The sequence below is a fragment of the Schistocerca americana genome, chromosome 1 (genome assembly GCF_021461395.2).
Source record: "Schistocerca americana isolate TAMUIC-IGC-003095 chromosome 1, iqSchAmer2.1, whole genome shotgun sequence".
NCBI lineage: Eukaryota > Metazoa > Arthropoda > Insecta > Orthoptera > Acrididae > Schistocerca > Schistocerca americana.
In genome coordinates this window covers 465,885,527-466,015,810 of record NC_060119.1, presented here as the reverse complement: position 1 = coordinate 466,015,810, position 130,284 = coordinate 465,885,527, and the positions used below count along the sequence as shown (strand labels likewise).

At 39.8% G+C, this 130,284-nt stretch overlaps 1 protein-coding gene across 2 annotated transcripts; it reads left to right on the top strand.

The window, feature by feature from the left end:
• The first annotated feature begins 9,209 nt into the window (after positions 1-9,209).
• Positions 9,210-70,522, top strand: LOC124603537 (actin-binding protein IPP). Of its 2 annotated transcripts, none has more exons than XM_047136404.1 (9): positions 9,210-9,331; positions 10,135-10,370; positions 10,449-10,593; positions 11,032-11,170; positions 19,674-19,839; positions 33,755-33,904; positions 54,450-54,990; positions 63,674-63,894; positions 69,395-70,522. In XM_047136404.1, the coding sequence occupies exons 2-9, from the start codon at positions 10,140-10,142 to the stop codon at positions 69,623-69,625; spliced, it is 1,824 nt and encodes a 607-aa protein (XP_046992360.1). In that variant the 5' UTR covers positions 9,210-9,331; positions 10,135-10,139; the 3' UTR covers positions 69,626-70,522. The 2 variants fall into 2 exon arrangements, with proteins under 2 accessions (XP_046992360.1, XP_046992359.1); XM_047136403.1 differs by lacking the exon at positions 9,210-9,331 and adding an exon at positions 9,399-10,013.
• Positions 70,523-130,284: the final 59,762 nt, after the last annotated feature.

The window sequence follows — 130,284 nt, the reverse complement described above, 5'->3', positions numbered from 1 at the left end:
CGTCCCCTCAGCGCCTCTGTACTGAGCCGATGCTAAACCTCTTCCACCATTTGCGGATGCAGCTACACCACCATCGTCATTTTCTGGCATGAAGGTCAGTAGTAAGTTTTCTGTTCATCCTCCCTCCAATATGTCTCCATGCTCTTCCCTGCAAGATTTGCGCAGTGTGCCATTTAAAAAATAATGGTTAATAAGATGATGACTAAACCAACATCCAGTGTGCCACAGAGCACGTAGACCATCATTAGATTCACTCCAGGTTATTAAGGTAGCAGTAGACGAACTGACGAACTCCTACAAACTGGCACCATGCAGCCCTCCAACATCAATTGGTTCCCGAAAAAAAGATCTGTTATGTTGTGTGGTGATTACAGAGTTCTCAGTGCTCGTACTATATTGGAAAGCTACTCAGTACCAAACATTGAGGACCTCACTCATTTTCTGGCAGGCGTCTGTGTTTAGTGTCGCTGACTGGGATAAAGCATACCTGCAAATTCCCATGTGATTGAATGACATCGACAAAACTGCTATAATCACGTCTTTTAGCTTCTTTGAGTTTATGTTCATGCTGTACAGACTTAATTAACTGCCGGCCGGAGTGGCCATGTGGTTCTAGGCGCTACAGTCTGGAACCGCGAGACCGTTACGGTCGCAAGTTCGAATCCTGCCTCGGGCATGGATGTGTGTGATGTCCTTAGGTTAGTTATGTTTAAGTAGTTCTAAGTTCTAGGGGACTGATGACCTCAGAAGTTGAGTCCCATAGTGGTCAGAGCCATATGAACCATTTGAACTTAATTAACTCTGCTCAGACACAACAGCCACTGATTTCTTTCTCGCACAACCTCTCACCTCCGCAATGCTTGTTTTCAGCATATGATCGAGCAGTTTAAGATGCAATACTTTATTTCCTGCAAGACATCGAACGACACCCTCTGTTCATTTACAAGGACCATCATACACTTGCTGACTGTCTGAAACGTGCCAAAGGAAGCTTGTACCTGACGGATTTGGAACTTGGATTGCATTGCACAGTTTACCACCGACGTCCATCATCTAAAAGGTACAGAAAACGTCGCGGCAGATTACTTCTCGTGCATCAACGTATTGTCATCACACTCAAACTACGAGCAGTTCATAGAAGCGCAACAGGAAGTTCAGCTGTTATAGGGTCTTCTCCGTGACTGTACCGATCGAATTTTGGTCTATCCCAGACGCAACCCGCCGATCGTCTGTGACGATTTGCAAAAATGTCACGGCCCCCTGTTCCTCAACTATTCCGCCACGTCATCTTTGACCAGTTATATAACTTGTCACACCTCGATTATGCATCAGGTGACAGACCATTTCGTATGGCTTAATGTGAAGAAGGAATTTAAGATCGTGCATGCATTCTATGCCAAATGAGTGAGGTATAATACCACCCACAACTGCCCCTGAGTACTTTTAAGTTCTATAAGAATGTTTTCCACATGCGTACACCGATCTCGTGGGACCAATAACAGTCTTCTGATGGCTATCAGTATGTGGTAGGGGATCAACCACTTCACTTGATGGGTAGGGGCTGTACCACTTAAGGTTAATATGGCCAATTCAATCGGCAAAGCCTTTATCGACATCCATAAATCATGCTTTGGTAGCCCCATGTCCATAACAAACGACCAAGATCGGCAGTTTGCATTCACTATCTTCCTTGAATTGTGTAACATATCAGCACCCATGGAATTAGAACGACAGCACGTCACCCACAGAGTAATGAGCTTATTGAGCATGGCACCGCACCTTAAAGATGGTTTCTCAACTGCCATGATGGAGTCTTTACAGAGGCACTACCATGGGTACTACTGGTTGTGTGTATGGCACACTAATGCGATCTCAGAGCTTTGCTCGCTGAAATTTAGTACGGCGAAGTCTCTCCCTGCCTGCACACATGGTCTTCCCACAACCTTCGACCACATCTCCTGATCTGATCGATCTGGTCTCGCGAGTAAAACGCCACATCGCCCACATTTGCATAACTCCCTCTCTTCCTCCCACTGTGCCTAAGGTATTCCTTCACAAGGTTCTAAAAGATTACGAGTTTGTGGTGTTACACAATTACATAATCTGACTATCCTTACAGCCCTCTTGCTGCAATCCCCACAAGGTACTTGGATGGAACAAGTGTATTTGAGATATTGCTACAAGGGGAAACTTACGACAGTATCTGCCAGATGCCTTAAAACAGTGTGGGCTCTGCACCAAACTTTGCCAGGCGATGAGCCCTGCCTACGTCCTTCCAATGCTCTGTTGCACGATTCACCCCCCCCCCCCCCCCAATCTGGTGAGGTTTGAGCTGTGCCTTGATGTCCAAGATTTTCTTGTTGGAGACCTTAACATCAAGATGATTGTCAAATACCTCCTTGTTGACGGGCAGCATCCAGATTGCCAGACCTCAGACAACTCTATTGCCCTTCACTTCAAGAAAACAGTTAAGATACCACATGAAGTCGATACCTCCACTCTCTCCTCCAACATCTCTGCTGATGGTATCCTCACCATTACAGCTCCCTGTCTACCCCTTCTGGATCACGCACCCTCATTGGTGCCCTCTGCCGCTGATGACCTCTCTGCCACCCCTGCGGCCTCTGACACCACCATGCAGTCATGCTTCGGCTGCCCCACCATGTGCTAGTGCATCTTCACGACTACTGCCTGTATGCTATGTGGCATACATCGCCTCCCAGGACCAGCTCTGCACCAGATGGGAACATGTTCACCACATTCACATGGCGCCTCAATGACATCTCTGCCTCCACATTGTCTCATCACCTCTGCATTCCAAGATCTACCCTCGCAGTGCTCCAAATTATGGAGGGTAGGAGGAAAGGGGCCGAGTGGGAACTCCATGGCAAGAAACATTACCACTGGTGGACGACTGAGATCGCAGGCAAGTGACCTCTGACTGGCAGTTAAAGGCTTCTGACATTGTAGATTTACCATTGTTGTACCGATTTAGTATGAATACAGAGTGTGATTATCGAGATTCCAATTATGTTGTCTTACATCTTACATCCCATTTATAGTAGAGCAAGACATTCATTTAGATGGGAGAGAAAATCGATAGTGGAAGTGGAAATCTGGCAGCTGGAACGGCACTGTGTCTCGAGGATTTCAAACCGTCAAAGGACTGGAAACATTTACCTGGAAGCGAACAAAAAATTAATTACAGAACTTTAGTATTAGTGATTTACTAGATATTACTTATTGAACTCTTTTAAATGATGCCTCAACTCGTGTAGTGTTTTTCACATGATGATTTCTTACACTGATACATTAATATGCCAGAACATCATGACTACTGCTTATTGCGTGACTGGTGACATTGTGGGCACATGACACACACTAAGGATCATATATAAATGGAACAGAGGTGAATGGGAAATCGTTCTACTGAGGATGTGGCCCCCAAGTGCAGAAATCCATTGACATAAGCGACTTTGATAAAGGGCAGACTGTTATTACTGTGTGCCTAGGAATGACCATCCCATAAATGAAGAAGATGGTCGGCTGTTTGTATGCTATCTACAAAACTACCATCCAGCATCATTGCTTTATATTTGTTATAGAATTTAGCACATATTCTGAGCACAAGAATAATGGATACCTCAAACAGAATAGCTTTCTCCATGCCAAGTAGCCTGTATTCACATGAAACCCAAGATAAGCTTTTTTCAAGTATCACCCTGAAAATCATGGATCAAAGTCGATGCAAAATTTCTTCAATTCTGGGATTTGACTCAGTACACACCAACTTTTATTAACCGAAAGATAGTCATAAGGGGTATCAAATGAGATTTGGAGTGGCTTGAGGATTTATTGGAATGTAGGATGGAGAATGTTACCTCGGGCTGAGTATCACTGACAGATGTAGCAGTAGCTTGAGGAGTGCCCCAGAGAAATGTGTTGAGACTACAGCTATTCATGTTGCGTATTAATGAGCTGGCAGACAATATTAACAATTACTTCCGACTTTTTGGAAGATAATGCACTTATTTGTAACGAATTACTGCCTCAGAAAATACACACAGGTATGCAATCATATCTTGATAAAATTTTAGTACGGTGGAAGGTTTGGCGATGTGCTCTAAATGTTCGCCCAAAATCTAAAATTGTACACTTCACAAAATGCAGAAAAGTACTTTTATGCGATGGCACTGTCAGTGAGTCACAACAGCAATCAGTTGACTCATCCAAATATCCTGGTTAACAATTCTGGAGACATGAAATTGAATGATCACGTCCACTCAACCCTACATAAATAAGGTGGCAGACTTTGGTCCATTTATAGTATAGACCCCATGAGTTTGATACAGCTTCTCAAAAGAAACGATTTATTTTAAATTTCCTCTATGCTCTCCAGTTTAAACTCGTTACTTTCGTGCATGTTTGTTTATTTATCAAGCACAGTTCCACATTTTATTTACTGTGTAGCGCATAGTACCGCTGTTTGCATCATGCCAGGCATTAGTTTTTATCTGAATAGCCACTTCAATAATTACAGCACTCACCAGTCGAGTGCTAGCTACCATTACTGCACCAGCACATCAGAAGACACTGTTTTCGTCTGTGAGTTTGACACAGCATCTCGTAAGAAGCGACATATTTTGTATTTTCTCCATGTTCTTTAGTTTAAAGTCGTTAATATCGTATGTGTTTGTTTATTAACTGTCTAGAGTATATTTTCGCCTTCTTTAATAAGGACAGGATGCAAGCTGAGTTGGTAACACTTCTCTCAATGCTCCAGGTGGTATTGGCCTCAGTCACACAGTTTGAACTGCTCATTAATGTCGTGAGTGTTTGTTTACTAACTGTCTAGGGTATATTTTCGCCGTCCTTGATAAAGATAATATGCGAGCTGAGTTGTGATTCTTCGTTCAAAGCTCCAGGTGGTATTGGCTTCTGTTACACGGTTTGAAGCTGCTACCAATGGGACCACCATGGGGACCAGACAAGGAGATCCAAGAGACGTCCAGTACATCCCATGTGTCCCTGATCAGTCCACCACTGTGGCTGCCCTGGGTACTACCCGCTCTGAGGTTGATCCCCCACCTGTAGTTGAGTGGGAGGTCGTTCCAAGGTGTGGTGGGCAGGAAAAGACTTCCTGAGGGGCGAACAGAGGGTTTCCCTAGTTCATTTGACGAACAGGTTTTGAGCACTGCCTATGGTTGAACGAAATGCCTGATCCAGATGCAGCCTCTTACCCTGTTCCAGAGGAAGCCTCTCAGCCTACAAGGTCTGTGCATTCACACAGGGGGTGGGATTATTTATAGTCCAGAGCGCCAACATTAGGTACATAACTGAGCCGCTTAGGGCTATGACTGGAAAAGAGGGGAAGGAATGCAGCGTACATTCTGTGTGCGTACCAAAAGGAGTCATTCCAGATGTGGAAAGACTGCTTCCAGATGCCCTGAAGAGGACAAGATGCAGCCAACTGTAGGTGGTGGCGTACATCAGTATTAAGTGTGTCACATTGGATCAGAATAGATTCTGTCTGACTTCAGGCAGCTAGCTGAAATGGAAAGACTGCCAGTCTTCCTTGCAAGATGAAGGTGGAGCTCATTTTCTACAGACTCATAAACAGAACCGACTATGATCCTTTGGTACAGGGCTGAGTTGAGGGTCTAAACCAGTGGCTAGACAGTTCTGTGACCATGTACACTGCAGTGTCCTCGACTTGCGTCATCGTTTGGAGGGTTTCGGGTTTCTGCCTAATAGGCAAGGAGTTCACTACAAATAGAAAGTAGTAACACAGGGATGGGACCTGTGTATAGTTATTAATCCTCATAGCTGTGTTGGGAAAGAACCAGAGCTCCATGCACTAATGGAAGGCGCTCAAGCTAAAATCGTTATAGGAACAGAAAGCTGGATAAAGCTGGAAATAAGTTCGGCCAAAATTTTTACAAAGGACTTAGGATAGATTAAATACAGTTAGCGGTGGAGTCTTTACTGACAGCAGAAGTAGTTTTCCTTGTAGTGAAACTGAAGCAGATTGTCCTTGTGAGTTAGTATGTGTAGAAGTTATATTTATCAACAGAATAAATTAATAATTGGTTCCTTTTACTGAGCCCCTGACTCAGATGTTATAGTTGCTGAATAGTTAAAAGAAAATTTGAGTGTTATTTCAAATAAGTACCCAATTCATACAATTATAGTTGGTGGTGACTTGAATCTACTTGTTTAAAACCAGCAGTGCTCATAAACCCTCATCCAAAATTGTACTGAACGCTTCTACAGAAAATTATTTTGAACAATTAGTTCAGGAACCCACTCGAATTGCAAATGGTTGCAAAAACATTCTTGACATCTTAGCATTCAATAATCATGGTCAAATAGGGAGCATCATGATGGACAAAGGGATTAGTGACCACAAAGTTGTTGCAGTGAGACTGAACACAGTAACGTCCAAACCCAGCAAAAATTAACCCGAAGTACACCTATTTAAAAAAGCAAATAAAAATTCGTTTGACACTTTTGTAAGAGACAGTCTCCACTCCTTCAGATCTGGTATGTAAGCATAGAATGGATGTGGTTTGAACACAAAGAAAGAGTATCAGTGGCAATTTTGAGATAAGAGTATATATCAGATAAATTAATAAGAGTTGGTTCTATTTCTCCAGAGTGCACAAAAAATGTCAGAATAATGTTGCAGAAACAATGAAAAAGCATGCAAAATTTAGAATAATGCAAAATCCCCAACACTGGCGAAGTTTTACAAAAGCTGAAAATTTAGTGCGAATTTCAATACAAGATGCATTTAATAGATGCCACAATGAAGCTCTGTCTCAAAACCTGGCAGAAAATCCAAAGAGAGACATAACAACGGTTATGTCACAGTGGCACTAATTACAGTTACTAAACCTTGTTTTCTGATACTCCTCCACTTAAGGAAACGAAGTAAATATTTCAGAAGTCGAAGCTAGAACAATTGCCAATATGAATAAACTAGAAGTAGATACCTTCGGTGTAGCAAAACAGCTTATATCACCTAATAAATGCAAGGTCTATGGTCCAGATTCTATATCAATCAGGTTCCTTTCAGAGTATGCTGACACAATAGTTTCGTACTTAGCAATCATATAACTGCTCATTCGTCGTTACATCTGCACCTAAAGACTGGAAAACTGCAGTCACACAAATACTAAAGAAAAGAAATAGAAGTAATCCACTGAATTACATACCCATATCACTGACGTCAGCTTAGAGTAATATTCTGAAACATATACTATGTTTGAACATTATGAATTACCTTGAAGGAAACGATTTATTGACAAACAGCATGGATTCAAAAAATATCATTATTGTGAAACACAACTAGCTGTTTTTTGTCATGAAGTAACGAGTGCTGCTGACAGAGGATGTCAAATTGATTCCATATTTTTAGATTTCCAGAAGGATTTTGACACCACTCCTCACAAGTAAATTCTAATCCCATCAATGGACTATCACCTCATTTGTGTGACTGGATTCATGAGTTACTGTCAGAAAGCTTACAGTTTGTGTTAATTAACATAGAATCAACGAATAAAGCAGAAGTAATATCTGGCATTCTCTGTGGAAGTATTATAGGTCCTCTGCTGTTCCTGATCTATATAAACAACATAGGGGATCATCTGAGCAATCTCATTAGACTGTTTGCAGATGATATTGTCATTTACTCTCTTGTAAAGTCATTAGATGATCAAAACCAAAATGATTTAGGCAAGATATCTGTAATGTATGAAAAGTTACAACTGCATATAAAAATGAAAAGTGTGAAGTTATCCACATGTGTACTAAAATGAAGCAGCTAAATTTTAGTTACACAATAAATCACACAAATCTAAAGTATCTAAATTCAGCTAAATACATTACAGTTACATTACAATTTTAAATAACTCAAATTGGAATAATCACATAGATAATGTTGTGGGGGAAAGCAAAGCAAAGACTGCGATTTATTGGCAGCACACTTAGACTGTGCAACAGGACTACCAAAGAGACTGTTTTCACCACACATGTAAGCCCTCTTCTGGAGCAGGCTTATAGCTGTGCAGTGTGCAGCCTGGGATCCACATCAGATGGGACTGCTGGAAGACATCGACGAAGTTCAAAGAAAAGCAGCTCGCTTTGTATTACTGCGAAACAGAGTAGAGAGTGCCACAGACATGATATGTGAATTGGGGTGGCAGTCATTAAAACAAAGACATTTTTTGTCGTGGCAGGATCTCCTCGTGAAATTTATATTATAAACTTTCTCCTCTGATTGCGAAAATAGTTTGTTGATGCCCTCCTATGTAGAGAGAAATGATCATCATAATAAAATAAGAGAAATCAAAGCTTGCACAGATCTATTTAAGTGCTCATTTCTCCAGTGTGCCATTCGAGAGTGGAATGGTAGAGAAATAGCTTAAAGGTGGGTCCACAAACCCTCTGCCAGGCATTTAATTGTGAACTGCAGATTAGTCATGCACATGTAGATGTATTGGGAAAATACAGTCCGCAAAGGAGATTGCTTAAAACATTATTCTTGTACGAGCCATGCCAGAATATTGGTGAAGTGTGTGGGATCTTTTCCGAACAGGGCTAACAGGGTATATTAAATATATACAACTAAGGGCAGCATGAGTAGTTTCAGGTTTGTTTGACTCACAGAAGAGTGGCACGAAAATGCTGAAAAACCTGAGCTAAGATGCGCCTGCAGATAGGTGTCAACTACACCATGAAAGCCAGTATTAACAGATAAATCTAGAAATGTACTACAACCCCCTGCCCATTGCTCTCTGAATCACGAATACAGGATTAGACTAATTTCAGAATTTACAAAGATATTTAAGCAGTCATTTTCCCGTGCCCAATTCAGAACTGAACTGGAAGATTTTCTGATATGTTACATGACGAGAAGCGTCCCTTCCATGCACTTTATGTTGTTTGTATGGCAGCGCACAGACGTAGCTCTGAATGTTTTTTAGTGTGATAGTTTGCAAATTTTCTTTTCGACACTGGCGGACTTTTTGAGATATCATGTGATGTGATGCGTTAAACGCTAATATCATCAATGATTTCTTTTGTCATTACCATACTCTGTTCCAGCACATATTGCTTTTTTGCATAAGGATGATCGTTTTAAGTTCTATTCAATACACAAGAAGCCGTTACAAGAGCTGTCTCTCAAAACGAATTGGTGGCATATGACCTTTACGAGCGTTTAGAGTGTTTCACATTGAGCCATTTTCGGGAAAGGTGAAAGATCAAATCAGTCTCAGCAAATGGTGCAAAGTAAAAACCATCAAATTGATGCCATTGTAAAAACAGGGTAGACCGCTCTTTGTAATACTTGTAGAGTAAATGTTATTGCGGAACAAATAACATTCTCGTTTTGGTGTTGGACTCGCTAAAATGCTCCCTTTTTTTCCTCTTTTTGAATCGTGCTAACTTTTATGTTTATGAACAACGTCATTATTCTGTTTCAGTCTTCATTGAATCGGTTCATATCGATGCCTTGTTAGAACATTAAAGGCCCTACTTGTCTGAGCAACACCTTTTCGTAATAGCAACACACGACTTCAAAACGCCAAGAATTATTCAATAACAATGTTTTTAAATTTTTTATTAGATGGCTGAGTGGAGCGCAACACTCTGCTTTCTTTGTGTTTATTTTGTGCCTCTCTGGCGATCTCCATGTATAAGTGTATCTGAAGTCTATGAATGTTTAATGTACCGTGTCAGATTTTGTTTTCATGTGGAACGCTAACGCCTTTACATTTTTAGTATAAAATTAGTTTCTGCAGGATTTGAATTAAAATAAAGCTAGAGGTTTAAATCAAAACAAAATAGTTTACATATCCTTTGAAGCTTGACCTAAATGTGATTGACACTAGTCAGCTGTTTGACATCAGGCGAATGACGAGCGTACAACAATAAAATAGTATAACGTAGTGTCGCATTTCATCTAGCAACTGTTCCTGTAAACATGAGTTGTGTATGGTATTGCTATGGTAGAGTATCGTAACAGAAACTATATAATGTGAATAAGCAAAAATATTACAGATCACAGCTAGTATGAACAGGGAAGATTTGGAGTTTACGTTGATTCTGTTTTGTGTTTGATGGATACAGCAACAATGCCCCCGCTGAAGAGCAGTAAACCGAATGATTTGACAGCAGGGTCCAGCAGCCAGATACATTTAAAAGTATCGCCATTTGAAAACAATGCATCTCAAGACATGCCAAATACCAATAAATATCATTGTAGCAATGATTATGCAAAGAAAGTGTTGCTCAATCTCAATTTTCTGCGGCAAAATAGTAGATTCTGTGATATTTCAATTGTGGCAGGGGGAAAAGTGTTGAAGGTAGGCTTACAATTGAAGCAAAATTGACTTTAGCTGTATCTTTCGTTGGTTGTTTATGATGTGTATTTTCATTTTAAGGCTCATCGAGCTGTTTTATCAGCTAGTAGCCCATACTTTCAAGCCATGTTCACTGCAGGATTATCTGAAGAGCAGCAAGAAACCATTGAATTGCATGATGTTTCACCAAATATTCTACACACACTTATTGACTTCATTTACACAGGTGTGTTGTGATACAGTGACAGTTTGAGCAATATAGTTTACATGCACTGTGCCATATTGTTTAAATTATACGAGACCTTTCTTTTGGCATGAGCTGAATAAGGTGATTATCATGCATTATCATAAGCTTCTTCAGACCTTCCTATTTTGTCAGTCACTGGTGGAAAGATGTGTGTTCTACTGAAGAAATATGCTTTTACATTATATTGTGCAGTAAGTTCACACACTAGAACATTTGATGTAACAGATATATACATGCTTAAAGTACATCAAGTCTGTTGCAAGCTACCTGCTAGGTATTTGTTGCTTATCTTGACTTATGGTGTAAAGCTCAGCAGTGGTGCTCTCACTTTCTACTTTTTCACTTCATTCCACTTTAGACCACAAGTTTTACACACAACACTTTGAACTAACAATTTAGTGATATATATCTTTTCAGGTGATGTGAGCATTGGCCAAGAAAATGTGCAGGAATTGATGGCAGCTGCTGACATGTTGCAGCTTCGAGAGGTAGTGCAAGGATGCACAGATTTCCTGAAAAGGGAGTTGCACACGTCTAATGCTGTTGGCATCTACAGGTATGTTTCACCACTTGTTTAAGATTCTCAAAAGAAATTTATGACTTTTTACTAACGATTTTATCTAATACTCTCTTCAGTACTTGTATGTTTGTTACATTTATGTCATTATTTCGTATTGCATTGAGCAGGTACTCATTTGACAGAGTCTTTTATTACACACACACACACACACACACACACACACACACACACACACACACACACGCGCGTGAGGAACAAAAAACTGGAAACATACCCCTAGAACCAAGCCCCTCAACCTATAAATCCTACCCACTGCAAAATAAACATTAAAAATAAATTCAGGGGGACACTTTCACCGGCACTTCCCATGTGAATGAGGTTGCTGGTTTGAAGAGCACTTGTTCCAACTCCAGATTTAATGGCCTCTAAAAACCCTCTATGGTATTAGTGCAAGCCCCAGTGTTATAATCCTTAAATTGAATGCTATAGGTAACCACTTTATGTTCATAACTCCTCTTCCCCAAACCCCTGTAAGACGAAAATGCATCTGACATCACAGTACTACTCTCCTCAATGTATTCCTTGATAGGCCCACAAGTTCCCTCTCACTACAACAATCCAAAATGTTGTATACTCCTCTCCCCCTTCCCCCCCCCCCCCCCCACACACACACACAAAAACTATACATACAAACCAACATGCAAACCACCCCTCCCCTACTATTTCTTACCAAATTCAGACTCATCAGTTTCAAATACCACCCCAGGTCCACTCAACTTCCCACTATACTAAATACTCCAAACATAACTCTGCAAAAAAGAAAGTCTATCTAACACAGTGCTCACACTTACACTGGTGTCATAGACACGTTAACTTAAAGAGGAACTCTAACAAAAATAACACGTAAGCAAGACAACCTAGATTTCTTGATCCAGGTTCCACACCAAATTGATTGCCAGATGTTACTCTAACAGCACCTTCACACATTTAGGTCCCTGGTCAAAAATGCTGGGACTTCGGTCAACTCCATACACTGCCCATAAACAGGACACATGACAGACATACTCCGCAATCAACCGGCAAGGCTGTAAAAACTTAACGATTGACAATATGTCTTCGTTCAAATCTGCAAGCAAAGAATAACTTGCAAACTTATTGGTCATATCCATCACCCACAAAAAATAAACTAACCATATCTAATGAAAGTGCCAAACCCATAACCCACAGAAACCAATGAATTATAACAACACGCTGCAAACAAAGCACACTCTTTCAAGTCCACACTAACACAATGATTACCAAAACTCAAATGACCCAATATTGCACATTACACAAACAACTTCACTCATCAGTGTCCACCAGCAAAATGCACAATCAAATATAACAACACAACATCTACAAACCAACATCTACAAATACAAACCAACTCAAAAACACTGTACCATGGTGAAGTCGCACATGACAGCATTGTTAGATCACGCATCAAAGCAGATGAGTGAGATGAGTGGAATTGGATGCTTCCAGTGACCTGTGGGACTCAAATCCTGACCACGCCTTCACAATTAAGATTTCATGATGTTTTTGTAAATGACCTCAACAAGGATTTTTTTATTTTCTCAGTTGTCATTAATGGCCTCGGTGTTGAAGGAATATTTTTAAAACTAAAGGACACACCGACCTAATACTCCCTCCTCCTCCCCCCCCCCTCCCCCCACACACACGTGTAGGGAGAGAGGGAGAGAAAATAGGAGTACACAGAGGGTGGGTTGAGAGAGATAGAGGCAGGGTGTGGGGACAGGCATTAGGAAAGGGTGGCCTATGGCTTGAAGGGAAGCGCAGGAATGCAGAAGGGAGAGGCAGCAGGTGCGTAGAATAGGGGTGCATAGGCACCAGTGCCGAAAAGTTCATGTGGTGAACAATGGTGGTGGTGATGTGGAGAAACTGATTGGGAGAAGGTGGTGGGACAGAGGAAGGAGAGGCAGAAAGTGTGGGTGCAGTGGATCAGCAGAGACTGAAGTCAGAAGAATTATGGGAATGAAGGATCTGTTGCAAGAATAACCCCCATTTCCTTAGTTTAGAAAATCTGGTGCTGTGGTGAAGGATCCAGATGGTGCAGATTGTGAAGCAGCTACTGAACTCAAACATGCTATAGTCAACAGCTTGTTCTGCCACAGGGTGAACAACTCTGCTCCCACTTAGCACCACCAACTGACAGCATATATGCATTTCTTTGTCCACTATGCTGAAACTCTCACTGAGACCTTTACAGACAGGCACTATCCCCCAAGCTAGTCCTCAGAGAGATTTCTCTTGCCGTATCCTCATGTATATGGATTGTCTATAATTGTTACGGATTTATCACCAAATTTCTGGAGTTACAGGAAGTTACTAAAAATTATGGAAATAAGCATTTTACAATGTGATGTTTTTAAAATATTGGAACAGGTACTGTTTACATTTTGCTAATTGTATGCCCCTAAAATGTTTTATAGATTGTAATGAGTTCTTTTTTGAGCACACAGTAAAACCTGCCTGTGAATGATTTCGTTACCATGGCTCACTTAGATTATGCTGAGTGATGAACATTTTTCTTTCTGTGCATATCAGCTTAAAGTATAGGAATAAAGCTGCTTTCGAATGAAAATGACGTTGGAAGTTTCAAGATATTCCTCTGTAAATTGTTGCCACTTTTATAACCAGGTGATGTCATACACTGCACAGTTCATCCATTTATCAATAGTTAATAACACACACCACATTATTATAATAATGGAGATCTCCTTTAATTTTTTTTTCCATTGTGCCAGAAGTAAATTATTATAGACCAATGACAATTTCTGTAATTTTGTGACTGATTGTTCAGTGGCTTTATTCTTCCTTTTAGAATTCAAAAACACTGTATACATAGTGCTAGCTTCTAAGGATTTTGTATTAATTTTGTCAAATTATGCAACTTCTTTGTTCCTTCGGCAACTGGTAACAATTTTGTAAAGATAATCGTAACCCAAATGATAATGTTGATTGTTTTATTTACAGTTGTTTTTATTCCTGAAAAATCTTCTTTATTTAGGACAGAGAGTATCTAAAATATAGTACTTAATCAGGCTTGTAATTTTTATCATTTTCTGGGGGAAGACCTCAGAATGATCCCTTCCCCTAACGTATTTGTCATACAATTACTGAGAGCCCCTTCTCAAGGTTGGCAGCAATGCCTCACACAATCACAGTACTCCTACCACCCCAAGAACCAGATGGAAAGGAGTACCTCCCTTATCACCAGATACCAACTCAGACAGGAACAACTGAACAGTGTCCTTTGTCAGAGCTTCAGCTATGTGTCATCATGCCCAGAAATAAGGGACATCCTACCCAACCCACACAACAGCCTGGTCAACCCTGTGCCAAACCGACTCCCAGCCCCTTGGCAAAGGTATCATATCACTGTGGAAGATCTAGATACAATACCTGTCCTATTCACCCACCCAGCACATCTTACATCAGTCCTATCCTGTCAGAGGCAGGGCCACCTGTGAAATCAGCTGTGTCATATACCAGCTCTGTGAAATTTCTGCACGGCATTTTATGTGAGTATGACCACCAACCAGCTGTCCACAAGAATGAGTTGCGACCACAAAACTGTGGGCAAGAACGTAGTTGGCACCCAGTGGTGGAACACGTTACGGAGCACAACATGCTCATATTCAGTGGCTGCTTGACAATCCATGCTTTTCTGAACTAGACAAACACGGGCTATTCTTGCAACATATCCTTCACTCTCGTAAACCTCCTAGCCTCAATCTCCATTAACCACTGCACCCACACCCTCTATCCTACAGTCTCCCTGTCCTCTGTCCTGTCACACCATCCCAATCTGCATTCCACACACCAACTGCCTCCTTCAAACCATCAGCTACCCTTCCCCAACCCACATGTGCATGTGCATCCTGTTGCTTGTTAATGGATTCATCCAAAAGCTAGAAAAGTTTTCGTTCTTACTTTTGTGTCTGTTGACAACTCAAATTTCTACCATTCAGTAAGTTACTTCTTAAGTAAAAACTTTCCTTGCCATATTTGTACTGTGTTTTGTATATCGATAAAGTTAGTTTTGCTGCAGAAACTTTTATGTTGTTATTGTGAATTGAAATAAATTTTTGCATAAAAATATTATTCTGCAATATTTTTCTTTCCGTTTTGTCCTTCATTGGTGAACATCATACATCGTAAATGAGCTTGTTATGAATTGAAGCTTATTCAGCAACAGTGTTACAGTGTTTGGAAGTAAATTTAATGCAAGTACTGTTTGCGATAGAAATGAACTAGTGATTATGATGATGTCAATAAAAAAGTAACCTGTTGTTGTTGAGCTGAGCTTTATAATATTCTAAGTTCTTTAAGTACAGTTCGACCACAATAAGCTGACCTTTTTATTGCAACGTCAAGCTTCTCCTAGACGCTAAGTGTTACTGTACACACTTTTAAGTGTAATGCTACCAGTATTGCAGGAAGCAGGCGACACTGGCTTTCCCTCTTTTCCCCTCTCTGCTCCTCTCATCTTGGCAGTCCTAATGTGGGGTCAAGCCATGCTTCCTGCCAGTACTGACAGCCAAACTTGAAAGGTCAATTATTACAGCCAAACTTGAAAGGTCAATTATTATGGCCTAGCTGTAATTAAAATCCCTTCATATTAGTATTTTCTAAGGTCAGACACACACATGCTGATACCAATCCAACTTTAAAGAAGTACTGATCCTTTTGATTATCATCACCATTCTTAATAAGGTCATTTTGAATAGAATTTGTGAACACAAAGTGCACAAAAATCGTCCTCAGCAGCAAACAGATTGGATTGCAAAAAGGGTTGTCAACTGAAGAGGCTTTATTTAGCTTGACAGACATGATTTAGCTATGATTTTTGATTGTGTGAACTGTGGTGAACACCTGCAAATGTTAAAATATTACAGAATAATAGGCAAATGATTTTTACCTTAATAGCACAAAGGTAGGAAGTGTTATCAGTTCCATCTCCATATCATAGTAGTAGCCACTCTGTATTTGGTGCAGACACAGTATACCATAGGTTTCAATTTTGTTGTTACTAAAGTAGATAAATGAACTGCACCTTACATTGGCGAGATATGCAAATTTTTTTGTGTGTCCTCCCCACCACCCTCTGTCAGACTATACAAATAACTGGAAAGCATAGGTGTGATCAATCTGAAAGTTGGTTATAACACTACCATGCTTTACTAGGCACTGTCCTGTTGGTATGCCCTTATCTTCTTCCAAACTTTGAGCTATCTTACGTAGATGGTTGTATGGCAACCTACAGTTTTTCACAGAGTCTGACCCACAGTGCAACTCAACATTTTTCACTTAAAAAAATCATTACCAGGTATCAAAAATGTGTTTAGTGACAGATAAAAATCCTAGAATTGACTTGGGATAGAACTCCAGTCTGGTAAGTAACCAGTAAGCCGTTGTGTCCAGTATTTATACCAGTAGATGTTAAAGTTAAATGATTATCATTAAATCGTTACCTGGCTCAGTTCGTACAGTTCAGTATTTCACATAAAACCTTAGAAACTACAAGACTTTGCTTTGCTGTTCAAATAAAAACAAAACAGGAGGGGGCGGGGGCATTGCCAGCCCCTCAGATGTACTTGCAAAAGATATTATGTGCACATTGTAATGGCCAGTTGTTTTGAGCGCATTACAAATTAATGAGTCACCTTTTTCATCAACTGAAATTTCACCAGAGCTTCCTACTTGAAACTTGGCTGAAGCTAGTATATTCTCCTAATCTGTTTGCCTGCCAGGATATAAGTTTCTTATACTTGACAGGCCACAGTAGAATGGTGATGGTGTGCATCTGTAAAGGGCTTATACATTTGGACATACAACCTAGAGTCATAAATGTGTTGAATCCTAATTAAAAAAGCCAGGTTGAATTTATGTTCATGGAAATAAGTCTACAGAGCTAAAAGATCAACACGGTGACATCTCTTCATTGACAACATGGGCATGTCACTGTGAAGGGAGTTATGGAGACAATATGTCTGAGAAGAATACTCGGTTGCAGACAGTATAAGTATTCTTTGCCTAGAACCCACACACCATGTGATTGGTGGTAACGTCCACAAAGATGTTAACTGCAATGAAAAAGATTGACAAAAAAAGAGATATTGGTTAGAGATTGGCTCTGGGCCTCTCAGCACCTGACATAATATTTGTGGTGTACTCTCACAGCTACACAAAGCTCAGAGCATGCAACATAATTTTTAGAAACATTAAACATATAGATTGTGGTGTTCTAATAGCAGACTGCATAGAAACTAAGTGACAACAAATTGCCACAAAGCCCACAATTCATGAACTTACTGATAAGGTCATGGCTCTCTATGACAGTCATGCTCTTGTACATACAGCTGGGGCAAGAAAAAACACTTGCTTATTGACTGACAATTGAATAACATGAAATTAAAAACAACAGGTATGCAGCTCACAGATGTTTCAAGTCAAATCTGATGCCTAACAATTAATGTGATCAAGAAAGCTATAAACAGCTTACTATAAGACCTGACACACGATTTCATATTTATCTCATGAGTGTGATGTATGAGCGTAATCCAGAATTTTTTTTCCTACTTTTCTTTTTTTAAAGAAAACACCTGTTGCATAAAAACTCTTTTGGCAACGGATATAGCAATGTCTCAGCTATTTTTTGATATAATCATTACCGTAAATGATCACTTGCTGTATTGTGGGAGCAACTTTTGTATTCGTGTCTCCCGCAGGTCAGTGGAAACAGTATGTGGCAGTCACCTCCAGCCTTTTGACATTGTGAAAATGCTGACCATAGGACAGGAATGTCATAAAGTCCAAGGAAATTTGGAAATCACCGGGCACAAGATTGGGAATAATGGTTCTCCAAAGTGCACTCCCATGTCAGTCCACAGGGTTGTCAGTGATGACGGATGGTTGTCCAGTGCCCTCTTCAGTATGGATGCTTTGAGGACCTACAGAAAATTGCCTACACCAGTGATGCACCATGTGTTTGCTCATGACCTCTGAATTTCTTACAAGAAAACTCTGATTTCTCAACTACTCACCCCAGCGACGAACAAATTTATGCAAATGAGATATCAGTTTGTTGATGCCATCACTGTAGAATGTTTGACGTTGCTGACACAGCCACAACCTCACCTTTGCTTGCACACTTCATCACTATCAAAGAGAAGTCCTCGAAGTTATTCTTTAAGTTTTGGAAACAGAATGGGTCAAGTCAGGACTGTATGAAGGATGATCGATAACAGTGAGCCCAAGGCATTCAATTATTGCAGATGTCGCAATGCTTGTGAGCAGTCTGGCTTCGTCATGCTGAAGGAAGGGTTGCTCCGTGTATGGATGAACTCTTTGAATTTATACTTTCAGTTTTCTGAGGATCTCTCTCACACCGACATAGTTACGTTACACCTCTGTCACATTACGTGCTAAAATTAGGAGCCCTCTAGCAGCATAGTGTTGCTGCAACTTGTGTCTGCAAAGCAGGAAAGTTGACCAAGTAATATGCAAGACGCGCAATACGTCATCCAATATTGAGAAAAGAGTAAAAAATTCAGAGGCATTACTATCTGCCACGCACTTGTATTAATGCCAGTGCCCTTTTCAGCCTTTTACCCATCTTCAGTGGGTATAATAATGAAATGCATGAAATGCTATTGGCATAAATAAAAGCACATAAATAGTGGCTGGTTACTGTCATTTCTTAAAATAATATAATCCACAACCAATAAGGCTCAACAATCAGTAAAATGGATTGATTATTGTTAACATCATTTACTACTTTTTATAAGACAGAGAGAGAGTCCATAAGCTGGCTAAAGTTCCTGTCCTGGGTGGAGCAGGTGTTAAAGGAAGAACAGGTGAATGAAAGAGTGGAGCAGGTATAATTGGAGGAGTGTTGCAACACAGAAGAAGATGGGAGGAATAAAGTGCAAGAGCATGCATAAGATGTTATATATGGATTTGAAGAGACTTGGGGTTGTTGGGGAAACCATGTGGATCAGGATCCATGAACATATAAGCCAAATCAGAATGAGGTTGGAGTGAGGTAGTGAGAAGTAAGAAACTCCTAATATTCAACAACATTGGTTAACCAGCCTCAGAGGAATGCGCTCTTCAATATCCCAGCCTGGGCTGGGTGAATCACATTATACTCTGACTTCTTGCCCTTCACAGTCCCCTGAAATGTGCAATACCTTCCAAAACACCTATCTAGCTCTCCTAAAGTGGTAATTTGCTGGACACTCTACCTGTGAAACTTTCTGGTCCATTGTCATGCCACTGCTGCTTCTGACTCAATTTCTTTTCCTTTGTTGATTTGAAGAAGGACCCTGGTTCCAGATACTCAGCATGCAGTATTAATCATTGTGTGTTTTTTCGCTGTATCATTGATGTGGCTTGTTTTTCAGTTTATTAATCATTTTATAATGCTGTTTGTTTTGTCATTTTTAATTGATGGTGCTTATGTAATGTACAGGTTTGCTGAAGGACACAGCTTTGAGGAACTGACCAGGTTTGCAGTAGATTTTATTCAGTGTCATTTCCCACAAGTGTGCTGTGAAGAGGAATTTGCTGAACTACCAAAAGAAGATCTGATAAAGTTCTTGTCCAGTGAACTTTTAAGAGTTGACACAGAATTCCAGGTAGGCCTAATCAAGAATGCTCTTAAAGAAAATTCACAAAATCACAGTGCATTTCAGTCACCTTATTCATGTATCATATGTTAAGGAGCTGCAAGGAACAGTTTTCCTCGTAAATTAGTTTGAATAATGCAAATCGGGCAATTCACAGTCTTAGTCACATCCCCCCCCCCTTCTCCCCTCTCCATACCCTCTCTCCCTCTCCCATAATCCATGGACCTTGCTGTGGTACCTGAATGATACAAATAGATGTACCATAGATGCAACCACAGTGGCTGGACATCTGTTGAGAGGTCTTACAAAAGTTTGGCTCCTGAAGAGGGGCAGCAGCCTCTTCAGTATTTGCAGGGGCAGTAGTCTTGACAATTGACTCATGTGGCCTTGTAACATCAGTCAACATTGTCTTACTGTGCTGGTATTGCGAACAGCTGAAAGTAACGGGAAACTACAGCCATTATTTTTCCCAAGGGCATGCAGATTTACTGTATAGATAAATAATCATGGCATCCATTTGGGTAAAATATTCTAGAAGCAAAATAGTCCCCCATTCGGATCTACAGGCGGTGGCTTCTTAGGAAGATGATGTCATCAGGAAAAACAAAACTGGTGTTCTGTGGGTTGGGGCATGGATGTTGGATCTTTTAATCAGGCAGGTAGGTTAGAAAGTTTCAAAAGGTAAACAGATAGGTCGAAGTTAGGTGTAATGAGAATTGGTGAAGTTGGCAAAACGAACAGGACTTTTGGTCAGGTGAGTACAGGATTATAAATAAAAAGCAAATGGGGAATATATGCAATAGTAGATCTAATAATAAATATAAAAATAGGAATGCAGGTAAGCTACTATGAACAATATTAGTGAACGCATTATCATAGCCAAGATAGATACTAAGTCCACATCTGACACAGTAGTACAAGTTTGTATGTCACCAAGCTCCACAGATGGTGAAGTACTTGAAAAAATGTGTGCTGAGATAAAAGAAATTATTCAGATAGTTAAGGGAGAGAAAAATTTAATTGTGATGGGGAACTGGAATTCAGTAGTAAGAAAAGGAAGAGAAGTAAAGTTAGTAGATTGAATAAGGACTAGGGGAATGGAATGAAAGAGCAAACTGCGTGGTAGAATTTTACACACAGTCTAATTTTAAATATTGCTAATACTTGGTCTAACAATCATGAAAAGAGGTCATGTGCGTATAGGACATGTGGAGACATTAGAAGATATCAGACTGATTGTGTAGAGCAAAGAAAAATTGTCACATTCAGACTTCACAGCATGTTTCCTCAAATCCTAGCAATACAATTTCGTCCTGTACATATTATGAATAGTAAATGGACGTTAAAGATGGGCAATCTGTTAACACTACAATCATGTGTACAGTAAGTACTGCTGTCAGGATGTAGCAGTAGTGCTGTGCAGTTAGTGCAATGGCTAGCATTTTGGGTTAACATGCAGGAGGTCGAGGGTTCGATTCTGAGTCGAGGCTTATTTGTTTTTATTTGTTAAAAGTGGTCTGTGTAGTTTGGTATCTGGCATCTTTTATCATTGTACTGTGATTATAGTGGGTCAGCTACAAAACATTCGCAGTTATGTACTACTAACACAGAAATGAAAATACAGTCATTTTCATTGGCCAGCTTTTAAAGAAACCTTTCATGTGCCGTGGATGCAAATTGTTTTACATCGCAGCATCCACAAGATTCCAAACTTGTTTTGTGTGTACCCTTATCCAATGGTCCCATCAATTAATACCAAATAGTATTCTTGGCACATTCAGGACCATTGCATTTCAGTAGAGCCTTACATCACCAGTAGGGCTAGCAAACTGGTTTGCAAATAATTTCGATTGAACCATTGAGGGAGGTTACACAGAAAACAGGTTTGGAATTTAGTAGGTGCAGTGGCGCAAAACAATTTGGTCCATGACATGCAAAAGGCTTCCTTAAAAGTTGACCAGTGAAAACAATTGTATTCCATTTCTGTGTTTGTAGTTCGTAACTGCAAATGTTTTGTAGAAGGCCCACTGTAATCACTATTAAGACGCCAGATATCGTACCATGCAGACTACTTTTAGCAAATAAAAGCGAGTAAACCTCAACCCAGAATTGAACCCTCGACCTCCTGCATGCTAATCTAAAATGTTATCCACTGCACCAACTGCACAGCACTGCCCTTATCTGCTGACAGAGGCAGTTATCATAGGTGTGATTAAGTGCTGCCAGATTGCCACTTTTTAATGTTAATTTACTGCTCGAAATATGTACAGGACGAAATTTTGTGAGAGACATCTTTGTGTTGCCAGTATGTGAGGAATCGCATGTAAGACCGAGATTTTGGAACCAGGTTTTAAACTGTAAGATATTTCCAGTGACAGATGTCGAAATTGCAAAAAATTAGGAAATTAGGAAGATTGGACCTGGTTAAATTGAAAGAACCAGAGGTTGTTGAGAGTTCCAGAGTGAGCTGTAGGTGACGAATGACTTCAATAGGGTAAAGGAATACAGTAAAAGACGAATGGGTAGCTTTGAGAGATGAAATGGACAAGGCTTAGTAGAAATCCTTGGATATCGCAAAAGATATTGGATTTAACTGATAAAAAGAGAAAATAGAAAAATGCAGTAAACGAAGCAGACAAAAGGAAATACAAGCATCTAAAAAATGAGATTGACGAAAAGTGCAAAATGGGTAAGGAGGAATAGCTAGAGGACAAATATAAGTCTATAGGAGCTTTTATAGCTGTGGTAAAGATAAAAACCAACTACTGAAAGGTGGAAGAAGTATGTAGAGGGGTGTATTATAGAAAATTAGGAGGATATAGATTAAGATGAAATAGGAGATAAGATACTGTGAGAAGAATCTGACGGAGCACTGAAAGACCTAAGTTGAAACAAGGCACCTGTAACAGATGTCATTTCCTCAGACTTAGTGGTATTCATGGGAGAGCCAACCATGACAAAACTATTCCACCTGGTGTGCAAGATATATGAGACAGGTGAAATACCATCAGACTTTAAGAAGAACATAATTCCAATTCCATAGAAAGAAGGTGCTGAAGGTTGTGAATATTACCCAACTATCAGTTTAATAAGTCATGGTTGCAAAATATTAACACAAATTATTTACAGAAGAATGGAAAAACTAGTAGAAGCCAACCTCATGGAAGATCAGTTTGGATTCCAGAGAAATGTAGAAACACATGGGGGCGATATTGACCCTATGGCTTCTTTTACAGGATAGGTTAAGGAAAGGCAAACTGATGTTATAGAATTTGTAGACTTAGAGAAAGCTTTTGAAAATGTTGATTGGAATACACTCTTTGAAATTCTAAAGGTAGCAGGGGTAAAATACAGGGAGTGAAAAGTAGTTTGCAACTTGGGGAGAAACCAGGCAGCAGCTATGAGTGTCGAGGGGCATGAAAGGGAAGCAGTCGTTGAGAAGTGAGTGAGACAAGGTTGTAACCTATCCTCAGTGTTATTTTAACCCATGCATTGAGCAAACCGCAAAAGAAAGTAAGAGGTTCAGGGAGCATAAATAAAAATGTTGAGCTTGTGTATGGGATTGTAATTCCGCCATGGGCGGCAAAGGACTTGGAAGAGCAGTAGGACAGGGCCTTGAAAGGCAGATGTAAGATGGACATCAACAAAAACAAAACAAGGGTAATGAAATGTAGTCAAATTAAATCAGGTGATGCTGAGGGGATTAGATAAGGAAACGAGACACTTGAAGTAGTAGATAAGTTTTGCTATTTGGGCTGTAAAATAACATAATCGCTGAAGTAGAGAGGATATAAGATGTAGACTGGCAATGACAAGAAACGCGTTATGAAAAAGACAAAATGTGTTAAAATTGAAGGCAGATTCAAGGCCTACAAAGTCCTTTCTGAAAGTATTTGTCTGAAGTGTAGCCTAGTTTGGGAATGAAGATTAGATGGTTGGATCACATAATAATGAGGAGGTGCTGAAGAGAATTGAGAGAGAAGAAATTTGTGGCATAACTTGATTAAAAGAAAATATCAGTTGGTAGGACACATTCTGAGAGATCAAAGGATCACCAATTTAGTATTGAAGGAAAGTGCAGGGGTAAAAATCATAGAGGGAGACCAAGAAATGAATATATTAAGCAGACTCAAAAGGATGTAGGTTGCAATAGTTATTTGAAGATGATGAGGGATGGCACACCAAAAAATCTGTCCCATACAGCCTAGCCGCCCTTGGATGACACATCTGCAGTGATGATAACTTCCTTGCCAAAGACTTCACACAGGCCTTCGCAGACAGGCAATACCTCCCAAACCTAGTCAACAAACATATTTCCCATGCTATATCCTGATGCATGGCCAATCCTTCCACCACCGACAAGAATCATCTACAAGGGAGTGCGACTCTTGTCATCCAGTGTCACCCCAGACTGGAGCAGCCCTTCGCCAGGGCTTTGATTTACATCTACATCTATAGCTATCCTCTGCAAACCTCTGTGAAGTGCATGGCAGATGGTACGTCCCATTGTACCAATTATTGTTTCTTTCCATTCCATTCATGTATGGAGTGCAGGAAGGTGTGAGTGCAGTAACTATTCTAATCTTATCTTCATGAAACCTATGTGAGTGATACATAGGGGGTTGTAATAATTACCAGACACATCTTTTAAAGCCACTTCTTGAAACTCTGTTAATAGACTTTCTTGGGCTAGTTGTTTATTTTCAAGAGCCTTCTAGTTCAGATCCTTCAGTACCTCATGGGTCAAACGAACCTGTGATCATTTTTGCTGCCTTTCTCTGTAGTCCTATTTGGTAGGGGTCTCGCACTCTTGAACAGTATTCTAGAAGCAGTCGCATGAGTGATTTGTAAGCAATCTCCTTCGTAGACTTATTGCACTTCCCCAGTATTCTACTAATAAGCCAAAGTGTATCACCTACTTTCCTGATGACTGAGCCTGTGTGTTCATTACATTTCACCCAGGTATTTGGACGAGTTGATTGATTCCAACGGTGACACATTGATATTGTAGTCATACGATACTACTTTTTTTGTTTTGTGAAGTGCACAATGATTATCTCCCATCTTGCCCTGAAGTGAGGGACAGCTTATCCAAGATTCTTCCCATCCCTTGTAAAGTGGTATTCCATCGCCCTCCCAACCTACACATCTTAGTCCATCCCTATGCCAGCCCCACCTCCAACCCTTTTCCACAGATGCCACATACCTGTGGCAGACCAGTGTGCAAGACCTGCCCAATCCACCAACCCAGTATCTCCTACACCAGTTCTGTCACAGGCTTAGCCTACTCCTTAAGAGGCCAGGCTACATGTGAAAGCAGCTATATCGTATATACCAGCTCTACTGCAAACACTGCGCAACCTTGTATGTTGGTATGACTGTTGACCAAATGTCCGCCACTGCCAACCTGATGTCAAGAACAAAGTTGACCACCCAGTGGCACAACATGCTGCTTAGCCCAACATGCTCAATTTCAGTGGCTGCTTCACAGCCCAAGCCATCAGGATTCTTCCCTCCACCACCTTACTCTGTGAAATACGCAGATGAGAGGTATCTTTACAACACATCATCCTCTACCGCAATTGTCCTGCCTTCAGTCTAAGGTAACCCATTGTTCCCACACCCTCCACTCGACACTTTCCCCTTCCTCCATCCTGTCACCCCCTATCAATTCGTGTCCCCACGTTGCCTTCAGTGTATGCTGCTTCTCACCAGCTGTCCATATACCTGCTACCTCTCCATCCCCCATTCCTAGCCAGCTAATGGGCTGCCTCCCTCCTTGCCACTAACCAGCCACTCCCAGTCTGTCTCCCTGCTTTCTGCCTACTCCTCCCTCCACCTACCCCACCCAACACCACCCCCTCCACAACCAGTCTACCTGCTGCAAAAAGACATTGGCACTGTGAGTCTAGCTTGCACCATGCAGGGGCTTAGATGTATGTGTTTTTTGTTTTACTCTAGTTTGTCAAAGGATAAAATCTAAAAACTTTTGTGTGTGCCTGTCAACAAACTCAACACTTCTGCATATTGGTGAGTGGTGTCCTTTAATCATAAAGTATTAACAGTCACATTTGATTTGAATCAGTAATCGGTTGTGGCTTTACAGCCATGGTCAGACGTCTTGAGATAAAATAAAATGTGACCCTTAACATGAATTCAAAGATTTATTTAAGTTATCAACGCCACCAGTCTCCTTCAAAGGCCAGTGTTGGAATCATGTTTTTGAGCTTTATTCAAAGGCTTTGGTACTTTGTGCTGTGGTTAGGCATTTAATTTGTTACTTAAAATAAACAACTGACTGTGGATAGTGAAGACACTGAGTAAAGCACATGACATTCATGTAAAAGACATGTAAGTAGTTCAATTTTTTGCATGCATATATGTGTAGGTGGGGTGAACATGGAATAGATGAGGGAATAGAAAAGGTGAAAGAAAAGGAATGATTAGACTTAAGGAAAAGATGGAACATAAGGGAATGCGGTAGGAATATGGTGCCAAAGAATGCTCACTCAGATGCAAGCAGCAGTAGTTGCATGATTCCCATGAACATACCAGGGAAGAAGAGCTTGATGAGTACAAGAGTGAGAGAGACCGTTAGTATGAATAGTGTGGATGACCTATAAGCCTACCATAACTCAAGTGGGGGAAGGACGAAGTGAAAAAGCTGCTGTGTTGACGTAACATTGGGCAGGATGAGAACAGTGACAGAGGTAGATGTTTGACAAAGACTGGCATGAACTGATGTCAGGATGATTTCAGGACTGAAAAGAACTGTCTGTGGACAACTTGATAAATGACTTGGCCATGGAATGATGTCATATCAAGGATGAGTACCGAGCTGTGAAGCATATCATCTATCATTTTCAAACACACAGAAGCTGGTTTAATCATTGCAGGAAACTGAAGGAATAGAAAAGATTCCAGGTAATTGTTCATGGCAGTTTTCAACAACAAAGGAAGATACATTTCTGAAACTTTGTTTACTCAAAAGACACAATTGCCTCTTACCTCCACATGGGCAGAGGACATTCTTATTGATTATGTGTGATTTTAAGGTATAAACGAACAGCTGAAAGCCATCTGTCCAGACCTCTGGTGACCACAGTGGCTTCAAGGCTGAGGATGTTAAAGATAAGGTCAGAAAACTTAATTCCATTTTTCCAAACTTGTTTCACTGAAGAAGATTAGTGTCCTTGGCGTTGAGAAACAGCTGAAACACTAAAACTGAACAAAGCTCTCCCATCTGATGGAATCCCCATAAAATTCTATTCTGACCTGGCAGCTAGGTTAGCGTCTCTTCAACCATAATCTACTGTACAACCCTTAAACAAAAGACTGCTCTTTGTAGAATCTTAGAACATCTCACAGCAAGAACAGGTTGTGGAGGGGGGATCCATTAAGTCACATTGGTGGGCTCCACTGGGATTGCAGATGATTGCGCTAGCTCACCATTAGTTCCCGTCTCAAGGCTGATGTGCAGTGTGAACTTCAGTTCTAGAAATTTAGCTTGTTGTTGACAGCAATTGGGCACCCACTTGAGTAAATGTAAGAAATGTTAACATAGGTCATAGCTATACAATTCCATAACAAGGTCTTCCCAAAAAATATAACTTCATTAGTCCCAGTGGCTAAGATCAGGACTTCCAGTAAGCCATCTGTTGTGATGGTAGTGTAAATAATCACCAAATGTAATACCCTGGTTTGAAGGTTTCCAGTGGTTCTTCCTTTTTAATTTTCTATTTAATTTCACCAATTATTATCAGTGCTGGAACTACATTTAAATTAGGAAGCAAATGTTTAATCACATTTTATACAACTTTTTTTAGTTTTCTGGAAATACTGCTTGCATTAGATTCTAGATGATGAGTGCCAAGATTGTACAATAGATATGTGACGTCTGTGGATGAGGTATTGAATTAATATGGGAATGGAATGCCCTTGGTGAAATATAAATAATTTAATTTTTCAGCGTATTTGTCCACTGTAGTGGGTGATTTCGCTTTCAGTTGATATACACTTTCTGAAAGTTTTGTAAGGCCCTGGGCAAAGCATACTTTGTAGTGGACATTCTCTTCCAAACGTCTGCATGCTTCTGCCACCTGTTCAGCGATGTTTGAACTTCCATGATGTGCACAAAGTGTTGGTTGTGCAAAGATTGTGGCTGAATGTGACCACGTAGATTTTAGAATTCTGCACATCTTTTTCTAAATGTTCAGTGAAAGTCTGGTATTCTTTCCTGTTGAAAGAGGTTTCAATAATTTCAAAACCATTTAGAATCATAAGTTAGCAAATTATTTCAATAATTTCAAAACCATTTAGAATCATAAATTTGCAAACCCCCCCATGAACCATGGACCTTACTGTTTGTAGGGAGGCTTGCGTGCCCCAGCGATACAAGATAGCCGTACTGTAGGTGCAACCACAATGGAGGGGTATCTGTTGAGAGGCCAGACAAACGGGTGGTTCCTGGAGAGGGGCAGCAGCCTTTTCAGTAGTTGCAGGCGCAACAGTCTGGGTGATTGACTGATCTGGCATTGTAACATTAACCAAAATGGCCTTGATGTGCTGGTACTGCGAACAGCTGAAAGCAAGGGGAAACTACATCTGTAATTTTTCCCGAGGGCATGCAGCTTTACTGCATGGTTAAATGATTCTCCTGGGTAATATATTCTGGAGGTAAAATAGTCCCCCATTCGGATCTCTGGATGGGGACTACTCAGGAGGACATCATTATCAGGAGAAAGAAAAATGGCATTCTACGAATTGGAGTGTGAAATGTCAGATCCCTTAATCAGGCAGGTAGATTAGAAAATTTAAAAAGGAAAATGGATAGGTTAAAGTTACATGTAGTGGGAATTAGGGAAGTTTGGTGGCAGGAGGAACAAAACTGTTGGTCCAGTGAATACAGGGTTATAAATACAAAATCAAATAGGGATAATGCAGGAGTAGGTTTAATAATGAATACAAAAATAGGAGTGTGGATAAGCTACTATGAACAGCATAATGAACGTATTATTGTAGCCAAGATAGACACGAAGCCCACACCTACCACAGTAGTACAAGTTTATATACCAAGTAGCTCCGCAAATGATGAAGAGATTGAAGAAAAGTATGATGAGATAAAAGAAATCATTCAGATAATGAGGGAGATGAAAATTTAATAGTCGTGGTGAACTGGAACTCGATAGTACGAAAAGGAAGAGAAGGAAAAGTAGTAGGTGAATATGGAATGGGAGTAAGGAATGAAAGAAGAAGCAACGTGGTAGAATTTTGCACAGAGCATAACTTGATCATAGCTAACACTTGGTTTAAGAATCATGAAAGAAGGCTGTATACATTGAAGAGGCCTGGAGACTCTGGAAGGTTTCAGATAGATTATATAATGGCAAAACAGAGATTTAGGAACCAGGTTTTAAATTGTAAGATGTTTCCAGGGGCAGATGTGGACTCTGACCACAATTTATTGGTTATGGACTGTAGACTAAAACTGAAGAAACTGCAAAAAGTTGGGAATTTAAGGAGAAGGGACCTGGATAAACTGAAAGAACCACAGGTTGAAGAGACTTTCAGAGAGACCATTATGGAACGATTGACAAGAATGTGGGAAAGAAATACAGTAGATGAAGAAAGGGTAGCTTTGAGAGACGAAATAGTGAAGGCAGCAGAGGATCAAGAAGGTAAGAAGATGAGGACTAGTAGTAATCCTTGGTAACAGAAGAGATACTGAATTTAATTGATGAAAGGAGAAAATATGAAAATACAGTAAATGCAGCAGGCAAAAGGAATACAAACATCTCAAAAATGAGACTGACAGGAAGTGGAAAATGGCTAAGCAAGGATGGCTAGCGGACAAATGTAAGGATATAGAGGCATATATCACTAGGGGTAAGATAGATACAGCCTACAGCAAAGTTAAAGAGACTTTGGAGAAAAGAGAATCACATGTATGAATATCAAGAGCTCAGATGGAAAACCAGTTCTAAGCAAAGAAGGGAAAGCAGAAAGGTGGAAAGAGTATATAGAGGGTCTATACAAGGGTGATATACATGAGAGCAATATCATGGAAATGGAAGAGGATGTAGGTGAAGATGAAATGGGAGATATGATATTGCGTGATGAGTTTGACAGAGCACTGAAACATCTGAGTTGAAACAAGGCTCCAGGAGTAGACAACATTTCATTAGAACTACTGATAGCCTTGGGAGAGCCAGCCCTGAAAAAACTCTTACCATCTGGTGAGACAAGCGAAATACCCTTAGACTTAAAGATGAATATAATAATTCCACTCCCAAAGAAAGCAGATGTTGACAGGTGTGAAAATTACCAAACTATCAGTTTAATAAGTCACGGCTGCAAAATACTAACACGAATTATTTGTAGACAAATGGATAAACTGGTAGAAGCTAACCATGGGGAAGATCAATTTGGATTCTGTAGAAATGTTGGAACACGGGAGGAAATACTGACACTACAACTTATCTTAGAAGATAGATTAAGGAAAGGCAAACCTATGTTTCTTGCTTGTGTAGATGTAGAGAAAGCTTTTGACATTGTTGATAGGAATATTCTCTTTCAAATTCTGAAGGTGGCAGGGGTCAAAGACAGGGAACGAATGGCTGTTTACAATTTGTACAGAAACCAGATGGCTGTTATAAAGAGTCGAGGGCCATGAAAGGGAAGCAATGGTTGGGAAGGGAGTGAGACAGGGTTGTAGCCTATCCTCGATGTTATTCAATCTGTATATTGAGCAAGCAGTAAAGGAAACAAAAGAAAAATTTGGAGTAAGAATTAAAATTCATGGAGAAGAAATTAAAATTTTGAGGTTCGCCGATGACATTGTAATTCTGTCAGAGACGGCGACCTGGAAGAGCAGTTAAACGGAATGGACAGTGTCTTGAAAGGAGGATACAAGATGAATATCAACAAAAGCAAAACGAGGGTAATGGAATGTAGTCAAATTAAATCAGCTGATAGTCAGGAAATCATTTCTGACAGTATTTGTATGGAGTGTAGCCATGTATGGAAGTGAAACATGGATGATAAATAGTTTAGACAATAATAGAATAGAAGCTTTCGAAATTCGGTGCTACAGAAGAATGCTGAAGATTAGATGGGTACATCACGTAACTAATGAGGAGGTACTGAATAGAATTGGGGAGAAGAATTTGTGCACCACTTGACTAGAAGAAGGGATCAGTTGGTAGGACATGTTCTGAGGTATCAAGGGATCACCAATTTAGTATCAGTGTGGAGGGTAAAAGTTGTAGAGGGGCCAAGGGATGAATACACGAAGCAGATTCAGAAGGATGTAGGTTGCAGTAGTTACTTGGGGATGAAGAAGCTTGCCCAGGATAGAGTAGCAGGGAGGGCTGTGTCAAACCAATCTCTGGACTGAAGACCACAACAACATCAACAAGAAGTTAGCAAAATTACGGTTCCCATGGCAAAGTCTCAAAAAATTGTTAGCGACTGTGGACAAAATGTCTAACACCATCATCAACTTTGGTTTCGTATGACAATTAATGTTTTGCTTGTGTGTTGTTTCGAAATGTTTTCGCTCATATTTACAATAGTGTGTTGTTGGTAACTCCACGGCATTGTTTCAGCAATGATCAGGAATTATGAAGAAAAAGTCATTGTGGAGGAGAGTGTAGAAATTCTGGAAAATAGTGACATATTCAATATTGAAGAACTTGGATGTAATGACAGTTTTTCTTCAGTGACTGACAGCTATGACGAGCTTTCCCAGATACTGGGTTGCGTCAAGGAGGAAAGTTGAGATGAAGATAATCATGATGATTGGCCTGATTTTCGTATTCTGGAGCATACACAAAGAAAAATGAACCAGGAGTATTTTTGCAGGAGGTTATCAGTAAAATGTCTTGGTCTTCCTGAAGAGAAAACTTTGGATCCATGCAACTGCCATCAATGTATCACAGAATTGTGGGTTATGACATGAAAGTGGACTATGAAGGAGAGAGTCAGACCTTGAAATCAAGCTACCCCAGAATATGGTTAAGCAAAGTGTAGAAATGAATGGAAACTGTAGAGGATATGAGATATGATTCTATGGACCATTTACCATCCTTTGAGCAGCAGAAATGGGCATCTAGATGTAAAAATCTTGGGCGGAGAGCTATAACACATATGCAATATGCCAAATTCAAGCTCTATCTCTCTATAGCAAGAGGGCACAGTTGCTTTCTAAAATTACATACAAAATAATCTTTGCATGAAAACAAAGTGTCACAGCTTAATTTCACTTTTGTAAAGCTTTTTCTTATAAATTTTTATCACTAACAATGTAAGGAAACGACAGATTGCTACTTTCTTTAAAGATGACACATTAATTCGCAGACATACACAATTAAAAGACACATGCACATTAGCTTTCAACCACAGCCTTAGCTAGAAAAAAAGAGAAACACACACCATTCATTCATACAAGATAGCACCCCTCACACACACATGACCACCAACTTTGGCAGCTCAGAACAGAATGCAGCTGTCACATGGAATGGACACAGCAATCTGGAGGGGATGGGGAAGGGAAAGAGGAAGGGATAGCAGTGTATGGGTGGGGGGAGAGAGGAGCACTGTTTGGCCGAGTGTTCAGGGACTAGACTGCCAACAGGTGCAGTGTCGGGAGGCTGTGGGGCAGGGAGGTGGGGAAAACAGAGCAGAAAAGGGGAGGAGCGAGGAAAGATTAAATTTTCATAAGTATTTTATAAGAATATTATTTAAACATTCCACTCCCTGAAAAACAGATGTCACAATAAATTTAGAGATTAAATGTATGCAATAAAATATTCTGATAACTGTATTATACCTTTAAGTCACAGCGTCCTCTGTACTGGACAAATCATAAGTTATATTTCGATGGCCCAGTTTGGTTTCTGTTATATGAAAAAATTTCTAATTAAGCTCTTCTTGGACACTAAATTACATAATTTTCTTCCCAGAAATGAAAAAGAAAGCCTGAAAGGACTAAGGAGTAAAGATAAAAACTAACCATATAGTTGGCACAGACACACAAACAAGCCTGAGAACATTGCAGAACTAACAATGTTCTCAGTCTTGTTTGTGTTCCTGTTGATGACTCAGCAGCTCAATAATCATTGAGTTGTTATCCTATCTCCTCAAATTATGTAAGACAATTAATTGGTAGATGTATCTGTATCATACAATAGCTTACCTATCTCTCAAATGCATTGCCGTTACTGCCATAACTGTTGTTATTTAATTAAATTTAAAAACCCATGAGCTATTCAGCCTGTAGAATAGGTAATCCAAAAATTTACAGGTCTCACTTACACAAAATTCACACACTAGTTTTTATGCTGCTGTTCAAACACAATAAAATAAGCTTCTGTACTTACCATGTAATTAAGTTTCCAACACTAGCATGCTTACAAACAGCAAATCAGCAGGTTTTTTTGTGACATAGTGGCTTTATGGAGTACAGAGCAAGCTAATTATTTTCTGCATACATAAATGGATATAGAAAATAATATGTGGAGATTTAAAAAAAAAGCATTTTCACCATTGATGGACCATAGTTGAGATATATACAAATGCCATTTGTAGTAGTTTTCCATTTTGCTTTTGTCCATCACATTCATCCTTGAAGATGCTTCTGGAAATCAGGATCTGTGGAACATATAAGTGTGAACACACTGTTTTCTCACTCCTCAAGATATTTGAGAGGTATGAGTATATACTTAAACTTAGTAAATAATATTCCTAGCTTTCAAAGCTTCTGAAAAAGTACAATATTAATCAATATTGTTGTTATTTGGAGTAATTGCAGATAAATACTCACGAGGCAGATTGAAGTCAAGAAAAAAGATTGTCTGTGAATCCCATGATCATATACCTGAAGAGGGCATAAAATGTTTATAGAAGTGTACTTTTTCTTATGTAGGTATTTCAAGCTGCAATGCGCTGGATCATGCATGATGTTGTACAGCGACGATGTTACGTGTTTGAGATATTGTCTAAAGTGCGCCTCCCACTGCTTTCCCTGTGTCTTCTAGATCGTGCTATTTCAGAGTGCACTGACAGCAGCTTAGAGGTAAACAATTTTAATCTACTTTGTTATAGTATTTTTACAAATAATGTAGAGAAAAGTGCAGTGACAAATTTCTGTAAGCGATATATCATTGGTGTGGATTTTGAGCATTGATGTGGATTCAATAAAGAAGCATTTCAGGGAAAGGAAATAATTAACTTGTCCAGGACTATGCCTTCATTAACGTTGGATCAAATCTGGCAACCATGTCAATGGATGTACTTCCATGTATGTGCTGTGTATGAATATTGTGTTGGGATTAGCAGAGAACAGTGGTTGTCTGTCTTAGATGACATTGAACTGATAATTAAACAATAATGTAAACAATAGTGAAAAAAACATGAGAATTCACATTCTAAAGCACTTCATGGCAGTGTGATCAGAAGTTAAATAGTACTAGCCTCATTAATTACATTACTTCTTTTTCTTGTAATGGAATAAGTCCTCTTTTTGTATGCTGATAATAACTGTGATCCATTAAGAGACTTACCAGTTCCATTTCAGCATATGCTCAGTGAGAATCAGAATTTTTTTTTTTCACTTTTGCATTCATCTTAGGCCAACATTTGTTAACAATTTTTTTGACATTTTGGCTGCATAAGTGGGTGGCATTGTTAAAGGTTTGCCCTCTGTTGCTAGTAACAAACTGCGACCTGTCACATTGACGTCTGATGGCTCTTCCCCTTGTCACCCGCAACAGTTGTTAGCTTCAGCACGGGAATCCAGGATCCATTTACTTTGAGTCTTTTTATTTCTTGTTAAAGTTATTGTCATATTTGTGACTTTCTTATGCTTTACTGAACAAATGGTCATGGCAGTTCTTCGCAACCTGTGTGTAAGTGAGTTTTATGATGTGATTGGTCTTGCACAGCACGTGCCAATTTTTCCAACTGTCCTAACGTGCACTGTTGTTGTTCGGTGGTCCTGGTATCATAGTATCATCCAGTCGTTCCAACATACCAACTTATACTGTATATTCTTGATGTTAGGAGTGGGTCCATTTTGTTCTTTGCCAATCTGAGACATTCTTTGATCTTCTTGTTCAGTTTGTAAATGGGGCTTTAATGCCATGTTTGCACAGTATGCTGCCATTCTGTGTCATCCTGGGAATGTATGACTGAAAGGCTGTACCTAACATTTCTTCTACCAATGTGTAACCTGCCAGGTATGTGACACTTCTTATGCAACTGGTGGAGTATCCATTACTCATCAGCATGCAATCCAGGTGCTTCATCTTGCATCTGAGGTGCTGCAGCTCACACATTTATCTTGCATGCATTGTAAGTACAATAACCATTCCTCTTTTCTGACAAGGGTGATGATATGAAAGTTTGTGCAGGTGTCTATAGGTGTATATCAATTTACAATACTTGCTGTGGCCAAGGTTCTCACAATTACTTGTAATCAGTTCATCAGGAAAAATGTAGCTGTACGTGCTTTTCTTCTTCCATTGTAAATTTAATGTTGGCATGGAGACTATTTAGATATCTTAGGAGGTCACCATAATGTTCCTCACAATGGCTCTACTTAACAAAGGTGTCATCAGTGTACCTTCCAACCCTTTTGTAAAAATCGCCATTGCAGGAAAAGTAACTCACAGTAAGATACACGTGTTGTGAGAGCCTGATGACATCCAGCAGGAATAGTGAAACTGATATGCTCCAGAGTGTCATTAGGTGGCACTTTGGCAAAGAAAGAAGCAACATAAAAGCTGACCAGAAGGGTGTTTGGTCCAAGCTTTAGTTTTTTCTACTTCTCAGTTAACTGTCCTAGTCCTTTATGTATATTGCAACATTTCCCAAACGTGACTGAAGTAGAAAGACCAGGTGTTTATCCAGTTTATACATCAGTAAGCCTGGAGCACTTAATGATCAGCTTTAATGGTACACCATCTTTAGGAATTTTTGGGAACCAATACAACCAAGATGGTAGGGCTTTTGTGTTGTACAGGCTCCTCTGTATGTCATAGAGAGAAGACACCTTGATTAACTGATTCTTATTCTGTGCAATCCCCTGTATTGGCCCTGTGCTAGGCTTTTATAATGTTGTTGGGCCTAGCACGTCACACATCTTCTGATCATGATCTTCAGTCTTCATTACAGTGGTCACATTTCTCTCATTGGCAAGCAGAACCAGTATGCTCCTGTCAGCATTGAGACTCTTCTCTTTTCAGGTTGCTGGACACAATATCTGTTTGGTTTCAATGTGTATTTTTACAGCTTTTTCACATGGAAAGTTCCAAGTGGCTGCTTCAGTGCTGGATAAAATTTTTGTATGGTAATGGATTCCCTCCTTTTTGAACGTAGGGTTCCTCCTATGCATTGACTTTTCTCTGAGATTGAGCACAGTTCCTGACATGTCAGGAATCCGCTCGTCAGTGTGCTTTCTGCATCTTTCAAACTTTTTCTTCTGTCTCTTGGTGTAATAGTTGAGCTTGTTCTGCGTCTCTCACAGGAGTGTGTCTTTTATCAGGAGCTCTTGTGTGTGTAATGGAAATTTCTACAAACAGCATGCAGGTTTCCGTATGATTAGTCCATTTAGTCCAGTGGAGCATTTCAAATGACAAGTGCTGAATGTGGCACCTTATAAACCTAAGGTGTGCTTACTGCTATGTCAACAACACCTTCATCTTGTGGGGAGCCATGGTGAGGAACAATTTGGCTGTTTCCCAAGACATCTGAACAGTCTCCATGTCAACATTACATTTATTATGGTTGCAGAAAAGAATTAACATCAACCTTTTGTAGAAGTACTGGTTACAAGGGACAGGGAGAATCTGGGCCATAGTGTGTATCAAAAACCAATCAGATACACTGTATCTCTGGCTATTGGCTTGAGTCCATGTGAGTCCATGACAGTACCAGTTGCTCATGAAGGCAAAAAGTCAAAACGATTGTTAAATGAACTTAAGCCAAATATCCCGAGACAATAAGCAGCAAGTAATACATCATGTATTCATTGTAAGCCTTTATGGAATTTTTATGATCATTAGCATAATTAATTTTCTGAAGTAAATTCATTATTTCTGGTATTGTTGTAAGTAGTCATTATAAGTAGCTATGATGAGAAATGCTGCTATTGGTGTTGTGTGTTTGTGTATGTGATAGATTAAATTTGTAAATGTAGACTAATGGACTTTTAAAAAAAAATTATGTACATATTATGTAGCTGTTTATGGCTAAATGGAAACCAGAAGTGCAGCTAGGACCACATAGTGAATTTGCAATATAAAGTTCCTGCTGGCCTGGTTGTGATCTCTAAGCTCATACTAGGCTAGCTGGGTAGGTAGGAAAGTAACTGCAATAGGTATACAGTAGCATCAAGTCAGGTTAATGGATTTCTACCTCAGATTCACCGCAAATTGTACCAGGAAATGATATTGAAATAATCTTTTGTCATGTATGGTTTTCAGCCTGATTTGCCAAAATTTACCAGTCAAATTTAAATTTTAACAATAAGCAATAAAGTAACCAAAATTATTCTCTGGATATAAATAACAGCAAAACATAATGCACTATGTGACCAAAAGTCTCCAGAAACCTAGTACCATTTGTTACAGACTGTCCAGCTGTGTACTTAGTCAGTTGGAGAATTCAGTTGAGAAAACTATTACATTTTGAGAAAACAGAATGCTTGGTCTTTACTTACCTTAAGGAGGTGAAATTCCAAGCTCTGTTGATAGAAACAGGTAAAAGGAAAAAATATTTGTACTAACATTTGAAACTTGTTACTAGCATTTGAAACTTGTCTGTTCCTTCTTCAGGGATGAAAGAGGGATTGGTTGGGGAATTTTAGTGAAGAGGAAGCATATTACTCAGACCCTAGGTTGAGAAGACCATCATACAAGGTCTGAAGTTCTGAAGACTGAATAGTTTTTGCTACTTCTAAACCGTTGTATGCATGGAAGAAGCCTGGAGATACTGGAAGGTCACAGATAGATTATATAATGGTAAGACAGAGATTCAGGAACCACGTTCTAAATTGTAAGACATTCCCAGGGGCAGATGTGGACTCTGACCGCAATTTATTGATTATGAACTGTAAATTAAAACTGAAGAAACTGCAAAAAGGTGGGAATTTGAGGAGATGGGACCTGGATAAACTGAAAGAATCAGAGGTGTAGAGAGCTTCAGGGAGAGCATTAGGGAACGATTGACAGGAATGGGGGAACGAAATACAGTAGAAGAAATAGTGAAGGTAGCAGAGGATCAAGTAGGTAAAAAGACGAAGGCAGATAGAAATCCTTGGGTAGCAGAAGAGATATTGAATTTAATAGATGAAAGGACAAAATATAAAAATGCAGTAAATGAAGCAGGCAAAAAGGAATACAAACGTCTCATAAATGAGATCGACAGGAAGTGCAAAATGGCTAAGCAGGGATGGCTAGAGGACAAATGTAAGGATGTAGAGGCAAATATCACTAGGGGTAAGACAGATACAGCCTACAGGAAAATTAAAGATACCTTTGGAGAAAAGAGAACCACTTGCATCAGTATCAAGAGCTCAGATGGAAACCCAGTTCTAAGCAAAGAAGGGAAAGCAAAAAGGTGGAAGGAGTATATAGAGGGTCTATACAAGGCGATGTACTTGAGGACAATATTATGGAAATGGAAGAGGCTGTAGATGAAGATGAAATGGGAGATATGATACTGCGTGAAGAGTTTGACAGAGCACTGAAACAAGGCCCCGGGAGTAGACAACATCCCATTAGAACTACTGACAGCCTTGGGAGAGCCAGGCCTAACAAAACTCTACCATCTAGTGAGCAAGATACATGAGACAGGCGAAATACCCTCGGACTTCAAGAAGAATACAATAATTCCAATCCCAAAGAGAGCAGGTGTTGACAGATGTGAAAATTACCGAAGTATCAGTTTAATAAGCCATGGCTGCAAAATATTAACACGAATTCTTTACAGATGAACGGAAAAACTGGTAGAAGCCGACTTCAGGGAAGATCAGTTTGGATTCCGTAGAAATGTTGGAACACGTGAGCGAAAGGCTATTTACAATTTTTACAGAAACCAGATGGCAGTTGTAAAGAGTCGAGGGGCATGAAATGGAAGCAGTGGTTGGGAAGGGAGTGAGACATGGTTGTAGCCTAACCCCGATGTTATTCAATCTGTATATTGAGCAAGCAGCAAAGGAAACAAAAGAAAAATTCGGAGTAGGAATTACGATCCATAGAGAAGAAATAAAAACTTTGAGGTTCACTGATGACATTGTAATTCTGTCAGAGGCAGCAAATGACCTGGAAGAGCAGCTGAACGGAATTGACAGTGTCTTCAAAGGAGGATATAAGATGAACATCAACAATAGCAAAACAAGGATAATGGAATGTAGTCGAATTAAAGCGGGTGATGCTGCAGGAATTAGATTTGGAAATGAGACGCTTAAAGTAGTAAAGGAGTTTTGCTATTTGGGGAGCAAAGTAACAGATGATGGTCAAAGTAGAGTGGATATAAAATGTAGACTGGCAATGGCGAGGAAAGCGTTTCTGAAGAAGAGAAATTTGTTAACATCGAGCATAGCTTTAAGTGTCAGGAAGTCGTTTTTGAAAGTATTTGTATGGAGTGTAGCCTTGTATGGAAGTGAAACATGGACGATAAATAGTTTAGACAAGAAGAGAATAGAAGCTTTCGAAATGTGGTGCTACAGAAGAATGCTGAAAATTCGATGGGTAGATCACATAACTAATGAGGAGGTATTGAATAGAATTGGAGAGAAGAGAAATTTGTGGCACAACTTGACTAGAATAAGGGATCAGTTGGTAGGGCATATTCTGAGGCATCAAGGGATCACCAATGTAGTATTGGAGGGCAGCGTGGAGGGTAAAAATCGCAGAGGGAGACCGAGAGCTGAATACACTAAGCAGATTCAGAAGGATGTAGGTGTCAGTAATGGTAGAGTGGAAGGTCTTCTCGAGGTGTGGCAGGGGGTGAAAGACATTCCAGAGGACTGAATGGAAGGCCTCTCCAGTTTGTCTGACGAACCTGTTTCAGGCTCTGTCTCTGGCTGATACTGATCTTCGGTCGGACGTGGCTGCTTGTCCTGTTCCAGAGGTTGTCCCTCAGTCTGCAAGATCCGGGTGGTTGCAGATGGTGGGCTTACTGGTAGTTGGGAGCTCCAGCGTCAGGCGCGTAATGGGCCCCCTTAGGGATATGGCAGCAAGAGAGGGGAAGAAAACCAATGTGCACTCCGTGTGCATACTGGGGGGAGTCATTCCAGATGTGGAAAGGGTCCTTCCGGATGCCATGAAGGGTACAGGGTGCACCCATCTGCAGGTGGTTGCTCATGTCGGCACCAATGATGTTTGTCGCTATGGATCGGAGGAAATCCTATCTGGCTTCTGACGGCTATCTGATTTGGTGAAAACTGCCAGTCTCGCTAGCGGGATGAAAGCAGAGCTCACCATCTGCAGCATTGTCGACAGGACTGACTGCGGACCTTTGGTACAGAGCCGAGTGGAGGGTCTGAATCAGAGGCTGAGGCGGTTCTGCGACCGTGTGGGCTGCAGATTCCTTGACTTGCGCCATAGGGTGGTGGGGTTTCGGGTTCTGCTGGATAGGTCAGGAGTCCACTACACGCAGCAGGCGGCTGCACGGGTAGCAGGGGTTGTGTGGTGTGGACTGGGCGGTTTTTTAGGTTAGATGGCCTCGGGCAAGTACAGAAAGGGCAACAGCCTCAAAGGGTGTGGGGCAAAGTCAGGACATGCGGGGGCCAAGCAGTAATCGCTATTGTAATTGTAAACTGTCGAACTGCATTGGTAAAGTACCGGAACTTCGAGCGCTGATAGAAAGCACCGAAGCTGAAATCGTTATAGGTCCGGAAAGATGGCTGAAGCCAGAGATAAATTCTGCCGAAATTTTTACAAAGCCACAGACGGTGTTTAGAAAGGATAGATTGCATGCAACCGGTGGTGGCGTGTTTGTCGCTGTTAGTAGTAGTTTATCCTGTAGTGAAGTGTAAGTGGATAGTTCCTGTGAATTATTACGGGTGGAAGTTACACTCAACAACCGAGCTAGGTTAATAATTGGCTCCTTTTACCAACCTCCTGACTCAGCAGCATTAGTGGCAAAACAACTGAGAGAAAATCTGGAATACATTTCACATAAATTTTCTCAGCATGTTATAGTCTTAGGTGGAGATTTCAATTTACAGGATATAGACTGGGACACTCAGATGTTTAGGATGGGTGATAGGGACAGAACATCGAGTGACATTATGCTGAGTGCACTATCCGAAAATTACCTCGAGCAATCAAACAGAGAACCGACTCGTGGAGATAACATCTTGGACCTACTGATAACAAACAGACCCGAACTTTTCGACTCTGTAAGCGCAGAACAGGGAATCAGTGATCATAAGGCTGTTGCAGCATCCCTGAATATGGAAGTAAATAGGAATATAAAAAAAGGAAGGAAGGTTTATCTGTTTAGCAAGAGTAATAGAAGGCAGATTTCAGACTACCTAACAGATCAAAATGAAAATTTCTGTTCAGACACTGACAATGTTGAGTGTTTATGGAAAAAGTTGGAAGGCAATCGTAAAATGCGTTTTAGACAGGTACGTGCCGAGTAAAACTGTGAGGAACGGGAAAAACCTACCTTGGTTCAACAACAGAGTTAGGAAACTACTGCGAAAGCAAAGAGAGCTTCACTGCAAGTTTAAACGCAGCCAAAACCTCTCTGACAAACAGAAGCTAAACGATGTCAAAGTTAGTGTAAGGAGGGCTATGCGTGAAGCGTTCAGTGAATTCGAAAGTAAAATTCTATGTACCGACTTGACAGAAAATCATAGGAAGTTCTGGTCTTATGTTAAATCAGTAAGTGGCTCGAAACAGCATATCCAGACACTCTGGGATGATGATGGCATTGAAACAGAGGATGACACGCGTAAAGCTGAAATACTAAACACCTTTTTCCAAAGCTGTTTCACAGAGGAAGACCGCACTGCAGGTCCTTCTCTAAATCCTTGCACAAACGAAAAAATGGCTGACATCGAAATAAGTGTCCAAGGAATAGAAAAGCAACTGGAATCACTCAACAGAGGAAAGTCCACTGGACTTGATGGGATACCAATTTGATTCTACAGAGAGTACGTGAAAGAACTTGCCCCCTTCTAACAGCCGTGTACCGCAAATCTCTAGAGGAGTGGAAGGTTCCAAATGATTGGAAAAGAGCACAGATAGTCCCAATCTTCAAGAAGGGTCATCAAGCAGATGCGCAAAACTATAGACCTATATCTCTGACATCGATCTGTTGTAGAATTTTAGAACATGTTTTTTGCTCGCGGATCATGTCGTTTCTGGAAACCCAGAATCTGCTCTGTAGGAATCAACATGGATTCCGGAAACAGCAATCGTGTGAGACCCAACTCGCTTTATTTGTTCATGAGACCTAGAAAATATTAGATACAGGCTCCCAGGTAGATGCTATTTTCCTTGACTTCCGGAAGGCGTTCGATACAGTTCCGCACTGTCACCTGATAAACAAAGTAAGAGCCTACGGAATATTAGACCAGCTGTGTGACTGGATTCAAGAGTTTTTTGCAACCTGAACACAGCATGTTGTCCTCAATGGAGAGACGTCTACAGATGTTAAGGTTAATCTCTGGCGTGCCACAGGGGAGTGTTATGGGGCCATTGATTTTCACAATATATATAAATGACCTAGTAGACAGTGTCGGAAGGTCCATGCTGCTTTTCGCAGATGATGCTGTAGTATACAGAGGCGTTGCAGCATTAGAAAATTGTAGTGAAATGCAGGAAGATCTGCAGCGGATAGGCACTTGGTGCAGGGAGTGGCAACTGACCCTTAACATAGAGAAATGTAATGTATTGCGAATACATAGAAAAAGGATCCTTTATTGTATGATTATATGATAGCGGAACAAACACTGGTAGCAGTTACTTCTGTAAAATATCTGGGAGTATGCGTGCGGATCGATTTGAAGTGGAATGATCATATAAAATTAATTGTTGGTAAGGCGGGTACCAGGTTGAGATTCATTGAGAGAGTCCTTAGAAAATGTAGTCCATCAACAAAGGAGGTGGCTTACAAAACACTCGTTCGACCTATACTGGAGTATTGCTCATCAGTGTGGGATTCGTACCAGATCGGGTTGATGGAGGAGATAGAGAAGATCCAAAGAAGAGTGGCGCGCTTTGTCACAGGGTTATTTGGTAAGCGTGATAGCGTTACGGAGGTGTTTAGCAAACTCAAGTGGCAGACTCTGCAAGAGAGGTGCTCTGCATCGCGGTGTAGCTTGCTGTCCAGGTTTCGAGAGGGTGCGTTACTGGATGAGGTATTGAATATATTGCTTCCCCCTACTTATACCTCCCGACGAGATCACGAATGTAAAATTAGAGAGATTCGAGCGCGCACGGAGGCTTTCCAGCAGTCGTTCTTCCCGCGAACCATACGCGACTGGAATAGGAAAGGGAGGTAATGACAGTGGCATGTAAAGTGCCCTCCACCACACACAATTGGGTGGCTTGCGAAGTATAAATGTCAATGTAGATGTAAATACTGGGAGGTGAAGAAGCTTGCATGGCATAGAGTAGCATGGAGAGCTGCATCAAACCAGTCTCTGGACTGAAGACAACAACAAGTTTTAAACTTTAATTTCGGCAATATTGGCCAGTTAATGTGTTTCCATCTAATTAATTTGATGTAAAACTGTAATTGCTGCTAGAGTAACATAAAGAAAATTACAGCATTCAGTAGGAATGACCCTAGTAATTCTGAACTTGAAAGATGTGCAGGACATTGCACAAATAATGAGTGAGTGACATTGCAAAAGATAGCGGTATGGAAGAGGGCCCTGTGCTGTGATAAGTGGGTATTGGATAATGCAATGTGACCACAGCATAAGAAACTGACATTTTGTCTGCACGACTGTAACAGACTATACACCTTAAACCACAGTGTTAGCTGTATCACTGCAGTGGTTGTGTACCTGTTTCCATCAGTGGTTCACTGCAACCTGCTACAATCTAGCTGGCAGCATGAATGCCACTGTTATCAGTCCATTGTTGGGAAACAGTATATGCTTCAGCCTGCAATTTGCACATGAATATTGATTTTACATGCTGAATGGCAAAATGTAGTGTTTTTGAACCAATTTCAGCATGTTCTGCAATGATAACCTTGTATTTATTAGGTACTGTCATAGTGAGTGCAATGTGGCAGCCTGTGTGTTGTTGAATGGGACAGCAAACAAATGCCAAGTATGTCTACACCAGGGAGGTTTTGGAGCCCAGAGCACTGTCCATCCTCCATGCAACTCCACATGCCATATTTGATCTGAACAGTGCTTATTTGTATGTGGCAAGGAGTGTATGAGCATTATTCAGATGAGAGGTACTGATGTCACCCTGGCCTACACATTTGTCTGACATGTTGCCCATTAAATTCACGTCCGCAGCTCGTGGTCGTGCGGTAGCGTTCTCGCTTCCCACGCCCGGGTTCCCGGGTTCGATTCCCGGCGGGGTCAGAGTTTTTCTCTGCCTCGTGATGACTGGGTGTTGTGTGATGTCCTTAGGTTAGTTAGGTTTAAGTAGTTCTAAGTTCTAGGGGACTGATGACCATAGATGTTAAGTCCCATAGTGCTCAGAGCCATTTGAACCATTAAATTCACTGAAGTTATTTTGATCAGCAGTGGTTCGTCACTGTTCAATAGCAACCAGATTTGTGGATTTGCTCACAAACCACGTAAACCGAGAGTCCCCCAAAACGTATTGAGGTCCTTTTTGATTTCTTACCACAATGTTTTTGAGGCTCTGGTCACAGTTTGTAGGAGTTTCAGAACAAACCAAATTCTTAAGGTTATGTTTTTCGTCTGTGGTGTCAAGAAACTGTAGCTCTGAGCCATGGTGAATTTGTTATTGAGAGTTTTACGCAAATGGTCTAGCACTAAACTAAAGCCCTACCCCATTTAAAAAATGTTGCATGGTGGTCAAGTCAAATCTTTGGCCAGTCCTGTCAGGCATATCGAGTTCATACATTGAACCTTGCTTGTGGACAACTGACAAGAACCTATTCCAAATGGTTACCACTGTGTGGGAAGCTTGTTGCCATGTAAAATGTTTTCATAAACACAGTAGTTCATTTGGCATTGTGCAGAACTTTTTAACACTTTTCCAGAGCAAGAAGAACTAAAACAGACTATTATATCGTTGTTGTTGTTGTTGTTGTTGTTGTTGTGGTCTTCAGTCCAGAGACTGGTTTGATGCAGCTCTCCATGCTGCTGTATCCTGTGCAAGCTTCTCCATCTCCCAGTACCTACTGCAACCTACATCCTTCTGAATCTGTTTAGTGTATTCATCTCGTGGTCTCCCTCTACGATTTTTACCCTCTGTGCTGCCCTCCAATACTAAATTGGTGATCCCTTGATGCCTCAGAATGTGTCCTACCAACCGATCCCTTCTTCTAGTCAAGTTGTACCACAAATTTCTCTTCTCCCCAATTCTATTCAATACCTCCTCATTAGTTATGTGATGTACCAATCTAATCTTCATCATTCTTCTTTACATATCTGCCAAATTTTGTTTTTGGGACATAACATTTGGTTTAATAACACTGGGCAGACATTCTTCCGGCCGCTAGAAATATATATTTGCTTGTTGCATTATGTACTCTTGCTCATCGTGCTATAAAACCACCTCCTATTGTTTTGTTTACATAAGCATAAGTGATGTGGCACATTCATTCATGTTGTGGTGGATTCTAGGCAGCAGCAAAACTACTTAACAAGAATGCTATTGCTTGTTGATGAATGGTTCTAGAACTGAACCCTGTACCTGGGCTTCAGAGAGAATCCTCTGCAATGGCTTTTCTACTGCTGGATCGTTGGCTGATACCAGTTTTCTGCAAGGAGGTCTTTATTCCACACTTCGTCTAATTTTTATTAATTCTTCTTAACTGTGACTGATAGTTTTGGCATTTACGTCACTTTCAAACAAGTGGAGTGTATACTGAGGATCTGAGCTACAGAAATAACAGGACTGGCTCAGAGAGATTTTGTAGAAAAACATTGTTGTAGCTACACAGTGTCATCAGCCAGATACAATTGGTCTTTAATTTGCTTAATTTAATAACATATGTACCAAGCTCAAACAAGATTAAATGTCATATCACTATTAACTCTCATCTTTTAGTATGTGTATACATAAAATTCACATAACAAGATGAATATATAATACTATATTGTCTTCTGTACAGTAGTAACATTTAAAGGTTTCTAGTATGATGATATACTGACTACTTACAAATATCCTTCTAGCTGATATGCCTAAGAATATGGTTGCATAACGTAGTTGACCACTGTTGTTTATTATAAATAAAAAGCATAATATTGTGTATGTTCTACAGGATTCAAACAGTGGAAAATCTGAGATGGAATAATGACAGCATTATGAAAAGGATAGTTTGCTACTCGCCATATACAGGACACATTGAGTTGCGGACAGGCACAAGAAAAATACTGCTATGCATTTGAGCTTTCAGTCAAAAGGCCCTCCTTTAAAGTAGAAAACCCACACGCATTCATACTTGTACAACTCACACACACACACACACACACACACACACACACACACACACACACACACAATCACTGTCTCTGGCCTCTGAGGCCAGACTGTGCACAGCAGCTGTGCCAGATGAGAAAGCAGTTTGTCAGTCTTGGGGGTAAGGAGAAGGCTGAGGTGAGGAGGGGGAGGAACAGAGGATAGGTTTGGGGGGAGGTGGAGTGCTGCTTGTGGTATCATACAAGGATGTGGCGGGGGGCAGGGTTGGGCTGCTAGGAGCATTTTTGGAGGTTTGGGGGTGGGGCGGGGGGGGGGGGGAGATGTAGAGGAAGGGAAATAGACTAGTGGGTGCATTGATGGAATAGAAGACTTTGTGGTGCTGGAGTGGGAGCAGGGAAGGATATAGGTAGGTGAAGGACAGGGCTTAGCGAAGGTTGAGGCCAGGGGTAGGGGGGTGGAAGCATGGGATATGTTCCAGGGAGACTTTCCATGTGCACAATTCAGAAAAGTTGGTGTAGATAGGAAGGATCCAGATGGTGCAGGGTGTGAAGTAGTCATTGAAATGAAAAGAAGCACATTGTGTTAGGCGGCATGGTTAGCACCTGGGTGGTCCAGTTGTCTCATAGTTTGTTTGTGGCCATTCATGTAGAAAGACAACTGTTGGTTTTCATACCCATGTAAAGAGCAGCATAGTGGTTGCATATTAGTTTATAGATTACATGACAGCTTTCACAGGCAGCACACCTTTGTCATGATTAGTGAAGCCTGTGACTGGACTAGAGTCAGCAGTGATGGGAGGATGTATGGGACAAGTTTTGCATCTAGGTCTATTGTGGGCATACATGAGGCAAGGTGTTGGGAAAAGGGGTGGAGTAGGGATGAACAAGGATATTGCATAGGTTCTGTGGGCAGCAGAATCCCATTGTGGGAGGGCTGGGAAGAAAAGTGAGTAGGTTATTCCTCATTTCAGGGTATAATGAGGGTTAAAGGGAATGTGATTTAGTTGCTCCAGTCCTGGGTGCTATTGAGTTACGAGGGAAGTGCTCCTTTGTGGCCAGACAGTGGGAATATGGAAAGTGATAGGTGATTGGAGAGACAAGGTGCAGGAGATCTGTTTCTGTATATGGCTGGAAGAGTAATTTTGGTCTGTGAAGGTCTCAGTGAGACACTTGATATATTCAGAGAGGGACTGCTCATCATTACAGATGTGATGGCCAAAGGTGGCTTGGCTGTATGGAAGGGAGTTCTTTGTATGGAATGGGTGGTGGCTGTCGAAATAGAGATATTGCTGGTGATTGATAGGTTTGACTTGGAAGAAGGTACTGATGTAGCTATCGTTTGGGTGGAAGTCAACATCAAGGAAAGTGGTTTGTTGGGTTGTTGAAGCAAACGGGGGAGAAAGTGTTGGGGTTCTGGGGGAATGTGGATAGGGTGTCCATCCCTCGTTCCAGATGATTAAGATGTCATCAGTGAATCTGAACCAGGTGAGGGATTTGGGATTCTGGGTGCATAGGAAGGATTCCTCTAGATAACCTATGAATAGGTTGGCATAGGATGGTGCCATAAGGCTTCCCATTGCTGTACCATTTAGCAGAAACTCCATCAAAATGGTCTTGTCCTTATTTAGCACCAATTCGTTTTTGGTGGATATTCTGTGATGAGGCTAATGTTCTCTGTATTATTTTCCATTGCTAACTTGTCTTGTACAGCCCAGCTTATGAAGGAGGTATCTTCGGCATAATTTACAAGATTTGAATTTTGTGGAATTATTATATCACTGATGTACATAATAAACAAAAAAGGCCCGATAATGCTTGAAATTAGTTTACGGAAATACAAGGAAATATGTGTTATTTCTTTACAGTTGTGATAAAGAATCTTTTTCACCATAATTCTGATCGCTACAAGGTACAGAAGTTAGAAATCTTCATATGGATTGCAACTGCTGCCAGTGTTTTCTATCTAATGTATAGAAATATTGTTGTAACAGGCTTAAATGCATTAACTATATTCCTCTGACCGACATTTTATATTTTTGCTGTTATGTGTGGTGCAAAAGTATTCATCTTCTTCCTGTGTGGCCCAGGTAAGTGAAAATGTTGAGTACCTCTGGTGTACAGGGTGTAGCATCAATAGTGATAAGCAGGGTGACATATGATAAAGGAACAGAAACTGTGGAGCGTGTGTAGAGGAAATGGTTGTTGTCTATGTAGGAGTAGTGAACTGAGTGAAACAAGGTTCAGCATTGGTTTTAGGTTAAGACTCATGGGTAGGGTTGGTGGTAAAAAGTGTTTCCACTGTAGGAACTGGGAGAAGGAAGAAGATCTTTAAGAAGTACAACATGATTAAATTTGTGAATGGGGCGAAAAGTAAGTCCTTTGGAAAAGACTGATACTTCTGTGGGGCGAAGGCTGCTGAGGGAAAGCTTCATGACTATGTTTGGTGTCAGTTTAGGTTCTGGATTCAGTATAGTGGTGGGAGGGAGTTTCTGAGGGTGTGGTAAATGTAATAGGTGTGTGAAGCAGGGTTTTTCAACTGTGAGGGTATGTGGGGGAGGTTTGGACATGGTTGTAGAGGTGCTGGATAGTGGCACTCCAAGGCAGGAGTAAGAGGCATATAGGTTTTTTGAGGTGTTGCTGTGCATGCTGCTCTAGTTCTTGGAGGGCAAGAGTGTCAGTGTCAGAGATGGGAAGCAGGAATTTGGGATTGCAGAGCAGGAGAATTTTACGGATGGAGAGGATGAGGTGGAGGTGGTTTGGGCCTGGTTTACTTGGTTTTTGCAGGTCTAGGTTGGTGAGGGCTATGGACTGGCATAATTTGAACAGATGGAGCGCATTGTGGAAGAAGCAGTTGCAGCCAGAGATGGGTAATTTGATGGTAAGGCCATTTGGGAGGATTCCATGAGCTAGGTAACAACACAGAAACAGTATGTGGGACTGGATTGTGGTTAGGTATAAGAAAACTTTTCTTTGTTGGTGCAGATGGAAGGAGCAAGGGTTCATGGTGGAGGATAAAAAATATGTAAATTACATAAAAATGCGTGTGAAAAAAATTGTAAAAATGCACAAAACATATAAAATGCATGGAAAAAAAATTGCAAAAAAGACAAGACAATTGAACTGTGGGGGACAAAGCTGAAACCTTAGGGAGCAGGGCCAACAGTACTAGGTCAAAGTGGACTAAAATTGAAACTTCCTGGCAGATTAAAACTGTGTGCCTGACCGAGACTCGAACTCGGTAGAGCACTTGCCCGCAAAAGGCAAAGGTCCCGAGTTCGAGTCTCGGTCGGGCACACAGTTTTAATCTGCCAGGAAGTTTCATATCAGCGCACACTCCGCTGCAGAGTGAAAATCTCATTCTGGACTAAAATTGATTTAAAAATACAGTGAGATCAAAGAGAAAAATCAATAAAAAACAATAATGTAGGATGCAGGTTGGTGGGTGGATATGTGTGAAGAGAGGGGAGAGCAGATGTAAATGAATGAGGTGAGGTTAGTACATGTGTACTGGAATAAAGGAAGATAGAGGGGGGAGGAGAAAAGGAGGGGTTAGTAGATTGAGGTACAAGAAGTTTATGTGATACAGGAAAGTACAATAAAGAACACATGAAAGTGCATGAGAATGAGGCAGGACGAGTCCAAGACTAGAGCAAATGAATCATATTCTCCACCATGGTTTTGACTATGTCTCATAATGCCCTGAAATGAGGAATATCCTACCTGCTAACCTTCCCACCCTCCCATAGTGGTATTCTGCCACCCACCAGACTTATGCAATATCCTTGTCCAACCCTAACCCACCCCTGCTCCAAACCATTTACCTCATGGATTATATCCCTGCATTAGACCTAGATGCAAGATCTGTCCCATACATCCTCCAACCACCACCTGCTCTAGTATGGCCACAGGCATCACCTATCCCATCAAGGGCAGGCCTACCTGTGAAAGCAGTTATATGGTCTACAAGCAAAGCTACAACCACTATGTTGCTCTCTACATAACCATGGAAACCAACAAGCCGTCTCTCCACATGATTGGCGAACAGCAAACTGTGGCCAAGACACAACTGGACCATCTAGGTACTGGCCATGCAGCCGAACACAACATGTTTCACTTCAGTGTCTGTTTCACAGCCTGCAAAATCACGATCATTCCTATCAACAACTGCTTTCCTGAACTGGGCAGGTGGAAACTTGCACTGCAATATATTGTTCATTTTATGTATATAGACTAAAGTGGCGAGTGAAAATTTGTACCAAGGCCAGGAATCGAACACAGGTCTCCTGCTTACCAAGTAGGTGCACTAGCCACTAAGCCACCTTGGCACAGTGATTGGCACAGTTGCACAGATTTCCCTGGTATGCCTCCCTCTTCGATCCAAATTCTCATTGCCATCCAAGTCAACTTTGAATTCTCCCTTACTCATGAACAGAATTGCCGAGGCTCTCCATGTTCTGTGTAATGGGGATTTTAAAGTTGACTAGGGCAGCAGTGAGAATTTGGATATAGGAGGGAGGCGTCCCAGGGTAATCTGTGGAGTTGTCCGAACTGCTATGTCAAGGTGGCCTAATGGCTAACATACCTGCCTGGTAAGCAGAAGATCGGGGTTCGATTCCCAGCCTTGATACAAATTTTCACTCACCTCTTCAGTCTATGCACATAATATCATATCTGTATGAGATTAGTAAAGTCTCTGAAATTGTGTCATTTCATTTGTAAAAGTACCTGTACCTGGGTTTCAGGCTAGATCCCCCATTTACGTTCAACGCTGAAGTGCTACTCCAGAACATGGAGAGACTCGGCAGTTCTGTTCGTGTATAAGGGGGAATTTAAAGTTGACTGGGGCAGCGTGAGATTTTGGACTAAGCAGAGAGACATGCCATGGTAATTGTGCCGTTGTGTGAACTGCTGTGCTAATGTAGCTTAGTGGCTAGCACTCCTATCTAGTAAGCAGGAAACCTGGGTTCGATTCTCAACATTGATACAAATTTTCATTTGCTGTGTCAGGCTATGTACAGAACCAGTCAAGTCTCCGAAATTGCCTCATTTCACATCCTACATTCCTGTTACCCCACTGACCTTAATCTTTGCTAGTCCCTGTCTGTCATCCACCTATCCTCTTCCCTGCTCCCACTCCAACACTCCATAGCCGTCTATTCCACCAATGCATCCACTAATCTTTTTCCCTTCCTCTACTTCTGTCCTTTTCAGCTCCTCCCCCCCCCCCCCCCTTCTCCCCCTCTTCCCACCCTCAAATCTCCTCAGCACACGTGGCAGGCCTATTCTGTCTGCACCACATTACTGCCTGCTCCCACAAGTGCCCTACGATTTCCCTCAGCCCTGTGCTGCTCTCCCTCCTCTCCAGCCCTGCCTCTTCCTTGCCCCTACCACCCACATATTGCTTTTCCCATTATGCACATTGCTGTGCACAGTCCAACCTCAATGGTCATTTGTGTGTGAGTTGTGCTTATGTGAATGCACATGTTTTTTCTGCCTTAGAGCAAGACCTTGTGGCTGAAAGATCAGGTGTGTAGCAGTCATTTTCTTGTGTCTGTGTGCAATTCAATGTCTGCTCTATTTGCTGGGTAGCAATCTGTCCTTTTCATAATGTTGTCATTATTGTACAGGATTCAGTTATTTACTTAACCAGTTTTTGTGTACTAGGTCATCATCATATTGTAACTGTATGTCATCATTAAAGGAGTTACAGTATTTGCAAACAATATTGGAAAAGATTTTACTCAATCTAGGCATGAACACAGTGAATGTCATCTTTGATAGTGGCAGGGATATGCAGTTAAAAAGGTAAGTAGTTGAACAGTAAATAAATATAAATGGAGGAAACCAGGAAGACAGTATCTCTGAGCTCACAAAACAGTGCATATATTACGTTTTAAATTAAATTAACAATCCTAATAAAGGAAAATTACTACTTGACAAGATTACTAAAGAATATTTTGTATAGGTATTACATATGGAAAATGACACAGAAACAGAATAAAAGATAGAATGGACAATTGACAACAGAATACATTGAGTAGAAAAGCAGTCACATTAAAGTAAACAAATACAGAAAATGAAGGAATAGAAAGGAACAGACAGTGCAGGAAGCATTGGGAAACTGTGAGGATTAAGTGGAAGTTTAGAAGGGGGAAAGTATTGGGCTGTGTTTGGTCATTTAGTGTTAAATCTGGACTCCCGGCCAGATTTTTGTTGATTTCCAGGGCTTCCAACAAGTTGAGTTATTGGCCTTTGTTTGCTATGTCGGTCTGTGGCTAACACCTGTGACCATCACTCAGTACATGCTCAGCAAATGTTGCATCACAATTATGCATTCTCCAACTGTATTCATGTTCAGCCAACATAGCTGCTGTGCCTCTGCCTGACAGACCAATATAAAACTCATCTCATTCAAGACAAGTAATTTTTATAGCCTATTATTTGCTAGTAACTGGGTCTTATTTTTGCTATGAAAATAGACCAGGCTCTTGTGTTCCTCGCATAGTATGAAATCCCATAGCTGCAGAATTTCAGTGTTTAAGCTACACTCTCTGATACCTGTCTTAGATGTGTTGATGTCTAAGCATTTGTGCATCTGTTCGATTCAGTTGCTTCCCATATGCTTTCAATTCTCAGTCTCAGTGCACCTGTGAATCTGAAATACCTGGGAAACCTCTCTTGACAGAATGCCTGATCATGAGAGACTCAAGAATCATGCTTTGTTGAAACTCATTGCTCTGAGCTGACTAATTCGTGAAGAAAAGAGATCTGTGACATTAATGAGTTGTCTCTTCAGTTATATACCCTCCTATGCACAGCATAACATTTGAAGAGTAATTTCAGTGGAGTCTCCACAAATTTTTGATCAAAACGGCGTACTAATGAAGAAAAAATAAAAGCCAGTTGTAAGTGGTTTGTCTGCATATCTGTAATTGCTTTCAGCTTTCAGTAAAGCCATTTTCAATGGTAACAGAATGTGGATAAGAAGTGAGAGTCAGTAGTATGACATCAGTGATAAGTTTAGAGGAAATTTACATACATGATAAGAGTAAAATGACAATTACTTAAAACATGAAACATTCCAATAATTCTGTTAAAAACAGTATTTAGTGACATGATAACAGAATTAGATCAAAAGTCAAATAATTTAATAGTAAGGGTAATAATTAAAGGCCTAATCCAAATAAAATACAAAACAAAAAATTTCCACGTCAGTCCTTCTCTTGATAAAGTACAGAGATATTCATCAACAATGTCTTGACTGTATTTTGGACTTATAATCTCAGCTTGTTTATGTTATTAAATAGTGTATTTTAACAGAATAATACAAACATTTTGTATGTCTTTTTTTCTGTATACTTATCATCGATTTGATGCTACTTGTCCCCATTTTAATTTTAGTTCTGTTATGATTTAAAATGCACCTCATTGAAGATTGAAACCATTGGCTGATGTTTATAAAGAAATGACTTACGGCTAGAGTGGCTTTGTTCCTTGTTGCTATTCTACAACTGCAGAAATAATCTATGGTCTCATTAGTGAGCAACTGATTGCATTAATCTGTGTCACATGTTTGATTGAGTGATGAAGGAATGGTGTGTGTAAAAATGCACTGATGCATTACCAACAGGAAACATCAGAACTCATGACAGATGTAGCTTGTAGTATTAAATGACATGGTGGATTTTTTTTTACTATGATATTCATTTGTAAAGTTATCAGGAATAGTTTATAATATAATTCATGTATTTTCCTGAATTTTTGCTATGTTTGTTGCATGTGTATTTCTATTACAACTCATTTCAGTGTAGTATTACTGTTGTAAATGCTGTTTAGCATTTCATTACTTAGTTAGTCCCTGTAAACGACACCTTTAGAGTTTACTCCATACCTCCCTCCAATTCAAACAATTTTTCACTAAACTCTTCTTATTCAGAGTTACTGTGATGTGCTATATATAACTTAATTTGCTTACATTATTTTTTCACACTGAAATGCTCAATACATCTCATGGCAGGTGGCATTACGTTCTATCCGTAAGGACCTAATGACAAAACGAGGCAGCCTCGTACCTTTGAATGTTCAACCACGAATGTGTGCAAAGAAGGACATCTATGTGATTGGTGGCTCAAAGCGTGAGTTAGAGGTGTCATGGACCCGTTCTTCAGAATGCACCTTCAACTCTGTGGCAAAATTCAACACATTTCTACAGCAGTGGGAACTTGCAGCTTCAATGGGCATCAGTCGAATCCTTCCTGGTGTTACTACTCTGAATGGGCACATTTTTGCTGTTGGAGGTGAACAGGATTCCCAAATACTGGCAAATGGAGAAGTCTATAATCCTGCTGACAATAGTTGGTCAAAAATTGCAAGCATGGTGGTGCCGCGCTGTGAGTTTGGGCTGTGTGCTCTGGATGGTCACCTGTATGCTCTAGGTGGCTGGGTTGGTGAAGACATTGGTGACTCCATTGAGCGATATGATCCCATGCAAAATGAGTGGCAACTGGAAGGAAACCTGCCTGAAGCTCGTTTCAGCATGGGTGTTGTATCATATGAAGGTGAGTATTTCATAATCAAAGTAGCTCTTGCACATTTCTTGATTTCTTTACAGGTGGATGGTTAACAACTACAAAAATAAATAAGTGAAAGTGGAACATGTAAGCACCACATAAATGTTTACCTCATGTGTTTGCCATTACCAAAGAAATCAAGTAAAACCAGCTAACAAAAGATGAAGAACTGTGATTGTTTGCTAAAACTCACCCCTCCCACTTACCCTCCCACTTCACCAACACTGCTGCTGTATGTTATTCATGAGATGTGTTATTTAGTTGTTACTCTGTTACATCAGATATTTTAATACTGGAGTTATTTTCAGAATTATCAAAAATGAAATGGACAACTTGCGTTGTTGGGAGAGAAACAATCGCCAGATAAATTGCCTGTAAAATATAAGCAAATAATTTTAAGAGAGTCCGTAGTGAATTCGTAGGTAAAATGGCTCTACTTCTTGAAATACATTGGGCACATACAATGGTTCAGGATTGTTGAACAATTGTTATATATATATATATATATGTGTGTGTGTGTGTGTGTGTGTGTGTGTGTGTGTGTGTGTGTTTCATGAGTTGCAACAAGTTTATCTTTCACCTTGCAATAAGTTTATGTAACTTTTGCAACATTATAGGATTGTCATGTCTATGGGATGGTGTTGTCTGTTTGTCGCTTTATTCTTTGTCCATGATGGAAGAGATGGAACAGTGAATGTGCACCCATGGGCTGTCATTCAGACTTGGAGCAAAGACAGATTGTATAATGGAGTGGATGTAACAAACATTTTTGTGCTCATAAATTCATAACTTTTTTTTTTCCATTGGGGGAGGGGGCGGGAGTCAGTTGGCTTTCATGGAGATAAGCAGAGTGCCAAGTACAGATGCACTAACAAATGAGAATTTCCAGACAATCCTGAGAGGCAGTGCCATGAAATATAAAGTAGAGCTGTTTTATTGAAACAATGACAACTGTGAGATTTCAGTGTTTTGTTGCCATAGTGTGTTTAAACTTAAGCCGTAAGTGGAAGTGGAACATGTAAGTACCAAGTGTGCATTGTTAACGTCACTGGTTACAAAATGGCATTTCATTTAGAAGCTTCCAATTCAAACGAAGATAAAAAGTAATTGCTCATTTTTTTGCAGAGCATAATCCTTATCCATAGCTGACACAGTAATTATTGTAGTGTAAATATTATTGCAATACTGGCAAACTGCTATATCACAATGTGCCGCAAAGGTGTCATGGCAGATGACCAGTAGCATTTGCCTAATGGTGGTCAGTATTAACCATACAAGAAAAATGGTTCAAATGGCTCTGAGCACTATGGGACTTAACATCTGAAGTCATCAGTCCCCTAGAACATAGAACTACTTAAACCTAACTAACCTAAGGACATCACACACATCCGTGCCCAAGGCAGGATTCGAACCTGCAACCGTAGCAGTTGTGCGGTTCCGGACTGAAGCGCCTAGAACTGTTCGGCCACTGCGGCCGGCTACCATACAAGAGAAAATGATGTTTCTGTTCATTGTCAGAAAGAGTGTGTGTGTCTGGACTCTATAGCAGAACAAAAGTTCAGAATGGAGAGAGTTGTTTTGGTAAAAACAACAACTAAAAAGAGTGAAGAGACTAAGAAACTATTTCATCAACAAACTGTTGATTGTAAGTTCTGTCTGTCTGTGTGTGTGTGTGTGTGTGTGTGTGTGTGAGACAGTGAGACTGCAGGCAAGTAGTTGATCTGTATTGCCAGCAGAATCAATATGTTTCACTCATCTGCATGCAGTATTATTCATTAAAGTTACGGATATAGGAAAGTGAGCAAGTAATAGATACTAAACGTGTTGCTTCAGGAGCACTTGGACCATTATGTGTGTGGAAGAGATGCTTTTCCCAGTGAAATTGTGGAAGAGGAATCGAATAGTAAGAGATTATTGACAGAATGGAAAGAGTCACAGCTGTCAATTCCCAAAGTCATACTGGCAGTCTTGTGGGGTTTCAAGGGCATTATGTGAATCGATTTTCAGGAGCATAGCGAACCTTTGTTTAATGCATACTATGGTGACATATTGGTTACACAGTTGAAGTCTGCCAAATGATCAAAATTCCAAGGACTCCTCTCACTGGTCCATGAAAACTGTGGGTGAAGTGTGTTGCAAATCAGAGTGATTGTACCAAAATATGAGTTAAGAAACTTTATTGACAAGTTTCAAGAAATTTCATGTAATATAGTGACTAACATTCTTACTTTCTCCTTCAGTATATAAAACTGTCATCAATGAAAGTTTCAGTGAAATAATAGATTTCCTCTACTGAAAATACATGAATTAATATTTTCTGTGAATTCAGTTTATACATTAAATATACTTCTACATTTTATTTCATTGCAAATTGTAGGCACCATAGATGGTGATGTATGGATGAAACATTTTAAGTGGTGTGTGGTAAATTTAAAATTTTATCTTGTGCTTCAGGCAAACATTTGCAAGTGTGTGATATTTTGCAAAACAAAATCAAAATTACAAAGGAAATAATGGTTAGTATTTTAAAATAACAGATGATGTCTTTTTCTTTCGTGGACAACATAAATTTAGTGTTCGTTTCCTCCTGTAATATTATTATCTTTGTTTAATTATCTCAGAACACTGTGACATACCAAATACATTCCTGATGTCCATATGAGGGGTATCAGATAAAATAAAAATATAAAAGTTGCAAATCCTATTTGATCTCTTTACTAAGTAATCTATAAATCTGACTTCCAATTAAAATTTTTATGTAAATCCAAGCATATAATATTCATGTGAATTGCTTTAAGTACCTCGTGATATTTCACATTATTTTTAAATCTCTAATTTCTGATGACTTAGTTCTAAACTGCAGGCTATTTATTGGTTATGTTGTCAGGAGTTTCTGGGGCATTAGTTTTCATTAGAATTAGGTGTCATAGCACCCAGAAGACGTGGTTGGATGTCAGCTGTCTGTGGTTACGTAAACAATTAGAGCTGCAATTTCGTGTGGCAGGTAGAGTGGCAACCAGATTGCATTAGTGTTTTTCATGTTGAATGTTGTTACCAGACTTGGCCGGATATATAGGAGTGGGAACAGCATCAGATGTTGAGTGATCACTTTGAAGGACACAGCAATGCCATAAGAGATAGTATTATCAGCACCAGATGAGTTTAAAAGGGCCTGTCGGTATCCATTGGTCCAACTGGTCAAATCGTGCATGATCAAGGTTTGTGGGGCATTCAGATGTGACAGTGGCCTAATGTTGCAGGCATACACATCGTCAAGATTTGGGGACAACCACTGCAAGGAAGGATTGGTGTATTGTTCACTAAAAGCATCATAATCTCTTCACATTTGCACTTGCTATCCGAGAACAGGTAATGGACTCCTGCAGTGTTCTGTGTCATTCCGCCATTGCTCGGATATTAGCAGCAGCGAGACTAGGGAATTACCATCCCATTCATAGATTGCCACAACACAAACTGCAGCATTTGAAGTGGTGCTGTGACTGGGAAGCACGGACTGCAGATGAATGGCATCACATGGTATTCAGTGAACAATCACAGTTCTGCAGTACCCTGGATGACCATCATTGAAGAGTACAGCAGTGACCTGCCCCACTCTTCCAATATTTACTCCTACTGTCACGGTGTGGTAACCCATCGGCTGTGAATTCAGGGCATGACTGGTAGTGGTTGAGAGAACTCTGATGGCACAGCAGTATGTCACAGACATCCTGAGTCCTCATGTATTACTTGTCGCGAGGGAGTATTGTGGTGCTATTTTTCGATAGTGCAATTCTAATCTGCACATAGGCTGTGTCACCATCAACTGTTTGCATGATGTTGAGGTACTCCTGTGGCCAGTGAGATCTCCAGATCTATCCCAATAGAAAGTGTGAGACCAGCTCAGATGTCAACTCCATCCCAGTGCCAGTATCCAGGATATTAAGGATCATTTACAACAGTTGTGGGCCAGCTTGCCTTGGGAGAGGATACAACAGCTTTAGGATATCCTTCCCAATGATCAGTGCATTCACTCAGGCCAGATGGGATGCAATATCATACAGATAAGTGGACTCTAGTTCTTTTTAATCATTGAAATAACATCGCATACCCTCCTATCCCATGTAGTTTCATTTTGTTTCCTCCCCTTCTCTCCCTCTCCCTCCCACTCCCTCCCTTCCCCCCTCTCGCTCCCTCCCTTCCCCCCTCCCACTCCCTTCCTACCTACCTCCTCTCTCTCCTCCCTCTCTCTCTCTCTCTCTCTCTCTCTCTCTCTCTCTCTCACACACACACACACACACACACACACACACACACACACATACACACACAAGTGCTGTTGCCTGAAGCTAAGTACCATGCTGAATTATCATAAGGAAATGCAGAATGACTTAGGATTTTGCGCTTGTATATAGAATTGCAGCTTTCCTTAATTGTGGACAAATGTCAACTATTGCTTATAATAAAGAGAAAATACTCAATAACATCCAGTTAAAATATCAGTGAGGAACTCCTGGACTTTGTCACTTTGTTTAAATATTTAATGTAGTGCATTAAATATTGAAAGGTAATGCATAAAAAGTTCATGATTTACTTGTAGTGTCAAATTCAGATAAAATCCCAAGCTTTCTATGCTTGTCTCTATCATCATTGTCAGGGGCTAAGTCTGACTGTTATCCAATTGGTGAGGCTCCAACTTCTGTACCTAGAGGATGGCTTCTGATTGGCTGGATAGCATCATGATGTGCTCAGCTACTGCCAATTTTTCCAAATACTTGTATTTAATGTGACACTGGTGCTCGATACAATGATCAGCAACAGTCCATATAGACTGGCCCACATAACATTTGCCACACTTGCAAGGAATACTATAAATCCCCAGCACCCTCAGGCCAAGATTATCTTTAACCCTCAATCAGATGCACTGTTCTTCATTACACACATAAAGAATAGCAGTCTTTTTGTTAACAAGATAAACTTATACAGGCATAATCGACTGTTTAAAATTATAGTAACTAAACACCGATAAAATAAACTTCATTGTGTGAGATAAATCACTGTTGAATAAAACAGCAATAACATAAACTTTTCATTGTATCACTCTGTGGCCACATACAGATGTTACCTCACAGTAAAGACCCACTCAAACCACTAAAAAGTGCAGTCGCATCAGATCACTGGTCCCTTATTGACCACCAATTATCTCGTAGGTAACTGCATCATTGTGGGATTGTGCTGGTAGCTCAGAATCTGAGTCATTTTTTTTGCACTGACCATAGTTTTTTTTTTTCACCTGGTTCGTTGTCACACTTGCAAGGAATACTATAAATTCCCAGTGCTCTCAGACCAAGATTATCTTTAACCCTCAATCAGATGCACTGTTTTTCATTACACACAGAAAGAATAGCAGTCTTTTTGTTATCAAGATAAACATATACAGCAAAATCACTGTTTAATCTTATAGTAACTAAACAGTGATAAAATAAACTTAATTATATGAGATAAATCACTGTTGAATAAAACAGCAATAATATCAACTTTTCATTGTATCACTCACAGTAAAGACCCACTCAAAGCATTAAACAGTGCAGTTGCATCAGATCCCTGATCAACCGCTTATTGAACACCAATTATCTTATAGGTAACTGCCTCATTGTGGGATTGTGCTGGTAGCTCAGAATCTGTGTCATTTTCTTGCACTGATCATAAATTTTTTCGTACTTAATTTGCTGTTTATTTTATGTAAGTGCTGCTCACTTGGACACACACTGATGAGCCAAAACGTTATGACCGTCTACTTAATAGCTTGTTTGTCTGTCTTTGGAATAAAATACATCAGGGATTCGGCAGTTTCTCGGTTGGTTTGTGGAGATACGTGGCATTAGATGTCTAAGCACATGTCATGTAATTCGTGCAAATAGCAGGCCGTTAATATGTGTAGGCAGTGATGGTGCCCGATAGCAACCCAGATAGGTTCCACAGGATTTGCATCAAGTGAATTTGGTCATGAGACATCAAGATGAGTTCACTATAATACTCCTCAAACCACTCTACCATGATTCTGTCTCCAAGACATCGACAATTATACTGATGAAAAATGACATCTCTGTCATCTGGGAAGACATCAAACATGAATAGATGTAGCTGGTTTGTAGCTGTCAGTATGCCTTCGATAACTGTCACAGGTCTCATGCAAGCACAAGAGAATGTCCCCGATAGCATAATACTGCTCCCGCCTGCCTGTGTCCATGGCACACTGCATGTTTTGAGCTACTGGTCACCTCGATGATGGGGTTTGTGGAGATGACCATCAACCTAGTGTAGGAAAAATGAGATTCATCTGAACAGCCAACACATTTCCATTGATCAATGGTTGAATCCCGATGGTCCTATGCCCACCACAGTTGTAATTGACGACGTTGTTGGGTCAACATGTGAACATGTTGGAGTGATCTGCTATGGAACTCCATGACCAGTGTGCTCTGAAACACTTGTGCATGTGCCAGCGTTGTGCTCTCAGCAGAGATACCACAGATTACCAGCTATCCTACTTCACAGAGCAGACAGGCCTCTGAATCCCATGTTCGAGTGAAGAGCCAAGGACATCCAACCATTTAGCACCTATTGGTAGTTTCACTGTGCTTCTACCTCTTTCCATAGATGCTCGTGACAGTAGCATGTACCGTTTTTACTGTTTTCAAATTACTCGTTCACAGGCTTTGCGTAGTTGCTTATGTCAATGGATTTTCCCATTTGCTGCCCATATCTACACTAGGGTGATCCCTGGTTTTGGTCCACTTGTTTCATGATTTCATCAGTTTGGATACTGGGCTGCCACTTTGCTGTTCGCCATGCACTTTGTTGTTCATCACGTGCTTTGTTGTTCATAATTCACTTTGTATGATCAGTTTTAGCCTTGAATACTGTCTAATCTTTTGTCCACCCATTACTGTAGGCCTTTAAACTATGCACAGCTCCTGAATAATTTTGGCAGGGGTAGATCCTTTTGCCCATACAAATTCAGTTGCATCACACACTTAGCAACTCTTGGGAGCAACAGTTGTTGAAGCCATCATTGTTATCTGGTTTGACCCACACTCAAACAACAACCAAATCAAAACAGTGCCTGCTACTGCTTCGTAAATAATCAACAGAAGGTACTGCATTCGTGTAACTTCATTGTGGGCTGCCGTCATTTAAATATAAACAAATGACCCACACTTTCAGAATATGCTCCATACAGGATACTAGTGTCACCAGTTCTGGAATTTCACTTCAGCATTTGGTACTTACCTAGGAGGCATCACAGCAGACATACAAAAAATTCAGCTGACATGCAACAAATTCAGCTGACATAAACAGATTCAGAGATAAGCTGATGGGATTGTAGCAGATTAGCGTAACCCATGCTCATAAGATTATAGCAGATTAGCATTAACTTTCATGGTAATTCCAAAAAGAGAGGTAACTTTATTCTCATGACACCTTATTTCGTGAATTTAGAAGACTGGTATCAATGAAGACTGTGTAATATATGGATATGTGTAATATATGTATATTTCATATAAGGATTGTGAGAATAACGCAAGAGAAATTATGATTTTTGACATTACATACAGATTGATTTGTTCCAAATGTGCTCAAGGGACTGCCACTGGATCATGATTTTTCTTCAAGACAACTACTTGACATCACCAGGTAATTGCAACTGGTTACCACAGGCAAGTAGCAAGTGCCAGTCTCCGCACAGTGATGATGTCAAACTATTGCCTTGATGAAATATTGTGAAATGTACTCAGTGTGATCCAGCAGCAGATCCTGGAACCTGCTTCACCTGTGTGAGCTTTGCATGAAGTAATACGCTTATTAATCACAAGTAACACATTTCTACCACTGGGGTGATAAATGGCTGGAATGCCCAGCTACCTCTCAGTTACTTTAGCTACGTGGAGTTCTTTGAATTGCCTCAAGATAGATGAGTCTTGCAGTTTATTATGTTGGTGGTGTAATGATTGCAAATCACCATTGAATATATTTTATTTGTTGACAACAAATGAGAAGTATACATTCTGCAGAATGTAAGGTCAGATAATGTTCCAACACTTCTAATTTAAATGGTGTGGTGTTTTGTTAAATGAGTGGATTCTATAAGCTCCATGCTGGGATGTTTACACACAGCTCTGATTATGCTGTAATCTATTTAATATTATTCTTCTGGCAGAGAATCTTTATATTCTTTTAAAATGTGGATTCTGTAGCTGTTTCTAGACAATTCTGTAGAAATTCATTGTCGTACCTTCCATGACCTCTCCTCTGTTCTCCTACAGAATCACATTGTTGTTTTGTCAGATGCCATTTTTTAGGCCATACTGTAGCACAATGCTTTACATTGTTAGATGACACTGGAAATTTCTGCAAATTTCTAGTTATACACTCGTGTTTTTGAAGGTAAGTATCATTTAGATGTCCATGATAAGTAATAAAACCCACTGCAGTACTGATAATTATAGTGTGTCACCTACTACTTACATAGTTAATCCAAGGATCTGTGTCTAGTGAAACACTGCCATGATTTAGATTTGTTGCTCTAATGAATGCTAAATTAATGGTTTTGCATTTGTTGTTTCCTGTTATTCTAGAAACTATTAAACTCACTATTTTTCTTTCTCCTTAGGTTTGATCTACATGGTTGGTGGATGTACACATCGTAGCCGCCATGGAAGAGAGCTCTACAGCTATAATCCTGTAACTAAGGAATGGGCAAATTTGCGACCTATGTCGGTTCCCCGAAGTCAGATGGGTGTTGCAGTCCTGAATGACCATCTTTATATTGTAGGGGGCACTAATAGACATAATGAAGTGCTGCAGTCGGTGGAAAAATATTCCTTCCAAGAGGTAACTACCAGCTTTATAACCTGAAAGAGTCTTCAAAAGTCTCTGAAGTTCAAATAACTTACGGGTTTGCTGCCAAGTGACGTCGTCGAACACCACCGATATTTCGACAGGAGCACGCCCTGCCTTTCTCAAGGCACAAATGCAAGGAAGAAAAAATGTGCAAGCAAATTTAATACCTCGGTTCACAGAGGAGAAACAAGGAAGACAACACACACAGAACAAGTGTCAACACAACCAAAGATAACCAACATCAGAAATATCGATAGTTACTATTAATCAACAGGTGAGGTAGCACTAATTCTGTCCCTCTGTTTTTTAATGAGAGACAGGGCCGGATTCCAAGCAGCATTTAAACAAAATCCACCATCTCTGTTAATAAGGTTGCTTGATAGTCTGATTTCAACAGCTTCCATAACAACACTATCCCAATAGCTAGACGTGCAAGCCAGAATCTCCGTGTTGTTGTATTCCATGGGATGACCGGTGTCAAGGCAATGTTCTGCAATAGCGAATTTGCTCGAGCAAATTATTAAGGAAGCTGTTGAAATCAGACTATCGAACAACCCTATTTACAGAGATGGTGGATTTTGTTTAAATGGTGCTTGGAATCCGGCTCTGTCTCTCATTAAAAAACAGAGGGACAGAATTAGTGCTACCTCACCTGTTGATTAATAGTAACTATCGATATTTCTGATGTTGGTTATCTTTGGTTGTGTTGACACTTGTTCTGTGTGTGGTGTCTTCCTTGTTTCTCCTCTGTGAACCGAGGTATTAAATTTGCTTGCATATTTTTTCTTCCTTGCATTTGTGCCTTGAGAATGACAGGGTGTGCTCCTGTCAAAATATCGGCAGTGTTTGATGACGTCACCCGGCAGCAAACCCGGAAGTTATTTGAACATTCGATTCGCCGGGAAAAGTTAAGGTCTCATGTCTCTGAAGTTCATTTTCAGAAATCACTCTTGCAGAGTAGTTACTAACAAGGTGAATTTTCCCTCTGCATGTGGTTACAAATGGCTGAGATGAAAGTTGTATGTAAATAATAATATTCACACCAGCTCAATAATTAGGATTTATATTTTGTTTCAAAATGCTCACTTCTTAAAATCTCTTGCAAGGTTGTATGTAACAATGATTACATTAATTTGTTGTTGATAGGACGATAGAGGGTGGTCACACTGTTAACACCATTTTAGAGGTATTAAGTTTGTGAAACTCTGTGTGTTATTTTCATCCCAAGGAGGTGAGTTTGAAAATGGATGCTGCCATTGATATGCAGCATAAGTTCCTGCAAAAGTTAGCAGTGTGTCACTATGGTCACATTCACAGCCATAACACTGCCTTATTATGGATGAGCAACTGTCACATTCTTGTCACCATGGAGAATACAAAACATTTTTATGCGAGACAAGATATTATGCTGGCTAAATCATTTTTTTATTACTATTTAAATCATCCTGGTAAGATGCTGAGTTGATGAAAGTGTATCGTAATACCCATTGCTTTCCTGTGTTCCGAACTTGAAAAATGTCCATTAAATGATACTGTTAGACTACCAAAAAGAAAAATATATAAAAAAGCTAGGTTGGCTACAACTTCAGATTGGTGCCTCCTTGACAGAGTCCCACATCGTGAACATGATTTCATAGATAGGTAAATAAATAAGCAAACAAATTACATCTATATTTTAAGACTCTCTTGATTAAAAAATGTGTGCCAAATTCTGAAATCAAGGTGTGTGACTTCAGTCACCAGGCTCACCCACTGAATTATCTAGATCTTATCCAAAACTTATTTTCTCTGGCCCCACTCTGCAATGGCAGTGCAGTTTGCCACATTTCACTTCAATATTCAGGTATCATCTGTAGTTTTCAAGTAATTCAATCTTCCAAGAGAATTAAAATCTTGTGGCTGTGTTATAATGAAATATGTAGCAATATCAGTATAATTATTTTATCTTTCTTCAGGATGGACATTCTGAAATAACTTGTGATTACTTCAATGGAAAATTATCTGTCTTTTGCAAAAATATATATCGTAGTCTCATTTAGCAGGTGATTTTGTTGGTACATCAACCCAAAACGTATCATCACATACAACCAGTTAATCGGATATCTGTAGAACAAAAATAATATTAACTTCCACATTGAGTAAAGAGGTCCAAGTGTCTTTATCATAAATAATAATTTGACAATATGTGAATATATTCTTCCCATTTATTCTTTCCTGATGGAATAGATAAATTTACGATTTCTCACAATGATTATTCCACTTTACTGATGAATTCAAATTCTATATAGGATATTAAAATGCAGTTGTTTTATATTACACTACACTACGAAATACAAGAAGTATCTAAGCCACAGCTGTACTAACAACTAATATTCAAACGCTATATAGACAGTGAGGGAGGGGAGGGGGGGTTCAATCTGTGGTTGGTTATGATACTGGTAGAGGGTGGGCTTAAACTACCATGTTTATGACACTACCAGCCCCAACAAGGAATGTCGCTGCAGCAGTTAGCAAATGCTTTGTGCACTTCACTGTGTGTTGTGTATGCTCCAAGTTTTCATTTGTTTATGCTGCAGCCAACTGTGATATAGTGTCTGAATTTACTTGTTTGACCTTGCACCAGACCTTACATGAAAACATAATAATCCATAATGCTAAACTCAGGAAACATTACTTTTGTAAAGTTAAAACAAAAAATTATGTATTCATGAAAACCTGAGTGCAACATAATGTTTCACAGTAATGAGGAAAATTATGACACAGTTTATTTTCTTAAATGATCTGTTTTTCATTCAAAATTTTGTAAAAATATGAATTGTAAACAATTAGTTCCCAAAACTTCTAGTTTTCTACAACGCATAAGCACTACATTTTTTAGTTCAGCAAGTTACTTTCTACTTTGTTGTACATTACTAAACAGTCTTTATATTTTAATGCCAATACCCTAGAACTTTAAAACTGATTATTTTATATGAAAATAACTGTATACAAAATTGAGTTAACATTCTTTTACTTTTGACAATTTTCATTTAGCTAATTATAAACTTGGAAACATGTTAACATATTGCAAATTATTAAAATTTGTGATTTTGTTGATGATGCATTACGTTCGGTATCAATTGGTATGTAATCTGCAGTTCTTTCACACAATATTAAATAATGAATAATAAATATGAAATGTGGTGATCAGAGAGAGAGAGAGAGAGAGAGAGAGAGAGAGAGAGAGAGTGTTTTTCTTCTTCTCTTTTGTATGTACCTATTGAAACTCAGTGCTTCTGCTATTTAGTGAGTGGTCTCCTCTTAAATTACTTACAAGGAGTAAGGTCGTGTGACTTGAGAGCCTGTTTTTATTTATGCATTGGAACTGTTCTGGAAGAGAATTAAAAATACATCTGTACAGAGCCTCTTTAATTTGGGAAAACAGTTGTTGTACGTCCAAATACAAATTACGATGATCTGATGAAAGATTGAAAAACATAGTAATTGTATGGGGAAAAATGACATGTTCTGTTTGTTGTAGATTGCTGGCTTATAAGTATTTTGGTTGTAATGCTTGCAGGATTACATGTACTTAATTCTTGCAAATAAAATGTAAAACACAATAGCAAAATGCAAATTTCAGAAATATTTGAACAACTTACACAGTCATTTTGAGTTGTCTTTCAAAGGCATTGAAAAATTGAATAAAATACTGGAATTTAATAGTAAGAACAATGACTGCATAAGAAAATGTGCTTGGCAGATGTGACAGAAGTATTGGAAGGGTAGAATAAATGCTGTAAAATTAATGCTGAATCCTTCTTTTACAGAACTATGAACTAGTTACAAAGAGGATGACAGTGGAAGCGGAAGAGAGATACATGTGCACAACACTATCTTTTACACTTGGGAGATTGTGCAGAGTTGGGGGGACGGGGGTGTATCGTAAGGATATCTCACTATTTCATGGAGGATAGGGTTTGCTCATAGGCAGAACAGCAAATATGAAGCCGGCTGTATCACTCATTTTCGGTGCAGTACTGACACGAAGATGTATGCCCTCAGCATTCTCACATATAACAAGGCCGCTGCTGTGATTTAACACTTGGTAAAGGACTATGTGTTGTGCAGCTGGAGCTGCTGTTTGATAAAACCAACCCAAAGTTCTGGACATAGAAACTAGAACCAATAAAGGTGAGATACATGCCCCAACCAATAAAGGTGAGATACATGCCCCGATAGCCCAGAAAATTTCAAGAGTGGATTATTAAAAAAGTAGAGATAAGTACAGGTTTTCTAAATACACACCCTCTCCTCTGCCCCCCCCCCCCCTCCTCTCCCCATACTTGAGTGTAACACCCAAACATTAACAATCATGTTAAACTGTCAGAAAAGCCCTTCTTTACGATTGTTCAATTTGTGTGTCACATTGGCTTGGATGTCAGTTATGTCATCAAAGCGTAGACCCTGTCTCATGAATTTGTGCACTTTATTGTTTTGTGGAAGGTTTGTAAACTTGTTTCTTCTTTAAACATTCTGGGGAATGCCCTGAAAACTTGATTTAGAGTTGTTCCTACATTGTGTTTTGTGACACAATAATGTTGACACACTATGGCTACACATCCACTACTGAACACTGTCTGCTCACAGCTGACTGGCTGAATGCACATTGGGGTTTGCAGTTGTTTGTTCAAGATGCCATCTAGTTACTGTGTTGACATTGTTTATACACCAGGAATAAAATCAGTCTCAGAACTTTGTGTAGTTACATAACCTAAAAACAGTACCATGAACAAATGCAAACAAATAAAGTTGAATAATTTAATTATTTGTTATAGTGATACTGATGATGACAATAGCATTAGTGTAACAGTGCCATGGTAAATTGGTTTTGGATGGTGTATAAAATGATATAAAAATTAAATGGACTGGGGGGGGGGGGGGGGGGGGGGGTAGAGTAATACACAAAATCGTGGCACAAAGAAATGATGAGAGAGAGGTGAGATTTTAAATTGACTGTAATGAAGAAAGCTGATGGAAGATATAAAGTGATATGGATAAGCCTAATTAAAAAAAAAAAAATAATGCAGAGAGGAAGAGACAGGGTTAGACTCCAGACAACTGGGTGTAGTGACATGTGAAGGTGGAAACTGTGTCCTCTTGGGTAAATTCCTATATTTAGATATTGGGGGCATTGGCATGGGCGAGTTTTGCGTTGAAAAAGTTATGTGAGTGATGTTATCTTTGTATCTGGTGTTCGGATGTGACTGTATTATTTGATGGGAAGCCATCATGAATGGTACAAAGGAAGTGCAAATGGAGGTATTCCCATTTCAGATTGCCACTTAAAATCATAATTTGTAAATGTGCCCATAGTGCCTGTTGTTATCCACACTGCAGACTTTCATGTTACATTTTTTCCATTTTGATTAAATATGACTTACTCAAATGACCTCAAAGCACATATCTGAAATTATAGTTTTTTTTTTTTTTTTTTTTTTTTTTCTTTCAGAACAAATGGACTGTTGTACCACCAATGAGGGTGGGGCGTGCTACACCAGCAGTAGCTGCAGCAGATGGTCTTCTGTACGTTATTGGTGGCGACCAGCTTCATGAAGTACATTTTTACCGTGCCCAGTTCTCAATAACATCAGTTGAGTGTTATGACCCATTATCAGATACATGGCGCAACTGCTCTCCATTGCCAGAAAGTCGTAGTGAAGCTGGTGCTGTGGTTTTATAGTGGCAAGCATGCAATTATTGAATATTTCCCAGCGAGTGAATGTGACAAGAATTGGAACTCATTGTTTTATGACAGACTGGAAAATGGTATTCTGTTCTGCATTTAGGCTTGGATCTTATTCTGATATGCAACCTTGTTATTGCCTATTCTCTTTCCACTTCTGCATTGCTCCTGGAATGTCTTAGAGGGCATAGTTGGTGCTGTAGGCTACTTTTAGAGCTGTGACTCTAAGGAATTGTGTTAAAAAGTTGGAAACATGTACAATTTGCAGTATTTTCATTTGTAATTATTTTATCTGTTAATTGTGTTTGTATAAAAACAACGAGAAGCTAGTTTTATGTTGGAGCAAATTTTGAATGTAGGTACAATGATCTATGTTGTAAGATCTGCTATGTAACTTCAATTGATGAAGTATTATCTTGCTTTTCTTATTGAAATTTGCTGTAAATATTCCAACACTAATAACCAGTGGCACACAAAATTTTATATATTTTTGGAAATTGAATAACATTTGTTGTAAATTTACACTTTCATACTTCATGTTCCCATGAATGAATGACCTTTGGAAAAGTTGAGAGCAAGTGTGTATTAACACCATAACATTTTTTTTATTTGATCTCACTGAAAAGTTTGATAACATTGTTACCAACATCACTGTATTATCTTGTTTCTTTGGATTAATTATTACAGAGATTTTAATTATTTGTTTACATTAAGTAATATTTTCTACTGTTTATTTCTTGTGTGTGTTCATTCATTTATGTGTAAGAAGTCAATGGTAGAAAAAGTCCTATTTTGTGAATGCAGTTACACTGTAGTGTTCACAGTTTCACTGAAGTACCTTTATATGATCTATGCATGTCTGTAAAAATAAAATATTTGATGTCACCATGATAATTGATTCATAATGTAATAACCATAATTAATTTAGATGAGATGACTTTAGAATCTGGATTTAAGAGGAGTGGTGACAATGTGACAGGCATAGACCGACATATACTGTCACTGTCACCAGTCACAGTGAGCAGTTAAACTCCAATATTAACTAATGTCAAGCTGTACAATGTAGATGGGAATTTTTAGCAGGGGTGTAGGGAAAATTTAAGTAATTTCTTGTTTGCTGGGTGACAAAATCGATCATCATTAACCAAATTGAAAGCCACATCTTCACTGCATGTATGCAAAATATCAGAGTGACTGAGAGTTGAACGCGAAAACTAATATTCAGACAACAAAGAAAGCAACAAGAAATGTATTAAATACAGTATCTCAAGCTGTTTGGATTTGGCAGACATGGTACAACTGGCTCTCTGAGGGGTTGCTTGTCAGTTAGATCTCACCAAAGTCTTGGATCTGCCACTGACAATGTAGATTTGGCTGTCGGCAGCCGTTGATATGCGCTGCATGTGTCTTGTACATCATCTCTGTGAACAGGCAGTGTGCAGTGGATGATTGACAGCTATCGGTAGTTGAATAGCCTGTTCTGTTTGTGCAGCCCAGGAGAATTAAAGAGTCATGGTCCTCTGGTTAGGGCTATGTTGCCATCAAATTACGAGCAGTCGTATGTCTTGCAGGGTTGAAGTTTTGCATGTAGCTGAATTACAGAATAGTCACCCAAGGAATCGGATTTGAACCAGATGAAAGTGGTCATGAGGATGATTCTGCGGCAGGAGAGTCAGAACTCAGGTCAGTATTGGAAACAGAATGCAAAAAGCAGCATCAAGTGAGAGACAGAAAACAAAGTCAAACGCTCGTAAGAATAAGCACTGGGCTGGAATGAAATCCATCAAAGTCTGGTAGCAGAATCAGAGCAACATGAAGTAGACTGAAGTCATTACAGGGATCAGATCAGTACCAAGGGCAAGTCCTGACTTACAAGTATTAAGATGAAGTGTCAATATGAAGTGTCTCAAAAGAATCACCATGAAGCCTCATTCGTCGCTGAGTGTCTCCACTGAAATAGTCCACCAATTGTGATCACCGAATCTCATAACCCTACCGAAGAGAGTCTCTGGGTTTGATCCAGGCCTTCCCACTCTTGTACTTCCAGAGTGCTGAAATTTTGTTGTAAAATCTTATCATTGGCTGACAATGTATCAGTTTCAGCCAGTACACTAGTTTTCCTGGTCAGTTTTCCTCCTCTTGTTTTCTTGATCCAGGCTGCCCAACATTCTGCTTAACTGTCCTGTAAGTGCGTAAAATATATCATTGGTGGCCAGTCATTGTGGATGGATTTTTGCATACACACATGTAGTAAACACTCTCATGGACCAGCTGGATGACAGCTCCCAGCATTTCCTAAACAAGCTTCCCATTCAAGGAGACTTCAAGTGGCTTCAGAGTGGTCACACACTTGCAGAAGGGTAAACTGCCCCACAATGCTTCTCATGGGGGCACTGTTTTAGCCGAAGAATGTGTTTCCCTAGCACAGGAAACCAGCTGGTTAGAAGTTCCCTCTTCAATCATAAACTTTCACAAAAAAAATCTGCAGTGGGAAACAGTGATCTTTTTTGCACATCCACAATGCCCGTCACTTGTCTTTTGAGAAAGGATTTCTATAAACTACCAACAAGCACTTTGCAGTTCCTTTTGTGTATAATGCCTGTTGCACTCCTCTCATATGCTGTTTGTTATGCTTTGATGTTCACTGCATCATTTCTTACCATGATTCTCTAAGTTATGACACAAACTGGATAAGTTATGGTTATCTGGCACACTTATTATACCCCAGGCCTGTTATATTTATTTTCTACATGAAAATATATCACTGTCTACAAAAAATTGTTGCACTACACATGTACACTTAACAGGGGTTTGTTGTAGAAGGTTATACAAGCAGTTTAATGCTCAAAAATTGTGTGCTTACTTAAAGAATAAAAAAAAAAAAGACCCGTAACACCACACTATATAAAGACAATATGCATATTAAGACAAAAACAAAGTAAACTACAGTTGAGTGACACACACAAAACATTGGCCAGATAAAATGCAGACATTAAAATGAAGGAAACAATATATATATATAAAACACAAATGCGGCTAAACAGTGTGTTTGTGTTTTAATTCTGCTGCATGACATTTCATAGCAATATACCAGCAGTTATTCGCATGAGTGAGCGATGTGCGCAAAGAAGTGCGTACAAGTATATGGTCTGTGTACTTGCACAAGCCAACCCATGCAAGTCGTGTTTGGGATGCTACCCACATCTAAGTCTGCTTTGTGCTGAAGCACTATTGACGCCACATTCTGCATTTTAATCATAGAGATATATACTTTGTTCGTCTGTATTGCTGCCAAAGGTTAATTTATTAATGTGTATTTGTCTTTGTTGCTATGAATAATAAGTGCCACCCACACACAATAACCCTATAAACTTGTTGCAGCCTGCAGAAATACATGAGCCTGTCACACAGGTGAGAAAGGAAAGAATGACACGACAGGAGATATTATTGTCATTTAGTAAAATTGAATCCCAAGTAGAGAAGCTAGTACATGAAACATAATTTAAGGCACATTTGATTTTAATAGTAATAAGGTGTGTTAGGAGTTATGATTGGTATGGGATCCATTCAGCAATTCCCGCGAAAGCTCTGCTCATGACACTTGTGATTGTGAGTTAACGAGCATTGCGCTCTCATTTAAATATATGGCCGAAATAGTCAGCCTACAGGAACTGTGAAACAAACGCTGTTGTCCAGGACTGCAGGCCACAAAGGGCCAGATTCACCATGAGCTGGGGAAACTCGCAGGCGTCTTTTGTCTCTTGAGGCCTAAGCGCTGTAGTGTGCAAGTGAGACAGACGAGAACCTACATCATAGGGAAACCCTGTAGAAGGCTTTGTGGCCAGGCATACGTAGCAGTGTTAAATATGGCAGACCTAAGATTGGCCATAAAGGGAAACACTTTTGAAAACTATTTAATTCTGTAGTAGTGCAGGGAATCGAGCCATAGTAATTTTAATCTGCCATCGTCCAAAAATTTTCATGGTGAACCCAATAAAAATTGAATATTGATCATATCTATAATAGTTTAGGATTTACTGTTAAAGAGATATTCACAAGTTTTGTAACAAAGACCTGAATGCTAAAATCTGAACACTTAGTCAATCTTAAGGCTTCTACATTACATATAGAAGCGCATCATTAAAATGACAAATGTGGTAAATATCAGCTCTGTAACTTTATTTGTTTAAAAGATACAGTAAATTTAAATTATCACTATTTTCGGTTAAGCATCAGATCATCATTTCCTCCACACAAAACACACTGAACGATGACAGCGTGACACCTTATTGAATCATTAGGTAATAGAATATTTGTTGTAAAGTTTAGTGCATAATAGTTACTTTTGTTCTTTGTTTATTTATCAGAAAGCACATTGGTGCAAGGCTACTGGCCGTGGCATTCAAAGCTAAGAAGGAACTTGTATTGATTTTATGTAAAAGAATTTAACGTTTATTATGTAACGGATGTTATTTTATTTAGAACGTGAAAGCGGTCAAGCTTTGATTATTTAGATATGTTAAAATGTAAAGTAATGTAGAATAAGCTGTAACCAATCAGATGGATGGCTTCAGGAAAGGGAACTACACTAGTCAATTGAGCGAAGATGTTTGGCGCACGGGAATGCTGTCGGAGATGGGCAGAGGGCAGTTCTGGTCTAGACACCAAAGTGTACAGTTTGGCTGGGGACAGCAAAGGGTACAGTTTGGATAGAGATGCGAAAGCAGACAGTCAGTCTTTAGGCAGCTAGGAAGTGAAATGACTTAGAAAATTTCGCGTTGTGTGGTGTGGCGGGACTTTGTCTCTGAGCGGTGAGCAGCCGCGCGCCTATTGTGAACTCCAACTTTTCACGATGAGATTGTGAATGATCGAACTATGTCAAATGGATGTGCACTTGAGTGAAATAGTAATATATGACCACTTTTGCTATTAGTTTGCTTTCTGAATAAACATTGTTCTAACGAAATCACAACTGTGGCCTACATCATTTATGGGTCATTAATTTAGTTGCTGATATTATTATTACTGTTATTATAGGTTATGTTAACTTTGTATTTCGCAAACTTGCCATCAGCCAGACAGTTTAACCAAAGGGTCACAAGTGTCTAATTTAGGATGTGTAATGTGACATGCGGTTTAACCCCTAGACGAGTTTGAGCCAAGACATTTCAACGAAGAGGAACCACATGTGAGCCCAAACATCTTGGGGATGTTAGCTTGCATGATCACAGCGGGATACATAGGCAATGCTTTCCTTTCACTACATTCATCGGCCAGTGTGTATAAACAACAAACAAGGTTTTTCGGTTGCTGGAAATAACACTTCACTTATAGCAATCAATAGTGAGGATTCCAGTTCACTCAAGATTTAATGTTGCAACAGTGCATACAGAGTAAATGAAATGATTATGCTTGGAGATCAATAGCAAAAGCAGTTCCAAGGATGTACCAGGTACAGATCCATGCTAAAACACCTGTATTTGTACATAATGTGGCATCCATGGGTGGCAGTGCGGGTACTGACTCTGGCATCCAGGAATACTGTCCTGGGATACATTATGCCATGCTTGCTCAACCTGTTCACGTAGTTCTGTAACAGTTGTTGACTGTAAAGTCACACGAGTCACTTCTCGTCCCATCATATCCCACACATGCTCGATTGGAGACAAGTCCAGAGATAGTGCTGGTCAGGAAAGTTGGTGCACATCTTGCAGAGTATACTGAATTTCACAGGCAGTTTGTGGGTGAGCATTATCCTGTTGGAACAACACACAATCTTCCTTTTGCAAGAACCACAAAGTATGGGGCTAACAACATTTGCGTGTACCGAGCACTGGATAACATACCTTCCATAAAAACCAAAGATGAATGAGATTAGTAGCTTATCACATCCCAGAAAAAACAATGCCTGGGGTGGGGCTGTGTGTCTTGGATGAATGCACTCCAAGAGAGAGCACTCACCAGGTCTATGTCGTACATGCAAATAACCATCACGTGTGTGCAGGTAGAATCTTCTTTCATCGCTAAAGACTGTGGTGGACCATTTTGTCTTACAAATGATCTCTGGTAGCACCAGTTGAGCCGCGCATGTTGATGCTTTGGTGTGAATGGAAGATGGGCTAGAAAGTGCATGCTCATACTCCCACTGCTAATAACTGGTTTGCAGTATGTCATGTTGACACATCTGGTCTCACAAGCCTTCTTACCTATGCTGTGGTAGCTTTATAATTTGCCACTGCTGCCCTTGCAATATGTTGATCCTGGTGGGCATCTGTGCCTTGTGGACATCTAGAACTTCATCTATGGGTGTGAGAATGTTCATATGCCCACAGATACCAGCATTGTTGCACAGTTGACGGAGCACGTCCAATTTGTGTGGCAGTTCTTAGAAAGGACAATCCCACTGCTTACATAGCCATAATTTGACCCCTTTCAAATTCGCTTTCTTGGCTACAGCAAGCTTGAGTGCATGTCTGTGGTGGTTGCCTGCTCCACACATTTGCACCACACTGAGTCTTCTAGCTGTGAACATTTCCTTTTAAAGGGTAGACACAGATCGCACTCTGGTAGCTATGCTATCTGTTGGCGGACGATGTTGAAACCATTGTTAGTATATCTGCTAACCCCCAGGTAGCGTATAAAGTCATCAGATCAAAATCAACGTCATATTTCCAGGTCTAGTAACTTTTTTCCAGCAGCGTATATGTTTCCCTATATGGTCACTCCAAATGCAGTAGAATGGACCCTCTCCATTTTTAGGAATTGATCCCAATGCATTAAAGCTGTTTGCTCCCATGTATATTATGTTTTTATTGTTGCTAATTTTTTAAATATACAGGGTGGTCCATTGATCGTGACCAGGCCAAATATCTCATGAAATATGCGTCAAATGAAAAAACTACAAAGAACGAAACTTGTCTAGCTTGAAGGGGGAAACCAGATGGCGCTATGGTTGGCCCGCTATATGGCGCTGACATAGGTCAAACGGATACCAACTGCGTTTTTTAAAAAATAGGAACCCCCATTTTTTATTACATATTCGTGTAGTATGTAAAGAAATATGAATGTTTTAGTTGGACCACTTTTTTCGCTTTGTGATAGATGGTGCTGTAATAGTCACAAACATATGGCTCGCAATTTTAGACGAACAGTTGGTAACAGGTAGATTTCTTAGATTAAAATACAGAACGTAGGTACGTTTGAACATTTTATTTTGGTTGTTCCTATGTGATACATGTACCTTTGTGAACTTATCATTTCTGAGAATGCATGCTGTTACAGTGTGATTACCTGTAAGTACCACATTAATGCAATAAATGCTCAAAATGATGTCCGTCAACCTCAACGCATGTGGCAATACATGTAACGACATTCCTCTCAACAGCGTGTAGTACGCCTTCCATAATGTTCACACATGCATTGACAATGCGCTGACGCATGTTGTCAGGCCTTGTTGGTGGATCACAATAGCAAATATCCTTCAAATTTCCCCACAGAAAGAAATCTGGGGACATCAGATCTGGTGAACGTGCAGGCCACGGTATGGTGCTTTGACGACCAATCCACCTATCATGAAATATGCTATTCAATTCCGCTTCAACTGCACGCGAGCTATGTGCCGGACATCCATCATGTTGGAAGTACGCCGTCATTCTGTCATGCAGTGAAAGATCTTGTAGTAACATCAGTAGAACATTATGTAGGAAATCAGCATACATTGCACTATTTAGATTGCCATCAATAAAATGGGGGCCAATTATCCTTCCTCCCATAATGCTGCACCATACATTAACCCTCCAAGGTCGCCAATGTTCCACTTGTCACAGGCATCGTGGATTTTCAGTTGCCCAATAGTGAATATTATGCCGGTTTACGTTACCGCTGTCTGTGAATGATGCTTCGTCGCTAAATAGAACGCGTGCAAAAAATCTGTCGTCGTCCCGTAATTTCTCTTGTGCCCAGTGGCAGAACTGTACACGACATTCAAAGTCATCGCCATGCAATTCCTGGTGCATAGAAATATGGTATGGGTGCAATCGATGTTGATGTAGCATTCTCAACACCGACATTTTTGAGATTGCCAATTCTCGCGCAGTTTGTCTGCTACTGATGTGCGGATTAGCTGCGACAGCAGCTAAAACACTCCATGGAAACCCCTATCTCCCACTTAGCGGGTAGGGTCATCTGCTGTCCACTTCCGTACAGTCAGTGGTTTCAGCACCTACAATTTAAAATACCTTCCAACTGTGGGGTGATAACCACTTATCGACTACTCTGCCATGAACATCTTTCCTCTGACATATGTATTTAAGGATGTGATACCTCTCATGCAAGGAATGGGATGTATCACTACATATCCCTGCACTAAGAGAAAAGATGTCTTGACCACACATTCAGGTTTAATCATTATGCATGTGTTACGTAAATAGACATGATAGTTTTGCTATCACTTTCAATTTTTCTTTAAGTTTATCATTGCAGTAAGTGTTTCTTTGTGTTTGGTTTTACCAGTAACACACATTTTATTATACCTTATTACGAAAATCTATTAATTTCTTGGAGAAGGAAAATATTATCTATAATTCTAGGATCAAATGTCAAAACACTCTGAGATTACATTGTATCCTTGGAAACAGGTCGTTGCTTAACTTTAATAATTTTATTTAACCAGTCTGAAGGAAATAATCTGTTATCCAGGGTCTCTACTCTTGTGCAAATAATAAAACTTGTAAACATTTCCCCGCACTGCCTTTCCAGGGATTCAGTACTCTTTCCTCTAACTTTGTACCCTTGCTAACATGATGTACCTCGCTTCCCATAAAGTAATTGGGGTCCTCCCTTCCTTGGGTCCATCAGAAACTGGTATAAGTTCCCTTCTGTGTGGTAACTTACCCATAAAGTGCATCACATAGCATCTTTACTATTATTTTGAGTACTCCTCCCTTCTGTTTTTCTTTTTTCTATCTCTGCATTCCCCACCAGACTCCTACAGACTCTTGATTTTCTCTCCATCCTCTAATTCGTATCACTACTCTCCTCCAAAACTATTTTCCTTTTAAATGTTTAATTGTCACTCTTATCTTTCGAGTTATTCTGACGCCTGGCCTCTTTATTTCTCACCTTGAAAAAATTAATTGACGTGACTGTCTCCCCAAAAAAAAAAAAAAAAAATCTATTTTGTTCTTGTTATGTTTCCCAAATCTGCTTGAGATCAGGTGTATGATTGTACACTGTTTTTTGTGTGTGGGGGGGTGGGGGGGGGGGGAGGGGGGGGGCATGCAAACTTGCACACACGTGCATGCGTGTGTATGCGCGCATTTTTCGTCGACCAGTTTGCTGGAGTAAACTTTTTAATCACTCCATGATGAATGCCACTATTGATACAGAAAACAGGGAAGGGTCTCAGCGACAAAGATATATGAATATGGAAAGAGGAAATTCATACTTGGTTCTCAGAAGTTGAGAAGTAACAAAGTGGAAAAATAGAATCAAGAGTGTTGGATCCGAAGAAGGAAAGAAGATGACCCCTAAAGAAATAATCCCTCCCCATGCCCCCTATTCCAGGACACCCTCTGTGCCAGGTTCTTCATTAGGACAGAGAGTGGTCAATATGCCCTACAGAATGGTAATGTCCCAACTTCACCTGAACAGGCCCTGAAAGGTGAGTCCAACACCCTGCATGGAATGCCTGTGGAGAGTCAACCATAGCGCTATGTTAATTGTGTTTGTGTGACTTCTGATGTCTGCAGATCCCACCAAAATGAACAAAAACCCACCCACAAGACAATAATTAAATATAAAAGTTAAAAAAATTAGCCAATTCACACTGTTCAGAGTAAAAAACAATGCTTGAGTGGGTTTCCAGTCAGATACTCTATTGTTTAAATATCCTTATCATCTCGTATGTCCTTCTTCTTTTCCTGTAGTTGGCTCTACTAGAAATAATGCTTTTGGATTGGGAACTCACTCAGCTCCAACATACTTAGGAAAAAATTTACTAGTCTGTTTTAGTATTTTAGCTCATGTAATGACCAATGATTAGCACTAGACCTCGAATATTAAACAGTGGCACTTCCGCTTGCTCATTGTATCGTTGGACTCATAGATCTGCGCTGTCTATTAGGTTGTTTGTCACTTGTTGATGTATTTTTCCTATTGGCAATGTATTTTTCCTATTGGCAATGTTTCATGTTTGGCCAACTAAAGAATTTTAACAAAGGTTCTCCTATAAACTGTTTTTCCATTATTTGTATAGTTGATAGGCCTGTAGTTAGGTGTGGCAGTTCATTAATAATCATTTGAAACTCTGGAATCAGTTGTGCACTATCTGTATGTTGCTTTGAACAATTGGTTCTACAGAGTCAAGCAATGTCCTTCATTATTAATTCACAATGGTTACTTTGCGGGCAATATTTTGAAATAGCAATGTGTTTAATGTTTTCCCATCCTAAAAATTCTTTAAAGGCTTGAGTGGTAAACGATGGTCATTGTCTGTCAATATCTTACAAGGTTTTCCTATATCATTGAAGTATTCCTTTAAACACCTAATTATTGTTTCAGTGTTAGCTTGTTTGATTGGATAGAGCTTAGCATACTTCGACCAACAATCTACTATTACAAATATGTAAGTCAACTACCCACCAAAAAGATCTACTGCTGTGTGGTTGTGCAGTCCCTTGAGTATTATTGGATACAACTTTTACAACACTACTTGATTACTGTCTTTCATGCTTTGACGTACTTCACAAAATTTTATTACGATAATACGAGGGCGGTTCAGAAAGTAACCTCCGATTGGTCACAGTGCGGGTTGTGGGGGGAGTAGCGACGCCATCTGTGCGTTCACGCACTCAACAGGTCAGTCGGCATCAAGCCGTGGTCGAGTGAACGTCGTACCTGCGCTAGTTTAGTTTTTGTGGCAGTTTGAAATGTGTGCTGCAATAGAAAACCCCGCCAAATGTGAAGTGCGTGCTGTCATAAGGATTTTTACAGCCAAAGGATATTCTGCAGCAGCTATTCATCGTGAGCTTTGTGCCGTGTACAGACCAAGAGTTATGAGTGAAGGAGTTGTCCGTGAATGGGTACGTTTATTTAAAAGTGGACGAGAAAACATTCATGATGAAGAGAGGAGTGATAGACCATCATTGGTGACTGACGAACTCGTTCAGACAGTTGATGCAAAAGTTCGTGAAAATCGACGTTTCTCAATGTCGGAGTTGTCTACTGGTTTTCCACAGATTTCTAAGACTCTCTTGTACGAGATAGTGACAGCAAGATTGGGTTACCGTAAGTTCTGTGCACGATGGGTGCCCAAAATTCTTACCGACCACCACAAAACTCAAAGAATGGCGTCTGCATTAGACTTTCTGTCACATTATGAGGACGAAGGAGAACCATTGTTAAACAGAATCGTGACCGGTGACGAAACCTGGATTAAGTACGTGAACCCTGAGACAAAAGAACAATCAAAGATGTGGGCACATTCAAATTCGCCTACCAAACCAAGAAAAGCCTCGCAAGATTTTTCTGCCAGAAAACTGATGGCAACGGTGTTTTGGGATGCCAAAGGGGTGTTGTTGGTTGAATTCATGGAACGTGGTACGACCATTAATCAAGACGTGTACTGTGAAACAATAAAAAAGTTACGACGGGCTATACAGAACAAACGCCGTGGTATGCTGACTTCTGGTATCGTTTTTTTGCACGATAACGCCCGTCCTCACTCTGCTCGCAGAACAATGGCCCTTCTTGAGTCCTTCAAGTGGGACGTTATCAACCATCCACGTTACAGCCCAGACCTGGCGCCAAGTGATTATCACCTCTTCATGCATTTGAAGAAATGGCTTGGGTCACAGCGGTTTGATGACGACGAAGAGCTCAAAGATGCGGTCACAGGCTGGCTCCAGGCACAAGCGGGTGATTTTTATGCAGAAGGAATTTCAAAGCTTGTGAAGAGATACGATAAGTGCCTCAATCGCTATGGAGACTATGTAGAAAAATTGTGCAAAGATGTAGTTGTAAGATGTATATATTAAAAGATTTTTATTTAACTTGGTGTATTTTTTTAAATCAACCGGAGGTTACTTTCTGAACGGCCCTCGTACATTTCAACCCAAGTTTTTTAAAAATTAAAAAATTGTGAATGTTTTAAAATTGGTGCTGCTACCAATGCTACTTTAATTTGATTTAAAGCATTAGACTCTTCACTTTTCCAAATCCATTTTGATCTTTGCTTCAACAAGTTTAACAATCTTGGGTTATTCTCCAGTTGACCGCGAATATGTCGCCGATAAAAAACTGTTAATTCTGAAAAGGCGTTTAACTGTTTGGTATTCTTTGGTACTGCACATTTTTTTACCGCTCTGATTCATTCTGAAGCAGGTTTTATCCCGTTTGTACCTACTAGGTCTCCAAGGAATCGAGCTCCTCCCTACCAAAAAATTATTTAGATAGTTTAATAGTAATGCCTTTAAAACTTTGCTAGTGTTCTTGACCATAAAGTACAATGTTCTCCCCACCTCTTGGATACTAGAAGTATATTGTCCACACAGAGTTCTTTTAACAAATATTTACCTAGTGCAGCATCCAAGACTCTAATAAAGACTGATACTGAGACGTTCAGTCCAAATGGTAATACTTTAAATTGGTATGACTTACCATTGTACAGAAATGCTGTAAGTCTTTTTGAATTCTCGTCCAGTTTCACCTGCCAGTACCCAGTGGTGAGATCCATTGAAATGAAATTTCTAGCTTGTTCAAATTTTGTCAAAATCTCATCTGTACTGATCAGTCCATCTCTTTCTATAAGTTTATTCAGAGTTCGTGCATCCAGTACTACATGGCATTTACAAATTTCATATCATGACCCCCCCAGGAGATACAGTGCAATTGTCCCCTGGGATGGTTGGGACAAAATTATTTATGCGTACCAGTCAGACCATGATACTGTTCGATTATAGTTTCAAATTTCACAACATTGTTCATGTATGTTTCTTAAATGACCTTTTAAAAAATCATTTGCACACAATAGTAATTAACAAATGTGCTTTGCCTAATTCTAAGGGAGTGTAACTACAATACTTCCCTACCCGTGTGGCAAATGTTTCAGTCTGGAAAGGTATTAACAAATCTCACTGGAAAATGACTTGAGTTAACCCCCCTGTCTATTTTCGCAGGCATGGGAAATCCAGGAGTTAGAAACCAGCCCAGGGCCTTCAGACTGTTACCAAGGCCACATTCATTCTGTGTCTCTAAAATCCCACTTTCGATTTGGCTTCTACTCAAGGACATGTTGATTGAAAGTTCTCCAAGGGAACCACATCAAGGAATGCAACATGGGAAAACAGTGAAATTATGATCACATAAATGGAAAAAAAACACTCTTTTTGCAGGTGATAAGCTGAGCATGTTTCACTTATAGTAGAACACACACTTCAAATGATACCACTGAATCTTGTTACTGCAACACACATGCACTCATCATATGTAATACACATCATCGATCACCGAAATTCAACCCTCACAATGGTGGTGTGACGATACTGCGGACGCGATTGTTGAGCGGCGGCAGTTGGCTCTCTGATCAGCTTATTCACCTCTGCTCTCGTGGCATCTCAGCATTGTGTCCGTTGCAGGTGCGTGAACATGAAATAACCCAAGCTAGCATTAATTTTAACTATTTATGTAACATGTTTCTGGCTAGTGCGAAAAGAGAATTACTTAGTGGTCCATTCATCCGATATTCATACTTGAATGTTCATTTTAATGTTCTGTAATGTATTCAATTTTCTGAGCAACCTTTAGTCCAGATTTCAGAACACGATGTATTCTCTGTTTAATTCCTTTGAGAATTACACAGTGTATTGGTTCATAACTAGCAAAGTTTCACACTCTCAGAGTGTCCTGTAAACTCATGTAGTCACTTTACATAAATTACAACTCTGTACCATTGTTCACAACACGTGCGTACACAGTTGTATAACAGTCAGTTAGTCTATTTACCTGTCACTATGGTTGGGTGTCCAAAGGTTGAATTACTTTTGTCAACACTCACTACAGTGTTCACAGTGTTCGCTAGCTGTAACATATTTTAGCTTCACATGATATTAATATTCATATTATTCTGCAAAGTCAACTTTGCTGCACAGGCATAATCTTAATACACGAAATGTAAAATTTTTTACATGAATAAAAATAATTCCTATACCAGCCTTCATACTCAGATTTCATAGTCCTTTTCTCTTTAAAATTTTAACTGATAAAAGTGCACATTGACATAGTCTTTCATTGTCTTTATGCGTTTGCTAGACTTTTTTTCACTTTCGTAGCACATGCTGATGCTTTTGCAAATTAAATTGCTTTACATATGATTTCTGTTGAAGCACTATTCACTATGTTGCTATATGTATTGGCTTTGTCATTGACATTACATCTTTCAGTTTTACAAGCCATGACATTAACATTTAATCCATATTAGGATTTGATGTTATTTGCATAAATTTTATGCCATGGACTTCCTTCAACCTTTCGTGCCAAAAGTAGACCTTTGGCCATCTGGACTACCGATCCTCAGGCAGTTTTACATGTGTGTTATTCATCACTTATCACAGATCCACACTTTTAACTATTTACAATTTTAAGTGTGGAATCCTTTGCCCGTAAACTAGTTCTCAATTGCAGGTGTGCAATTCATGCTTTCGCGCGCATCATTCCTTATATATAGTGGCTCTAAACTTTATGCCATGCAGTTACTTTCTCTACACAAAAACATATATTCCTTTAATTCTCGATAGTGCTCCCTGGACACATGCTATTACATGGCTGAAGGCCACTGCTGGAGCAAATAAAACTCTTACTTAGATCTAAAACAGTGTTCTAATTAAAACATGCCTGTTTACATTCACACTCTGAGAAATCAATCAACTGTCACGACTATGCATTGATACATTGTATGCACTCCTATAAGTACTTGTTAATATTATTAAATCACACCATTTTTCTACTTACTAAAACTACTTGATCACAAAAAAAGCAAAAGAAATTCTTATCCTACAAGCACTACTACTACTACTACTACTACTACTACTACTGTTAATATTTGCTTTTACGGCCTCAGTGTACCACTTTAGTCAATTATTTACTGGTCCCCTTCTTCAGTAAGTGCATGTTTCATTCTTTCTTAACTGCCCTGTATCTTTTCATTTGTTCTGATCTTTCCTGTCTTTCCTCACTTGTAAGGACCCTTTTCATTGTGTGTCATTTGTCTACTTTTGGTTTAAATCTTATTTTCTTGTCTTTCAGGTTCTTGAGATTTTCTGTCTTGTTTTGCAGATCATCTGAGGTTATATCTAGTTCTCCCATATCCTCTTTAATTTCCTTGATCCATCCTACTTGCTGCTTTAGATTCCACAGTTTCTGCACCATTTTTCTTGCTAATCTGGTTTCTGGTGTCCTCATTATGTGGCCAAAGAAAGAAATCCTATTTTTTATGTGTTGTATCTGTGATGGGCTCCAGTTCCCTGTACACTACTTCATTTGGCACTATCCGCTATTGTCCTTCCTTCTGGTACTTTTATTTTTGGATGTTCTAGCTATTCTTCTCTCTACTTTTAGTATTTTGTCGACACTATTTCTCTGAGTGACTTTAAAAAAAGAGTCTCACTTCCGTATGTTAGCTCTGGCTGAACCACCGTCTTGTAGTGTTTTAACTTTGTTTGAATTGATAGACGTTTTTGTAGATCATGTTAATTTTTGAGCTTTTATTTGTAGTTCTTGAGCTCGTTCAAAGCTTTGTAGAGTTCCTGAATTGTTGGTGGGTTTATATTTACTGGTGGGGTTTTTATTGGAGTTACTGTGTTTATTTCAAGAAGCTCAGGAGGATCCTCACAATTTAGTAGTTCATTAAATGTTTCTGCTAAAATTTCTGAATTTCTTTTATCATTACAGGCCATTTTATTGTTTTCATATTTTAGCATTAGTGTTGGGGGATCATATCTGTGGAGTTGTCTGCTAAATGTTTTGCAGTAATATCATGAATTTGTTTTCTTACTATTTGTTTCTATCGTATAAAGTATCTCTTTTTTATATTGACGTTTAACCCTCCTTAATGTTTTTGAGTCATCTTTCTTTGTTTTGTGAGTTCCAAGCAAGATTCTTCTGTTTTTTGACTCTGATATCTTAACCAGGTGTGGTGTCTATCTTCCACTGTTTTATCGCATTTGTCATTCCACCACTGGTGTTTTTTCCTTGGATTTATTGGGGCTACTTGGTCAGCTATTTGTTTCAATTGGGAAATTATTTCATCCAGATCATCTGTTATTTTTATATTCCTAGTTTGTTCTTCATATTCCTTGTTATTTATCAATTTATTAGGGTCATTGGTTCTCTTCTTTTTTGGGTGGGATTTTTTCTTTCTCAGTGGGGTGAGTTTAATTTTTATTTTTATCAAGTAATGATCTGATCCAGTGTCAGTTTGTCTCAGGGCTTTCAAATTGTAGATTTCCCTGTGGTAGTTCTTATCCATGCAGACATGATCCAACTGCCATTCTCCTTTCGTCCAGTCTGGGTGTTTCCAGGTTTTAAGTTTATTTGGTCTTCTCATGAAGTATGTTGATTTTGGGATCATGTCATGGTTTCTACAGAATTCCACTACTTTAATGCCATTCTATTTTTTTCTTTGTTGTGCTGGCCATTTCCCTGTTACATTTCTGCATCTCTTTTCCCATTCTAATTGGGCATTAAAGTCTCCAATTAAAATTTTGATGTGATTTTTGTTGATGTTCATTGCTGTCTGATCCAAAGCTCCCAAAATCCATCCACATCTTCTCTGCAGTCTTAGTTGGGGCATGGGCATTTATTATTGCGTATGTTCTATTTGCCACTTTTGTAGTTAATGTTGAGAGCCTAGGAGATTGTGCTTTGAATTCTATTTAGGAATCTATCATTTTGAGGTTGACCACAAATCCTGTTCCAAATTGCAAGCATTGCTTCATTGCTCTTTTCTCTGATATTCCCCTGTAAAGTCTATATCCTTGTGATTCCATTGGTTGTTGATCAGTGTTTCTCATTTCTTGAAGTCTGGTTATCAGAATCCCCTGTTGATCCATTTCATCTGTCAAAATTTTCAGTTTACCTTGTTGATTGAGAGAATTTATATTGTGCACCACTATGTTACTTATCTGTCCTGCCTTTAGTCTAAGTTTCAGTCCGCTGTCAGTCTTGGGTATTTTCAGATGCTCTGACTCATCTAGGTTATCTTTCAAGTGACTGTCCACCGTATCCGAATGCAGTCTTTCCTAGCTGTTGCCAAGTGGTGGAATTTTCCTTAAAAGATTTCCTTCCATGGTTGATTGTCAAAGGTGTTCAACCTTATGTGGAGCAAGCTCCGAGTTACAACTGTGGTTGTGAAACGTAGAGGGGCCCAGTTGTTTGGGGTTGAAGAGTAGGCATTTCCTCTATACCCTAAAAATGCCATGGTTTGAATCTCTTATCCAACTATATACACATAAAATTGAAATCTCTCTCTCGGTTATATTTTCAATGCAATTATTTCTTGCCAATTATACTTTGTTTCTGTGTCAGGGTCATCCTTAAGGCTGAAGGTCTTATTGATGCAATTCCCTATTATAAAACTACAAACTATCAATGATAGTTTAACACATGAATATAAAACTAAAGTATTTTACTATTTACATGACATTTCAGGTACAAACATTACTTTTCGTAACTGTTTATCCTTTCCTGTATATACATTTTTAAATCAGGTTCAATTATTCTCCAATACAGCATTTTCTTTATTTCCTTTGACACAGGCTCATGTTTACTCCAACGTGTGGAGTAGGAAGTATGACAGAATGTCTGGTATGGATATACGTGCATATTGTACACATATCCTTGAATTAGTACGGGTTTTTCCTAAAATGTGCCTTACTTCCATTTGAATCTCATATTTTAACAATTTTTTCATCATACTGTTCTTTTATTTCAGGATATGCCCTCAGTGGTACATTATCCTGTATATTAAGTACAAAGGGTTCCACTTCTACATGTTCGAACCAACGACAGTACTTATTGTGCTTTCTCATTGTTTTTATCAATGGTAATTGCAAATCCTTGTTAGGTGTTTGTAGGAAGCAAAAGCCCTGATGGATGTAAATCATGGCGCTTTTTTCCCTCAGTATGTCCCACCCCAGGACGCAGGTTGCAGTTAAATTCTAAACAATGAGGAACGTGCATAATATCACTTCATTTCCTATTCCTATTCCTGCCTACACCTGAGCATTGACATTTTGCGACTTTCCATTTATTGCCCCCATAATTTTACAATTTTGAAACAGTAACGTAAGCAGCATTTTATTTTTGTTAATGACATTAAAGAAATTCTCAGACATCACCGACACAGACGCTCCTGTGTCAATTAAAACTGTCGCTTTTACATGTACCGCAGCTTGCATGGTCTTGGTTTGTTGGTCAGAACATTTACGCAGTTCTGTGACTAATTCCTGCGACAAATCCTGGCTGTCATTATAACACAGCATAGCAATCTGATTAATATCGTTTTCTAGTTTGCTTTCGCTTCCATTCCTAGTGGCCGAGTGCTGATGGCTTACGTCGACCCCCTGTAGTTTGTTGGCCATTTATCATCTGCAACTTCTACTATTTGCACATTGTGCTGTCTATTAGTATTATTTTGTGTGGGACCCGGGTTATTAACTCATGTCAATATCAAAGTATTTGCTGGCATGGGAATGGCTTTGACATTATTGATGGGGACTTCCTGTTCCTGTCTATTTGATGGTGCTGACCAGTTAGCAGCCATATTCTGCCATCAATGGCCACCTCCTTGTTTCATACTTTTGAGCTGAAAATTACTTCTGTAATTCTCCTCATTCCTCCTTTTCCAATTCATCACATCCCTTCTATTTTTATTGGGAGAGCAGTTACCGCTTGATGTACCATTTACTGTGTTTCCATTCCCTCCTTTTTGTCCGTTCAATCTCTCATAGCTATTACCAACACATTCATATCCCTAGTTATTATTCTGGTGTTGGTTTCCATAACCGTTATTCCTACGTTTGTGGTTATTACTTGTTCCTTCACCATTATTATTTTGTTGTGCATCCTCTTGTGTCAAATCCAAAGAGTGCATGACCAACATGAATGTCTCTAAATCATTGTCGGGTACATGTATCAACTCTCTTTATATTGAGATAGGCAACTTGGATTCCAATATCCTAAGCATGTCACGTGTGGTGATCGGCTCTGACTAGTACCTCATTTTGTTGATATACTTCTCAAAATATTTTCAGAGCATTCCTAGCTTGAAATTGTAGATCTCAGGGTTATATACCTTTTTCCTTAGTCTTTCTTGTATACTAACCGACCAAAACCTGGCCAAAAAATATTGCTCTAACTTACTCAAAGAATGACAGTTCTCTGCCATCTCAGATGTCCATAATGTAGCACCTCCGGTAATATATGAGATAACAAACTGTATCTTTTGCCCTTCCTACCAGGATGCAAGTAACACATTCTTAAAACTCTTTATGAATATTACCGGATCAATATATTTCTTTTCTTTGAAAAACACCTGAAATTGTCTGTGGTTCAACAGTGACTCCTCATGTTTCAGTGTAGTAAGAGTGGGTTCATCATTGTGCACATCTATCAGATTATTTCTGCATGCATTCACTGTGTATAGACTGATGGACTGACAGTCAATTTATTTGCTGGTGAATTTCGGATGTGTCCTGATTTGATACATTATTTCCACCCTGCTGTACATTAAATGAACTACTGCAGCTTGGACTAGGTGTGGCACAGTTTGTAATTCTATGATCACAGTCACCCAATGGTTTTCTGATAATCTCGGGTCTTAAAGGTTCGTGGTTAATGCTTGTACCTTCATGACTCTTATGTCCAACATGGTCAAGCATTACTAACTTCACTTCAGCTTCTACCTTTCATTCCATGTTTAAATAAATCTCCTCGATGCCCATGGTTAGTTGTTTGACTTTGGCATTGAGAGGTTCCTGTACCTCTTTGACCTCGATACTTCTCCAGCCAAATTATTTACTTTGTATGGTACATCCTTCAAACTTTTCTTAACTTCAGATACATCTGATTCTCCCTTTTCTATTTTGTTATTAACGTGTTCTAAAATATGCTGATCCCTGACTTCTAGAGCACGATTGAACTTCTTTACTAACACTGGTTCGCATTTGACTAACATCTTGTCCACTTTAACGATTATGGTAGTCTCAACCTTTTCAAAAAACTCATTTTGCCATTGGATATCTTCCTCATGCTCTCTTTTTCTCTGCTGTTCCATTATTTCCAATTTCTGGAACAGTAACACAAGCATATCACTTAGATTTGCTAGCTCTGCCTGTGTTCGTTCGCTTTCGGCTGCTCTGTCACAACTGATTTCAACCGCGGGTCTGACAGTCTCCTGTCCCTCAGTGATTGTAAACTCTGTTGACAACTATTAGTCTGTGATTCTACACTGTCATGTGGGGTCATAGTTCGTTCAGTTTCACTAACTACAGTCCCTTCTGCCAACAATCCTGGAATATTCTCCACCTGTTCATTGGTTTCATGGGGTACAATGAAGTTGCCTCCCCGAAGATTGCGACAGCAAGATACAAACGCGAATCACAATTGGGTGCACCCTGGGCAACGTTGATTTATCAACAGCTAATCCTTCAACAACCGGAACGGACTTCTGAGAAAATGAAGACCGATAAGACCCTACCCAAATGGTCTATTCTAAGGCCACTTGTGACGATGTCGATAAACATTGAAGGAATATCAAGAGACAAAGAAGTTTTATTATCTGTCTTGTGTAAAGAATTTCAATGTGACTTCCTCCTGATTCAAGAAACTAATCGGGGCAGTACAAGACCCACACCCAAAATAGATGGAATGAAGATGAACTTGGAGAGACCACATGAACGGTATGGTAGAGCCATCTTCATCAGGCCAGGAATTAGAGTCACTTCTGCATCACTGACTGACAAGCAAGACATTGAGATATTAACTGTTCAAACTCATCAGTATAACATTACCTCTGTGTATAAACCTCCAGAATCAGATTTTGTCTTCACTGAGCCTTGCAATTTCAGTTACCAAGACTTTAATTTTGTATTGGATGATTTCAACTGCCAGAGCACTACATGGTGCTATAAAGAAACTAACAGCAGTGGAGTGGAACTAGAGACCTGGGCTGAGGTGCACAATCTACTGCTCATACATGACCCGAAACTGCCAAGCTCCTTTAATAGTGGCAGATGGAAGAAAGGGTACAATCCCGATAACATCTTTGTTAGCAAGAAACTCGCTGGCCAATGTGGAAAACTGACTGGGGAGCCAATTCCCATATGCAGCATCAGCCCATAACATGCACGGTCAATGCAGTTGTTAAGCCTGAACAAGTTCCTTTCAAAAGAAGGTTCAATTTTAAAAAGGCCAACTGGAAGAATGTTAGAGAGCTCATTGATGTAGAAATAACAAAATTCCCCCACAACCTGAGATATATGACTCTTTTGTCAAACTCATTCAGAAGGTGTCTAGGAAAACAATACCGTGAGGATGCAGAACACAGTATATTACGGGACTATCTGAGGATACAAAGCCACTACTGGAAAGATACCAGAGGCTCTTCGATAATGACCCATTTGGTGATGAAACACTTCTCGCAGGTGCTGAACTCATGTCAGTCATAGCTGAGAACCACAAAGCCAAATGGTGTGACCTCATGGAGAACCTAGACACGAAACTGAACAGTAGGTGGGCTTGGAAACTGTTAAAGAACCTAAATGGTGACGCCACAAAGTCAAGTGATAAATTTACTAACGTCACGGCAGACCAAGTCGCCACTACACTCCTTATGAATGGCAAAACCCACGGCAGAAAGTACCAGGAATCATTAGCATGTGATCCGGCAGAGGAAAATCATCACCTCAAGGCACCATTTACAATGTCAGAACTTACTGCAGCCATTTCCAGCTTGAAGATTAACAGAGCTCCTGGTATCGATGAATTAGAGTCGAGCAAATTAAAAACTTTGGCAGTAATATCCTACAGTGGCCGCTAGATTTGATAAACACATGTGTAGAAAGGCTCCATATTCCAAAGATGTGGAGGAAAGCCCAAGTGGTTGCACTTCTGAAACCAGGAAAGGACTCTGAAAATTCAAAAAGCTTCCGACCTGTGTCTCTTTTATGTCACTGTTTTAAGATCTTGTAACGCCTGACGCTAAGTCGCATAGAAAGCGTCTTGGAACAACACATCATCCCACAGCAGGCAGGTTTCCGACCAGGCAAATCGTGCTGTTGTCAAGTCCTGAACCCGACCCAACATATTGAGGATGAGTCTGAGAGGAAAGAGATCACGGGAGTGGCATTCACAGACATTTCAGCTGCATATGATACTGTAAACCATCGGAGGCTCCTTAGGAAAGTATATAATGTGACAAGAGATTACCATTTAACGTCACTGATAGGTACTTTCCCGCATAATAGGAGATTTTTTGTCTGTCTCCAGGGCAAGGCGAGCAGGTGGAGAAATCAGAGGAATGGCCTACCTCAGGGAAGCTTCCTCGCCCCAGCTCTGTATAATATATATACAAATGACCAACCAGTGCCAAACATCACGCGCCAATTTATGTATGCCGATGACACTGCAGTTGCAGCCCAAGGTAACAGTTTTATGGTCGTAGAGGAGAAATTAACCAGTACCTTGGAAGCTCTCTGCCAGTATTATGAGGCAAACCACCTAAGGCCGAACCCTTCCAAGACGCAGGTCTGTGCATTCCATTTAAAGAACAGGAAGGCAAATTGTGAATTAAATGTAATATGGAGAGGTGAACATCTCAAGCATTGTAAAACATCCAAATATCTTGGTGTCACGTTCGATCGCACACTGACCTATAAACATCATTGTAATGCCACAAGGGAAAAAGTCTCAACTAGAAACAACATCATCAGGAAACTAACCAGCGGATCCTGGGGTGCAAACCCAAAAGTCCTGAGAACTTCAGTGCTTGCGCTCAGTGTGTCAGCCATGGAATATGCTGCTCCAGTATGGTCTGCATCAACACACGTGAGAAAAGTTGATGTCGCGGTGAATGAAATGGCACGGATTGTTACCGGATGCTTGAGGCCAACCCCAGTGCACAAGATGTACTTAATCATGGGGCTTGTACCACCTAACATACAACATGACATTGCTGCCAAAGCTGAAAAAACCAAGCAAGAAAAGGACATGCGTCACCCTTTATATGGACACCAGCCTGCTGACCGACGGCTTTGTTCGAGGAAAAGTTTCCTGTCACGTACCCGAGCCCTGGAAGGGTCGGCTGCAGAAAATCATTTGAAAAGGTGGGAAATCGACCTGAAAAACCCCCATAAAGATGTAAAAGAAGAATTGGCGCCTGGTGGAGAGCTACCATACAGTCTGGAGAACCCTAAACCGTATGAGGGTAGAAGTGCCAAAGTGCAAGACAAACCTGCAGCAATGGGGTTTCCTAAAAGAGAATGAGAACACTCTCTGTCTGTGTGGTTCTGTCCAGGATCCTCAACACCTGCTTATCTGTCCATATTTATACCAGCCCTGCACAATGAATGACTTATGGGAGGCAAATGAGAAGGCCATATTGGCTGCTGATTTTTGGTAGTCTGAAGTCTAGTTCCGGACACGGAAAGTAAGTAAGTATCGGTTTCATAATTTTCGAGTTCCAAATGGTTACATCTTGTACTCGGTCTAACCATGGTGTTAACTGGTGTAAATAGTGTCACACGCAAAAATCAGACAATAAATAAACAACACTTTCTACACTAATAGTTACAATCGAAATGATAGAAGGTAACTATGTGGAAAGTTTGTTATTGCATGTGCCCAGATACTACTGGTTGTGTGCATTCGGTTCCTTACCTCACAGTCTATCTTTGATATAAGGAACAGTGTGGGTTTGCGATCCCTCATCCAGATTCTCAGTCAGCTTGTTGTCGTTCCTGTGTGTATAATACATGTAACGGAAACATTTTATTCGTTAATTACTATTCACTATATGCTTTTATACATACATATAATCAATGACAACAATGAAATTAAGTCTCAGGATTCTAGTTTCGATTTTGGCCCCACAAGCAAGTGTTCAGTGCAATCAGCTGTTGGTGTATATGAATCGAACTGTTTAAATGCAAAACATAAACAATGTTTGTGTCGACGAAAACCATCTCTGTAATGATAAGGATTATCTTAGCAATAATTTAATAAAAAATCTATGCTTTTAATAGCTTTTAATAAAGTGACATCAAAACAAAAGAGAAATAACTCTAATAATACTATGAACAGTGTAATGTAATTTAATTTAGCCGAAAGCTGATCAGCAATCAGCAAACTAACTCAGTACTCAGGGTGGTTAGGGGATTATAAATAACGAATTGTCTCTCTCTTGAATTATCAGAGATATCCCTCAATATATATCAAAGGTATAGTTAAAATTCATGTGCTTATAGCACCAGATAATATTTTGTATGTCAGTTCAATGTGAAGTAATAACACTCGTAACTCCAGAACCTAGTTTCGTCTCGAATACCAATATGAGATAACAAGCATAATCCTTTGCAGATGAAATCTTATACTAGAACTTGAATCCTGTGACCAGTCCTTTCTGCCTGGAATGTTATCTCGCAACCTTGTGAAAATCTGAAAGTGAAATATATTAAATTATTCATAGCGGCTGCATAGCTGGTGGCATCTGAAAGAAAGTTTAGTGTTCTAATCGGCAGCATGTTTCGAAGATGAGCTGAAAGAAAATTACTAATTATTTTCTAATATGATGCCTAACAATGGTCAATGTTCCATTAAGGCCCTGCATAATCAGGACAAGCAAAGTTTAGGTTTACAAATAATTATGTACCAAACTCAAGTTTGAAGTCACGAACAACTATATTTCAGTTTCGTTTACATCTTACATAGACTGTTACAGCAAGATGAACCTCAGACAATCATTCTTTCCTCTTCGAGTCTAAGAACAGAAGAAGACAAAAGAACAGAAAGTTCAGACACAGAATCTTGAATGTCCATGGAATATATTGCAACACAATGCATTTGTTTATTCTTTGGCATACATCAGCAGCTATTCATACAACAATTATCACTACATGGCATTTACAAATTTCAAATTCATGACCACCCCAGGAGATACAGTACAAGGTCTGCATAAAAGTAAAATTATTCAGTGTTATTGATAATTTTACTTCTTGTTTAATTTGTCTAGCTTTAATTCCTATAGTGCATGCTACATATATACCAGTTACAGAAAACATTGGATAAACTTTTTTCTGTCTTAAAAAATCAAATAAAGATTCTGACAAAACGGAAATTTCACTTCCTGAGTCTATGTATACATTTACTTCACAATTGTTTATTGTACCTACAACTATTGGTTTTGTAATTTTGATACATCTCTGTCACTCATCTTCTGCTAATAGCCAATTTTGTAATGGTATGATTTTGCTAATAGCTATAAATTTTTTCTTATATAGGCCTATATTCAATTTGGGCTTACTGTAGAATGGAATACAGCCTGTCAGTTTTGACCAATGACATCAGAAGTTACCGTAGATTATGTATTGCACAGATGTAACAGCAAAGACGAATATTGAGAAACAAAAGAATGCAGGACAGAGAAAACAGATGGCAGACATATATCACATACACCCATATTCGGAACAGAATGTTAAGTATATCACTTATTTGAATCCTAGTATTGTATTATTCAGTTGACCTATGTTGCTCAACTGAAGAACAGGATACTAGTGGGAAAAAAAAGGAAAAAAAAAAAAGGGGACAGAAGTACCTCAGTTGGCATATATGAGTTGTATCAGGGTCTTCAACTGATCTTTATAAGTTAACTGCAGTACAGGATGCAAATTTAATGTATGTTGACTTCTTTGCCTATGCTAGCACTTGCACCCTATTCTTCAGGGGGGGGGGGGGGGGGGGGAGTGACATACATTAAATTTGCATAAAATTTGTATCCCATACTTCAGTTGATTGATATAGGTCAACTGAAGTATGGGATCCTGAGCACCATCTTATCACTGATGATCATGACGAATGAGTCACTAACACTACAACCCTCAGTATGCCCTGTAGTGATACATCCCATTCCTTGAATGACAGGTCTCTCATCCTTAAATACATAAGTCAGAGAAAAGATGTTCATGACAGTAGTCGATAAGTGGTGAGCATCCCACTGTGTTTTATGTTTTGACTCTGCAAGCAGCAACCGTGGTGCTGAGTTTAGAGATGAACAGTGTTTGCAACATTTATTCTAGGATACAGTCATGCCCCACTGATTAGGATGTCATTGAACAGGGTCACACTGTGGGCCTGTGGGAAGCTGGACAGATGTATCCATGGAGTGCTGCGCTTGTTGGGCACAGTGCACAGTGATGTGTCACTGCTTTCAGTTGTGATCTCTGGAACACCTGGAACACTCAAACACCCATAGATCAGTTTCTGGATGTCTACATAGTACAGATGAACATCAAGATCAACACAGTGTGTGAGCAGCGTTTGCTGTCCGAACATCCTTGAGGGACAAAATCTGGGCACACACTCCCCCTACTGTGTCATCAGAGACCATGTGGGAACCAGCTGCTTGCAGCAGGATTAAGGTCATGTATGCCCCAGGGCAGGCTGCTACCGATACCATGACACCACTAAGCATGGCTACTGTGTTGCCTTCAAAGGGTTGACTGCAGAGTGGAATGGCATTCTGTTGTCCTCAATGATGAGAGTGGGGGACAGGGGAGTACAATTTTAATGTATCTGTAGAGTTGCTGCCATCTCCATTTTTCTCATGTAATATTTTGCATTCTTTTAACATATTCTGTACAAATTTACTTAACTTGGTTAGTATTGTGAAATACAGAGAGACAAGAGAAATATTGTACTGACAGACACAGTTTTGGAATTAACAACAATGCTATTAGTTTTCACAGTAATCAAGTAAATGTAAACATTACCAAGACTCAAATGAAGACAATGATTACAATAGGACAAATGTGTAAAATATTTTTTTGGTATGGTATTTAGTTTGAGATGAGTCCCAAAAATTAGTGCAATAAAAAGAATGTGGAATTAAGAGCAGTAATATGACTTGTGGAAATTTAAGAAAAACACAGGGAATGGCAATTGAATCTCAATGTAGACAAGTGTAATGTGCTGCGAATACATGGAAAGATAGATCCCTTATCATTTAGCTACAAAATAGCAGGTCAGCAACTGGAAGCAGTTAATTCCATAAATTATCTGTGAGTTCCCATTAGGAGTGATTTAAAATGGAATGATCATATAAAGTTGATCATCGGTAAAGCAGATGCCAGACTGAGATTCATTGGAAGAATCCTAAGGAAATGCAATCCGAAAACAAAGGAAGTAGGTTACAGTACGCTTGTTCGGCCACTGCTTGAATACTGCTCAGCATTGTGGGATCCGTACCAGACAGGGTTGATATAAGAGATAGAGAAGATCCGACGGAGAGCAGCGCGCTTCATTACAGGATCATTTAGTAATCGCGAAAGTGTTATGGAGATTATAGATAAACTCCAGTGGAAGACTCTGCAGGAGAGACGCTCGGTACGGGCTTTTGTTAAAGTTTTGAGAACATACCTTCACCGAGGAGTCAAGCAGTATATTGCTCCCTCCTACGTATATCTCGCGAAGAGACCATGAGGATAAAATCAGAGAGATTAGAGCCCACACAGAAGCATACCGACAACCCTTCTTTCCACGAACAATACGAGACTGGAATAGAAGGGAGAACTGATAGAGGTACACACCGTCAGGTGGCTTGCGGAGTGTGGATGTAGATGTAGTGTAATACTACCCCCAGTGGCCTATGTCTGTGGCGCAATGCCTGTTTGGACCAGAATTTATGTGGATGATGGTGTATTCGGATAGACAATTGAGCTGATGTAATAAGATTCATTATTCGTTTGACCATGAGACATGTTTCCATTGATCTATGGTGCGTTCTTGATAATGGCATAACCAATGAAATAGTAATCAATGGTGTTACTGAGTCAACATGGGAAGATCAAGGGGCCATCTGCTGTGGAGTTCCACGTTCAACCATGTGTCAAACTTTGTACCATGAAACAACCATACCTGCACCAGCATTATACTCAGTCATCAGGTTAGCCACAGATCACTGCCTATCCTGCTTTATAGAGTGGGCAAGCCTCTGACCACATTCCATAATGAATGAACATCCACCTACTTGTGCTGTCATCATCCCTCAGCCACTTTTCATAGATACTTGTAACAGTAACATGTGAGCAGTTGACCAGCTTCACCATTTCCGAAATCTTCATTCACAGGGGCTGGACCATAACAATATTGACCTTTGTCAAAGTTTATATCCATGCATCCTAGAATGATTCACCATTCATTTCTGCTCTGCTCCCATGCTTTCCTTACCTCATCACATGCATACAATCATATGGTTCGCAATGTTCACAATGCTTTGCACATTGGTTGAATGAGTAATACCATTGCTGTTGTACACTGGGGTGATAAAAGTCATGGGATACCTGCTAATATCATGCCACACCTCCTTTTGCCTGGCATAATGCAGCATCTCAATATGGGATGGACTCAAAAAGGCACTGGGAGTCCCCTGCAGAAATACTGAACCATGTTGCTTCTATAGTCATCCATAATTGTGAAAGTTGGCTGGTGCAGGATTTTGTGCATGAACTGACCTCTCAATTATGTCCCATAAGTGTTAATGAATTGCCAAATCATTCTCTCAAATTGGCCAGCATGTTATTCAAACCAGTCATGAACAATTGTGGCCTAGTGACAAGGTGCATTGTTATCCATAAAACTTCCTTCTATGTTTGGGAACACGAAGACCATAATTGGCTGTAAATGGTCTCCAAGTAGTCGAACATGACCATTTCCAGTCAATGATCAGTTCAGATGGACCAGAGGACCCAATCAGTTCCATGTAATCTCAGCCTACACCATTGTAGAGCCACCAACAGCTTGCCCAGTGCCTTGTTGACAACTTCGGTTCCTGGCTTCATGGGATCCACACCACACTTGATCCCTACTGTCAGCTTTTACCAACTGAAATCAGGTCTCATCTGACCAAGCCATTGTTTTCCTGTCATCTAGGGTCCAGCCAATATGATTGTGAGCCCAGGAAAGGCACTGCAGGTGACGTCATGCTGTTAGTAAAGGCACTCATGTTGGTCATCTGCTGCCATAGCCCATTAATGCCAAATTTCGGCATACTCCTATTGGATACTTTCATCTCAGGTCTCCCATTGATTTCCTTGGTTATTTCACACAGAGTTGCTTGTCTGTTAGTGCTGACAATTCTACACAAACACTGCCGCATTTGGTTGTTAAATGAAGGCTGTTGGGAGCTGTGTTGTCTATGGTGAGAGGTAATGCCTGAAGTTTGGTATTCTCAGTGCATTCATGACACTGTGGATCTCAGAATACTGAATTCCCTTGTGATTTATGAAATGGAATGTTCCACGTGTCTAGCTCTAACTACCATTTTGTGTTCAAAATCTGTTCATCCCTGTCGTGTGGCCATAATCACATCAGAAACCTTTTCACATGAATCACCTGAGTACAAATGACAGCTCCACCAATGCACTGCCCTTTTATACCTTGTGTAGGTGATTCTACTGCCATCTGTATATGTGCATGTCATTATCCATGACTTTTGTCACATCAGTGTATAGGGTACCTAACAGCAGGAGCTACTCATACTGAGGTGATCAAGCACCCCGGCAGAAATGCTAAAGCTGTGCCCCCCATCTCCCCCTTCCAAAGCTACCTTTTGGCAATTTTTTCTACTCAGAGTTAACAAATCTTGTAATTTTTTACTGTATCTAGGCTTAATAAAAATGAAGCTTTATTGAACAATGAATGTCTAAATAAACTATATAGGAATAAAATATTGACCACAGCAAATTAGTTCATTGTAGTTAGTAAATTACTAGCATATCAACTACAAGTTGTATAACCTTTCTAAAAAAAACTATAGATATGTCTTATTGCTTATGGCAGCTGCTGTACATTGGTTTTAGTATGGTGTTTAATAGAGAATAGATTTCATTTGTTCCTCATAAATTATTAATACTGATTGAATTAATGATTAGGAATAAAAGAAAATGGGCTGTGATTAAGAGCTGAGAAAATAGCCTTTTCCAGGAATTTTGTTGTTATTATTATAATTTTGCTTTGCATTTCCTTAATTTGAGTTAGGCAGAGTCACTGATTATGCCATTGAAGTCTAGTTTAGCAACTGTGTCTGTCAACAAGACAACAAAATCTGACAGTTGCTTGTGCCCATAGTTGACGTTAATTTATTGATATTGTCTTCACAAGTAACTGACATTATCCTAAATATAATCAAAGCTATGAAGCATCTCTCAATCCATACTTCAGAAAAAATGGAGAGAGAGAAAGATAGAGGAGGATGACAATAAGAAGACAAAATATCCAAATGGGGAGCTGTATCAATGCTCCTGATCTACTCTTTCATCCAGAAGTGACAGCAGCTATTTTGCTGACTGGCTACACTGTATCAATATTTCTGCTATATTTGGCACCAAATTAAACTGGATATGTTTCGAGATAAGATGCAGAGCGCTTAAGGCATATCCTGACCAAGAATTAAAGTAGAATTAAACAGTGTGACATACACTCTCTGATCAAAAGTATCCAGACACCCCCATGTAACATGGGATTGAGCACTAGATGTCATTAGAGGCAGAGCTGACAGTATAAAGGAGGCAGGGAGTATTGTGTTTTAAGTAGAGAAGCGGTAATGGCGGAGGAGAGCTCAGTGACTTTGAATGCAGCCTCTTAATTGGATGTCACCAGAGTCATAAATCCATCAGTAACATTTCAACACTTTTAAAGCTCCCCAAGTCAACTGCTAGTAATGTGATTGTGAGATTGGAACTCAGACTTCACATGCTGACAGACAGGGACCATCAAGAATTGCAGAGGGTGTTTGTTAAAAATAGTGTGAAATCAGCAGAAGAAATCACTTATGAGTTTCAAAGTGCTACCAACAGTCCAGCTAGTACAATAACTGTATATAGGGAGTTAGAATTGGATACAATGGTCAAACAGCTCCTCATCAGCCACATATTTCTGTAGCCAATGCTAAGCAACATTTGATGTGGTGTAAAAGAGCACCAACAGTGGGCAGTGGAGAGCTGGAAAAGAGTGATCTGGAGTGATGAATTATGCTATACCTTTTGTCAGTTCGATGAAAGGCTTTGGGTTTGGTGAATGTCTGGAGAATGTTACCTGCCATCATGTGTAGAGCCAATAGCGAAGTACAGAAGAAGTGATGTTATAGTATGGGAGTGTTTTTCATAGTTAAGGTGTGGTCCTCAAACAGCACTTAAAAAAAGAATGCAGAATATGAGTATATTTTACAACATTGTGTAGTGACATACAGTAGAGGAACAGTATGTGTGACGAAGCAAGCAGGGATATTTTTTTACTTCCTCTCTTGTTTTGCCATCTGCCTCATTAGAATTCTTTTTTTTTCACTTTTAACTAATTACTATGAACCTGCATGAGTATAATCTGCATTTCCATAAAAGAGAAAGGTTGGCCCTCAGTTTTAAAGAATATAACATCAGATCTAATTTTGGGCTTAGTTTTATGTATGTAGTTGATTTGCTAATATATTTTGACTATTCCTAGTTAGTATCTTTTGTTATAGGGTGAAATCAGTAATTTTTTCGAAACTTAAATTCTATTGTTGATGTATAAACAAATATAAATTCTATAATAATTAGAAACATTTGGAGGACAAAACACTAGCATTCTTTAAGTATTTATTTGGCTCTATTTGAAAACATGTTAACAAAGCCAGGCCTTAATGAATTCCAAAGTAATCAACAGTTTTGTCAAAAGTATTGTTTGCATAACTATATATGTTAATTCCATTATTTAAACAAATAATTCAGCTTAACTCTTGTCGTAGAAGAAACTGTTAAAAAGAACCAAATTTTCAATGTATTAAGTTAATTTAATGAGTTAAGTTTTAATTGTAATTTCTGTAAAGTAAACATTGAACAATGTGTAGTTTCAGGGCCTATTCTTGTGATGATATATGGGACTGATTTTTAGTCATGAGACAGTCAGTCATGGCTGAGTTTCAGATGAGAAACCTGTGTTGGTTAGAACAACAATGCTTCAACTTAACTGTGGAATAAGTGTTACACAATTAGGCCATGTGTTAAAACAATGACAGTGTCTGATCCATACGTACCTTAGAATCAATACACAGTTTTAATCTGCCAGGAAGTTTCATATCAGCGCACACACCGCTGTAGAGTGAATATTTCATTCAGAAACATCCCCCAGGCTGTGGCTAAGCCATGTCTCCGCAATATCCTTTCTTCCAGGAGTGCTAGTTCTGCAAGGTTCGCAGGAGAGCTTCTGTGAAGTTTGGAAGGTAGGAGACGAGGTACTGGCGGAATTAAAGCTGTGAGGACAGGGCGTGGGTCGTGCTTGGGTAGCTCAGTCGGTAGAGCCCTTGCCCGCGAAAGGCAAAGGTCCCGAGTTCGAGCCTCGGTCCGGCACACAGTTTTAATCTGCCAGGAAGTTTCATATGTACCTTTCTATTCTTCAAGAACTGTGTATGTTGTGGTTAGGTTTTTACTACTCGAAGATGTTCAACAGTAAACAATTGTAGCAGTGTGTGGAGGTTTGCCTGCAAACTATTAATGAGGCTTATCGAAAGTTAAACAATAGTGCACTGGCCATATAACTGTGTATTATTGGGGGGTTGTGAACAGTGAAATTAAAGTACTGTGAAACACAACTTTGCACCTGCCAGCTACATCATTTACAGTAGACAGTACTGCACTTTCCACCCCCTTTTTTTCAGCCAGTATGTCGACACCAAGGACAATCAATGAAGCAACAAATGAAGAAAAAAGAAGACAAACCATCACATCGGGAGATGGTGATAATTTGTATCAACATGATATTGCAATCTGTCAGAAAGCTGCAAATATGAGGAAATTATTTGCAGACAGTAACATTTCTGAGATGGGCTGGCCTGCCCAGAGTCCCAACCTGAATGCAATGGAACACATTTGGGATGAGCTCTCGCCAGACCCCAGCATCTGACAACACTACCTTCTCTGGCTTTGGCTCTTTAGGAAGAACGGGCTGCCATTCCTCCACGGGCATTCAGTCCTTACTGAAAGTGTCCTTTACAGAGTTCAAGCCATCACAAAGGCAAAGGATGGACATGACCCATATAAATGTTCACAAATAGGTCTTTAAATACTTTTGATCAGTTAGTGTATGTGAAATCTGTTTTCCATTTCACTTATTCCTTTATCAAATGTATTGAACCACTTCAGCTCTAACAGTCTCACTCTACCCTTCAGACAACAGAAATTGGCAAGAATCTGAAGCCTTCGGGTAAATAGCATGTTTGCTTTGACATTCACTCAGCAACCTTTGAGATCCTACTAGACTATAGTGAAGTAGTAACAACAACTCCATTATTGGACATGGTTAAGTATCCGTGTATTGTAAGAGTGACTGGAAGCTTTAAAAAGGCAGACATGTCATGTTGTGACACTGGGACCAGGTGCGGCCAGGATAGGGTGTGTTTTGATAGCCAAAAGGGTGGGTTGGCCAAGCTGGGCAGAGCTCTGTGACACACACATGTCTCATGGTGTCATCAGTTGATGTCAGCACACTTTGAGCCTTAGTGATTGGGGGGCACTCTGAATGTGAGAATTGCCAAGTCCACAGGACAGGTGCCAGCAGATAAATGTCTGCTCTGGCCTTGTGGTTGGAAAGACATGCACATCTGGTGACTGGTGAGAAACATGGAGAGGGCAACTGCCATGGCTGAATTGAGTGACCAGGACAGATATTAAATAATACTGAACCTAATAAAAAAAATTAAAAAACCGAATCTGAATAGTTATAGACAAGTCTGTAACACGGTTACAAAGACAGAAATAAGATGAGTGCGTGGGTGAAAACACCTCCTTGATTTGAAGAGTAGTTTTAAGTTATTTCTTGCTAAATGGTTCATGTGCAAAACGAACTTTAATATTTCATCAGCACATAAAGCAGTTTTAACAAACAAAATGTCTATGGATAGGTCTCATTGAGCACTACCTGGAGACTGCAGTCATTTTTTTAAATAAATAATACTTATTTTAAATTGCAGGCTGAAATGTGCATTCTGTGCATACAAAAACTGAGTTTTTACCTCAATAATAAATGAAATATTGAAAGTAGCAGCAACATTACTATATAAACATAAATAGGAATGTACGAATACGCTTTGTTTTAATTGTTTGTATTTATTAGTGACAAAACAATCTAAGGCAATGTTTATTTAGACAATATCACTATTTTTAATAAACTATTTAACTTGGAGAAAAGCCAAGGACAGCAATATAACTGTGAGGAAATTTTGTACAAACTGCATATACATAACATTAAACTTATGGTTTTTACATATATAGCAAAAGTTGGAAATGTTTGCACTTGACTCTCATCAAAGTGAGGTCTTAGTAGGCAGCAGCCATTTTGTGCTACACACTTGGTTCAGGTCAGTTGGAACAGAGTTCTGAGAACAGAGGGAGTGAGTGTGTATGTGGGGCAGTAGATCGCATCACAGGTGTGTCAAAATTTCTCATAAGTGTTGAGCCGTGGACTTGTAATTTTCATGCATGTCACTAGTGAATACTCTGAAATATTTTCAACTTGTGGACTTTGAGTATTTCACATTAGGTGAACTAGTCTGAACTCTAAAACCTTTCTGTAGTTACGTTTGTGAGTAATCTCGTCTCTTAATTCAATTGGTTCGCAGTTGCGGAACTTTAAACTTGCAGGAAACAAACTTTGATTATTTTCCAAAACTTTTCTAGAAATTTACACAATATATAATATAATATATATATATTGCTCCACTTTGATCTAAGCACTTGCTCAGACATTCATTAATTCAATGATTAACCTGTGATAAGTGTTACAGTGAACTGAATAAACTCAGTTTTGTTAAATCTCAAAAGCACTGTGAGTAGTGGACATTATTTTTCACAGCAAATTTCTTCCTGCATTTATTTGAACTTTGAGACCAAATTTTTTATGGCTAATGCAACAAATGAATTGGTCAGTCCCTAGACTTTAGCATAGTCAGCTCTCAGAAAATCCAAACATATGTTCAGAGGCTCTATGAACAGTGCCTTTAACCTGAATTACAGTTTATTATTCATGCAGATGCTCCCTGGAGGTTCACAAGCTAGAAGTTACAGAACAATTATTTTGTGAAATCAACTTGTTGGAAAGCATAATTTTAGCAAAGAACATTTTTATTTTATTCGGTTCCTTTGCAGGCTGTGAGGACAAATCATACTGTTGCCACAAAGTCCATATTATCAATAGATATCTGTTTGATAGTAGTCATTTCTTTATGATGCTGTTTGCTCGAAATGACACTGTGACAAAAACTTGGAAGAACAGGCATTGACTGCAGGGGAAACAGTGACTGTTGAAATTAAGTTAGTAGGCCAGCCGCAAGTCATAGTCAATATTTTTTTGTTGGCCAGTTTCACTCATTTTAACAAGATGATAGTCAGAAACAGTGGAATTTACAGTTCAGACTAGTTGGCTGATTATATTGCTGATGTCAGAGATTAGTCCCTGACATTGGTAGTATTGACTGTGGATTGTGGCTGTCCTAAAAACTTAACCCTTAACTGTCCGCCCCCGGTAGCTGAATGGTCAGCATGGTGTAATGCCATGCCAAGGGGCCCGGGCACGATTCCCGGCTGGGGCAGGAGATTTTCTCCACTCAGGGACTGGGTGTTGTTTGTCCTCATCATCATTTCATCCCCATCTCTGACGTGCAAGTCACCCAAGGTGGCGTCAAATGCAATAAGTACTTGCCCTCGGCAGCCGAACTTTCCCGAATGGGTGACTCCCGTCCCACAATGCTGTACGCTTATTTCCATTTTTCAACCCTTCAGTACATTCACTATTTAGACTGATGTTAATAACCTATGGGGTAGATTTCAACCCCAAAACCAAAAACTGTCAATCTTTATTAAAAAAACATGATCTTACCTACAATTAATGTTTTTACATTAACAATGGCCTCTTAAACAGAGCTTTTGGAATTAACATAAAAAAACCAAAGAAAACTACTTTAAATGTGTTCAGGAACACATTTTCAGATCAAATAATAATCATTTAGCTAAACTATAAAGAATAAGTAAACAATGACTTTCAATAAAAAATGACAATAGGTACATGAACAAATCAGTATAGCACTTATTTTCTGTCATTGGAATCTATAAATAAATTTTTGTTAACGGAAATCATTTTGCACCTGTATTTTCAATATTTATAACACGTTGTGGTAGTTTTTGTGTCTCTAATGCATGGAAAGATGTGACATTTGACTTTTCTGGCTGACTTGGTCCTACCTGGACTTGCACTGCAGATTCCTTGACCCTGCTATCATTTCCAAAATTTTTTCAAAGAACTTTGTCCACTGCAGTCTGTAAGTCCCTAAAAAATTCCTGGAATTCCTTTTCCCCTCTTTCACATTTGCTTTGATTAAAGCCATTCCAAGTTATTTCACAAATCTAGATGCACCATCTTGCTATTCTTATTTATAACTTTTTTCCATGAAAATAGCCAGATTGTCCTTTTTTTCTTGGTTTTCTTTGTGAATATTCCCCTCTTTTACCTCTTCATCATCCTTTATTTTGCTGTCTGTTTCATGATCTGATGTTTCTGTTTCATTGTCATTAAACTCTGCTGCATCTTGAAAGGAATCTGGTGTATCCAATGAGTCAGGAGTCTTCACTTGCTAACAATAACTACAAAATTTGATCATTGTTCAAATGTTCCTCCATTCTGCCTAAAACAATTGAAAACAATTTGTGATGACAAATAAGAAAAGTAACATTTATAACTTCGTGGAGTAGATTTCAACCACAACTGGTATGTATCTATGAAACTAATGGTTGCCAGTTAGCACAAACCTGCACAATGCAAAAGCACAGCAAGTATGAAGGACACATGGAAGTTGAGGGGCAATTGGAACCTAATTGTAAACAAGAGAGTGGAGTATGGGGTAATAAATTACTCCATGAATGTAGTTCTGAGTAATAACAGCTTGCATTTACAGTCATAGAGAAAGGCTTCTTCTAGAAGTAGAAGACAGGAATACAAAGGGTGAGAGAATTCACATACCACTCCAGGTTATTGTCAAATCACCTTCCTTTCTTGTTCTTTCTCTTGTCAATTTTTGTGCCCCCATCTGTGCCCACAGTCTCAGTGGGGTCCTATCTCACCAACACATTGGTAGGGACTTGGTTCATTAATGCCGAAATAACTCTTTGCTCTTCTGGGATGAATTTTACAATACAATAAATAGCATATGAAATTACTAAAAACACCAACAATGAGAATAAAAAGAAGAGCGGCGCGTTTCGTCACAGGGTTATTTGGTAACCGTGATAGCGTTACGGAGATGTTTAATAAACTCAAGCGGCAGACTCTGCAAGAGAGGCGCTCTGCATCGCGGTGTAGCTTGCTCACCAGGTTTCGAGAGGGTGCGTTTCTGGATGAGGTATCGAATATATTGCTTCCCCCTACTTACATCTCCCGAGGAGATCATGAATGTAAAATTAGAGAGATTAGAGCGCGCACGGAGGCTTTCAGACAGTCGTTCTTCCCGCAAACCATACGCGACTGGAACAGGAAAGGTAGGTAATGACAGTGGCACGTAAAGTGCCCTCCGCCACACACCGTTGGGTGGCTTGCGGAGTATAAATGTAGATGTAGATGTAGATGTAAATTGGTTAAAAAGGTGAAGTGCACAAAAACGCACTGATGGAAAAAAAAAATCGCATGACCAAGAAGGAGTTATGCAACATAAATGAAAGTTCATAGGCATGTTTCTACATCTGAAAGATAGTGTCTATTCAAATTCAGTTGCATAAAAGTGGCACTAGTAGCGCCACTAAAAGGATACAAATCAGGATTGTTTTAAATACGTGCTGTAACAGTCATGAGGGTTAGTTACTTTTGAAATCGCTTCAGGTAAATGCCGGGATGGTTCCTTTGAAAGGGCAAGGCCGACTTCCTTTACCATCCTTCCCTAATCCGATGAGACCAATGACCTCACTGTCTGGTGTCCTCCCCCAAACAACCCAACCTTTGAAATTGGAAATAGTGATTATTGTTAGGTAAGAATGCCTGTAAGGCAACAAAGATGCTATTATCAACATCTCACTAAGTTTGAATGAGGTCTTGTAAATGGGCTATGAGAAGATCGATGTTCCTTCTGCAGATACTGCAGAAAGATTTGGCAGGAATTTAGTCACTGTACATGATTGCTGGCAGCAGAGGTCACGAGAATTTACTGTCACAAGAAGACTGGGATGTGGAGGGCCATGTTGCTCTGTCACATCATACTGCATCTGCAGCAGCAATCTGAGCAGTAGTTGGTATCACAGTGACACAGCAAACTGTTACAAATTGGTTACTTCAGTGACAGCTCCGAGTCAGACACTCTGTAGCATGTGTTCCACTGACCCCAAACCACCACCACATGTGACATCAATGGTGTCAAGTAAGAGCTTTCTGGAAGGCAGGATGGAGGTCTGTTATGTTTTCTGATGAAAGTTGCTTGTACTTCGATGCCAGTGATAGTCATATGTTGTTTAGAAGGAGGCCTGTTGAGGGCCAGCAACCAACTAAACCTGGAGTTACGGTCTGGGGTACAGTTTTGTATGACAACAGGAGCACTCTCATGAGTATCATCCCATGCACCCTGATTGTAAATTTGTATGTTAGTCTGGTGATTCAACCTGATGTGCTGCCATTCATGAACAGTGTTCCAGGGGGTGTTTTCCAACATAGTGTTAATGTGTTCCCTTGGCTTGCTCAGTCGCCAGATCTATCTCCAATTGGGCATCATCGGATGACAATTCCAGCATCATCCACAACTAGCATTAACCGTCCCTGTATTGACTGACCAAGTGCGACAAGCACAGAACTGCATCCCACAAACTGACATCCAGGACCTCTACAACACAATGGACACATACTTGCATGCTTGCATTCAACATTCTGGCAGTTACACCAGTTATCAGTGTACCAGCATTTCACATTTGCAATGGCTTATCTCATGCTTACATTAACTTGTGATCTTGCAATGTTAATTATTTAAATATATTACCTAGACAAATGTGTTACTGAAATTTCATTTTTGTTGTTGTTGTTGTTGTTGTGGTCTTCAGTCCAGGGAATGGTTTGATGCAGCTCTCCATGCTACCCTATCCTGTGCAAGCCTCTTCATATCCGAGTAACTACTGCAACCTACATCCTTCTGAATCTGCTTAGAGTATTTATCTCTTGATCTCCCTCTACAATTTTTACCCTCCACACTTCCACCCAATACTAAATTGGTGCCAGCCGCTGTGGCTGAGCGGTTCTAGGCACTTCAGTCTGCAACTGCGCTGCTGCTATGGTCACAGGTTCGAATCCTGCCTTGGACATGGATGTGTGTAATGTCCTTAGGTTAGTTAGGTTTAAATAGTTCTAAGTCTAGGGGACTGCTGACCTCAGATGTTAAGTCCCATAGTGCTCAGAGCCATTTGAACCATTTTTTAACTAAGTTAGTGATCCATTGATGCCTCAGAACATGTCCTACCAACCGTTCCCTTTTTTTAGTCAGGTTGTGCCACATTTCCTCTTCTCCCCAATTCTATTCAATAAATACTTCCTCATTAGTTGTGTGTTCTATCCATCTAATCTTCAGCATTCTTCTGTAGCATCAAATTTGGAAAGCTTCTGTTCTCTTCTTGTCTAAACTATTTATCGTCCATGTTTCACTTCCATACAAATACTTTCAGAAACAACTTCCTGACACTTAAATCTATACTCGATGCTAACAAATTTCTCTTCCTCAGATATGCTTTCCTTACCATTGCAAACCTACATTTTATATTCTCTCTACTTTCACCATCATCAGTTATTTTGCTCCGTAAATAAGAAAACTCATCTACTACCTTAAGTGTCTCATTTCTGATCTAATTCCCTTAGCACTACCTGATTTAATTCGACTACATTCCATTATCCTTGTTTTGCTTTTATTGATGATCATCTTATACCCTCCTTTAAAGACACTGTCCATTCCGTTCAACTGCTCTTCCAGGTCCTTTGCTGTCTCTGACAAAATTACAATGTCATCAGCAAACCTCAGAGTGTTTATTTCTTCTCCATGGATTTTAATTCCTACTCCAAATTTTTCTTTTGTTTCCTTTACTGCTTGCTCAATATACATATTGAATAACATCAAAGATAGGCAACAACCCTGTCTTACTCCCTTCTCAACCACTGCTTCCCTTTGGTGCCCCTTGACTCTTACAACTGCAGTCTGGTTTCTGTACAAATTGTAAATAGCCTTTTGCTCCCTGTATTTTACCCCTGCCACCTTCAGAATTTGAAAGAGAGTATTCCAGTCAACATTGTCAAGAGCTTTCTCTAAGTCTACAAATGCTAGAAACATAGGTTTGCTTTTCCTTAATCTGTCTTCTGAGATAAGACGTAGGGTCAGTATTGCCTCGCATGTTCCAATATTTCCAAGGAATGCAAACTGTTCTTCCATAAGGTCACCTTCTACCAGTTTATCCATTTGTCTGTAAAGAATTCGTGTTAGTATTTTGCAGCCATGACTTATTCGATAATTTTCACACCTGTCGACAACTGCTGTCTTTAGTATTGGAATTATTATATTCTTCTTGAAGTGTGAGGGTATTTCCCCTGTCTCATATATCTTGCTCACCAGCTAGTAGTGCTTTGTCAGAACTCACTCTCCTAAGGATATCAGTAATTTTAATGGAACATTGTCTACTCTCAGGGCATTTTTTCACTTAGGTCTTGCAGTGCTCTGTCAAATTCTTCATGCAGTATCATATCTCGCATTTCATCTTCATCTACATCCTCTTCTATTTCCATAATATTGCCATGAAGTGTATCACCTTTGTATAGACCCCCTATATACTCCTTCCACCTTTCTGCTTACCCTCTTTGCTTAGAACTGGGTTTGCATCTGAGCTCTTGATATTTGTGCAGGTGGTTCTCTTTTCTCCAAAGGTCTCTAATTTTTCTGTAGGCAGTATCTCTCTTACCCCTAGTGATATATGCCTCTACATCCTTACACTTGTCCTCTGGCCATCCTTGTTTAGTCATTTTGCACTTCCTGTCAATTTCATTTTCAACCATTTGTATTACTTTTCACCCGCTTCATTTACTGCATTTTTATATTTTCTCCTTTCATCAGTTAAATCCATTATCTCTTCTGTTACCCAAGGATTTCTACTAGTCCTCATCTTTTTACGTACTTGATTCTCTGCTGCCTTCACAATTTCATTTCTCAAAGCTATGCATTCTTCTTATACTGTATTTCTTTCCCCTGTATTTGTCAATCATTCCCTAATGCTCTCTCTGAAGCTCTCTACAACCTCTGGTTCTTTCAGTTTATCCAGGTCCCATCTCCTTAAATTCCTACCTTTTCACAGTTTCTTCAGTTTTTATCTACAGTTCATAATCAATAAATTGTGGGTTAAAGTCAACATCTACCCCTGGAAATGTCTTACAATTTAAAACCTCGTTCCTAAATCTCTGTCTTGCCATTATATAATCTACTGAAATGTTCCAATGTCTCCAGGTCTCTTCCATGTATACAGCCTTCTTTCATGATTCTTAAACCAAGTGTTGATTAAGTTATGCTCTGCACAAAATTCTACCAGGTGGCTTCCTCTTTCATTCCTTACTCCCAGGCCATATTCACCTACTACTTTTCCTTCTCTTTCTTTTCCTACTATTGAATTCCAGTCCCCCATGACTATTGAATTTTCGTCTCCCTTAACTATCTGAATAATTTCTTTTATCACATCATACATTTCTTCAATCTCTTCATCATCTGCCGAGCTAGTTGGCATATAAACTTGTACTACTGTGTAGGCATGGGCTTCATGTCTATCTTGGCTATAAGAATGTGTTCACTATACTTTCGTAGTAGCTTATCCGTGCTCCTATTTTTTTTATTCATTAGTAAACCTCCTCCTGCATTACCCCTATTTAATTTTGTATTTATAACCCTGTATTCACCTTACCAGAAATATTGTTTCTCCTGCCACTGACCTTCACTAATTCCCACTGTATCTAACTTTAACCTATCCATTTCCCTTTTTTAATGTTCTAACCTACCTGTCCGATTAAGGGATCTGAATTCCACGCTCCGATCTGTAGAATGCCAGTTTTCTTTCTCCTGATAATGATTTCCTCCTGAGTAGCCCCCACCCAGAGATCTGAATGGGGGACTATTTTACCTCTGGAATATTTTACCAAAGAGGACGCCATCATCGTTTAACCATACAGTAAAGCTGCATGCCCTCAGGAAAAATTTTACTGTAGTTTCCCCTTGCTTTCAGCCATTCACAGTACCATCACAGCAAGGCCATTTTGGTTAATGTTACAAGGCCAGACCAGTCAATCATCCAGACTGTTGCCCCTGCAACTACTGAATAGGCTGCTACCCCTCTTCAGAAACTATACAATTGTCTGGCATCTCAACAAATACCCCTCCATTGTGGTTGCACCTATGGTACAGCTATCTGAATTGCTGAGGCATGCAAGCATCCCCATCAAAAGCAAGGTCCATGATTCATGGGGGGAGAGAAATTTCATTAGTCTGCATTAATGGTGTTGTGATTTTTTTTCCATGAGTGTATTTTTAAAATATTAAGGCCAGTTCTAGATTGTAGGTGTGTAAACGTCATCTATTGCAGCAAGTTTGAGCATTTATGGTAACAATGTGTTCTTTCCTGAAATTTTATGTAGTAACTGGCTACTGAAACAGAATTTGATGATATACTTAGTGGTAATGCTTTTTACATCATAGAACAGATAGAGTCCAAGTCATTAGCTAGATTATGGCATGCCCCTCATGTGAAAACTATGTCTCCTCATCCAGTACGCAGTGCACAGAAAGCCATATGCCACAGGCATAGACCTCCTCAATGGGAATGAGGGGTGGTGGAAGGGGGGGGGGCAAGAGGGGGCATTAGTGCCCTCCTGGAGTCTGTGGTAAATTTACTGTTAAGCTGTTAATTTCAAATTCTCACAGATTTGCAGAAATGGTTCTCTGATTTTAATTAACCACATGCAAAGCCTGGCACTGTGGCTTTAGTAAATACTACGTTGTTTGGGTTGTCAGGTTGTTCACAGGAAATCATAGTGTTCTCTTGTCAAGGTGGCGGTTTCAGCACTGTTTTGCAAACTTGGTGGGTGTGAACCTTTACAGAACATTGCCAAAATATAGTACCCAGTCTTTTCTGTGCTGCTTGCTTGTACAGCCGTTCACAAGCTACAGAAAGGACCAGTTCCAAAACCTAGCCCAGCAGAAACATGGAAGCACTATACCTGCCCAATGCCCCTCTCCAACTCCCACAAGAACAACTTGTTCATGTGCACACATCTTAATCTCAACAGGAAGTTTGCATTTGATCCATCAAGGTTTTCTGGGAATTGATTCAGTTTTACTTGGTAGAGTGATTGTAACAGAGTGTGAAGAACACAGTCATGCTAATATATGAGTACTCACCTATACTTCATTTGTGAGCCCAAATACAGAAAAAATACAAATTTCCACACTTGATGAGGGGAAATATCAAGTTCAAAAAGATGTTTAGACCTTCTTAAACTATTTGGGGTGCAACCCTGCATGAGATCCAACCACAGAGTTTGAGTTTCGTGATACAGTTGCCATGTCTACAAAATAACATGCTTAACCAGGGAGATGAAGGCCATCTCGGTTGAGTCTTAAACTATTAAGAGTTGATTCTACCAACCAGTTTGGTGGTTGTTTTTGATGGTTTCCTACATCCAGAATGATAGTAATAATATAAAAAGATGTACTTTGGATATACTAATGCTATATGCTTCCCTTTAACACTTGGCAACTCTGCAACTACAAAAATCATCACTGGCAGTCAACCAAGACCACGCATGCAATCTTTGACAGTTATTGCACTTAATGTCTTCTACGTGTGCAGTTGTATCTGGCTTGTACAGCCTTAAGCAAAATAAAAAGTGTGCTCTGTTGGCTCTGTGCAGTATTATTATCCTGCATACTATCCATGCAGTGTAGTGCAACAATGGTGACCTACAATGGCTGTGTTTGCATTTGATATGGGTTTTTTATGTATATTGCTTGACTACAATGCTGTTGTCTAATCTCCATTGTACTACACATTTTGTGCTTGCACACAGTGGTCTCGTCCTATGGTACCTGTAGTTATGGACAATACCTTTCATGCAACTCAAGTTATTAAAAGTGATAGTGACACTCTTCAAGACAGCACTCTGACAATGAACAATGGTACTGAACAGTGGAGTGTGTTGGACAGCCTACTCTGTTATTTTGGAATGGACTCTGTTTAACTCGTAAACAAAGCTGCTTCCACGTTACATTAATCCAACCAGTTTGATTTGTGTTTGCTTCCTTTTGCCAAGGAGTCATCTACGCCATGCGCAAATTCGTTCACTCTGGGTCACATGCATCTGGCTGCATTGTTTTGCGATTTGCCTACCCCATATCAAGTTGTGCCCCACACAGAACCTACACAGCCATTCTTCCTCTATGGATGTCACTGATACAACCCAATGGACCAGGAACCCATTGCAAGCTGTCACCTTTTTGGCCTGATTAACCAACCCTGCAATTTGTCATTGTGGACAGCAGTTTTGCTTCAAGTGGTATCTACAGTGGTAGGTCAAAATTCGTCACATTGCTTGGTCTACCAGGTGAACATACGGATATGACCAGTGATATCATCCTTTCCCCACCTGCTTACAATAAATGTGAGGCTGCAAAAATGGCACTCCTTTAATGTCTCACTCATTCCCCAGAGGAACAGTTAGACTGCGTCATCTACAATGAACGGTTAAAAGAAACTATGGCATCGGTTATGCACTCAAATTTACATCTCATATCTGATCATATTCTATGGGCATTATGAGTCATCAAGCTTCCCACATAAGTGAAACTGGCCCTGGTTGCCCACAAGCAAGAACCATTAGATGTGCGACTCAAACGTGTAGATAGAATATTTCTATCATTAAACATCAACAATGTATTAACAACACTGATAATAGTGGTGTCGAATGTGACTGGCAGCCACACTGGGAACACAATCGACCTCTCACCTACCACGACCTGAGCCAATCTTGCCCAATTTCTGCTGACCCTACATCACTCTGCCTGACCTTTGAACCACCACAACAAACTCCCACCCAACTGCCAACCAAATTGCATGTGAACCTGCACAGAACCCTACCAACCACACTACACTACACTTGTGCAGAATTGCTTCTGATGGTACTATGCACGTTTGGTGAACCAGCTTGCAACTGTCATTCATCAGGTGACTTCCCAAACTCACTGCACAGTTCACAGAAGGTGCACCAAACCGCATAAAGTATCTAAGCCACCTAGACATTCGCAAAGACGGTGACTGGCCTCATCCGCCTTGCTCTCATTATGACAGCAGACTCTTTGTACTCAAACAACACATCAGTGGCCAACACTATCTGGTTGGTTCCGTCTCAGAAGTCATAAATTCACAGCCCTGTTTATCATCCCACATGCCAGCTGGCTCGCCCATCAAGCTTTGAGCTGCAAATGACTTGATAATCCGAATTTATAGTCCTCAGGCCCACACTTGATGATGTTTTCATCTGGACTCGCATTTGGGATTTGGAAGGATGATGGTTCAAACACATGTCTGGCCATCAGATATAGATTTTCCATGATTTCTCCAAATCACTCCAAGCAAATGCCGAGATGGTTCCTTTGAGAGGGCTCAGCCAATTTCCTTCCTCAATTTTCACACAATCTGTGCCTGTGCTTTGTCTCTAATGGCCTTGGCGTCCATGGGATGTTAAATGCAATCTTCTTTCTTTATTCCTTCCTTCGTTCCTTTATTCCTTCCTTCCTTTCTTCCTTGGCAGAGACTACCTCTGTCATTTGTGTTTGGTTCCCAACCTCTCAGCAGCATGTTGACTCACATGGTTAGTGGCCACTCTGCCACACCTCTTCGGTGGCTCAAAAAAACGGTCAGCCCATTTTACACAGCAGCTCCTGCACTCATAGAAACTCATGACTGCCATCAGTTCATTCAGGACTGCCTCCACAATGTTTCTCATGCACAGAACACAGAATTCATGACTTTGAGCAACATGGTGGCACTGCAACCAGCTACATTTTCTCCTCCAGCCACTCCCCATTTTCCTCTGTGCACTGTGCCAACTCTGAATCCCTTGTGTCATCAGCAGACACACCCACAGCTATCTGTGTAACCAGTCATTTATCAGTGGAATATTTCCTGAATGGTTAAAATGTGCTGAAGTTAATCCACTGTTTAAAAAGGAAGATAAAGAAATAGCATCAAATTTCCATCCTATTTCACTTAAGCCAGCATTCTCAAAATTTTTTGAAAAGGTTATGTACAATTGGCTTTACAGCTGTCTTATCACAAATAACCTACTGTCACAGTCGCAGATTGGATTTCTAAAGGGTTCTGATATTGAGAACGCTATCTACACTTACAGTGAAAATGAACTTAATTTATTAGACAAAAAATTGCAGGCAACTGGTATATTTTGTGATCTGTCAAAGGCATTTGACTGTGTAAATTACAATATCCTTTTAAGTAAATTAGAATATTATGGTGTAACAGGAAATGGTGCAAAATGGTTCAAATCTTATATCTCTGGCAGGAAACAAAGGGTGTTATTAGGAAAGAGACATGTATTAAGCTATCAGGCATCATCCAACTGGGAACTAATTACATGTGGGATCCCACAAGATTCCATCTTAGGGTCCTTACTTTTTCTTGTGTATATCAATGACCTTCCATCAGTAACATTACCAGATGGCAGTTTGTTTTGTTTGCCAATGATAAAAACATTGCAATAATTAGCAAATTAAGTGTAGTTTTAGAAAGATTGGCTAATAAAATATTTGTGAACATTAATCATTGGTTCCTAACCAATTCTTTGCCACTAAACTTTGAAAAAACACACTACATGCAGTTCAGAACTTGTAAGGGGTGTCTCACGAGTATATGCCTAACATATGATAACAAGCAGATAGAAGAAGAAGACAGAACTAAATTCTTGGGATTACAGCTTGATAATAAATTCAACTCGGAGGAGCACACCACAAAACTACTGAAGCTTCTAAACAAATCTCTATTTGCTATGAGAATTCTGTCAGACATAGGGGATATAAAAATGAAAAAGCTGGCATACTATGCTTATGTTGCACAAAAATGTGCAATAAGAGTTATATGTGGTGTGAACTCAATAACATCCTGCAGAGGCCTGTTTAGGGAACTAGGGATACTAACTCTGCTTCTCAATATATGTATTCCTTAATGAAATTTGTCAAACCAATAGCTTAGTTCATGGAATCAATACTATAAATAAGAAAAATCTTCACAAGGATTTAAAGTCACTTACTCCTGTACTAAAAGGTGTGCATTATTCAGGAACACAAGTTTTCAATAACTTGCCAGCAGCCATAAAAAGCTTAACAACCAATGAAATTCAGTTTAAGAGAAGCCTAAAGGATTTATTTGTGGCCAACTCCTACTACTCCATTGATGAATTTCTCTGTAGAACCAACTGATTTTTGTGTGTGTGTGTGTGTGTGTGTGTGTGTGTGTGTGTGTGTGTGTGTGTGTATCCTCCTCAGTGGACACTGCCTTAACGTAGCACTGTCCGTGCAGGCGAGGAGGTTTGTGTGCTCTGGATCCGGAGGGCTATGCCGGCATGCCAGCAGTAGCGTGGCTACCACCAGGGTTACCCATGCCGGACAGGCCAAAGGGGAGGAGCTAGATGAAGCGTGTCCCACAACGACCTCTCAAGCCTGTTTCCCGGCCTATCCTATCCTAAGCCTACCCTTTTTCCCTTTCATTTTCAGTTCCCTACAATATAGGGCAGGGAGGGCTCTAGAAGCATCGTGAAGCCAGTCTCCCTAAGTCGGTTCTCTGTTTAACTGCTCAAGGTAGTTTTCAGATAAAGCACTTAAAAAAATTTCACTGGATTCTCTGTCCCTGCCACCCGTTATGAACGTTTGAGTCTCCCAGTCAGTATCCGGCAAATTAAAATCTCCACCCAGAACTATAACAAGGTGGGGAAATCTATTCGAAATATTTTCCAAATTGTCCTTCAGGTGCTCAGCCACAACAGCTGCTGAGCCAGGGGCCCTATAGAGACATCCAATTACCATGTCTGAGCCTGCTTTAACCATGATCTTCACCCAAATCATTTCACATTTTGGATCTCCGTCAATTTCCTTCGATACTATTGCACTTCTTATCGCTATAAACACGCCTCCCCCTTCACTGTCCAGCCTCTCTCTGCTGTATACATTCCAATCTGAGTTTAGGATTTCATTACTGTTTACGTCTGGTTTCAGCCAACTTTCTGTCCCCAGTACTATATGGGCGTTGTGACTGTTTATTAATGGGAGCAGTTCTGGGACCTTTCTATAGACGCTCCTGCAGTTTACTATTAGCACATTAATATTGTTATTCCCTGTTGCATTTTGCCTACTCCTACCTTGCCGCGTCTCAGGAGGCGTCTTGTCGGACCGTTTTTTTTTCTTTTTTTTTTGGTCATCAGTCTACTGACTGGTTTGATGCGGCCCACCACGAATTCCTTTCCTGTGCTAACCTCTTCATCTCAGAGTAGCACTTGCAACCTACGTCCTCAATTATTTGCTTGACGTATTCCAATCTCTGTCTTCCTCTACAGTTTTTGCCCTCTACAGCTCCCTCTAGTACCATGGAAGTCATTCCCTCATGCCTTAGCAGATGTCCTATCATCCTGTCCCTTCTCCTTATCAGTGTTTTCCACATATTCCTTTCCTCTCCGATTCTGCGTAGAACCTCCTCATTCCTTACCTTATCAGTCCACCTAATTTTCAACATTCGTCTATAGCACCACATCTCAAATGCTTCGATTCTCTTCTGTTCCGGTTTTCCCACAGTCCATGTTTCACTACCATACCATGCTGTACTCCAGACGTACATCCTCAGAAATTTCTTCCTCAAATTAAGGCCGGTATTTGATATTAATAGACTTCTCTTGGCCAGAAATGCCTTTTTTGCCATAGCGAGTCTGCTTTTGATGTCCTCCTTGCTCCGTCCATCATTGGTTATTTTACTGCCTAGGTAGCATAATTCCTTAACTTCATTGACTTCGTGACCATCAATCCTGATGTTAAGTTTCTCGCTGTTCTCATTTCTACTTCTTCTCATTACCTTCGTCTTTTTCCAATTTACTCTCAACCATACTGTGTACTCATTAGACTGTTCATTCCGTTCAGCAGATCATTTAATTCTTCTTCACTTTCACTCAGGATAGCAATGTCATCAGCGAATCATATCATTGATATCCTTTCACCTTGTATTTTAATTCCACTCCTGAACCTTTCTTTTATTTCCATCATTGCTTCCTCGATGTACAGATTGAAGAGTAGGGTCGAAAGGCAACAGCCTTGTCTTACACCCTTCTTAATACGAGCACTTCGTTCTTGATCGTCCGGTCTTATTATTCCCTCTTGGTTGTTATACGTATTGTATATGACCCATCTCTCACTATAGCTTACCCCTACTTTTTTCAGAATCTCAAACAGCTTGCACCATTTTATATTGTCGAACGCTTTTTCCAGGTCGACAAATCCTATGAAAGTGTCTTGATTTTTCTTTAGCCTTGCTTCCATTATTAGCCGTAACGTCAGAATTGCCTCTCTCGTCCCTTTACTTTTCCTAAAGCCAAACTGATCGTCACCTAGCGCATTCTCAATTTTCTTTTCCATTCTTCTGTATATTATTCTTGTAAGCAGCTTCGATGCATGAGCTGTTAAGCTGATTCTGTGATAATTCTCGCACTTGTCAGCTCTTGCCGTCTTCGGAATTGTGTGGATGATGCTTTTCCGAAAGTCAGATGGTATATCGCCAGACTCATATATTCTACACACCAACGTGAATAGTCGTTTTGTTGCCACTTCCCCCAATGATTTTAGAAATTCTGATGGAATGTTATCTATCCCTTCTGCCTTATTTGACCGTAAATCCTCCAAAGCTCTTTTAAATTCCGATTCTAATACTGGATCCCCTATCTCTTCTAAATCGACTCCTGTTTCTTCTTCTATCACATTAGACAAATCTTCACCCTCATAGAGGCTTTCAATGTATTCTTTCCGCCTATCTGCTCTCTCCTCTGCATTTAACAGTGGAATTCCCGTTGCACTCTTAATGTTACCACCATTGCTTTTAATGTCACCAAAGGTCGTTTTGACTTTCCTGTATGCTGAGTCTGTCCTTCCGACAATCATATCTTTTTCGATGTCTTCACATTTTTCCTGCAGCCATTTCATCTTAGCTTCCCTGCACTTCCTACTTATTTCATTCCTCAGCGACTTGTATTTCTGTATTCCTGTTTTTCCCGGAACATGTTTGTACTTCCTCCTTTCATCAATCAACTGAAGTATTTCTTCTGTTACCCATGGTTTCTTTGCAGCTACCTTCTTTGTACCTATGTTTTCCTTCCCAACTTCTGTGATGGCCCTTTTTAGAGATGTCCATTCCTCTTCAACTGTACTGCCTACTGCGCTATTCCTTATTGCTGTATCTATAGCGTTAGAGAACTTCAAATGTATCTCGTCATTCCTTAGTACTTCCGTATCCCACTTCTTTGCGTATTGATTCTTCCTGACTAATGTCTTGAACTTCAGCCTACTCTTCATCACTACTATATTGTGATCTGAGTCTATATCTGCTCCTGGGTACGCCTTACAATCCAGTATCTGATTTCGGAATCTCTGTCTGACCATGAAGTAATCTAATTGAAATCTTCCCGTATCTCCCGGCCTTTTCCAAGTATACCTCCTCCTCTTGTGATTCTTGAACAGGGTATTCGCTATTACTAGCTGAAACTTGTTACAGAACTCAATTAGTCTTTCTCCTCTTTCATTCCTTGTCCCAAGCCCATATTCTCCTGTAATCTTTTCTTCTACTCCTTCCCCTATAACTGCATTCCAGTCGCCCATGACTATTAGATTTTCATCCCCCTTTACATACTGCATTACCCTTTCAATATCCTCATACACCTTCTCTATCTGTTGTCGGGCCTAGGGAGGGGATTCTCTAACCTAAAAAAACCCCATGTGCACTCCACACGTACTCCGCTACCCTTGTAGCCGCTTCCGGCATGTAGTGCACGCCTGACCTATTCAGGGGGACCCTACATTTCTCCACCCGATAGCGGAGGTCGAGAAATTTGCACCCTAGATCTCCGCAGAATCGTCTGAGCCTCTGGTTTAAGCCTTCCACTCGGCTCCAAACCAGAGGACCACGATCGGTTCTGGGAACGATACTACAAATAGTTAGCTCTGATTCCAACCCGCGAGCGAGGCTTTCCGCCTTCACCAATTCCGCCAACCGCCTGTATGAACTGAGGATGACCTCTGAAGCCAGACGGCAGGAGACACTGGTGCCGACATGAGCAACAATTTGCAGTCGGGTGCACCCAGTGCTCTCTATCGCCGCCGGTAGGGCCTCCTCCACATCTCGGATGAGACCCCCCGGCAAGCAGACAGAGTGAACACTGGCCTTCTTCCCCGACCTTTCCGCTATTTCCCTAAGGGGCTCCATCACCCGCCTAACGTTGGAGCTCCCAACACCTCATGAAAGAATTTCCTCCCCTGCTTATTTTTAAAGTTCTTCTGTATTTCATCCATCCTTTCCCTTTCCTCTACTCTCCTGTTAATCTGCACTAAATTCTTAGCTACCCTTCTCTTCTCTTTAAACGTAGCCACATTATTTCATGTAGGTATCTGTAACATTCTTTGTCGATCTTGATTTCTATGATGTAGTGCCTTTGACATCTCCTCATCACCCCATCCATTTCTTTTCTGTTTTTCTCTTTCTCCAAGTACCCCTTAAGCTCTTGTATTTAAAGCTATCTTAGTTTTCTCCCATAGTACATTGATCTCCTTTCCCTCTATACCACTGATCTTTTGCAACTTCTCTTGCACTTTGTTCCTATACTCTTCCTTTTTCTTCTGATCGTCGAGCATCTCCTCATTGTAGACCGTACTTTTCTCCAACCCAGCTCTTCTGGCTTTAATTGCAATCCTTTCTAAGGTTTCGATTGTTACCAAAATATGGTCTGAGTCAATATAGGCTCCTCAGCGGCTAATCACATCCAAAATATCTGAGGCATGCCATCCATCTGTCAGTACATGATCTATTTGATTTCTCGTCAACCCATCTGGTGATATCCAAGTCTCCTTATGAATGTCTTTGTATGGGAAACATGTGCTTTTAATCACTAGTCCTTTGCTAAAAGCAAATTCAACCAGTTTCCAATCATTATTATTTGGTTCCAGGTGTTTACTATGAAGACCTACCACCGGTTTGTTCTCTTTCTCTTTACCTACTTTATCATTACAATCCCCCAGTATAATTTTGACATCATACTTTGGCATCTTATCATATACATGCTCCAATTTCTCATAAAATTCCTCTTTCTCTTCTTCAGCTGCATCTTTCATTGGGGCATCCACAATAATCAGCGACAAGTTGGAGCATTTTCTGTTCAGCCTCAATCAACATAATCTGGGGTTTATTGTTTCATATTCCACCAAGGTGTGACTGACAGGCTTCTTTACCATAAAACCTGTTCCCAATCTATTTTCTTCTTCCCTGCTATTGATCAAGGTATAATGCTGGAGATCAACCACCTCTGTTTGTTTCCATCTTATCTCTTGCAATGCCGTAACATCAATTTGGTACCTCAATAATTTCTCCTCGTGCTTCTTACTGGCTCCCGCCTGGAAGATACTTCTTACATTCCATGTTCCGATACACCAAAATCATTGCCGTCTGACATGCCTTGGTTGTCGTAAGTTTGAGACAGTCTGGTTCTCTCTGTGAATTGGATGTGTTGAGGATCAGTGGACAAAGTTCAAAACCATCGTACATTATGCGTTAGATGAGTATGTGCCAAGCAAGATCGTAAGAGATGGAAAAGAGCCACCGTGGTACAACAACCGAGTTAGAAAACTGCTGCGGAAGCAAAGGGAACTTCACAGCAAACATAAACATAGCCAAAGCCTTACAGAGAAACAAAAATTACGAGAAGCAAAATGTAGTGTGAGGAGAGCTATGCGAGAGGCGTTCAATGAATTCGAAAGTAAAGTTCTATGTACTGACTTGGCAGAAAATCCTAAGAAATTTTGGTCTTATGTCAAAGCGGCAGGTGGATCAAAACAAAATGTCCAGACACTCTGTGACCAAAATGGTACTGAAACAGAGGATGACAGACTAAAGGCCGAAATACTAAATGTCTTTTTCCAAAGTTGTTTCACAGAGGAAGACTGCACTGTATTTCCTTCTCTAAATTGTCGCACAGATGACAAAATGGTAGATATCTAAATAGACGACAGAGGGATAGAGAAACAATTAAAATCGCTCAAAAGAGGAGAGGCATCTGGACCTGATGGGATACCAGTTCGATTTTACACAGAGTACGCGAAGGAACTTGCCCCCCTTCTTGCAGCGGTGTACCATAGGTCTCTAGAAGAGCGTAGCATTCCAAAGGATTGGAAAAGGGCACAGGTCATCCCCGTTTTCAAGAAGGGACGTCGAACAGATGTGCAGAACTATAGACCTATATCTCTAACCTCGATCAGTTGTAGAATTTTGGAACACGTATTGTGTTCGAGTATAATGAGTTTTCTGGAGACTAGAAATCTACTCTGTAGGAATCAGCATGGGTTTCAAAAAAGACGGTCATGTGAAACTCAGCTCGCGCTATTCGTCCACGAAACTCAGAGGGCCATTGACACGGGTGCACAGGTAGATTCCGTGTTTCTTTACTTCCGCAAGGCGTTCGATACAGTTCCCCACAGTCGTTTAATGAACAAAGTAAGAGCATATGGACTATCAGACCAATTGTGTGATTGGATTGAGGAGTTCCTAGATAACAGAATGCAGCATGTCATTCTCAATGGAGAGAAGTCTTCCGAAGTATGAGTGATTTCAGGTGTGCCGCAGGGGAGTGTCATAGGACTGTTACTATTCACAATATACATAAATGACCTGGTGGATGACATCGGAAGTTCAATGAGGCTTTTTGCAGATGATGCTGTGGTGTATCGAGAGGTTGTAACAATGGAAAATTGTACTGAAATGCAGGAGGATCTGCAGCGAATTGACACATGGTGCAGGGAATGGCAATTGAATCTCAATGTAGACAAGTGTAATGTGCTGCGAATACATAGAAAGATAGATCCTTTATCATTTAGCTACAAAATAGCAGGTCAGCAACTGGAAGCAGTTAATTCCATAAATTATGTGGGAGTACGCATTAGGAGTGATTTAAAATGGAATGATCATATAAAGTTGATCGTCGGTAAAGCAGATGCCAGACTGAGATTCATTGGAAAAATCCTAAGGAAATGCAATCCGAAAACAAAGGAAGTAGGTTACAGTACGCTTGTTCGCCCACTGCTTGAATACTGCTCAGCAGGGTGGGATCTGTACCAGATACGGTTGATAGAAGAGATAGAGAAGATCCAACGGAGAGCAGCGCGCTTCGTTACAGGCGCGGCGCGGCGCGCGTTGATGTAGTAATAAATCGCTCGGTAAACTATGAGTATTTAGCGTCTACAAAGTGCATATCGTGTGATAAAATAGTAAAAAGCGGTATTAGAACTTGCCCAGTGATGCATGTGTGGTATCATCCACACTGCTTTGCGAAAGTAAATCTCGAAAACATATCGTGTGCTTGTGGAACAAAGTGCAACGGTTATCCAGATGCGACTGGAATGTATCGTGAAAATCGCGAAACCAATGTATTAGAAACACTGCAGAAAGAACTTCAAACCGCAAGACAACATGCTCAGCTACTGGAAAGCATGATCAAAAACCTTTCTGAACCGCCACATAAGGAAAAAGTTCGAAATTTGTACAGTGATGTTGTTTTAAATACTTGTACTAACGAAAGAAATGACGCTCCATTGAAGAAGAGTGAACATGAAAAATGTGAAACAGTAAACAAAGGTAAGAGTGAACATATAAAATGTGAAACAGTAAATAAAGGTAACCTACAAAGTGCTTCTGAACACTTCTCGTGTAATTTAAAAATGGTTAAGAAAAATGACTGCAGTAAGTTGAAAACAAACACGAACAAGAGTCAGCTTACAAATAACAAAAAACAGGTACTGTTACTTTCAGATAGTCACGGTAGGAACTGTGCAGAAGTACTGAACGAAATTTCAACAACCAGCTATAAATTTACATCTTTGATAAAGCCAAATGCTATATTCAAAGAAACAACATGCAATATACAAAACAAAACGTCTAGTCTAGGACAAAATGATTATGTTGTCGTCTTAGCTGGTGCAAACGATATTAATGGATCAAAACGTGGTTTTATGACATCACTAGATGAAACGATCGCAAAAACTAGGCACACACAACTAATTCTATGCACAATACCGTACAGATATGACATGCCAAATGAAAACTGCAAAATCTACCAAATGAACAGTTACTTGATGCAGAAGGCATCTTACAGTGAACACATCAGAGTTTTAGATGTAAATAGCTTCCTCCAACGGAAAGACTTCACCAGGCATGGGCTTCACTTACATAAAAATGGGAAAAAGAAACTGTGTGTTAATCTGCTGAATGCCATCAAAAGTCCACTGGTAACAAGAAGTGCCATAAAACGTGTTACACCAGGACATCAAACATATTCGTGGTCCAATGAAGCTAGTTTGGTGGACAATCTCAGAAGAATGAGCAATACTACAGCTGAACCAACAGCAACACCAGGAGCTGAAGAGCCATCAGTAACAACAACAAAAGTGAATATGCAGTCAGGGTCATCAAGAAAAACACCAGAAACAGTTTTAGAAAAGAAGAAGGTATCCACAGTCAGCACTAAGTCACCAACAACATCCTATGCAAATATCTCGTCAAGTGCCACAAATCAGTCATCCCACGACATCCAAGTGGAAACAGCAAAAAATGTGCAGCCACACTCCAAATCAGCACCACTGGAAACTGTGACAAGATCTTCAACACGAAAACGCAGACCTCCAGTCCACAGCCAGGATTTTTTATGGGCAAGAACACCAGTAGCTCCCTGCTAGCAGCAAACCAAAGGAAAACAGGTGCAGAGCAAAATTTTCATGAACCAAAACTACAAGAAAACCCGGTGAGTGGTGTCAAAAATCATTCCATTGGAAAACAGTCACTATTATCCTTTAAAATATTACACCATAATGTGCAGTCAATGTTTAATAAGTTACTAGAAATAGATCTCTTCCTAAAAACAAAGCCACACTTAGATGTTCTCTGTATTACTGAACACTGGTTAACAGAAGACAAAATTAAAAAAACCCCACTTGGCGAATTTACTCTAGCTGGTTATTCTTGTCGGAACAAAAGTAAGGGAGGTGGTACAGCAATCTATGTCAAAAAATATTTAAGATACAAAAGCCTCACAAAGTACAATAATATGCAAATAGAAACAGACTTTGAATTCTCCTTAATTATCTTAACAGACTATAACCTATTGATACTGAATATATATAGAGCCCCTGATGGAAACATCCAAACCTTCAAACACTCCCTCGGAGCACTACTCACAAAAATTCACTCACTAAACAAAAATCTATTAATAAGTGGAGACTTTAATATTGACTTCCTCACACCTGGAAAAAACAAAGACGAATTGTTGAATATTACAAATTCATTCAACCTATCCCCAACTGTAAACACACCAACCAGGATCACAAAAAATTCAAGAACAGCTCTAGATCAGATTTTCATAAACACAGACAAACTGCACCACTCAATCGAAGTCATCAGCACAGGTTACAGTGACCATGAAGCCCAAATACTAACAGCGAATTTAAATTACATGGGACAATATCCCACAATAACTAAAATGCAAAGGCAATTTAATGATGATAATATAAGGCTTTTTAACTATCTGTTAAGGGCTGAAAACTGGGCAGAGGTCTATAAAGAAAATGATGTAAACTACATATTTAATTCCTTCCATGAAACATTTCTCCAACACTTCAATACTGCATTTCCACTGAAATCCAGGAAAATCGGAAACATACACACAAACTCATGGGTAACAAAAGGGATAAGGATTTCCAGCCAAAAAAAGCGTGACTTAAAAAATCACATGAAACACCATGACGTCGATGATCAGTTTAGGTCATATTGTAAGACCTATTTTGCAATCTATAGGAAAGTTATCCAACAAGTAAAAAAATTATACAATGATAAATTTATAAAGGAATCTAACAATAAAATGAAAGGCTTGTGGACGGTTGTAAAAAATGAAACAAACAGTAAGCAGCATGTTATAAACAAAACATTAAAACTAAACCTAAATGATGAAGTCACATCAGATCCCCAAAAAATAGTAAATGGTTTTAATGACTATTTTAGCAAAATAGCAGAAAACCTGATAAAGAACAACTGCGACAGACCAAATGCTCAACACCAAACACTAATAGAAACCGCACCGGTACAGGCATCAATGTTTCTTCACAAAGTCTCCAATCCTGAAGTACTTACAGTTATAAAAGGACTAAAGAATAAGTACTCCAGTGGTAGTGACAATATTCCCGATTTAATTGTTAAGAAATGTGGAGAATCCATTGTAGAACCCCTAACCCACATAATAAATGCATCCTTTACAAACGGAGTTTTCCCTGACCTACTAAAGACTTCTAAAATTACCCCACTTCACAAAAAGGGCTCTAAAAATGATGTAGCCAATTACCGGCCCATAGCACAACTCAGCTCATTCTCAAAAATATTTGAAAAATTATTTTACACCAGATTGGAAGACTTTACTAATAAACTATCCTTATTGACAAAACACCAGCATGGTTTTAGAAAGCAAAAGACAACTACCACAGCTATTTATGAATATCTCAACGAAACCTTAAAAGCACTGGATAATAAGGAAATCACTACTGGTATCTTTTTAGATTTATCCAAAGCGTTTGATGTAATTGACCATACCATACTCCTTAAGAAGTTAGCAAATAAAGGTATAAGAGGAATTGCAAACAAATGGTTAGAATCTTACCTGTCAAACAGATTTCAAAAAGTTGAAATTAATTTTGAAAAAAAGAATACAACCACCCATCAATCTACTGTCCACTCCTCTGACACAATGCCTATTAGATATGGTGTGCCACAAGGCTCAATCCTGGGACCCATACTGTTTCTGCTATACATTGATGATATAAGCACAAAGCTTGCTACAGGACATACCACACTATTTGCCGATGACACAAGTATTCTAATAACGGGTACTGATACAGAGGACCACAACCAAAAAATTAAACCGCTTATGTCGTCACTCAGCAAATGGTTCAACGAGAACAAACTGATTATAAACATACAGAAAACAACCTACATCAACTTCAGACTCTCATCCCAAAAACAAGAAATGCCTGATGTGATTCTAAATAACCAAGAGCTTATGTGTGTGGACTCTGTCAAGTTTCTTGGCATATGGCTTGCAGAAAATCTTAAGTGGGAGACACACACAAATTATATCTCAAAAAAGCTCTCAACTGTGTGTTACATTTTAAGGATACTCAAAAAATCAGTCACAAAATCTGTTCTCATACATGTATATTATGCTTACTTCCATTCTACATTACAGTATGGAATCATATTTTGGGGGAACTCACCTGGAGGTAGATATATTTTCAAAATGCAAAAAATGGCAATACGCATAATATGTAATCTAAGACATAACGAATCATGCAGACAACATTTCAAAACAAATGGCATTATGACACTGCCCTCTGCTTACATTTATAATATCGTCTCATTTGTCAAGTCATACCTGTTAAACAATGACTGCACACTAAAATTCAATGGAGATATTCATAACTATGCAACAAGGCAGCAATCTGACCTACATATGATTCAGTCCAGAACTACCTGCTACCAAAAAAGTGTTTTAAATGTTGGGATAAAAATGTATAATAATTTACCCAATGAAATCAAAGCAACAAAGAACCCAAGAGCCTTCACACATAAGTTAAAAAAATATCTCTTGGACCATTGCTTTTATGCAGTTGATCATTTTTTTGAAAGGGGTTAAAAATGTAAAAAATATGATAAATGTTCAATTAGGTCTGAAAATTATATACTGTGCATGTCTATGAAATACACTGGACTACTTTACTATTACATTTGTATTGGCTGTTTGTATTTTACCATACAACATTTGCATTTACTGTTTTGTTAAAGATAGCTAACTTCCTCATTGCAAAATAATGTAAAAACAATTTATTAAATATTACCTGCAAATATGTTCCCTTGCCCTATCCAATATCGTATGTAAAACCTTACATCTCTTTGATTTGTATTAACTGTTTTGTTGAAGAAAGATAATTTCCTTGCTACAAAATAATGTAAACATCAATTTGTAAAAATTACTGTAAATAGCTCTCTTGACCTATCCAATATCATATGTACAGCTGTACAATACTATGATTGCCTGGATCAATAAAAATACAATACAATACAATTTAGTAATCGCGAAAGCGTTACGGAGATTATAGATAAACTCCAGTGGAAGACTCTGCAGGAGAGACGCTCAGTAGCTCTGTACGGGCTTTTGTTAAAGTTTCGAGAACATACCTTCACTGAAGAGTCAAGCAGTATTTTGCTCCCTCCTACGTATATCTCGCGAAGAGACCATGAGGATAAAATCAGATAAATTATAGCCCACACAGAGGCATACCAACAATCCTTCTTTCCACGAACAATACGAGACTGGAATAGAAGGGAGAACCGATAGAGGTACTCAAGGTACCCTCAGCCACACACCGTCAGGTGGCCTGCGGAGTATGGATGTAGATGTAGATGTAGAGGTGGGACAAATAAAGAGAGGATATCAGCCAAGGATGGACATGCTGAAAGATGAGACAGGCCGTTTGATAGTTGGAAAGGAAAAAATAATAGAAACATGGGCACAACATTTTGAAGTGTTACTGTCAAACAGACATATCATAACTAAAGAAAGAAAGGGAGGGGCTGGAGAAGAAATTGAAGAAGAACAAAAGTTGGATGAGGTGATGATGCAGTGGACACAGAACCACCATCGATAGAAGAGCTAAGAGTAATTATAAAGCAACTTGGGAATAACAAGGCTCCTGGACATGCCCTGGTAATGGCAGAAATGATAAAACATGGAGGTGAAATATTAGTACAGAGGATACATAAAATAATTGCAATGGCCTGGGAAACGAGAAAATGCCAGAGGACTGGATGTTAGCAACCATACATAAGAAAGGATCATGCATGCAGTGTAAGAACCACTGGGGAATATCTTTGCTTAGAATTGTATACAAAATCCTTTCTACAGCTATAACAAGGAGAGTAAGTAGA

Excerpts from the sequence above, each read along its gene's own strand:
- LOC124603537 (XM_047136403.1), top strand. The coding sequence starts at position 9,989 with ATGAGTTGTGTATGGTATTGCTATG. Across the intron at positions 19,840-33,754 it reads GAGTTGACACAGAATTCCAG|GTATTTCAAGCTGCAATGCG; the intron begins GTAGGCCTAATC and ends TTTCTTATGTAG. Across the intron at positions 63,895-69,394 it reads AAAAATATTCCTTCCAAGAG|AACAAATGGACTGTTGTACC; the intron begins GTAACTACCAGC and ends TTTTTCTTTCAG.